The 119635-nt window shown below is 37.0% G+C and overlaps 1 protein-coding gene across 1 annotated transcript; it reads right to left on the bottom strand.

Moving 5' to 3' along the window:
* Positions 1–669: 669 nt before the first annotated feature.
* LOC118848058 (ATP-binding cassette sub-family A member 10-like) lies at positions 670–119059 on the bottom strand. Its single transcript, XM_036756797.1, has 39 exons — positions 118975–119059; positions 117483–117584; positions 114428–114632; positions 101440–101604; positions 100711–100814; positions 99261–99487; positions 95269–95407; positions 93090–93275; positions 88320–88467; positions 82526–82691; positions 78057–78115; positions 75254–75364; positions 74530–74705; positions 74210–74329; positions 73641–73779; positions 72986–73076; positions 68701–68840; positions 66730–66846; positions 60532–60721; positions 56785–56951; positions 54660–54793; positions 47508–47645; positions 43504–43611; positions 41386–41562; positions 39947–40060; positions 36079–36198; positions 31665–31751; positions 31046–31137; positions 26502–26622; positions 20059–20176; positions 19098–19189; positions 9136–9314; positions 8609–8684; positions 8437–8531; positions 7396–7515; positions 6978–7118; positions 3505–3584; positions 1633–1688; positions 670–1494 (listed from the first exon to the last, which is right to left on the bottom strand). The coding sequence occupies exons 2-39, from the start codon at positions 117576–117578 to the stop codon at positions 1396–1398; spliced, it is 4893 nt and encodes a 1630-aa protein (XP_036612692.1). The 5' UTR covers positions 117579–117584; positions 118975–119059; the 3' UTR covers positions 670–1395.
* Positions 119060–119635: the final 576 nt, after the last annotated feature.

Below are 119635 nucleotides of genomic sequence, written 5' to 3'. Positions count from 1 at the left end.
GTGGCTGAGAGTGAGTTTGGAGGTTTATAGCATAAGAAAGGTACAGGGAGCAGAAGGAATGGAGGAGGACACAGGAATAGAAAGCTTGTGACTGGTGAAAAAAACCCATAGAGAGACATAGAGGGTGTGATATGAATTTTACTGTTGAGAAAGAATCCAATGAATTGTCCTTTTCCATATATTTCTTCTTTTGTTCTCTTGAAGGAGTGATGAACCATTTCCAAATCCGCTTTTCCGTGAGTTTGTTTGCTTTCTGTTGTGCCCTTTGTTCTAAAATAAATTAGTTTCTCTAAGCAGTTCTCAAATTTTTGATCTTTATATTCCTAAAAATTAGTAAGGATCCCAAAGAGCTTTTGTTTATGTGGGTTATATCTATCAATATCTACTGTATTGGAATTTAAAACATTTTAGTATTTTTATGAAAATAATTTGATCTCATGAACTCTACCAAAAGAGTCTCAGGGATCCCCATGAGTCCCTAGATAACACATTGATAGTCACTCATCTAAGACAATTTGGTTGTTTAGTGTAGTTTGTTTGTGTCCTTGGAATAAATATAACTGAGAAAGTGGCAAATGGTCAGTGAGCTACACAAGAGACTGATAGAGTTTAGGAAGGCTAAGAGGTACTCCCTGGCAGAAAAATTCAGAGACCTGGAACAACAAAAGAGATTTTATTGATAGATATTTTATAATTTCCCCAAAGCAGAAAGAATATATAAATCTAGATCAATATCTAGAACCAATGAATCCAAGGTAGTTCTGGTTGTGGGAGCAGAGGGGTTGTAAATGAACTGGACTAGCCTTCTGAGGTAGTTGCCTCAAGTACATTCTATTTTGTTTGTGTTCTTCCTGCTGCAGGTTTGAAAGATAAGGCACCCAAAAGGGCAGCACCCAAGGCATTGACTAAGGGAAAAATCTAGCCTAAAGAGAAAAGTTAGGGAAGAGGGGTACTATTCACATAAGGGTGGGAACCAGAAAGAGGTAGTAACTAGGTCTACTTATCAATCTTTCACCTTCTACCCCATACACTATTAGAAACATTACCACCATTGCTATGCATATTAAAACAATCCCATAAAATCTATAGTTTATTCATATTTTGCAAAAAAAAATACTTAGGAAGGAAAGCAAGTACACAAGAAACCACTGCACACTGGACTCAGTCTAGTTAGTGCCATGGTCAGTGATGGTAATTGCTTTGAATGCAAGCCTTCCTTTCCTTACTCTAACCAGAAAAGTTATTATAGCTTTTAATTAATTACTAAGTAAAAATATAAAATATTTATAAAATACTTGGTTAACTTTTTCTGCAATGATATAGAGGTCTAATAATGCAAGTTCATGACACTAAATTAGCCATGGAATTAAAAATAAATGTAGGCCACCTGAGCCTTTAAGGCTCTTCCTGAGGGAGCAGTTTCCATTTTACTGTTGTATCCAATTCCACATCCAAGTCTCCAAGCTCCTGCTCCTTTGAGAGCTCAAGGAAGACCTAAAAGAGGGGAAAGAAAAAGAGAAGAGAAAGAAAAAAAATAAATAAAAATTTTGACTATTTTATCCACAAATGAGCAGAAAAAGAAGGTATTAATGATATGTGGCAAAGTAAGACACAAAAAAAACACACACGCACCTGTTCCAATGTAGACTGAGAGAGACTATATTCTCCCAGGTTGAAGGTAGATTTAGCTGCACAAGGAAAAAAAATATCAGAAATTTGTGTTTCCTTCCGAACTTAAAAAAATAATAACGCAAGCACAAAATGCACAGGGTGAGGCAGAAGTCATTCTATGGTGAAAGAGAGTCCAGTGTTTGATTTACATTTGAAGTTTAAAATAAATAGATAATTTCACGTTTTGTTGTTCAGTCATTTTTCATTTGTGTCTAACTCCATGACCCCATTTGGAGTATTCTTGGCAAAGATACTAGAGTGGTTCGCCATTTCCTTCTCCAGCTCATTTTACAGATGAGGAAACAGAGGCAAACAGGCTTAAGTGACTTGCCCAGGGTCACACAGTTAGTATCTGAGACCAAATTTGAACTCAGGAAGATAAGTATTTCTGACTCCAGGCCCACTGTGCCACCCAGCTGCCCGTTTTGTGTTTAGTTCTTTTATATGTATATGTTCCACCTTCTAACTAAACTGTAAGCAAGTTCCTTGAAGCAGAGATGAGACCAGAGATATAGATGCCAAAATTAGCTGTCAGGGGTACAACATAATGGGCAGGTAAGCAATAAGAAAACTTTGCAATATTACTTACGTAGAGACAGCAAATTCTGCTTTCCTGGGGATATATAAATGCTACTATTTTCTTTATTTTACACTAAATCAATATGCATTGCTACAATTAGTGAAGGTTTTTTGGTAAGAAATAACTCAACTAATAAAGATATAATTAGCAATTAGCATTTATATTGTAGTTTAAGATTTTTAAAGAACCTTTCACACATGAAGAAAATGGCAAACCACTCTAGCATCTTTGCCAAGAAAACCCCAAATGGGGTCACCAAGAGTTGGACGTGACTGAAATGACAGAACAACAAATAATTTACTATGTTATAATACTGCTGCTGATTCCTTCTCATATAGTATCCAAGATGTGATCCCAGGTCGTTTTTCCTCTTCATTATTCCTTTGGCTCTTTTCTTTTTCTTCTGAGATTTCTTTGATTTTTAAGACCTATCCACTCATGACTGAAACTCTGTCTTGAGGCTATATACAACTCAGTGGTGAGTTCTTCTTAAGCATGCAAAGACTTGGCTCTGTCAAGTCAAAACATGGTGCTAGATGGGCTTAAAATTCTACCACTCTCCTCCTAATGTCATTTGATCATAGATTTAGAACTGGAAGAGTTCATCCTGTCATATTATCAAGCCTTAATTTTACAGATGAGATAATTGAGGCCCAGAAAGATTAAGGACCTTGCACCTGGTCATACCAGAATAGAAAATATTGAGTAAGAATATAAACATAGGCCCTCTGATTTTTTGTTTTATTACATATAAATGTTTATATTTTCAATATAATAATAATATGTTATTAAAAGCATCTCCATACTACATAATATTTTATGACATTAATATTCATATAATTACATTAACATTGCCACAGAACACCACTATGTATTATTATATTATAATATTAATGTTCATTATATTTATATTAATTAAATTAAAATTTATTCTATTAATTGCCTCAGTTGCTTATATTTAATTGTACTTTGTTGCTTTGATTTTGCTTATGCTCTAACACCTTCTAGCTCTCTGATATTATTATCCTTTGTTTCTTTATCAGTAAAATAGTGATCATAATAATACTTGTATGACCTAACTTATAGCATTGCTGCTGGGAAAGCATTTTATGATTCTTAACGCTACATAAATCTTATCATCATCAACGAATAAGCGCTTTCTATGTGCCAGGAACTCTGCTCATCATTATTTTTATCTTTGTTTTGTCATTATCTGCTACATACAATCTCATTTTTGAAATCATCACTCTTACCTGCCTCTAACTTGGAAAAGGCCTGAGAGAGAGGATGTACAACCTCCACAGGCAATTTATAGACCATCAATGAGGAATACCTAGGAAGAAGACAAAGTGAGGTCTGTTCCTTAATTTTGACATCTCAAGAAAGCACAACACTGTTGGTAATGATTTTCTGTCTATTAAAAAAGGGTTAGCCTTATGGATTGACAAGTATGAAACTGATACAACTCAAATATACAAAGATTCTGGTTTTCTCACCTCCCTGTCTAATCTCTAACTTTCTGCCCTTTCCCCCTCCAATCAGGAGTTCATTATCCTTCAGTCTGCATTTTGGTTGCCCAAAGCCCCTAGCTATAACACCCTGCTCAGCTCTTCCTCCCAAAGCCACTTTGTTTCTCAGTGTTCCAAAATCACGTCACTCTTTTTTTTTATCCCCACCCAACAACCCCTCCTCTGGTCCCAATCAAATGTGTTTTCCAAAGACCTACCACAAAGGGAATTGAAATACAATGAAATTATAGAAAACACTCAGGAGCTATTTCAAAGGTTAGCAACAGGAAAAGGTGCTAGACATGGGATAAGAGGTAGTTTAGCCATTCCACTTCATAGGTTTATAAGAAAAGCACTTGTGCTATTATAATTCACATCTGCTTAGTTGTCCTAGTTTATCATTCACATAGTAAGGTTATCTGCTCTCAAATTTAAAAAAAAATTAAGGGAACAAAATTCTTGTATTTGTAATTTGATTTTAAGTATCTATATTGTGAGGTTCTCTCTATAAGCAGTATGATGATGATACTCTGATATGAATCTGCCAATACAACATTCATCAATGTACAATGTATCACTATGTTATATTTCATACTGGAATGAAAATGTAGTTGACTTTGTGCTTCACTCCCAGGCCCCAGCTTTTCCTCATTATATTTCTCTTCTTCAACCTTCCTCCCGTCTCACAGAATTGTAAGCAGGGTGGAAAAACCAGAGTTTTATCCTATGGCACCTGATGTGGGGGTGGGGTTGGATTTAGTTCCCCCAGAAATCCTCCCATGTCTCATGGTCCTCTTGTGTCTTGCTCTCCAAACCCTTTGCCAACATCAATTGATTGCCTTTGTTCTACCTTGATAGTGCCCACAACGATTCTGACAACTGTTATTCTTCTCTGCTAAAGCTGGGTAGCCTACCTTGCTGCAAACATATTCTCGTCGGATCCCAGCAATAGGACAGCTGCCACACCCTTCCCCATTGCTTTGATCCATCAGCTACCTTTCCCATTTCCACCCTCTCTTCAGGACTATGGAGCACAAGATTCATCAACTGCATCAATGGCACGGGTTGGATTCCGAAAGACATGCACTGTCACCACTTCTCCTTGCGTGATTGAACTCAATTATGGAAGGCTAGACTTTATGGCCAGACTAAAATCAAGGTGGCTCTGTATAAAAGCTAAAGTGATATTCCAAGGTCTTCTTACAATACAAATGTGCTCCTCCTCAGCTCCCTCCCCTGGCGGCAGCCTCCTTAGCAACAGCCTCTGTCTCTCTTTTTAAGGGTAGTATTCTGGGACTTTTTCCCATTGGGCCTTATGTCCCCAAATCCTTGATAATTTCCTTAGGTCACCTTTCCTCACCCCACCATTGCCTCTGGTTAACCGGAATTATTATTTAGGGCCATATACAGTATACCATATGGTTTTCCTAGCCCCTTGTTTCCTTGAAGGGAGATATTGCCTTTTGCCTTCTAATATCCAGAGAATCAGCCTCCTAAAACAGCTGCTGTGGATAGCTGGATAAAAGTTTCAGAAAGGTTTAACAGAAGGAAAAGCTTCTTAACAATGAGAGCTGCTCAAATGTTACATCGGCCACATGAGCAGGTAATGGATCCCCACTCCCTGGATCTTTTGACGTAGAGCTAGTTGACAGTTCTTCAGAGGTGTTGTAGAGAGGGTCCTTTGTTTAAGTGTGGGTTGCATTAGTTCACTACAAAAGTATCTTTCAAGGGCAGGGCCACAATGGTGGAATGGAGGCAGCAAACCAGTCAAATTCTCCCAACATTCTTTTCCAAATAACTTTAAAATAACCCATCAAATCAAATTCTGGAGCAGCATAGTCAAAAAAAGGTCAACGTGAGACATTTTTCCAGCCTATCATGACTTAGAGGTCGGTAGGAAAAGTCTATTACAGGCACTTGGGGGCTGGCCCAGAGCACATGGCAGTAATGCCAGTGCTGGGCTTTGGAGGTCATTGTGACAGTAGCAGAAGCAGCTCTTATCCCAAAGACAATAAGGAGGGTTGGACAACTGGTCAGAAAGAGATTACAGGGGACCTTGAGCTGACCCTAGGTGTAGGACTAGGCACTATCCGGCAATTCCATTGTCCGTATGGTTCTGGGTTGTAGTGCCAGAGCAGAGAGGAACGCTTGTGATTGGTAGAAAGGATCAGGAGCAGTTTAATAGGAGAGAGGAGCACTAGCACTTATGGCTGCAGGAGAGCAGGGGCCCTTCCTGGGTGAAGTCCAAAGTACAGACAAGGAGAGCAGTGAACACATCTCTCCCAAGACAAACCACTTCAAAAGCCCCCAAAGGTTGCAGACTCCAAGAACTAAGTCTGAAAATAGCAGCACAAAAAATCTGAAGCTTAACAATGCTTCCCCGCCCCCAGATGAGCAAAGCCCAATTTTAACATAAAATTCAAAGTCAAGAGATAGGTTAGAAAAATGAGCAAACAACAGACACAAACCCAGTGTATAAAGCTGCTATGTTTCCAGGACAGATTAAAACACAAACTCAGAATAAAACAATATGAAAGCAGCTACAAGCAAAACCTCAAGGAAAAATGAAAATTGGATGAAAGTTCAATTCCTGAAAGAGTTAAAGAAAAAGATAGTACTGACAGAGGGAAAAAAAGAAATGAGAGTGATGCAATAATATTATGAAAAGGGAATCAACAGCTTGGTAAGAGAGGCACACACAAAATATTGAAAAAAATAATACTTAAAAAACAGAATTGGTCTAATTGTAAAAGGGGCACAAAAATTAACTGAAGAAAAGAACTCTTTAAAAAGCAGACTTAGCCAAATAGAAAAAAGATACAAAAGCTCACTGAAGAAAATAATTCCTAAAAAATTGGAGTTATGAAAGTGGAAACTAATGACTTCATGAGATATTGAGAAAGAATAAAACAAAAATCAAAATTAAAAAAAACAAAAATAAAGTCAAAAGATGAAAAAATAGAAGAAAATGTGAATTATCTAATCAGAAATACAGCTGACCTGGAAAATAGATTGAGGAGAAATAATTTAAGAATTACTGAACTATCTGAGAGTCATGATGACAAAAAGAGCCTAGACATCATATTTTAAGGAATTATGAAGGAAAACTTCTTCAAGATCTTAGATCCAGAGGGTAAAACAGAAATAGAAAACAGGAAAAATAATTACTGGCAGGCTAAAGTCTACTTTTCCACCAAGGAAAAAAAAGTTCTCTTTACCTTTCCTGCCGAGCTGCCTGTGGGAAAAGCTTCAGAATTTCTGCATGGAGGGGCTCAACTTGCTCAGGATCCTTCACTTTTATTTCCAGTAAGTAATCTTTGCCAAACTTACTTTTCAGATGTTGGATAGAACCAATGCATCTGCAAGAGGAGGAGAGAAGGAAAAACAGAGGGAGAGTAAAGGGAGGGAAAAGAGAAAGAGAAGTTTCAAAAATATATACAATTACAACTTAATCCATTACTATTATTCCCTGGTCTATGAGTGGAGGGGATGAGCCTTCACTTTTAAGTTAAGGCTATATCCAGCTGTTCACAAGATAAATGTGTTTATACATTATTACTCCCCTGAAGAAATTTTCCCTCATACTGTACTGTCATTGGTTATATGGATATATTGTTCTACAGTACATTTACTCACCTTAGCTGTCCTGACACCATGATGGCCACCCGGTCACACACAGCCTCAGCCTCTGCCATGTAATGTGTAGTTAGGATAGCACCACTCTCTTTGTTTTTGAATGTTGCTCGAATCACCTTCCTGAAATTGAGTTAAGAAAGTGAACCAAGAGAACATTGTATACAGTAACAGCAATATTGTTTGAAGATCAACCTTGAACAACTAAATCATTTTGAGTATTATAACTACTCGAATTAACTAAAAAGAAAGATGCTATCCACCTCCAGAGAAAGAACTGATAAATAGAAGTATGCTCAGTATGGTTTCACATACAGACACATAATATAAATGGATAGATAGAGATATATACAGATAGACATACATATATGTATATAATATCTGTGTGTATATATGCATATATTATATATATATATATACATATGTAGTGTGTGTGTGTGTGTGTGAAATGGTAGCCTTTTCTGCTGTGGGGTGGGGAGGGAGGAAGATAGCTTGGAACTTAAAATGTATCCCAAAATATTAATTTTTTATAAAGTGACAGCAACTATAAGAAGCATGGTGATATTTTGAGAGAACTTGTCAAAATAAATTTGAACAGACACAGTGAAGAATTAAGATTACATTAAGGGGAGGATTTTGGAGGAAGACAGTAGAGTTAGGAAAAGAGCCACATCATGTTAGATGACTCTAAATGCATGGAGTGGAGGAGTTGGATTGAAAAACACTGAGAGAAGGCACAATGAGTGAATGTTCTCTGGAAGAGATGTATTAGGAGAAAAGAGAAGAGCACTAAATTAATAACTAATTAAAATTAGTATAGTATTAAATAGTATAACACAGAAACTCAATAAAATCTTTAGAAAGTTTATTGGACCTTTATATAAAATATTTTTTCAGAATGAAAATTAGATAGGAAATGAAAGGGAAAGTGCTAATTTCTGTAGGTCTGACCTAATAAACTGTATTAGGAAATAGCCTTTTTGAGAACTAATTGTCATAGGTTCCATATGAAACATATGTTTGTACAAGGCTTCTATTTCTTACCACATTTGTTGCTGTCCTTCTGGGTCCATTCCTGTTGATGGTTCATCCAGAAGCACAACAGCTGGATTACCCAGGATACTCAGTGCAAAGCACAACTGAAATGAAGACAAACAATATTTGCTACCATCCTTATAGTGTGAGCACTTAGAATACTGTTAAACCCAATACACACCTTTCGAGTTATGCCTGCTGATAATTCCTTGACTGAAATTTTCATGTGCTCCTGTAGCTTGAGAACATTTACTAACCTGAGGCAGAAACACATAGAATGACTTATCAAGCATGCTGATCAATGAGGAATATCAGAAGAATGTATTCAAAAAATAGAGTAATTATGATATAGAAAAGCTGGCCATGACCATTCTGAAACTACAAGAATTAATTACCATAAGCTCATTTGACCCAGGAAAAAAGCTCTGTTGCTTCCTGGAAACCCCATGGGGAAAAAAATTGCATTTATAATTTGCTTATTATTGTTTTTAATTATTTCTTTCCAGTTTCCCTTGATCAACGTTTCATACTTCCAGATTTATATGCTCTTAGATTGTCTAAAATATCTCTGAACTGAGATATAGGAAAGAAGGTGCTAGTCTATGTCTGATGACTTATGAGAAGTTGAGAACAGTATTTAAAATCTCTATGGCCGCACTCTTCCCCGTCCCCTCTTACAGAGAGCTGGAATTTCCCTCCACCCTGTACCGTGAAATCATAATCGTGGCATCTTCTTTCTTCATCCCTTTCACTGCAGCATACACCTCCAGATGATCTCTTACTGTAAGATTTCGCCACAATGAGTTCTCCTGAGGACAGTACCCAAGGAACTTGATTGTGTTAACATCTTGTTGACTCATGGACGATCTATTCCCTTTTAGTACCACCTATGGAAAATAATCAATGTTCAGCCTCTGCATGCAGCTTGTATTCTATGTATTTCTTCTCATAAACCTTTTATATGAGGGGAGAAAAAAACCTGTAATAATTTAGCTCTGAAGAAAATACAACAGAATGAATATGATATATGAAGTCTACATAAAGGTAGGAAATTAATCTATATATAAAGATATTCCTCATTTACAGTATCTTTTCTAGTATGGCTTATAGTTCCTCACCATAGTCAGATCTCATCAATGCCTTGGCCTGTGCTTGGTAAATGTTTTTGCACTGCAACTACCAGGGCCATCATCCATGTCAGAGTTAACTTTGTCCTCTGTAGTCAACATTAGTTACCAAATAGTACTCTGTCTGTTTTTTTCTTCAGGTACATGGTGAGTATTGGTTCTTCTCTTACCTAATCAATTTATCAATATCAAGCACTGACTCTTCCCTATCCCCACCTCAACCCTCTGTCTTAAGGTCATTACTCTTCTACTTTTATTTGTACTCCTTGAAGGAACTCTAAAGAATTTACTGTGCTCTACTTCCGTATTTAAGAAGTTCAATGATTTTCTCAGTGTGAACATTTCCTCCACATAAGCCAAGCATAAATTCTCCATATCTTAGATAATTTCATTATCTGTTCTGGTTTAAAAAAAAAAAAGATAATCATCTGGTCCCTAACCTTCAGGTTATACCTTTCAGCTAGACTATTAGTATAATTAAAAGTAATTACAACTAATGGAGACCTACTCTATATTTCCTATCTTGGGATATTTTTTATTTTTATTTATTTAATTTTTAATTTATGGAATAAAACAAGCATTTCCATAACATAGTACAATAAAAAAGATTGCACATGAAACTGGAAATAAATTACATACAACTTGTTATTCCTTTTAAATATAAAATTCCTTTTAAATATAAAAAATAAAATAATAAATATAAAATAAAATTGTTGAGTCAATTTCTTTTTTTCCCTCTTTTTCTTCCCCCCATCTTAGAGCTGGCTACCATTAGACACAAAAATGTGCGTGTGTGTGTGTGTGTGTGTAAAATCATTCTATAAATACTTCTATTTATCATTTCTTTCTCTGGATGCAGATAATATCTTTCTATGTCCTTTGTAGTTTATTTGGGTATTTATAATAGTGAAAATGATGTATCTGCTCAAAGTTGTTTTTAAAACAATATTCTGTTACTGTATACAATGTTCTCTTTGTTCTGCTCATTTTGCTTTTCATTATTTCATTCAAGTCTATCCATATTTTTCTAAGATCGTCAAGTCATCATTTCTTATAGCAGAGTAGTATTCCACCACAATCATATACCACAACTTGTTCAGCCATTGTAATATTTTTAACCACTACTGTTAACATGACTATCCTATTTAAACCAGGGCCAATTTTAGGAGTGGCCAAAGCAGGCAAGTGCATAAACCATGTGAACTCAGACCTGAAGAGGGACCCATGGACCAAGAAACAATTCCCATCTAATGTCTTACCAAGTACAGCTCTCTCCTCTGATCTGGGATGAAATCCATGCAATTAAATTTCCTTAGGAAGAAGCAAGTATGAGAGCATGAATGTGCTACCACTCTTGTGGGTCAGGATACGGGTAGAAGTGGGGAGGTATGAGTTTACCCTTCACACCCCCATGATACCAACTAGGACTATTGTGAACGATGAAGCAGCAGTGTGTAACTGAGGAAGTCAGAGTTAACTTTGTCCCCAGATGGACTGAAGTGGCAACTAGATGTGTGGCCTCTGGGCAAAAAAGAATATATAAGTAGTTTTTAAGACTGCAGGAAGCTTGAAACCCCAAGGAACTTCCTTAACAACTGCTTTTAACCACTTTACTAGCAGTTTCTATCTCCTATTCTCTTCTCAAATTGTTTTTATATCTCCTTGGGGAGTACTTTTACCTTGGGGAAATTGGACCATGTTTTTAGGGAAAGGATTATTTAGTTGAACCTTAGGACTCTGAGTGACCCCTTGCAACTAATGTAAAACCACAACCATGACAAACTCCTCACCTCTGCCTCACAAAAGAGAGTGTCCCTCTATTCCTAAAAGATGAAACTCAGATACCATCTTCTACATGACATCTCTCCTGATTCCTCCAACAAATAGTGTTTCCCTCTCCTACACTATCTTGCAAGTAATGTCACAATTAAAAAATATCCTTGGCTCTACCTAATCCCCTCTAGCTGTGAATGATGTTGTGGAAGATCCTACCCTTTACCCCACTAGCTTGCCAGTACAGAAATAATCTGTAAAAGGGAAGACTTTCCATTATCAAATGGGGTAGGATCCTCTTGATGAAGAGATGTGGTCCTTAATAAATCATATGGACTGGATTAAGGATAAATTTTGGAGCAAGATTTCCTTATATTAATAATTTACTCCTTCTTTCTTGATAGAACATATTTTGCTCAAGAATATGAAGATAAGGTTCAGATTTGGGTCCTACCAGGAGAATTGATATATGTCTGGAAGTCTGTGACCTGATTTAACTGGAAGTACTTGGCAAAGCTTGACCTCTTGACCTCTTTTCCTATCTTGTTATTTTGACTGCTGACTTCAACCAGAGCATTCACCTCTAGGTGCTTCTTAGATGCATCCCTTTTCTTCCTATGGTCCAGGTGAATGGCAATGCCTTGCTGGAACTGTAGGCCTTTATCCCTCCTAATTTTGCCCTTGTCTGATATGATGTTGACCCAGGAAGTGAATTTGAAGTCTCTGTCCTCTCTTCTTTCCCCCATCTTTGTCTCTTCTTCTCTCTCTATTAGGATTTGGGAAGTCTCCATTATTATCTGCCTATGCCCAGCTGAGACTAAAAATAATAGCAAATCATTGCAATCATCTTTACAGGCATAATTGTGTGCTTTCTAATTTTATCATTATTGTCAAGGATTCTATTTCCTATGATATATGAGACATTTTGTACTGAGGTGTTGAATTAATAGTTCATTTTATAAACCAGGTGCCCGTAATTTGACTTATACTATATTGCTTTGTTTATCACTGAGCTAAGAATTTCCCTGTAGTTCATATGTTGGTAGTTTCTACTTTTTTTCTTTCTTGAGCAAAACTGTGCAGTTCATTTTGTAGGGCTCAGCTTTTTAGGCACATCATAACCAAGCCCTAAAATTATTCCAGTAGTACTAGAATCCCAACAGATTTGAGAGTAAAACATTCTCAGAAGTTGGCAAAAAGCAATGGTTTATCCTCATCAGCAGGCTGCATAATAGACCTTACAATCATAAAATTAATAATGATAAGAAAAGATGAAAAAGTCAACATTGGGGAGGATTTGGGGAAACAGGCATGCTAATTCATTGCTGAATTAATTTTTCTAGCAGACCTCTGCATTAATCCAGTCATGGGAAAACAGTATGGACTTATGCAAGAAAAAAATTTTAAATTGTTTATAGTTGGCAATTCCACTATTGGTTTGTACTCTAAAGATATTAGTGACAGCAGAAAAGATATATAGAAAATAACAGTAGTATTCAGACAAGACAGAAATAAACTATGTGTCCAACATCTGGGGAACAGCTAAACAAATGACAGTATATTAAGGTAGTAGAATGCTACTGCAAATTAAGGAACAATGGATATGAGTTATTCATAGAAGATGAACAGTGGAGATCAAACCAAGAAGAACAATGCGCACAATGACTAAAGTGAAGTAAATTAAAATAATGAATGGCAATAACTCTCTAATCAAACATAATGGAAAACATTGCTACTTATCGAAAGTGAAGTATAAACATCCTTTCTTTTAATAAGAAGTAAATTGTTAGAGTAGAAGGTTATATTACTATCAAACAAAATCTTTGTTTTATGATGAAATTTTTATGACTTATATGGAGGGAGTTAAATGTGAGGGTAATGAGGCTTATGTTCCATCAGTCTTCAAGCATTTATTAAGCTCCAATTATGTACTGAGAACTTTTTTAAGTACTGGAGATCAAAAAAGTCAAAAGACAGTCCTTGCTCTCAAAGAACTTACAGCCTCATATGTGAGATAACATAAAAACAACTGGGTACAAACAAGCTATACTTAGGACAAATAAGAGATAATCAACAGAGGGCAGGCACTAGCATGAAGAGGGATAAAGAAAAGCTTGTTGTAGAAGGTGAAATTTTGGTTGGAACTTGAAAGAAGCCAGGGACGTGAGATGATAGAGATGAGGAGGAAGAGCATTTCTGGCATAGAGGACAAGTTGTGAAGGGTTTGTTATGCCAAAACAGAGGATTTTATATTGGATCCTGGGAATAATAGGTAGCCACTGTAACTGATTGAATGTGGAGGAAGAGATATGATCATACTTATGCTTTGTTGTTGTTCAGTCATTCCGTCGTCTACATGATCCTGTGCCATTCTGATGACACATCTTTTAGTATTTTAATTCTTCACCAAGATACTGGAGTGGTTTACCACTTCCTTCCCTGGTGGATCACCTTTTTCAGAACTCTCCACTATGGTCTATTCATCGTGTGTAACTCTGTATGGATAACTCATAGCTCCATATGCAAGCCCCTCCACCACAAGACAACGATCCAACAGGGGCAGACCTATGTTTTAGGAAGATTTGACAGCAAAATGTGGGAATATGGACAGGAGTGAGAAGAGGCTTGAGGCTAGGAGACCGAATAGAAGGCTATTACAATAAACCAAGCATGAGGTGTATAATGTTAATGGGATAGGAAGATCTTCTCCATCCATTAATAGGCCTATGTGACCACATGTGTTTCATCATGGATGTCTTGCTGCTTTGAAATCTGGCCCAGCTATGATACATCCTGAGTCACATATAGCCCCTTGGGTGAGGAACTTAACCTAAGGAGGAGCTTGTTTAGGGGAGGCTTGCTTGTAGGAAAGCTTTCACAGCTTTTGGTACTAAGCTAATTAGGCACTGAGACAGCAGAGTTGTGATGCCTTCTGGCTCTGAGCCTATTAACCAAAAGTGTATATATATATATATATAGATAGATAGATAGATATAGATAGATATAGATAGATAGATATAGATATAGATATATAGATATATATATAATATATGTATATATATGTGTGTATATATTTATATATACATATATATATATATATATATATTCTGAGGTAAGATTTTGCTTTGGGGGTTCACTCGTGAGAAGGACCTTTTGATTCCCTGGACTCTGAGCAGTCATTTGCTAAGAGCCCTCTGGCTACTCAGATGTCTGTGGTCTCCCGATCTGGTGGTATATGTAGGTGGTTGTATCACTTTGTTCAGACAGTTGGAACCCTGTCTGTTGAATCTCTGTGCTAATTTCTCTGCTTGCATTTTCTACTTAGCTGTAATTAAAGTAATATTGTTGGTCCCTTTAAAGTTACCATTCTTTTAGAAAAGCAGATCAAAGAATCTGTGCTAGCAGGCCTCCTGTGTGCTGGTGTATTGGTCTTACACCTCTACAGCAGCTGCAAGCAGCATTACTGCTATGAGGTGATGAAGCCTTGACCAGAATGGTATTGTCAATGGAAATAAGATGAATGAAGGTAGAATCAATAGAACTTGGCAATGTATTGGATATGGGGAAGAGGCGAGAGAGTGAGGCACTGAGGATGATACCTAAGTGGTGATCCTGGGTAACTGGGAAGATGGTGGCATTTTCAAAAATAATGGAAAATTTTAGAATGGGGGAAAGATAATTAGTTCAGTTTTAGACATGTTGAGTTTAACATGTCTTGCAAGACCTCTAGTTTGAGATACCAAATAGGCAGTTCGAAATGGGGGACTAGAGGTCAGGAAAGAGATTAGGGCTATAAAAGTAGATCTGGAATCATTAGCATAGAAGTAATTATTAAATCCATGGGAGATCATGATACATAAAACAAAGTAGTATAGCAGGTGAGAGAAATTATTATTTTCTATTACATTAATAATTCATTATCAATTAAGATCCAGGCTTTTTATTTCTTCATTCAAGGACAAGCCTCTATAGGTTAGTCAGCCAATCTCTGAAGGATATGGCTGATAGATGAGATTGCCCTAATTCTCCATGTACATGCTCCTCTATCCTGGACAGGACCCCACCTAACTACAAAACTTCATTTCTGTTTAGAGTATAAACAGAATCTAATCTAGGTGAATTCTTGCTCTTAGGGAATAAAGCCCATATCCATGCATCCCTCCATTAAAGTTTAGGGTGACCCAACTCTTAAAAGAGAAAACCAGAGTGGTCTGGGTAGAGGTAGATGCCTCTGTCTAGATTGCTGGAGGCAGTTGAGTCTTATGATCCAGCCATGTTCTCATCAGGAGGGGCCGAAGACTTTTAGCCCACCTCTTCATTTAATGTCTACCAATTCAGGTTGAGTTCTCCTGTCTGGGCATTCCTTTTCAAAAAAATGTAAGACATTCAGTGTCTCCATTAGGGGGCTTTGGTTACTAAGAGAAACCAATGGCCATCAATTTATTGATTATTAGCTAGTCTAATTAAAATTGATTACTAATTACCCAGAAACTGTGTCTCTTGGGAATTTTTTTATTCATCACAAGGGAGATGAGAAGAGGGCCTGGGAGAGAGCTTAGGATACCCATAGTTAGTGGGCATGACTTGGATGAAGATCTAGTAAATGAGGCCGAAGAGTAGTTAGACAGATAGGGGAAGAACTAGGAGAGTTGTGCCACAAAAACCTAGAGAGAAGAGAGCATCTTGAAGAAAGCGGTCATCAGTGTCAAAGGCTGTGGAGAGATCAAGACAGTGATATTCAAAAAAAGCCATTAGATTTGATGATTGGGATAATTGGTAATTTTGGAGACAGCTTTTTCAGGTGAATGATGACTTTGGAAACCAAAATCTAGAGTTAAGAACAGAGTGAGAGGATAGGAAGTAAAAGCACTGATTATAGACAATTTTCTCAAAAAAAAAGGTTACCTAAGGAAAAAAGAGAGAGATGGGATGATAGCTAGTGGGGATTAATGGATCAAGTGAGGGTTTCTTCGAGCAAGGGGTAGAATGGACATTTTTATAGATGGTAGGAAAGCAACTAGTAGACAGATATTGCAGATTAGTAAAGAGAGTAGGGATGATAGAAGAGGAAATCTACTGAATATGGATAGAATAGGATCCCTTGTGCATGTAAAGGCGTTAGACTTGGCAAAGAAAAGGGCCACATCTTCATATGAAAAAGGGGTGAAGGCATATAGTGGAGGGAAGCAACTTAGTGAAATAATTTAAGGAGAAGGGGAAAGAGAGAGCTCTTGGTAAATGGCCTCATTTTTGTCGGTGAAATAGAGAAGGTTCTCAGTTGAGAGAGTGAGGAGCGAGACAACGATGGGAGGTTTGTTAAGGGATAAAAAGGTTTAGAAAAGTTGCTGTGGTGAATGCAATAGTGAATCAATTAGGGAGGTGTAGAAGGATTGCCTCACTGCAGTGAGGGACTAGTTGAGACTAGATGGAATAAATTTATGGTGGACCAAATCAGGAAAGTTTCATGATTTTCTCCAGCTTTATCCAACAGCACCTGCGTAAGAGCAAAGGAATGAAATGGTGTGAGACATCCGAGTCTGAGGCTTTGCAGGGAAAAGTCAGTGATAACAGGGCAAGGAACTTGAAAGAGAAAGATAACATAAAGTTGAACTAGTTCCCCAAGGGGTCAAGATGGGGAAGGGAGGAGAATGTAGCCAATAGGGATGTGGCCTGGGAAAGAACCAAGGGTCAGAGAGATTGGAGGTTGTAGTGAGGACAAAGAACATGATTTGAGGTCACAAGGCAGAGAGAGGTGCAGAAGGACAACAAACAATGACCAATAAAGGAATGTCAGAGTTCGTGAACCTATGTTCTATGTTTTATATTCTATAAATGGAACACTTGGGAGTGATGGCAAGATCAAGAGTATGACCATCTCTTACTGTAACTGAGGTGACGTAAAGAAGTAGAATATGGGAAATAAGTAAGTTGAAGAACTAGTTGGCTAAGTTGTATGAGAGAATATCTGTCTGTCTATCTATCTATCTATCTGTCTATCTATCTATCTATCTATGTGTGTGCGTGTGTGTGTGTGTGTGTGTGTGTGTGTGTGTGTGTAGTGGAATGGATACAGACCCAGGCCTGAGAGTCAGGAAGATCTGAGTTCAAATGTGATCTCAGACACTTACAAGCAGTGTGACCCTGGGCAAGTCACTTAATTCTGTTTGCCTCATTTTCCACATCTACAAAATGAGCTAGAGAAGGAAATGGCAAACCACTCCATTATCTTTGCCAAGAAAATCCCAAAGCAGGGTCGCAAAGAGTTGGCTATGACTGAAAACTACTAAACAACATCAAGAACATATATTTCTATATATCTATATCTGTATATTGAGACAGTGACAGAGACAGAGTCAGAGAGAGAGAGAGAGAGAGAGAGAGAGAGAGAGAGAGAGAGAGAGAGAGAAAGAGAGAGAGAGAGAGAGAGAGAGAGAGAGAGAGAGAGAGAGAGAGAGAGAGAGAGAGAGAATTCCCTCTGGAAGTCAGTAGATAACAGCAATTGAAATCTCGATTGGGTGATAAATATGTTTTGAGCAAGCTTCAGAGGAGGAGAGGTTACCAAGTGATAGTGGTAGAGGTAAAGCTTGGACATGGCCATGGGGAAGAAAGAGTATTCCAATTCGCTCATCTCTCAAAATAAAATTTATCAATAAAAACAAATAAATAAAATAAAATAAACAAAAAATGAAAAACAAAGTTCTGTTTCTCAAAGAGGACAAAAAGTAAAAGTTAATAAATCAAAATGCTTTTTACTTCCATGTGATTTGTGATTTATTTTCCCATGGGGAAGAAAGCAAAAAAATAAAATGAAACCAAACTAAACACTTTCCCTACTGTTCAATCTTGCTTAGACTAGCATTGCTTTTCTACTTCTGAGACTTTTGTTAGACTCTCCCTTATGAATGAAGGCATTATTTTCTACTATTTTTGAAAATTATATTTCTAATCTCATTTAAAATAAATTTCAAGGGATGTCTCTGTTTTAAAAGCAACGATTCTCTAAATACCAGCACAATGCCCATATTACTGCTCTTCTCGATCATGTTCAAGAATATCTCTGTTGATTGTGTATTTACTGTCTCCAATATTATATAAGTTCTGGAAGAACTTATTGTTTAATCATTCTTTTTATTGGTAGGTAGTAAAACAGAACAGAAGAAGCACTGAGGTTAGAATCTAGCTCCACCATTTGCTAACCATGTGACCTAGGACAACTAGTATAGTCTCTCTCTACTTCCTTTCTCTCTTCTTCCCCACACACAAAATATATAGTAACAATACTAATCCCATTAAACTCACAGGGTTGTGAGTATCAAAAGTAATAGTGTGTATGAAATCTCTTATAAAACTGAAAGGCACTATACAAATTTTATTATTATTATTGCCAGGATTTTATATAATGCTACACTTCCTGTCAATGCTCAACAAGTAATTCTGTTAAGATTCACCTCATGAAGCAGTGAAGATAAATATCATTGAAAGGGAAATCCCACTTGTACATATATGCAAATGGATGTGTCTGTATCTTGATAGAGTACTGTGATGATGCTATTTAATATCTTTCCACCTACTAAAGGAGATGCAGAATCTACCTTCTATTGAAAGCTGTGGGTATTATGGAAATCATCTGTGAATTAACTCATCTACCTACTTACTATCCAAATCACTTTAAAATAGTAAGAGAACCTATTTCTATGAAAGATTATCAATTAATATTGAAAATCTTCTCTTTTGATCATTATCAAAGTATTTTCCTTCTGTTTCACTTACCTCTCCTGCAGTTGGTCTTGTCTCTCCAGTTATCATCCTAATAGATGTGCTTTTGCCAGCTCCATTGTGTCCTAGCAGTCCCAGAACCTCACCTGGAAGAAATTGGGCTGTCAATTTTCATAATTTGTATATCCACTAACTAGAAAGCTGTTTTTTTTAATTTGATAATACATTTTGAAATCATTACTCAGTCAGTTTCTTCATGAGCAGACATCAGGTTCATAAAATCTATTACGTTATTTTGAGTTCTACATTATCCACATTAGTAGAAATATTTCCACATAGATATGAAGATTTCCTAATGTAGGGAATAGTGTATTTTTTTCAAGGCACTGTGATAAGCACTTTATAAATATTACCTTATTTGATCCTTACAGCAACCCTGGAAAATAGGCTCTATTATGCTCCCCATTTTACCGTTAAGGAAACTGAAACAGAGGTTAAATGACTTGCTGAATGTTATATAATTAGTAAGTGTCTAAGACCAGATTTGGATCCAGGTCTTCCTGACTCAACACTCTATCAGCTGCATCACTTAGCTGCCCTTGTATTAACTATATGACCCCGGCAATGCCTATTAATCTCTCAGTACTTTAGAAAACTCTCAGTTGGGAAGGTGCTGTCCTGCATAAAGAGAAGGAATTTCCTTACGTGGGAGTTTGCTAGGCCCAGGAAATGAGAGGCTCAGTTATTATCCTATTTAATTCTTTCTTTATGTTAAACTAAAATATAACTCCCTTTAATTTCTACCCATGATTACTTTTTCTTCCTCTTGAGGCCTATCAGAATAGATTAAACTCTCTCCTCTATGTGAACCCTTTTAAGGTTTAAGATAGCTACCAAGCTTCTGCACTCTGCCCTCCAACACAAACTCATACTACCTCCACCACCATTTTTCTCCTCAGGCATTCTAATCCTCATATAACAGAGGTATTTTGTAGAAGGGACCAGTATTTCTAACCTTTTTTAACACAGAAAGAGACATTCCTTGTGGCCAGTTTCTTCTTACTCTTTGAGAAGCAAATTTTTTTCTTAACTTCATATTCCTTACGCAGACAGCTGGCAATGATGACCGGTTTCTGAAAAAAGAGTTCCTCATTAAATTTCAGAAGGGTGTTGTACTCTCGTGGATAGCCCTCTTTTTATTCAAACTGGTATAAATAATAGTTTGCACTGAGGGAACATGTAATTAAGCTGTAAAAAAAAATTGTAATCAAGTTGCAAGATCCTAGTGCACATTTAAGAGAGTTACATTTTTTCTTTTTTGATTTTTTCTTTTGTTTGTTATTATTAACACTCATAGATAAATATGAACAACATATAAAGAAAAACCAAAAAAAGAATTGTATATGAATTGTATATGAAACCATGAACTTCTGCTACATATGGTTTGGCAATTGATTGGATATGTGTAATGAGTGAGAGTGAGAATAAGAATGGATCTCAGGTTCTAGTTCAGAGTGCCTTTGGAAAGATGGTGGTGTCTGTGAAAGAAATAGAGATTTTTGAAAGAATTATGGATTTGGGGGAAAAGATAATTAGTTATGTTTTGATACATTGAGTTAGAGATTTCTATGGGACATCTAGTTCATAATGTCCAATAGGCAATTGGCAATTTCAGGACTGGCACTCAGGAAAGAACCTAACGTTGAATATATAGAACTTGGAGTCATCTGCATAGAGAAGATAATTGAACCATGGGAGCTGATGTAGAGAAAAAATAGAAGAATGCTCGGGACAGAACCTTGGTGCTATTAGGGTACATGACATGGATGATGAGCCAGCAAAGGAAACTAAAAAGGAGCAGTCAGACAGGTAAGAGGAGAATCAGCAAAGAGCAATGTGAAAACCCAGAAAGGAGAAAGTATCCAGGAGGAGAGGGTGATCAAGACTTTGCTGCAGAGAAGTCAAGAACCCAACTTCCTTTCTCAAACCCCCAGAATCCCTCCTTTTTAACAAGTGTAACATTGATGTTGATAACTTTTCCCATGGAGACTAAAGATACTATGCTTTTCAGCAGCAATAGAACCTCAAGAGGTTGAGAGTTAAACTCTTATTTTGGAGAGACTGTTCCTGTCATGGTATGAAGACAGACTGAGTGAATTACAGAGAGAAAGAGAATTAATAGAACTTCCCTCCTAAGGTCATTGTTTATTATCTTGCAAAGAAATTGTGACTTTGCTAACCTGAGAGAACTGAATAGTAGCACTGTCTTTCTAAAACTAAAAAGTTAGCATTTAGCTGTAGTGATTTTAAGAAGTGACTTAGCCTGTGATCTTCTTCACAGCTGAAAAAATATGAATAATTATATCTGTTTTATTGATTGTTACAAGATTAGTAAATAATTTAACCAATCAACTTGATGTTTATTTAAGCCTAGAAAATTAGACAGGTTGATAGAAAAAGAGATGAACAAATGATTATGAAAAAAGAGGCTTCTCCAGCATATTAAGTCAGTGATTTATTAATGGGATGGGGGCACAGGGCTAATTGTTTAATGAGAAAGATTATGCTATTACAGTGTTTAATGTGGAAGTGTCAGAACATAGCCCTTTGTTGCCTCAGAAACCTGGGTAAGAATGAATAAGGAAAATGGGCCAGTAGCATGTGAAAGGATGACTTACCCCACCTCAGATTCTTGTGGAGGTAGGCAACCACTTTAAACTTCTACTATGTGAATACGCATAGTGAAACAAACAAAAAAAATCAGCACGTTGTTCATGTCTGAAAAGACATGTCTTATTTTTATTTTTAAGTACTTATGGATCAATGGGTATCAATCCTTCCTTATAAAGGTAAATTGGAATAGCAGAATACTTTTTGTGTGAAGCCGCCCATCTTTACACAACCATAATGTCTAGCTTTAAAGAATCATTCAATTCAGTTTGACTAAACCATTGTAATATCTAAGTATAAGAACAAATTAAACTACAGATTTGATTCCTACTCAGCATTCCTTACAACAAATGGTTTTTAAGTTCTTCAATTCACAAGATCTCTTTTGGATCTTACAAGTATGACTATACTCGCAATTTTTTTCTCAAAAAGGAAAAAAAAACTTTCTTCATCCTTTACTCCCTTCATTTCAGTGGCTCTGGATACCTACTCAAAATCAAGTAGAATTCCTTTCATATGAGTAAAGATGAGAAAAGTTTAGTAAACTTTTAAGTTAAAACCAGGAGGAGATCAACTCTACTTAACAACATATTCATCTAACCATCTAAATGTTTCAGGAGAACATGAAATAAATTTTATACAATTTAATCTCAGAAAGTGAAATAAAATTAGCCATTAAGAAACTACAAAATGGATTCAGGGGAAATCCTAGTCCAGATAAATATACAAGTGTATTCTATCTATTCTATCAAAAGTTTACAAAGCAATTAATACCTATTTTAAACGAATTCTTAAAAATTTTAAAAGAAAACATTATATACTAAACTCCTTTTATAGAATATAGTTCCAATACCTATAACAAAGAAAGAGAAGCATAGACCAAGATAAGAAATAAATACAAATTCAAAATTTTCAAGAAAATCCAAGCAAAAAGACTTCACCAATATAACTCCCCCCAAAAGGCCCACATGGTGGGAGGAATCAAGTGGTGGCTCAGAGTGGGACTGCAGGGAGCACGTTGCTGGTGCAGAGGCAGGATTCTCTTACTTTGCCCTGCTTGCATAAGAATCGTGGTCCTGGTTGGAGGTTCTTGGGGGAAGAGGAGCACTGGTGTGGTGGAGCTTGCAGTGACTGTGGAGTAGAAGTAGCTCTGAAAAGAGCAGCACAAGGCCCCTAAAGCTTGAGACAAAGTACTCTCCACTCTGAAGGCAATCAAGCCCTGACAAAAAGCTCAAGCATCAAGTAGTTGGCTGGGAACATGAGCAAGCAGCTCATGCTCCCAGCTCAAAAGGACTCAGACTCAGATTATAGAATCTTTTTTGGTGACAAAGAAGATCAAAACATGCAGCCAGAAGAAGTCAACAAAATCAAAGAGCCTACATCAAAAGCCTCCAAGAAAAATATGAGTTGGTCTCAGGCCACGGAAGAGCTCAAAAAGGATTTGGAAAAGCAAGTAAGAGAAGTAGAGGGGAAAATGGGAAAAGAAATGAGAGTGATTCAAGAAAATCAGGAAAAACAAGTCAATGACTTGCTAAAGGAGACCCAGAAAAATACTGAAGAAAACAGCACCTTAAAAAATAGACTAACCCAAATGGCAAAAGAGGTCCAAAAAGCCAGAATGCCTTAAAAGGCAGAATTAACCAAATGGAAAAGGAGGTCCAAAAGACCACTGAAGAAAATACCACCTTAAAAATTAGATTGGAGCAAGTGGAAGCTAGTGACTTTATGAGAAATCAAGATACTGTAAAACAGAACCAAAACAATGAAAAAATGGAAGACAATGTGAAATATCTCATTGGAAAAACCACTGATCTGGAAAATAGATCCAGGAGAGATAATTTAATAATTGCTTGGCTACCTGAAAGTCATGATCAAAAAAAAAGAGCCTAGACATCATCTTTCAAGGAATTATCAAGGAAAACTGCCCAGATATACTAGAACCAGAGGGTAAAATAGAAATTGAAAGAATGCGCTGATCACCTCTTGAAAAAGATCCCAAAAAGAAAACTCCTAGGAATATTGTCACTAAATTCCAGAGTCCCCAGGTCAAGGAGAAAATATTGCAAGCAGCCAGAAAGAAACAATTTGAGTATTGTGGAAACACAATCATGATAATACAAGATCTAGCAGCTTCTACATTAAGATATTGAAGGGCTTGGAATATGATACTCTGGAGGTCAGTGGAGCTAGGATTAAAACCAACAATCAACTACACAGCAAAACTGAGTATAATACTCCAAGGAAAAATTTGGATTTTCAATAAAATAGAGGATTTTCAAGCTTTCTCAACGAAAAGACCAGAGCTAAATAGAAAATTTGACTTTCAAATACAAGAATCATGAGAAGCATGAAAAGGTAAACAGGAAGGAAAAATCATAAGGGACTCACTAAAGTTGAATGGTTTTGTTTACATTCTTACATGGAAAGATGATATTTGTAACTCATGAGACCTTTCTCAGCATTAGGGGTAGTTGAAGGGAATATACATATGTATAGACAGAAGGCACAAGGTGAGTTGAATATGAAGGGATATCTAAAAATAATAATAAAATTAAGGGGTGAGAGAGGAATATATTGGAAGAAGGAGAAAGGGAGAGACAGAATGGGGTAAATTATCTCACATGAAAGTGGCAAGAAAAAGCAGTTCTATTGGAAGGGAAGAGGGGCAGGTGAAAGGGAATGAGTGAATCTTGCTCTCATTGGATTTGACTTAAGGAAGGAATAACATACACACTCAGTTGGGTATCTTATTCTACAGGAAAGTAGAGGAGAAAAGGATAAGAGAGGGAGGATGATAGAAGGGAGGGCAGATTGCGGGAGGAGGTAATCAAAAGCGAACACTTTTGAAAAGGGACAGGGTCAAAGGAGAAAATTGAATAAAGGGGGTCAGGCTAGGGGAGGGAAATATAGTTAGTCTTTCACAACATGACTGTTATGGAAGTGTTTTGCATAATGATACCTGTGTGGCTTATGTGGAATTGCTTACCCTTTCAGGGAGGGTGAGGGTAGGGGGAAGGGAGGGAATTTGGAACTCAAAGTTCTAAAAACAAATGCTCAAAAAAAAGTTGTTTATCATGCAATGGGGAAATAAGATATACAGGCAACGGGGTATAGAAATCTATCTTGCCTTACAAGAAAGTAAGGGGAAAGGGCATAAGGAAGTGGGTAGTTGGCTGACAGAAGGCAGGGCATACTGGGGAAACGGGAAGTTAGAATATATGCTATCTTGGAGTGGGGGAAGGGTAGAAATGGGGAGAAAATTTGTAACTCAAAATCTTGTGGAAATCAATGTTGAAAACTAAAAATATTAAATAAATAATAAAAAATAAAATTAAATCACTTTGTTCAATAAAAAAAGAAAAATTTGATGTCAATAGCTAATGGCTAGAGGAAAAACTCTTCATCATAGAAAGGATAGAATAACTCATAAAAGGTAAAATATTAATTTCGATGACTTGAGTTTAAAATATTTTGGACAAACTCAATGCAGCTAAGATAAGAAGGGAAGCTATTGACTAGGGGAAATTTTTGTTTTATAAAATGTATCTTATAAGGGATTAGTTTCCAAGATATATAGTGAACTAACTCAAATCTGCAAGACAAAGAGTTATCTCCCAGTAGTCAAAAGATATGAATAGTTTTCAAAAAATATATAAGCTATTAACAGTCACATGAAAAATTATTTTAAATCACTAATAAAGGAAGAAACAGAAATTTAAACATCTCTGAGGTTTCATCTTGGACCCATAAAATTGGTAAAAATGACAAAAATTGGACATAGTCAATTATGGAGGTGATGCAAGAATACCACTACTTTGTTCATAGAGCTGTGCATCACAGAAAGTAATTTAGAATTATATTGGGAAAGTGAATAAAATTTCCATATCCTTTAAGCCATAGATCACATTGCTAGGCACATACTACAAGAATGATAAATACAAAAGGAAAAAGTCTACAGGGGTGAGGAACTTGCAGCCACAAGGTCACATGTGGCCCTCTAGGTCCTTAAGTGCGGCCCTTTGACTGAATCTAAACTTCGTAGAATGAAAGGATTTATTCTGTGAAGTTAGGATTCAGTCAAAGGACAGCACTTAAGGCCCTAGAAAGCCACATGTGGCCTTGAGGCTGCAGGTTCCCCACCCCTGATCCAATATATACCAAAATATTCATAGTAGCACTTCTTATGGCAACAAAAAAACTGAAAACAAAATAGATGCTCCAGTGTTTGGAGAGTAGTTAAATATGTTGTGGCACATGAATGTAATAGAATATTACTGCACTGTAATAATAAATACGAAGCATTCAGAGAATCATGTCTTTGGTTTATATAAACTGATGCCATGAAGTAAGCAGAATCATGAAAACTATGCATAATGACCACAGAAATGTAAATGGAAAGGGGGAAAAATCCTGAAACTAAATGCCACATAAGTTTTACAACCAAGGTTGGTTGGGTTGGCCCCACAAAAGAGATAAGAAAATATACCCCCACCTTTTATTCACAAAGGCAGGGGATTATGGGTGTGGAACACAGCATATATACTCATATTTGGTTAATGAGATAGTTTCTTGAGCTTCTCTTTTCTGTTTTTATTCTTTGTTACAGGGGATAGTTCTTTAAGCAAAAAGGATATGGGAAGAAATGGAAACAAATTTGGAAATAAAGATAATGAAAAATAAAAAGTATCAATAAGGTTTTCCAAATGAAAAGTCTAGGTAAATGTGAATAAATTAATGTATAAAAGAAAAAATAAACAATTTTAGGAATATTTACTCATTTGATTTTACCTCTTCATGGTTTAAAGCAGACAATGCACTTGCAGTTCTTGCTCTTTCTGCTTGAACGTCTTCATCTTCACCTTCAGGTTCTTCTTGGTTTGGAAAAACTTCACCACTTCTTGGAGAAATTCTACAGAGAACACCATAAACATCAACCAACCAACCAACCAAAAAAATATTTATGAAGGATTTATCATGAACCAAGCACTATGGTAGGTAATGGTCATGCAAAGACAAAAACATCAGTACGTGAAGGAACTTATATTCTGTAGGAGACAACATGTATACATATAAATATATAGTATTTATCTTTCTAAAAGTTGGATATGACTGAAAATGGCTGAACAACAATGAACGTCTATCTATTAAATACAATGTCACATTTTGGGGGTGAAAGCACTAGGAGCTGGGGGCGGAGATCAGGAAAAGCTTCACTTAGAAGATGGCCTTCGGGTGCATTTTGAAGGAAACTAAGGATTTTAAGAAGGTGAGATGAGGAGGGGGAACATTCCAAGATTTGGGAACGACCAGTGGAAAGTCAGGCAGTCAGGAGATAAGGTGTAATGTACAGTCATTTAACTAGATCACAAAATGTGTGAATGGGCAGTAATATATAATCAGATGGAAAAGTCAACGAGCCAACAAGACAGTAAGCAAGGTTGTGAAGGACTTTAAATGTTAAAAATAGGAATATGTATTTTATGCTAGAGCACCTGGTTGTTGTTTTTTTTAAAGGAGAGCAATATAGTCAGTGTTCTGCTTTAGGAAAAAAATTACTTTGGGAACAAGGAGATCAAATCCATCAATACTTAAAGAAATTAATTCATGTTATTCACCGGAAGGCCAAATACTGAAGCTGAAGCTAAAATACTTTGGCCACATAATGAGAAAATGGGGAAAGTCCCTGATGTTGGGAAAGACTAAAGGGAAAAGGAAAAGGGGGCACACAGCTTGAGATGGAAAGATAGTATTATGGAAACAATGAACATGAAGTTGGACAGACTTCAAGAGATAGTGGAGAATAGAAGGGCCTGGCATGTCCATGGGGTCACGAAGAGTTGGATGTGACTGAATGACTGAACCACAATTTTAGCAGCTGCATGGAAGATGGATTTTCAACTGAAAGATTAGTGTCAAGAAAACTGCAGTCCCATTAAAGTACTCCTTTAATAGGACAGAAAAAAGGATAAAAAGTCTTTTATCACTCCTTCATTGTCCCTCACCAAACTACGTCCATTCCAAACTATTCCATTTCTGTTGGTGGTACCACAATATTCTTCTGATTTCCTAAAATATCTTCTGTCATCTTTAATTTTCCTTTTCCTTCATCTTCTACACTACTGGTCTCAAAAGTTGGAACTGTGATATGACCTCATGAGATATATGGTCAAACAATTGGGATGTGGGAAGATGGTAGGATTTTTCCCTTCCCCTGCCAACAAATCATGGCGTTAGTCTCCAACACAATCATACCAATACAACATTTCCTTTAACACATTCCAACACTACTCCCACTCTACCCTTTTTGCCACTGTACAGCCTTCCAACCTTTTCCCCTTTAGTCCTTGGGGTCAATTATAACCTAACCCTGATGCAGGCACCCATGGTTGCTCAGGTGCCATTGGGAAAATTCACTTCCATCCTATCATATCCAACTGTTGCTCCCCAGATCTCATGTTGTGGCTATAGCAGGCACTCTTCAGAGTGCAAGCTCTCTCTGCTGGGGCAGTAATCAATCAATAAGAATTTCATTCTTCCTTCTATGTTTTTGGTGGGACAAAATAAGTTGCAGATCTCATACCATTATCACTTCCCCCAAACTCACCCCTCTTCTGAACTTTTCTATCAAGAGCACCCCTATCTTTCTAGAAATCCAGATTTGCAACTCCAGTGACATCTATGACTCTTCACTTTTAGACCCCTGTGGTGCTAATCATGATTAAAGATCTTCCCTGCCCATTTAATAGGCCTCAGGTGGAACTAGTTAAGGGAAGATTGATTGGGGAGGCTTGTTTTTAGGCAGGCCTATACCCTTTTGCTAAGGAGGTGCTGAGCCCCAGGGCCCTAAACAGGGTATATATACCTTGAGGGTAGCCAGTAAGCTTAGACCAGAGAGCTGCAGAGACTAGAGAGCTGCGAGGAGAAGAAAAAGATGAAGAAGAGAGAACTGAGAGATGGAGAAGTGGAAGAGAAAGAGAGACAGAGAGAAAACTGGAAGGGCTCTGAGAATTGCAAGGGCTTTCAGAACTGCAAGAGGATGCAGGCAAGCAGACAGTTAGGATTCATGAGTGAGTGTTTATGGGAAAGCCCTAGCAGAAAGGAAGGTTACAGGATGGCTTGGCTCCTTGCTGTGATACTGGGTTTTAATCTCCTTGCTGTTCCATCGAGGTGGACTTACTGGTTTCGGGATACAATTACTGCTATGCCAAATTGGGGTTATCGGTTTGGGGATTTGATCGTCTGGTGTCTGAATAAATATTTTACTTCTGCCTTCTGTACAGAGAGTCTCTTATACTTTGCCATTCTGAACTATACAGGCATATTCATGGTCACCATAGATATCATGAATCTTGCCTTACTGATACAACCCCGTACAGTTAATCAGTTGCAAAAGCTTATCACTTCTCCCTTCACATAGTCACCACCCTAGCTCAGGCTTTCATTTTGTTGTTGTTCAATCATTTCAGTTGTATCCAACACTTCATGACCCCACTTGGGGTTTTCTTGGCAAAGATACTAGAGTGGTTTGCCATTTCCTCCTCCAATCTATTTTACAGATGAGGAACTAAGGCAATCAGGGTTAAGTACCTTCCCCAAGTGGAAGGAATAAGTGTCTGAAGGCAGATTTGAACTCAGGAAAATGAGTCTTCCTGACTCCAAGCCCAATGTTCTATCCACTACACCACATCACTGCCCCAGGCCTTCATTACCTATCATTTAGACTTACGGCAATTGCCTTCTAATAGGTTGCCTAGCCTTAAGAACCCTCTCTGGTCCCATTTTAATCCATCTTCCATACACTTGCCAAAGTGATTTACTTAAAGGTCCATCACCCCAACACATATAATCCAGTAGCTCTCTACTTCCTATGGAATCATATATAAAATCCCCTCTTTGGCATTTAAAGTCCTTTTCAAGATGGCTCTGACCAACCTTACAAGCCTTATTATACATTATTCCCCTTGGTGCACTCTACTGTCTAGCTAAACTGGCCTTCTGGATTTCCTCACACATAAAAAAAAATAACTAAAATATCCAGATATATAGGAAAATAAGTATAACCAAATAAAAAATAAAGAATGGATTTATGCTGCAAATTATTTAATGAGTTGAAATCAGAAACAAACTATTTTTGTTTAGTTTTTTTTTTATTTTGTATGGTGAATATCTATACCCAGAGAAGTATTATGTTCACTGACTATTATGACCTATCTTTTGATTGTTATAATATTTCAATATAAAGTATCCTTAAAAAGAAATGTGCCTGCTTGGCTAGCTACAAAGATCAACTTTAACTGAATAATTGCTAACACTAATTATTTATAAGTCTTTCATATCCTCTAGCACAAACAAGAATTTTTTTTTAAAAAATTGATGAAGCTTATTCAAGCACATTGCTTTGAAGAACAGAATATTTTATATGATTAAGTTTTAAAATGGAAAATAATGTTTAGTTCACCTTTGCCGCACACTTTTTACTTTTCTGTTTTATGTATTTTATAATATGTATAATGTATTGGTACATATATATATATTTATAAATATATATATATATTTATACCCATATATATATTTATAAATATATATATATATTTATACCCATATATATATTTATAAATATATATATATATATATATATATATATATATATAATTTGTAAATGAATATGATGGGGGACGCTCAAAAACTTTTACCAAAAGGGGGAGGCTATCAAAAAAGGGGCAGAGACCACTGCTCTGCACCAGTGGTTCCCCATATTTGACACTGTAAATTGTCAGATTCCTACATGGCAGAAGTTGTGCTTTTAGTATTCATGAATTAAGGAAATGTTTTGTTGGGGGGAGGCGGGGTGGGGGATGGTATCCCGGGATGTCCAGGCACATAGCTTCAACAGTATGATAAGCACAGTGTGGAAATTCCCTCTACTGGTATACATTGGTAATGCATCTATAATATAAAATCCTAGATTGCCTGGGTGCACTAAGAGGTTAAGTGATGGATTTAACTTTAACCTGGTTATCTGTGTATGTGGTAGAACAAGGATTTGGTCCCTGGTTTTCCACGTGCCTAGGCTAACCTATCCACCACACCATGTTGCCTTTCAGAAAATGCATGATGACAAAAAATCTCCATGAATTCAGTACCACTTCTACATGAATTTATATTTTAATTATCTCCAGAATCCACATTTTAAATACAACAATAAATATGTTGACATTATTTAGTTATTCCACAGAGAGGAGTCACTCCATGAAATTGTTCTCTAAATATATAGAACTCAATGTGATAGTCAAATGTTTAATATTTAAATTAATTTAAATGCTTTTGTCTACCTGAAGACAGGGTCCTTTCTCATTGATTTCTTTCCATATTTCATTTCGAGAAACCGTAGAACAAAAAGGAGAATGATAAAGTGAAGATAAGGCTAGCAGAAAGAAAGATAACCACCATTAGTTACAATACGACAAAAGAACAAATCACAGATCTTTGAGGTATGAAGTACTCTCTAATGCAGAAAGCAACTCATTTTAGATGTTCTTAGAGAAATGCATTACACAGAGAACAACCTAATAAGTCTCTCTAAACTTAGCTAAACTAAACCTCATACCACACCAATCCCACATTTAAAGTCTTTCCCAGAGCTGTTGTTCCACTGGCATAGCATCACAGAATGAAGGTCATCTCCATGCTAAAATGAGTTATTACATTAGAACTTTAGCAACACCAAATTATCGGGGGGGTGGGGATATAGACATGCTTTGTCTTTTACAAAGTATACATACATAACAAAAATCTTACAAATTTAGGACACAATATATATCCACATGGATTTTAAAACATTTGCAAAAAGCTTATGAGCTTTACATAGTTCAAATAAAACCAAATTATTTTTCAGTAAATATTATTCCCCTCCTCCCATGAACACAAATCCCAAAAGAAAATTTTTCTTACTATTAAAAGTACTAAGAGGCTGCTTTGACTGACTCCATTTATTTCATCTTCATGGTGATCAGGATTTTTCGAATAGCTATAAGAGAGCTATCAAAAGAAAATGAACAAATGGAAGTTCATTTGTTGATCAATTATATGTAAATTAACAAGAAATTCTTGCAGCAAACATTCCTTCCCTTATTCTGCTTGAGTTTCCTCTGTGTTCTAGGAAAAAGGTATTCTTCAAAAGTGGAGGTAAGTGTCTTCTCTATGATATACTCCTTTGTTCTGTCAATGAGTCAGTTTGCTGTCAGCTTCAATCTCTCCCTCTCTACCTCCTTTATCTTGTCCCCTTTTGCCTCTTCCCCTTTCTTTACTTCTTTCTTTTGTTCCTTCCTTCCCACTGAATCGGGCATCATACATTTACTTTTGAAATAATGAGGAAAGTGAAGGCATCCCTGGCCAAAATTGCGGAATAGGTGAAGTTTGTCCTTGGTGCTCCTACTCGTTCTTTCTGTGCCCTGTTCTACCTTTATAATGCCAATTCTTATCTGGATTCTTAGAACCATATCTCCTGCAAGATATCATCTCAGAAAATATTGTGATAAATTCATTCACACTCCCATTGAACACTAGAGAATCCCCGTTTTGTCATTATCAAATTTCCCTTCAAGTTAAACCTCTTCCTCTCACAATCCTATCTTCTCACACTCATTGAAAACTGGCTTTCTGAACCACTCCCTCATTGTATTCACATCCTTGCTTCTCCATCTTAGATAAGCGGGATCAGAAGAAAGAATAGCCATACAAATTGCTCCTTATTCTCACTTAAAGAACTTTCCCTGCTTCCATCAGTTAACAACTTTTCCTTCTTTGAGACCTCAACTACATCACCCTAAGAAGATGGTAGTGACACTTAGCTATGAGCCACTTTCATTTTCCTTTTTTTTCTCAAGGAATTAAGTACCAGTTTAACAGTCTTCCTATCTCCTTCAAGCCAAGGCCTTATAGTTGGAATTTCAACATACATATTGATATTCTTCACAAACACTCTGCCACCTCAGTCCACCAAATTTCTCAGTTCCCACAACGTGCATCTCCACTCAATCTCAGTCACACACAGCAACGGTCATACCTTTGATCTAACCATCACCCATAAGTATTCCACCTCTAGGATCTACAATTCTGAAATTCCTTCATTTGACAATAGCCTCTTGTCTTTCTACCTCTCCCTTTGCCTGACTCCTCCTAACCCTATCCTTTATCCTTGCCATGAACTCAACTCATTCTTACTGCTCTCCTGGTCCATCCCTATTGCTCTGGCCTCACAATAGATCCTTTGCAATCTTGACCCTGAAGTCAATCACTTCAATTATACACTGTCATCTATTCTTAAATTTGTGGTTCTTACCTGTGTGATTCCTCTTTCCCAGTCCCCTTTAATGGATAATCATTCATGTTATATACCTTCACTGTGGGTATTTTCCAAGGCTTTGTCCTGTGTCCTGTTCTCTTCACTTTCTTACAATCTCTCTTGGTGACCTCACCAATTCCCATGAGTTTGGTAATGATCTCTAGCAAACTATTTTTCACACCAATCAATGCATCCAGTCATCATCTATCTCCTGATTATCATCATTATCATCCAATTACCCATTGCCTATTGGATATTATCTGTATGTTTTGTTCACGTCTCAAACATGAGACATTCTGAGAAAAGACTTATTATCTTACCCTCCTCCACCCTACCCCAAACCCACTCTTCCTCCAAATTTCTCTATTTCTGTTGAAGGTATTATCATCCTTCCAGTTACCCATGTTTGAAACTGTGCTTATCCTCAAGTCTTAACTTTCCTTTTCCCTCCAGATCTAACCAATAATTATTTCTTGTCCGTTTTACCTCCACAAACTCTTCTCCATCCATCCTCTTCTCTTTTCTCTCATAGTCACAATTTAGGCCCTCAGCATATTTTACTTGAACTACTACAACTAATTGAACTACCAGCTAACAGTAACTCTCTAATCTAATAATAACTTTCTAAGCTACGAAGTAACCTTAAAACATGTCTCAGAGGACTAAAGATCTATAGCTGGAAAACACCCAAGACAGTATCTAGTCCAATGCCTTTACTTTCAATAAAGTAGGAAACTGAGTATCAGAGAGTTTAAGTGACTTACTTAAGGTCATAGAGGTAGTAAGTAGCAGACCTAGGATTCAAACTCTGGTCCGATGACTCCAAGTCCAGCATGTTTCCTACTACATCATGCTAAACACATGATTCTCCCACTCAGAAATCTTCCATGGATCCCTATTATCTCCATGAGAAAATATAAACTCCTGAACTTGGAATAATAATAATATTAACTAACAGTTATGAAGTACCAGCTATCTGCCAGGCACTGCACTAAGTGCATTATAATTATTATTATCTCATTCAATCCTCACAAGAGCCCTGGGAGGGAGGTCATATTATTATATTTATTTTGCAGTTGAGGAAACTGTGGCCAACAAAGGTTAAGTGACTTGCCCAGAGTCTCACAGCTAGTATGTCTCTGAGGTCACATTTGAACTCAGATCTTCCTGACCTCCAGCCCAATGTTCTACTGTGCCTAGCTGGCATTTAAAACACTTCACAGTCTGACCCAAGACTATATATTTGAATTTATTTTAAACACCCCCCTTCGTATACTTTACAATTTAGCCAAATTGGCCAACAAATTTCTTGATGTCAGTGTTCCATCCTCCATTCCCTAGTTACTTTGCCCCACCCCCCATACCTGGAATATACTTCCTCCTTAGCCCTACCTCTAGCTTTCTTCTGCTGTTGTTTCTAATCCCTTTCATTAGTGATTGTTTTCTTCTGAAATTATCATTTATATGCTTACATGTTGAATCTCCCAATAAAATGTAAACTCCTTGAGGGGAGGGACTATTTTTCATTTTGCCTTTGGATTCCTAATGCTGAACACAATGCCTTGGTCCTGGTTGTTGTTTTGTCCTTCATTTTCAAAGATGACCAGCGACATTATGGTGATGTCTTGACTTGGGTATGAATTGGATTTAAGTGAGGCAGAGCTGTACAGAATTGTCAGCCTCACTCTTCCTGAGTCATCAAAGTCCTGTGGTAGTACAAAAGTTAAGACAGCTGGTGGTGGGCATCAGATGCAATGGATGACCTTAGTGTTTTTGATGCCTGACCAAATTCTAAGCACTCCATAGAGCCTGCTTCAGCAACCTTCGTGGCCATTGGGACAAATTGTTCTCATTTAGGGTGTGGCTGCTGTGTATGCCATAGCTTCTTGGAGCCACAGGTAAGAGGTGGATGAATCCAGTGGACACCAAAAGTGGATGAGCAGCCCTGAAAAGGGCTCAGCAAACCCTTAGACCAGATGTGCTAGTCCTCCTGAACACCCTGCATGTCTAAGCTGAGGGAGCTGGGTTGGGTGACTTCTTGTTGGTGCATTGTAGATGGGAGACTTGTTTAGGTGTGGGTTGGACTAGACGGATTCTGAGTAATAAATTCTGCTTCAACTAAGAATTTTGTGATTATATGATTAATGAGCCTTAATATATCACCTCTTCAAGGGAAAACAAATCTTAAACCATAAGAATACATTTATTCTAAATGTAGAATTTTAGTCATCAGTGAAATGGTGTATGTGTCGTGGTGGTAGTGGTGGTAGAAGGTTATGGCAGAGATAAGGAGAAGGTAATGCAAACTTCCTAATGTCCCTAAAAGCACAATAGAATAGGGGACAATCATGCTGCCTTTTGGTAAGACTGATCCTCCATAGACACATGCATGGCCACTGAAAGTATATTAGATGATTTAGTTGTACTCTAGCTTCCTACAGACAGAAATACATTCTCCATTGATTTTCAATATATCTCCAATATAAAACTCCAATATACCATTGGAATTTTTCCAGGTGTATATGAGCTTAGCCTCTCCTTTATAAGTAAGGAAGGGGAATTAATTAAGTTAGGAAAGTTCAAACTTCACATGTCTCTTCTATGAAGCAACTAGCGTAATGCAGTGGATAAAGCATGGGGCCTAGTGTCAGGAAAATCTGAGTTCAAATCCAGCTTCAAATACTTACTAGCTATATGACCTTGAGTAAGCCACTTGACCTCCATTTGCCTCAATTTCCCCAACTGTAAATGAGGGTAATAATAGCACCTACTTCCCAGGGTTGTTCAAATGAGATAATATTTTTCAAGTATATGTTATATAGCAGGCATTTAATAAATGCTTGTTACCCTCCTTTTCTAACACCATCCCTTGCTCATAGTAGGTCTCAGAGTCAGACAGAATTGAACGATATTTTATAAAATGATAAGATTTTATAAAATGCGTATTTCCCCATGTGGAGCAAAGCTTTTTCAAATGGCCATATATTTCAGTATCCTAGTACAAGTAATAGCACTCCTTACCTCATAAAAAAGTATTAGACAGCCAACCAGTGTGTACAAAGGCACTAATATCATGCAAGGGAGCATGATAAGTAAATCGAAATTATATAAAAATAGGATGCCAAACAAGAACATGGAGATCTGAAAGAAATTTGCAAATAGGTTAGAATCACACACTATTTTCAATTATTTACAGAGTTCAAATGGACATACACTGTGCAGTATTATTAATTAGTTCCATGAATACATAATTAGAAAAAAAAAGTTAGAACTCCATGATACGTGACTCCAGATAAAACACTAGAAGAATGTTATAAATGAGAGGCTTATTCTTTGGAAGGAGGAGGGGAGATTTCCAAGCTCCAAGTAGAACAGCTTGGAGTAACCTTGGGAAGGCAAAAAAAAAAAAAAAAAAGCAAAGGTCTCAGTGCAGCAGAACAAAGTTCTGGGAGCTCTTGCTCAGGGAAGCACTGAGTCAAAGAGAAGGGCTGTGGTGGACTGAAACAGAGGGAGACCTCCAGGGGAGAATTCAGGAATGAGCTGGACAGAGAGAGGAACCAGGATACCTACATAAGGTAGAACAACTGGAGTGATCGTAACTTCAGAAATGGGGCACAGAGACCTATCAGTGTGAGTCTGAGCAGAGGCTCCAAGCTGGACTTTGAGCTTGGGGGATATACATCACCTTTCAACTTTTTTGCTAAGATTGATTGGAGAAATGTGAGAGTTACTTATAACACAAGACAACTGTGGTGATCCTACACCTGGGGAGTGAAAGAGAAAGGAACAGTAGAGAAGCATAGGGTAGATTAGAGTAGGACAGGAACTGAAAGTGCTAAAAGTTTAAAGCAAACAGAAGTTACTGTGTGACCCCATCCTGGATTCAAGGGACCCTTTCATTAACTTTTGCTATTTTTTTCAGAAGCTAGCAGAGTTCTGCATACAATAGATACTTAATAAGCATTGATTCATTGAAAAATTGCTAAACTGGGGAGTCTCTGAACCATTGGCTGAGGATATACCACATTAGCTTAACTTTTATTTCATAGATTCTCCTAAGCTACTTCATTTCATGTGGCTTAAGGATTTCCTCATCTCTTTCACACAAATTAAGAGTAAAGATTGTTTTATGCTTTATATTTGTATCCCATGAGCCTAGAACAGGGCCTGGCACATACAGGGTGTCCTTAAAGTCTGGATACAAGGGTAAAAAAAATTCATCTTTTCATTTAATTGGAATATTAACAGATCTTAGCCCCCTTGACTTCTTTTTCTGGGGTATGCTAAAGTAGAAGGTGTACTCAATGAAAATCACAGATACAACACACTTGGTTGAACACATAAAGAGTGAATGTGCTAAAATTGACTGCAATGTGGAGTTATTGCATCAAGTTCATGTGAATCCTGCACAGCGCATCAACCTTTGCATCACAAATGATGGAAATCATATTGAAGATGTTATTTGTTAATATTCCAATTAAATAAAATGTTATTGAAAATTTCATTCACTTCATTTCTTGAAAATATGCATTTTTGCCTATGTGTCCAGACTTTGGGAACACCCTGTAGTAGTCACTTAAGAAAGGCTCGTGGATTGATTGACTAAATTTATTACTGTTGATAGAACCAGAAAAAGAGAAAATGGTATTACCTTTTGAGGTACCTTTGAACTAAAGGAGCAGTGCTAGAGATGGTGGAAGAGGGTGGAGAGAAGGGTAGGTGCTACAGTACCAACACATTAGATATGTAAGTAAAAAGATCTTAAGGACTTGTCTTGAAGATGGGAATGAAGTGGCCATAAAGAAGAATCCAGGATAGTGAGGATCCAAAAAGATCAGGTAATTTTTTTCAACATTCATCTGACTCTAATAAGATAAATTCAATAGAGATAAATGTAAAATCTTACATTTGGGAACACATACAAACTTCACAAATTTAAAATGGGGAAGGCCTGGGTTAGATGGCAACTGTTCTGAAAAACATCTGAAGGTTTCAGTGGACAACAAGCTCCATATGATTCAACAATATGATATAGCAGCCAAAAAAGCTAATGCAATCTTGGACTATATTAAGAAAGGATAGCTCCAAAGAACAGAATAGTAAAAATCCCACTATACTCTGCCCTCATCAGTCTCCTTCTAGAGTACTGTGTTCAGTTCTGGGCACTACAGTTTAGGAAGAACATTGATAAATTATGAAGTATCCCTGGAGCAGAGAAACCAGTATGGTGAAGGGCCTCGAGTCCATTGCCATCGGAGGATTGTTTGAAGTAATTGATTGTGTTCAGTGTGAAGGAGAGAAGACTGAAGGAAGACATGATTGCTGCATTTAAGTATTTGAAGGGCTGTCATCTGGAATAGGAATCAGACTTACTTTATTTGGCTCCAGAGGGTAGAAGCAAGAACATTAGGTAAATGTTGCAAAGAGGCAAATTTGAGAAAGATGCCAAGAAAAACTTCCTAATAATTAGACCTGACCCAAAAAAGAATGGTTTGTCTTAAGAGATTGTAGGTTCCATTTCTTCAAAGCAAGGCTCATTGATCACTTTTGGACATCGACTTTAATGGGGCAGATTACAAGTCAAACAATACATGCCTACCCATTCTATGTGAAGCTGCTCACACCCTCCCATAATTTTGCTATGGGTGTTCCACCCAATTTCTGGAAGACTTCTTCACTTTTTTCTGACACTGCAAAGAGACCAGCAAAATACTCTGGCCATCTCACTAGTATTCCTTCTTTCCCTGAGTGCAACTCTTTGGAGAGAGATCGGAGAAGTAGCTTACTTTCTGAATCTGACTCAACAGAGTATGAGTTAGACTTTCCCTGGACCTTTTATACTTAGAAAAAGTTTACATGTGGAAACCCATCCACAGGAAAATTATAATATTTATCTGGTCATCAGTCCTTAGCTTACATCTCCTTACTTGCCCTTTTCCCATGAAATTCTAGTTACAGAAAAAGAACCAAAACCATAGTAAATGGTCACAAATAAACCTATTTATCCAAATACACAAAAACAGAAATCAGGCTAGAATATACTAGAAAATACATGAGTGGGTGAATTCTTTGAATGAGAATCAGATGAGATCTCAGTTCAACCAAAAGAGAGGGTTTGGTTTAACCCAAGAGAAAGTCTCCAAAGTCTATAGGGAAACAAACTGGAAATCAGAGACATGCTGAGGATCTCGTTTCCTTTACACATCTTCATCTTCCAAATCTTTCTCCCTCCATGGGTCTCTTCTGAAACAATTATTTAAATGTATATCTTTCTTCCAAAAAGTTCTGGTACCATCTCCATCCCTTATACAAGTATTCAGTGTCATATTGCACTCAACATTCCCTTCTCCAATTAGAAATCACTTTTATACTTATACAGAAACAAGCAAATTGCCCCAGGTTCCTTTGGAAGCCCAGTTATAAAGAGATTTGCAAAAACTATGAATCAACTAAATACTTCTTATATAATTAGACATAAGAGAAAATGTGATGCACTTGGTTAAAGTTCTAAAGACCTTGGCAAACTAAACCTTTTTGTCACTAGCCATTCTCATGCCTTTGGATAGGCAAATTTAGTGTCTTTGTTTTTCAGTATCTTTGTTTTTAAAATAAAAAATGGCTGAATGAGATAATTTCTCAAGTGCTGTCCAGCTCCCTAAAATTCTACTTCTATTCTTTTCAATGAAACAAAAGAGTGCAAGACATGAATAGATACAAAGAGAAACAGGTAAAGATATAGACGTAAACCAGAGGCAGTAAAATGATCCAATTGTAATACAAATATTTTATGAAATAATATTAGTTTATAGTTCATTACAAATATGAAAAAGGCAATATTTAGCTTTGTAGATAAAAAATGAAATCAATATACTGTGTGTTCTGTACTTACAATAAAGAAGCAAAAAAACCAAAGGCCACTATTTTTTCTTCTCTTACGAAAAATGAATGAAATCACATATGTGAAGACAACAACAGATGCTGCATAACCAATAGTACACAGGATCTGAAATTAATAGAAAATTATATTAAGTGCTAGAAAGGCAAATGTTGTCTGGGAAAATATGTCAAATTCTAAGAACTATGTGCCAGGAGGTGTTCTTTAAGATAGACATGAGGTGGCAAAGAGATCGTGCCAAGACCTGGAATGATTATTCTGCCCAGATGCTTACTTTTGTGGTTAGCAAACTCCCTCCCCACCCTACTATCCCAGTCATTGTAATGCAGAATCACATATTACCTATAAGTAAACCTCAAAATTCAACTCCTCAAACCCTATTTTGCATTCTCTAATCCCCATTCACCACCAGCCTATGTTTCCAATGCCCCAGTCCAGATCTATCTGCCCTTTCCACTGTGCCATGTGGAGATCCAGTTTTATTATTAACAAGCTTCCTTTCATTTTAGACTTCTTAATTTCCTTGTATTTTGTGGCAATCACAGAGGCCTCTCTGTGAATGGATGGTCAGCAATTCCAGGAGAAGCTGTATCTTCTCTGCTACTTGGTTCTGATGGTACACCGGTTCTGGAGGGTTAGGAAGTATGTCAGAAGGCTTCTTGCTCCCTACTGCCAGTTCTAGACTTCACTTCTGCCAACATCACTCAGCTATTTCTCACCCTTTGATAGTTATAATATACCCAATCCAAATCATGGCGGCTATTATTTACTGATTGCCAGGTCATTCTCCTTTCTCAATTCAATTCTTGGTTTGTAGTTTTCTTTTCCAACCCAAATCTTGCCCTTATATGAGGGGACTTCAGTATACAAGCTGATTTTTCTTCAAATACCATAATCTCCCATTTCATCAATTTATTCAACTTCCATGACTGACTTTTCTATTCCAACTCAGCCACACATAAGGATAGTCACACTCTTGATTTCACCATCCATATATGTGCTTCCATGATCCCTACCCCTCAGTACTTTGCTAGGCCATTATTCTTATTCTAATTACACTCTCCTCCCTTGCCAGTCTCTACGCTTTAGCTAATCAATTCACTCTGTTCTACCCTTTAACTCTTGTATCCTTTATTCCTTACCTTACCCATGCTTCTGTCTATGCCTACATACTGTCTCCTCTGTTAGAATGTAAGTTGCTTGAGAGAAGAAACCATTTTGTCTTTTTTCTACAGTGTCATTATAATGTGTAACACATAACAGAAACTTTATAAAAACTTGTTGACTGATTTAAAAAAAATTGTATAGTACGACAACGTTCCAGCTCTCTCCTATATGATAAACATTATTGAACATCTATTTGATTGTACATGTCTTACACTTCACAGACTTTCTAATGAAAATGTCTTTGTTCCATAAATTTTGTCTCTTACCTGAGCAAACAGGATTAAAGTTGTTGGCCAGCCCTCATCTGTATTATTTATAAGGTAGTTAATGACGTACATTGAAAAGAGAATCAAGCAATATAGAGGAATATCCACCAGTGCCTGCCCACACCAGTATGCTGATGGGTAGAGCCCTGAAATCCACAGCTGGGACTGAGCTTTTATCTGATGGAGAAATAGAAGAGAAACAAAGTGGTTTTGAAAACTGAAGTTTAGAAAAATTTTAACAATGTCAGTTACATTAAAATGTTCATTTCTAAAATAATGCTGCATATGTCTTAGGCATATTATATGGACCAATCTGTATGACTAATTCAAAATAGCATAGCCCTTCCCCACAAAGAGTTTATAATCTTGAGGACGGAGGTATAGAATAATGCACGGATACAAATAAGCATAATAAAAGGTAGAAAGTGTCAGGGGAAAGAAAAAAAAGAATGGAAATACTTAGGGGAAACGTTAGGTATTAAGGAGGGAAGAGAGCATATTTAGCCAGGATTGATGTCAGCAGGGAGGGGGAGGTAGTAGTATGTGGGAGATCATAGAATGTTTCATGGAGCAGGTGGTACCTGAGCTTGGTGTTAAAGGGGGAAAAAGGGATTTCAATAGTTGGAGATTAAGGGAAAGTACATACTAGGCATAAGGGAATGACTTTCATCAAATCACAGAGAGCCCGGGACAAAATGAAGAATTAGATACAGTCCAAGAGGCAATGTGAACAAAGGCTAGAAAGCTAGATTGCAATTAGTTTTCAGAGAGTCTTAAATTCTAGACTGAAGAGTTTGCATCTTAACCTTCAGGGAACTGTTAAAGGTTTTTGAGTAGGGGGAGGGAGGTATGTGACATGGTCAGGTTCACATATTATAGAATGAAAATGTCACCTATATGAAGGATATATCAAAGAAAGGAGACAGAGGAGGCAAGAAAGACCAGTTATGAGGCTCCTTCTGGGTGAAAGGTGATAGGATCTGAACTAATATCATGCCCATATATATGAGTGCAGAAATGGAGAGAGGTGTGAAAGGCATTGTGGGAATGAAATTAACATCGTGTTCATCTTTGCTCCCTACTCCTTTACTTTGTTCTCCTGCTTGCTCTGAATCTCTTAGTTCCTACTGGGACATTAAAGGTGAAAGCTCCTTTTTCATTTATTCCCTAAATGAATGTCAGAAACTTTGGTCAGGTCTAAAAGCATTCTTTGAATACAGGTCCTTGCATTGCTCAGCATGATCTCTTCTCCACAAGTAACTCTCTCTTTTCTCATTCTAGACTCCTATGACCTACTGTGGCCATGCTTTCTAGTTAGTCTTTGAAAATCCTTCTTCTATGCGTGAGGAAAGAACATGATCAATTTTTCACACTCAAGCTAGATGGCAACACTAGTTTCTCTAGCCACAGATCTCAGAGGTTTCCTCTGGTGATTCGTTGTTGGATCTCCACACTTTCAAACCATTAACATGGCGCAGCAATCGGGGATCTCACAGGTGTTGTCCTGTGATATGTCATGAAGCCTAGACCTTGTAATGCTGCTTCTTTTTACACCACTCGGGTTGGTGGAAGTATAAGGGGAATCTAGGCTTGGTGATACCATACAAGCCTAAGAATGGTTGAGACATTCATTCTACAATGAGCTAAATGATATAGTGGAGAGAAAAGTCTTGTGCTGTGAATCAGATGACTTGGGCTCTAAATCTAGCTCTACTGCTAATTACCTCTGTGCCCTTGCACAAGTCACTTAATCTTTCTTAACTGTAATATTAAATTTCAATAGGTCAGTCAGCTTTGAACTTCTGCAGGATGGAAAATGGATATCTGACAGTTGAAGAAATTTCATGAATAAATACATAGGGTTGTGTAAAGTGAATCCCTTCGAAGATGGCATATTTTTTATTTTAGTTTTCTAGTAGAGAGGATTTTCTGCATTAAAAACCTGATGATGAGTAAACCCTTTATCTGGCTATTTAAAACAATGTTAATCACACCCCTGGAGGGGTGTGAATGAGAGCTGGACCAAGTGTTCCATAGACTAAGGAGAAAATCAATGCATAAAAATATTAAAACTAAAATTACTAAAAACAACTTCAAATTTTCGTTACTCATGCTTACTTTATAGTCACTGATGCTGCCCATCGCGATATAAGGAGAAATGCTGGTTGCAATAAACATGCAGAAAAAGGATGCCTCCATAAAACCAACCCCTATGGATACATCGTCCTGAAAAGTGAAGAATGAATACTTTAAGGCAGTAAATGTGAGCAATAAATCAGACAAAATCATAAATAATTATTAAATTTTTATTGAAATGAATAAAAATACTCAAAGTTATACAACTTATTCTCCATCAAAAAGTGCAATAAGTGTTACATTTGGGGAAGATCAAGTCAAGCATTGATTAAGTGCTTACTACGTTCCAGGAACTGTGCTAAAAATGTTTTTAAACTTAAATTTAAAAAAAAAAGTCCCTGCTTTCAAAGAATTGTAGCCTAAATTGGAGAGACAAAATAGAAACAGCAAGGTGCAAGCAAGATAGGGATGGAAGAAGATAGTCAACAGAGGAAGGGGGATTGGGAAAGGCTTCTTGTAGAAATTAGGATTTTAGCTGAGGCTTAAATATAGAGGAGACTTGAATAAGGGTAACAATATCTTCACATAAGAAAGCTTCACCTCTGTTACCAATGGAAACAAGGAGCTCTTTCTGCAAAACCAATTATACAACAGTTAGGCTGAATTTCCAACAAAGTGTAACCTCTCTCAGCTCCCCTTTCTCATGAGTGCCATGGCTAGGCTCTGGAGCAACCTACATATGTGATTGCAAATGCACATAGCCACCCAGAGAACACATACATCACATTTGCCTCCATCCTCCTTCTGCAGAGCTTTAACAAGTCGTAAAAGACAAAAGGAATAAATTCAGGAGCCAAAAATTACCACAGTTGTGCTCTCATACATGCATGGTAATGTTCCAAGGTGCTGGAGACACAAAAAATCAAAAACAACATAATTTGTGTCTTTAAGGAACTCGTGTTCTAATAGTGAGCCTATAACATATACATAAATATGTATGCTATAAGGTAGAATGTAATAAGGACAAAGAAAAAATTCAGATAAAGCATTCTAAGAAAATTAAAGTGATAGGTGATCCTATCTATGGACCTAAATACTTACCCTGCTAAAGCCCATGAATGAAAAGAAGTCACATAATCAGCCCCCAGATGTGTTTTGCCATCACTATGGCTATTGCTCAAGATCAACACAAGGTTGTCTTCCATGTCTGGAATGCTCTATCACCTGACCTTTTCCTAGGTATCCTTCAAGACTTGGCTCAAATCCCACCTTCTGTAAAAGATTTCTACCAGTCCTCCTAGCTGCTTATGCTTTCCTCAGATTACTTTCCATCACCTTTCATCAACTCTCCATATTTCTTACATGTATATGGTTATTTACATATCTTCTCCTCTTTTGAACATGAGTTCCTTGAGGGAATAGGGCTATTCACTTTTGTCTTTACAAATCAGAACTAAGCACAGTGCCTGGTAAGCAATAGTAAGCACTTAATCAATGCTTGTTGACTGATTGATTTCAGGCAAGAAATCTTAAGTCATCTTTGACCCTTCCTTTTTCATCTTTTATATTCCACCTAGCCTATGATTTTCTTTTTTGAAAAGCCACTTGGATACACACTTTCCATTCAATTACTACTATTATCACATTGTCCTAAACCTCATGGTAATTGTTGGGTTCATTTAAGGCATCAGAATATGAAGAGAATGTTAGAGTTTGGACACACACATGAATTTTGAAGATTAAAATTGTAGGAGGCTATCCAAGATGTTGGAGTAGTAAGAAGCAGTGTAACCAGCTCCCCAACAATAATCTCAGACTACCATCAGACTAAGTTAGTGACTAGAAATCTAAGAAGTAACCACAGGGGGTCATCTTTCCAATAGAAGATCACTAATTCAACACAGAAACAACTGACCAGTTGGAACAGTTGTGGGCAAGGATTATAGATCCAGACCCCTAGAAGAGAACAGGGCCATAGCATTATCTCTCTGACCCCAGAGAAAGGACTTAGACTCATTCCTGACTGAAGAACAATGCCACAGTGCTGTTGCTCTGACTCCAGAGCAGAGAATCTAAGACTCAGCTCCCAGCCACAGTGGCCAAGGTGCTACTCAAGAAAGGGGATTACAGAATTATACCTCTTCCACTTATTAACTACATGGGCGTTGGGCAACTGCCAAATTCTCTTTGTCAGTTTCCTTACTTATGAAATAAGATGGCTGGAATAAATATTTTGGCATATATGGAAATTTTCTTTTTACTGTTGACCTCCTTGGTCAAAAGAAGAAGACACCAACCATTATAAGGGATTATTATAGAACCAGAGGTATCCAAAAATCCAACCTAGAAGAAGAACATAATTCCATAACAACTGCAAGGAGACACTCAAAGGAAAAGAAAATTTTCACAAGGATTGCATGAATACCTGGAAGAAATAAAGCAAGAAAAAATGAAATTATATTTATAGAGGAAAGAATTGAAAAGAGAATAAACATCTTAGGAAAAAAAAGTGGTCAAGCTTAAATATTAGAAGAGACCAAAGAGAAATCAATAAGGCAGAAATAGTGGTGGCTGGGGGTGGGGGGAAAATCAAAAGATTGAAAAAATAGAAGTAAAAGTCAGATATTTGCAATCAGTCAGCACTTACTTTGTGCTAGACTGTACAAAAACAACTCACCTGGAAAACAGTTCAATCACAGATAATTTAAAAATCATCAGGCTAACTAAAAATCATAATTAGTGGCAATAATGGCTCACATTTATAAGACATTTTAAAATTTGTCAAACACTTTATGTATGTTCTCTCATTTGATCCTGACAAGAACCCTAAGAGGCAGGAGCTATTATATTCTCCATTTTACAGATGAGGAAACTGGACATCAGAGATCAAGTGACTTTCCTAGAAAAATATTGGAAGAGAAGCAGGTCATCTCTGTTAGAAATAGCTGATGTTGGTCATATTCTTTCTCTTTCACCTCCTTCAGAAGAATTACAATTATAAATGTGAGGGAAGCTAAGAAAGGAAGTAATAATGGTAGGGAAATCTTTGTAGCAAACTTCTCTCTATATTCAAGATTTATAGGCAATAAAGATAACAGCGTTTACTATGTGCCAGGCACTGTGCTGTGCTTTAGAATTATTATTGCATTCTATCCTTACAACAACCCTGAGAAGTAGTTGCTATTATTATACCCATTTTACAGAGGAAAAAACTGAGGCAAATAAAAGATAAGTGAGATTCAAATATATAAGAACAAGAAACAGTCTTCAGTAGATACATGATCAAAGGATTTAGTGATTAACTTAACTCTGAGGTTCCACCTCGTAGCCACCAGATTTACAAAGATAACAAAAAAGTGGGGGGGAGGAGCAGATATCAAATGTTGGAATGGTTATAGGACAGACACACTAGTTCACTTTTGGAACTGTGAGGTAGTCCAACCACTCTGGAAAGCAATTTGGGAATGTAATCTAACAAAGTCACTAAACTGTGCAAAGATAAGGGACAATGTTTGTAGACATGTATGTGTGTATGTATGTATGTATGTATGTATATACATATCTATGTATATGAATATGAATACATACATAATGATCCATTGATCTGTTGATTAGCTTTGCCAAAATGATTTTTTTCAGTGCTTTGTTTTAAGGGATAACTCTCTAGAAGAGGGAGTAGGGAGGGATATAATGGGAAATTAAGGTGATATAAAATAAACATCTTAAAAATCAATGAGTTAAATTTTTAAAAAATGGGGTTGGATTAGATTATTCTAAAGTCTTCTCATACCCTAAACTTGTTGGAACCTGTGGTTTGTGATTAACCAAGTAATCATAAAAATTTTAAATTATGTTTATTATATTCTTTTTAATAAAGTAGGGAAGTATAGTATACATTTTGGAAAGATTTCTCCTAAAAGTTCTTAGTAAGGAGAGAAGAGAAAAACTTCATGGTTAATAAAAGATTTCATTTATCTAGAAAGGTCACTCTTTAAAACATTATATTTACTGACAGTGATGGATAAATGAAGCATTACTATACTTACGTGAAAAAACGTGCTTCTCCTCGTTTGAATATGTTCCGATGGGTCAAAAATTCCAAGTAGCCCATTGCTAATAACACCCATGAGAACAGGAAAACAGTTCAGCCTCTTGGTATTGCATGCAACTGAAAACCTGTAATGCTTAAGAACAATAAATGTGAGCTCTTAAAGCAAAGTTTCTGGTGTATGATACATGAAAACGTTATAAATCACTATGTTCTGCCTAAGGTCCTGAATGAAGTTAATGTTGGCATTAACAACATTTGGCAACATACCTTATTTGTGTTCAAGAACTCAGGATTTTGAAACTGTCAACTAATGTTGATAGTGGGAATAATGGCTAATTTATACATATACAGAAAAACAGCATATTTTGAATCACTGCTTCCCAAACTAATTGAACTATGGAACACTTTGAGGCTAAGAAAATAAGGAGGCAAATCTTAAATATCCATCAGAGTGGGGGAGTGCTAAGGACATATAAAGCCTCTAGAATAAAGAGAAATCAGGGAAAAAAATGTATAAGGAATACAGAAGAAATTTAATCTATTTTCATAATAAAAATTATTGTTCATGACATTTTATATATAATTAACTTTAAATTTAATATTTTTAGAGGCGGGAAGTCAGGGCAATTGGGGTTAAGGGATTTGCCCAACATCACACAGCTAGTAAGTGTGTCAAGTGTCTGAGGCCGGATTTGAACTCAGGTCCTCCTGACTCCAGGGCCGGTGCTCTACTCACTGTGCCATCTAGCAGCCTCAAATTTTAGAAAATATTTTAGAAATATGCATCCAGTCTTAAAATTTTCTCATAAAATTCCTATTCATATGATTAGAAACATCAGGGTTCCATGAAATAAAGTTAAGGACACACAGCCTTAAATGGTCTTTAGCAAGCAATATCCTAAAAGTCCAATAGATGGCACTATTTTGCCATGAAAGTACATTTGAATTTCACAGGGAAGATACTACCCAACAAAATCCCACCTTTCAGAGGTGGTTAGGTTCCTCCAATTCCAGTTAAATATGAGAAAATTGACTTTCTATTTTAAAATGAGAAAAACATTTTCTAAAATAAATTCTGATATTTTTGTCATCTTTTTTCCTTATCAGGGGAGCTGATGAATTTTTCTTTCTTTTTTTTAAGTTGTAATGTTTATTATGTAAACCAATAAATCTAATTATTTCACTTTGTATCAGTTAATTTGTTTTAGTTAACATTTTATTTCAATCAGCAAAAATCTACCTTTCCACTCTTCCAAACCCTCTCCCCCATTTAGAACAACAACAAAAAAAGGCCATTAAAAACATTTATAGCATGGCTGTCTGAATGTGATTTGAAGGGAGACAAGAACAGTTATATCTAGCATCTCCTCTACCAACCCTCAATTTTTCTTTAAAGAAAAAAATCCAGCAGGAATAATGAAAGTCTAGAAGGATTGGATTTTTTTTTTCAGTTATTGTGGTTGTACTTCTGCAGTAGTAGAAAGCTAAGTATTATTTTTTTAAAATATAGTTTGCTGTCATTGTATTGAATTCAGCACAAAGTTGCTTTTTTCCTGAATTTCCTTAAGATTTTAAACTGAAGTATGAAATAGAGAAGAAATTAATGCAGTCTGTTTTCTCCTCTTTTCTTTCAGAATAGAAATTAGATATGAGTGGAAGAAACTATAAGGTGTGAGCTTCCAAGGTCGATGGTCTTAACTGCTATGATGTAGATACACTAAGTCTTTTAAAATAATCTATGAATTGCTTTTGCCTAAAGTTTCAGACAGCAGGCTCTCCATTACAAAACAGAGATCAACATCTCTGATCTGCAAATGGTTGACAATTACGCCTCATTTTCTGAGAAGAGTAAAAGTCCTAAGAGCAAAAAGCAATTCCCTATGTTTATAGTGGCATATCTATAAATTGATTTGCCATTATTTTAATAAAATCTCATCTTTAAATTTATCTGGAGCTCTGAGGGATAATATCTAGAATGAACAAAAAATGAGAAATTTAACTTTGGGCATAATTATTTTAATAAATATGAGCCATCCCCACAAATTAATTTACCACCTCTTACCACACGTTTCTTTTGTTTTCCAAGTTACACTCATTTTGGTTGATATTAAGAAGTTAGATAATGTTAACATAAACCAATTTTAGAATTAGCTATAGTAAATCTACCTTTTAAATACCCTTTTGCATTCTTTTCATTGCTTAAGGCATACACAAATTGAAAAAGTTAGTATTTTTAAATACAATAGAGATGCACATACATGATTATATAGAAGATATTTTAGGAGATTTATTTTCACACACTTCAAAGTAGATATTTTAGTAGATAAAGCTAACATTTTATCAGTCAATGGTTGTAACTATTACCATTAATAATATGTATCAACAAATTAAAACGTTTTATTATATCTGGAGTTTGGGAGATAAGGTTGAAGTCCAACTCATTCATTATTCATAAATATTAAAATATTTTCTTCATAAATATGATATATACATGACCTGTTTCACAGAGTTGTTGTGCAGAAACTGCCTTATAAAGTTATGCAAATGAGTTATTGTTATTATTAAAATTGTTATTATAAAATATAATTATCATTTTGTTTAAAAGAGTGACTATAGAGATAGCCCTGGAACAAATCATTAGCCTGCTTCTATTATATTATATTTAGTGTTCTGTAGATTATTGCCCAGGTAGGAGGAAAAAAACTGAAGTTGGACAAAAGTACTAGAATATAAACCCAGCTTCTATAGGCTCACTAAAAACATCCTCAGTTTAACATCAGTAACAGAAAAGATGGTAGAGATAATATGTATTTCATCCTATTCTCACATAATTTTTATTTTTTCTTATAAGTCATTATAATTTGAACACTTTTCATTTATTAGAGCTTGGAGGTCAGGCATATTTGACGGCCGCATCTATTTAAAATGACTTCTCTAACTTTTATGTACTGATGTTATGTCTGGCTAACTGTAGGTAATAAACATGTCTGTGATGATTCTCCCTTTGCTATAAAATTTATTGATTTAGTTCTCTAGGCAATTTTGAGGTCTGTAGTTGTAATAAGAAGATTTGTCATTTATTAGTCAATGAAAGGTAGTGAGTTTGTGATGTAGGGCTCTAGTCACCAAGTCATGTCTTGTAGGGTAGGTATTAAATTTTTATAGTCTGAAGCAGCATATTACACAGATTCTATAAATCCTTGTATGATCTGTATTCATCTCCAAGTCCAGACTCCTTAAGGGACAACCTTTCTGTAATTTCTTCTAATATAAGCTCTTTAATCTCCATAAACAAATCAAACCACCATTTGTTCAACTCTTCTTTGTCAACATATTATTGTCTAAGTTCATGTGAATTTCACTCAAGGAGGGTTTTTTGATTCTGCCTTTGGAACTTAGATGCCCCATACAATTCATCTAGATTTACATTTTAAAAATTCAATAGTTGTACTTGTCTGGCTTTACTATTGTTCGTGAAATGTTATCTTGTTCTAAGAGTATTCTTTCTGTCTCTACCTTTCCTTGGCACACAGTAAGAATTTTATACTTACTGAGGCCAACTGACATTTTGATATCATTGGGGAAAGAAATGAAATGAAAAATGAAATGAAAAAGCTATGTAAAGTGTTTTTGCTGTGGAACCCTATAATTTGATGTTGTCAATGTACATTAGGTAATTAATAAGATGCTTTGGTTCCACTCCTTTAACTTAGAAGTCATAGCTGGTTCTATTTAGGAGTTATAATAATAGTGAAGGCTAAAGAGAACTATGATGGACTTCAATTTTCTCCCGGAAAATATCATGTTTTATAACAATTTTTAATATTATTGTGCTAGTGTCATGTTTTAAATGGAAAACAGTTTTCCATGTAGAAATCAAATCATCTAGCATTTTTGCTGTACTTGGTCTACCTCTAAATATCTGTATTATATGAAAAAAAGTCATGAGTGAAGAACTTAGTCTAAAATTTTGCAATAATTAGGAAAGTATAAATGTCAGCACACTTTTGGATAATTATTCAATAATTACTGAATAAATAAATGATTTGCTCTTTATATTCATAAGATTTTTTGGTGCATAGGCCTTTAATAGATCTCTCAAGTCACTTCTGTCATCCTGGCATTTAATCTTTATTCTTAAGGAGTATCATCTGATAATTCCACTTTCATCCTAAAACTCTTACCATGGCAATGACCAACATAAATCCTACTGTGCCCAGGTCCAGGTGTGTTTTTACACTTTTATCAAATATTGTGGGAACATACATAATGGCTACAATAAATGGGAGCTTTAAATACATTATTCTATTCTGGTACAACTGGTCTACTGGTAAATTATCATTAATAGCATCAGATTCAAAAGGGGACTTTTGAAATTCCAGACAAAGTATGTTCATTCCTTTTCAACATCATCTGAGACATCAGCATCTTTTTTGTCATATACTTCATTATTTGATATAACTTCTTGTGTTAAATAAAGATTTTAAATTACCCCATATTCTCCAGCTTTCACCTCTTCAAATTGTACTGTAGCTCCTAAATTTCTTCTATTTTGTCTATCACAATAGACTGCTGGTGGGTCTGCCTAATCCAATCTCCATTCAGCAACTAAAGTGTTTTTCTTAAAACAGGTCTGACCCTGTCACCCCACCTACTCAGTAAACTTCAGTGGCTTCTTATTGCCTCCTAGAGAAGATATAAAATCCTGTTTGGCATTCAAAGCCCTTCATTTCCTAGCCTCTTCTTACCTTTCTAGTCTTCTTGCACCTTACTCCCTGGCATATACTCTTTGATCCAATAATATTGGCTTCCTTGCTGTTCCAAGATCAAGACATCCCAACTCTCAGTTCTAGACATTTTCTCTGACTGTCTACCATGCCAGAGAAATGTTCTCTTTCTTCCTTCTTCCACTCTAATTACTGACCTCCCTGGCTTCCTTTAAGTCCCAAATAAAATCCCATCTTTTACGGAAAGCCTTCCCTGACCTCTCAATTCCAGTGCTTTCCCTCTTTTAATTACTTCTTATTTATCCTGTATATAGTTTGCTTTGTGTTTGTGTGGACATATGTGTCACATATGTGTGTGTGTGTGTGTGTGTGTATTTACTTATTGTTTCCCTCATTAGATTATAAGCTCCTTGAGGGCAGTGACTATTTTTTTTTTTGGCCTCTTTTTGAATCCCTATCATTTAACATTGTGCCTGGTACATAGTAGGCTCTTAGTAAGTGTTCCATCAATTGATTGATTGATTGATTGCCTAGACTTAGAAATGAAATAATTTCCTATGATCATCCTGTGCTTCATTGACCTGGAGTCGGGAAGTTCCATTCCACTTCACCTCTGTTAGGGGTGTAGGGTGTGTTCAGGGAAGACTAGCACCTCCAGTGTGATGGCTGCTGAGCCCTTTTCAGGGCTGCCTTCCACCTTTGGTGTCCACTTGTCCCACCCAACTCTCACCTGGGGCTCCAAAAAGCTGTAACATGCACAGCAGCCACACGCTAGTAAACCATATCGGCAGACGGGCTAAACTAGGTTGAGGGTAACCAATGGGTCTCAAACCCATTGGAGAGTTAGGGCAGTACCCCAAGCATGTAAAGACTTCCCCTGGCTGAAGGGGCAGATAAGAACAATTTGTTCTCAAAGGCCATGAAGGCAGTGAAGGCAGGCGTTGTGGAGCGCTTAGAGCTTGGTTAGAAATCGACGACACCAAAGTCACCCACTGCGTCTTGAGCCATCACCAGTTGTATTGATTCTGTCCTGCCACTGGACTGTGATTACTTGGGAGGAGAGAGTAAGGCCAACAACTTCGTGCAACTCTCCCTCACTTAAATCGAATTAATGCAGGAATCAAAAGACATCACCTATACCACCTCTGTTAGCCTCATCTGCAAAACTAGAGTAATCACAGCACCTACCTCCTAATGTTGTTGTGAGGGTAAATAAGATAATAACTGTAAAGTGCCTAGCACAGTGCTTGACACATAGTAAGCGCTATATAAATATCACTGCTGTTGTTCTATCAAGACTTCATGACCCCTTTGGGGGATTTCTTGGCAAAAATACTAGAGTGGTTGGTCATTTCCTTCTCTGGCTCATTTTACAGATGAGCAAACTGAGGCAAACAGGGTTAAATGACTTGCCCAGGGTCACATGGCTAGTAAGTGTCTGAGGCTGGATTTGAACTCAAGTCTTTCTTACTCCAGGTTAGGCACTCTATCCACTGTGCCACCTAACATCTCTGATATAAATATTAGCTAGTGTTATTGCCAGTAATACATTGTTCAATGACTTGGAGCTGAGGGTACCATCAACAAAAAAACAATGTGGAGTTTCTGCCTATAATATCTGTTTCTAATTTTATTATCATAAGGTACTGGCATATAATAGAAACAATCATGTCTTCAGTTTATTTCAAGCATAGTTTGCTCACTTTAGTGATGAACACCATCTGTACTGAAGTGTTTCCAGCATGTGGGGCATGGGTATTTCTGATTTTTGTTCCTTTCTGTAACAACAGAACATAAAGTGTCCTCCCTGCCAGCTATCCTTCATGTCAATCTGATCATTGAACTTTTTTTGTGTAAGATTGACTTGTAACTCTAAACCACTTAGATCTATTTCTTTAACTCCTAGGATCAATTGCATCACATTAACTGAGGTGCTTATCCAATAAATGGTATCTTCATAGCCCAGTTTGCTAGTATTTTAGTATTTCTGTCAAACCTTCACAGCTATCATAACAGTCCCAGAATATACATTCTATGTATCATCTTAGTTTATTTCCCTAAAGTTGCCTTGGCTGAGGCCCAAGCCCTTTGGGAAACGGATGATGGGTAGGATTTTTAGAGGTGGTAATGGAAGTGGTTATTGTTATGGTTGCTGCTGCTATGGACAAGAGCATCTCACTAAGTTGTTTTTTTTTTAATTTTCAGAATATGGTATTGTCTTTAAAAATGGACAAAGATGTTTGTAAGTTAATAAAATATAAGTTGGATGAATTGTCATGTTGCTATTTTTATGATTTGGAGTAAGGCTTAAACCCTTTAGTTAAATACATGAACACTCAAACACACACACACACACACACACACACACACACACACAGAGGGGGGGGAAAGAGAGAGAGAGAGAGGAATAGAGAACATACCTTTTGTTTACCAGAGATTATGATGGCTCCATTATAGGATGGATCTTCTATACCATTTTTATTCCTAAAGTTAACTACTTCCAAAACAATATTCTGACGCTTCAATGAACGTACAAAATCTTCAAGGTTTGACCCTAACATGTAGGAAATAATAGAAGACAGGATTCAATTGTGAAAAAGCACCAAAAAAGATAGTTTTAACACTCATTACAATTTAGGTGGATTTGATCAACCTATTGTACATAGAAACAAATTTCCTAGAATGTAAAAAGGTTTACTTGTGAACATCGTAATCCTTTTACAAGTAAACATTTCATTCTCATGATTTATGTATTTTTTTCCAGAGACCTGTAATTAATGAAATTTCAATGATGGATATAGAAAGGAATTTGTGACCCAGGAATGTTCTAGTGCTGTAAATGAATGGCATTTATCTAATTTGCTTTTAAACAGCTTTCTGTCCTATTAATTGGTTCAGTTGAATTTAAATGTCAAAATGTGTTTCGTATACTATATTTCTCTGTGTTTTATCATTATTTATTTTCCATTATCTGAAAATCTTAGAGGAAACTTTAATTCCACTTGTTCCTATTAAGACCTGTCATTTCCCCCAGATTGTAGCAAATTGTTTACTCAACTGATTCAGTTGAGGTTGTCTTCCTGCCACCCACACTTTCCTGAAAGGCTGCTATTCTCTCTTAAAGTTTGCCATTACCCCCAACTCCAACCAATTTGGGAGAATTATGCCAAAGGTATGTATGTTTTGATGGCTGCCTAGAGACAGCCTTTCCAAATGTGATTTGAATAATCCTATCCACTGAGTTGAGAAAATGAGTTGGGGAACATTCAGTGTCTTGTTATCCCTTATCAAAGTCTTAATGCTTAACAGCCGAGATAAGAGAGATAAGATATCCTTCCTTTAGGGTTGGATATCTATCTCTGATCTCAAAGATTAGACGACATATTAGAATGGAATTCAGGTCACTTTAGAGCAAAAGTAATTGATCTCTTTTGGTATCATGAACTACTTTGGCAGTTTGGCAAAGCCTTTATAGTTGTTTTCAGAACAATGTTTTTAAATGCATAAAATAAAACACCTAAGATTACAAAGGAAGCCAACTATATTGAAATACAATTATCAAAATATTTTTAAAGCCAACTTCATGGCCCCGGGTTCACATATGAGACTTTGCAATAATTATATGTGGAATGGGAAGCTATAAGCTACGAGGAAAAAAGGAGAAGTAACTTTGTGAAGGGAAACCCAAAGAACATGTTTCTGGGTAAATCTTACAATGCACACAGAGACTGAAAGGAATTTCAGTTGATGGGTCTCTGTATGCATAGATGAGATAATCCATGAAAAAGGATAATACCTGATCTAGCACCTTTTAGCTAAATTTATGAGATTTTTAGAGAAAGTTACAATGGGTAGAACTATAGTCCCTTAATGTACTAGGAGAGAAAATCCTAGACTCCTCTTATTTGTACCAGATACCCAAAGAGAGTGGTAGGTCCCACTAATGGACAGGAGAGATGATGCCAAGGAGGAGAATTTAGCTGAGAGCAGCAGAAGAGAGTACTATAGAAACAGCTGTAGAAACCAATGATTATAGTTGAAAGAAGCATTGTAGATTGGGAGGCAGATGCAGTTGTGAACACAAGAAGATGCTCACATTGCTTTTGACAGTGGCACTGGGGAAAGCCTGTAGAATTTGGGGGTGTTATCATTCATTTACACAATATAATAATGCATCTTTCCTAATAAACCATTATTCTGATATAATATTACTAACACGGTTGCCTTTAGTAGCAGGGCTTGCCTATGGGTCTGTCTGGAAAAGAGAATTTCTTGGGTTTCTGAGTAGAGATTTGACCCAAGTGAACTATTAAAATATAATTAATCATAACCCAGATCCATTGTGCTTTAACCACCCCCTCCCTATCCCAGCACAAAAGTTAAATAGGCAATTTTTCTTTTGCCTCATCATATTTTATGAATGCTGAATGAAGCTGGATATTTTCATTTTCTCACAATTATTATTTCTTAAGAGTAAATTAAATAGAAGGATAGATGTCAATAACCTACATATGCATGTATAATATATATATACATTTTTTTTACCTGTGTTATTGACAACCAATAGGCTAGTGAGAGGAGTATGCGGATGTTGTCCAGGAGAAAGGAAATACATGTTAGGAGAAATTCCCCAAGAATTGGTTTGACGAAATATTCTATACAATATGTTTTCCATAATGAAAGGGAAATAACCAATTCCAAACACCAATAATCTAAATAGAAGAAAAATAAAGTTATGTGTGGCAATGTTCGTTTTGCATGACATTCGATCATGCTCCATTTAGAAACAAACATTCAATCAACAAATCATTTTAAAATTAAACAGGCATGCTGACATAAAAAATTGGTAAGAATGTGAGTTAATGCAACACGTTTAATAATAATCATAATCACTGAGAGAAGAAGCATGGCAGAGTAAATAATGAGCTGATTCTGGGGCCAGACCAACATGGATTCAAGTTCTACTTCTGACTCCTACTGGCTTTGTGACAGTGAAGAAGTCATTTAACCTCCTAGTGTTCTGGGCTAGTGCTAATTATATAAAACACAGAGAAGTTGCCAACCTGAATTGATAGAGTTTCCTCACCAGAGAGTTCCCACTACCAGGGAAATCAGAGGCCCTGTCCCTATCGCTATTCCATAATCATTACTGTGCTGTCTTAAATGGTGAATCAGCTAATTGCATACAAAGAAGGAAGGTAAAAACACATGAAGGAACAAGTCAATTACTTTATAACTTCAACTCCAATGACATTTCAGATCCCCACCTGGTCTGGTGGGGCAGTTCCTTTGTGAAGTAGAAACATGGGGCCTTGTCAGAGTGCATTCCCAGGGGAAACAATAGAACAGAGTCAGAACCGGCAATGTAAAAGAAAAACAAAACAAAACAAAAGCGAAGCCTATACTGAGGAGCCTTTGAGGATTTTTGAATTCATAATCTAGTGGTACACATGTAATGAAGATCTGGCACACACTTAAACTACCTAAGATGGTGTCATCCACATGGATGATGCTACGGAGCTGGTTCCAAAAGTTGGGAGGCCTGGAGTATTTGTGGACAGTCAGCATTGTCCTTCCACATGGATAAAAACAGCCTTATTCCATTGTCAGTATAGCCAAAACGGTCAGTGTCTTTAAAGCAGATGACTTAAAAAATCAAATGGTTTTTGGTGGCATTCCCACCTGAGGGTGAATGCTTTCATTCACACATTGTGGTAAGGGGGGAGGATCTGAGAATTGCCTTCTTCCCCTCCCACTTAGGCCATGTAACACCAAGAAATATTTCTAGACCTTTGGCCTTTTCATTAATTCTTTTCCATCCTGGGTACAGAGAGCAGAGTCTCCAAAATGGCTCAAGAGTGCAGGCTATGAGGACCTGGGAGACCAGGAATACAGATTAGATGTTACAGTTACCCAGTATTGACTCCTAAATACCCAGCTTTGGAGTCAAACTTGGTGGAACTAATGTTATATTGGAACCGAACTAAACTGTGAGCCCAATTACCCACTATCCAATTTGAGTATACTTGTGATTATGCCCCTGAGATGCCGAAAAAAAAAAAGTTTGTACTTTTTTCTTGCCATATTTTTTAAGTAAAAATTCCTTTGCTAAAGTTAATCTGTTGTTAAGTAGCTGAATGTAATGGTAGTGTTTATCATGAGTCCCCTAAATAGGAGTAACACAGACTCAAGTGTAAAGCTGATGGCAAAAAGAGATTTGAGAACTCTGTCCTGGGCAAAATGTAACAGGAGAGAGTGAGGCCAGGATCAAGCATGTTAAGCATAATGGGCTGAGCAGCCTACTTTTTTGGCAGGAAGCATCCACCTCTGACAAAAAGTGATCCACTAGAGAAGGAAATGGCAAACCACTCCAGTGTCTTTGCCAAAAAAAAATCCCTATGGGGTCAGGAAGAGTTGGATACAGCTGAGGGACAACGATGACATCTACCTCTGAAACTTACTGGGACCCCCGGCTAACAGGTAGTTTTACCTCCAAGTACCAAAGGAAAAGGATAGGGGGAGATGCTAAGGTTCTAGGATTTATCATTCATTGGTCCCATAATCATTTCTTAAGTGCCTATTACATATAATGTATTGTGCTGGGTGCTCTGGGAAATAACAAAAAAACCCAACAAGCAATCTTTAAGCAACATAAGCTGTTTTTAAAACTAGGAAAGTAAGAGATCCAAACCAATTCCTTATTTGATACAAATATAATCTTGATACCTAAACCAGGGAGAGAGAAAATAGAAAAAGAAACTATAGACCAATATCCCTAATGAATACTCAAAAGAAAAATAAATAATATTAGTAAAGAGTCTACAGCAATATATCGAAAAGATTACATACTATGATCAGTTGGATTCAAATAAAGAATGCAGGTTTGGTTCAGTATTAGGAAAACTATAAACATGATAGATCATAATAAACTGGAAATAACAAAAATTTCATTGTATCAATAGATACAGAAAAGGGTTTTGACAAAAATACAATGCCCATTTCTGTTAAAAAATGTTAAAAGTATAAGAATAAATGGACCTTTCCCTCCAATAGAAAATAATATCTATCTGAAGCAAATAGTGAACTTAACATATAATGAAGTACTAAAGTTCTTTTCAATAAAATTAAACATAAAACAAGAATATCAATTATCACCATTGCAATTTGATTCAGTTCTTGAACTATTTGCTTTATTAATAAGATTTTTTTTCAAAGAAATTGAAGGAATAAGCATAGGTAAAAAGGAAACAAAATGATAACTTTTGCAAATAATATGAGTTTTACTACTTGAACATTAGAGATTCAATTAAAACAAAAAATTCTGCCTCTCATTTTGAGAAATTGCCTCTCTTGTCTGAAACAAAGAATTCCACACAGTTTGGTAGAAGAAGGTGGGGAGGGGAGGCTAAGAGGAGAATAATATCAGGGAGGGAATAGTAATATAGTCACAAGAAAAACAAATTTCCTGATCTGGAAGGTAGAATTAAAAGGGTAAAGAAGAGAAGAGAAATGGAAAGGGAAGGGGGGAAAAAAGAGAAAAAAAAAGAAAAGGAAAAGAAAAAAAAAGACAAGAAGAGAACAGAAGAGAAAAACAAAACAAAGCAACTAATATCTAGAGATTCCTTAAATTGTTTCAGGCAATCAGGAAATGTGTGAACATACTGCAATATATGAATGTAATGGAATATTATTATAACATAAGAACAGAACAAAATGAATGGAATCCTGAGAATAATTTATAAAAAGGAGAGCAACATGGTAAAGGAAAACATCTTTGAAAGACCTTAGAACTCTGATCAGTGCAACAACCATTAGACTGTGACCTTCTTAAAAGCAGTGACTGGTTTTGTTTTGTTTTATTTTGTTTTTGCTCTTCTTTGTATTCCCAGAACTTAGCACAGAGCCTGACACATAGAAGCAGCTTAACATGTGTCATTGACTGACCTAATAACCATGTTTTCAGTAGATTTATGACAAAGAGAGATGATGAACAGATGTAGAGACAAACATTTTTATGGGTAGAATTTATTATATCTATTTTTTAAAGAAATCAATATGAAATGGAGATTCAAAGATTCAAATAAACTCCACTTTAGTGTTCTGCTGCATGTATAAAAACTGCAGATTTTTCAATTTTTTAAAACAGATGATTAGACAATAGAGACTGAAAGACAGAGATAGATAGATAGATAGATAGATAGATAGAAGTTCCTTTGTGATTTTCCTTCCTTTTAGGGCTGAATCTTTTTTAAATGTATTTGCCAAACAAATGTGAAGTTCTTTGATACTCACAGGCACAGGAAAGCTTTTTTCTCATGCTTTAACTTTAAGAGGCGAATCCTTGCGATTGCACAGACCTGCTTCCTCCACAGAGCCATCCCACTGATCATTTCAGGAACTGAAGAGAGGGCTTGTTCCAATTCAACGAAACACCCAGCATCTCTTGTCATTTCTGTTTGCTCCTGTCCCCAAATGCCAAAATCTATGGACACATCAAGAAAGCCACAATACAAAATAAGTCATTGATAAAGAGCTACTTTAATTATAAATAGAGACAATATGGTATAATTGGTAGAAAACTTGTCTTAGAGTTAGAAGACCTAGGTTCAAATCTTGCCTATGACGCATACTGACTGTATGATCACTTAGCTTCTTGGTGCTCTAGGCAACTCCCTAAGACTATCTAAGTTGCCAAAAAGGCGTTGATCTGTATTGGTAAAGGGAAAATTCTTAATCTAGAGTTCCTTATAAAGAAATCACAATTCTAGTTCCTATCCCTATTTTAAGTATACTGCAGGTACTGCTTTAGAAATACTGAAACTGTTTAGGATTCATAGTAATTGAAAGAAGAAAAGAAATAAATGATGCTAAAGATTTTTTTCCAGATATTTTATGTGAACATAAATTTCATTTGGGGAACTCAATTCTGACAAATTAACCAACTATTTCTCAAGTGGAGCCTGTAGTTCAGTAGAAAAAATGCTAGATTTGGATACTGGCACTAGAACGTAGCAGTTTGAATCCTGCCTCTGCCTCTTACACACTAAGCAACCAGGAACAAACCATTTAATTCCTCTGAGCCTCAGTTTAGTCATGTATAAAATACAGTAGACTGGCTTATATTATATCTAAGCTCCCTTACAGATCTTAAAGACAATATATCTATTAAGCAAGTATTTTGAAAATTACTTATTCTTTCAGACTTATAGGATCAGCATCTTTAAGCTGCTGTCCTGTCTATTCTATCATCACATTATTTCTCAGAATTGTCCCCTTCCTTATACTCACACTATGATGCTAATTGTTGGAGAGGAAATTTGGGTATAGTGTGATGGTGAATTAGATTTGTAAGGAAAGAAACATAGGTCAACCAGTCAGTCAATAAATATTTATTAAGCACCTACTATTTACCAGACACTATGCAAAATGATGCAAAAAAGGCAAAAAAATAATCCTTGTTCTCAAGAAGCTCACAGTTTAATGGGGGAAAAAACATCCAAATGACCATGTGCAAATGAGTTCAATGGAAGGTAGATTGAAAATAATCAACAGAAGAATGGTACTACAATTAAAGGAGATCAGCAAAGGCTTCCTATAGAAAGTAGGAGTTTAGTTGGGACTTAAAGGAAGCCAGGTAGGATCCCAGGGATTCAAATGCTTCAGGAGAAACAACCTAGGAAGAAGATGCTCAAGAACAAAATTCTGAAGACACAGGGGAAACAATTTCAGTGAGGAAGAAAATAGGATTTGTTTAAAAAGACTTAAGCAGATGCACAAGAAACTCACCAATCAATTTAAATTTTAAAATGAAATATACAGAAGATAGAAGTAAAGCCGGGTAACAGAATGAATAAAAGGTGTCAAAAATGGTGAACAAATGATGTTAGGAATGAAAAAAAGCATTATATGTACTTACTATATGCAAAACACTGTGCTAAGTGTTGGGGATATCAATAGAAAAGCATTTCTCCAATCTGAAGGAACTCACATAATAATAAAGAGAAACGATGCATATAGAAGCTGCAAGTAAGAAGGAAAGACCCCATGGTCTTTAGGGTATACTAGCAAAATAGATGGTAATACATCTTTAGATTGATAAAACGATGTCTATATCTGACATTGAACCAAAATGCGCCAAACTTTGGCCCCAAGTGCCATGTATTCTGGGATGAGATTCTGCTATCTCTTCCAGATCTCCAGTCATTGTAGCTACTGGGGAGATAGAAGCTGCAGGATCTTTAGAGGCAATTGACAGGTTAAATGTTCTCAAGAATTGCTTCCTTGGGTGATGGCCATAGAGGCCAGGCTGTCAACAAGGTTCAGTCATCAGGGTAAAGGGAGAGAAGTATTGCTTTTCCTATGGATCTTAAGATTACCTATCAGAGGTAATTGGACTATCAATGGCAGCTGGTACTGGTGGTAGTGGGAGAGTAGGTCCCTTTTTCACAAAGGGCCTTGTCTTGCTGATGGCTTTGGGGGCCAGGCTAGAAGCAAGACCTCTCCTGGAGCTCTTGAGCTCATGGTCCTGGTCTATCTTCCCCAGGTTCTAAGGAATGGTTGAAGTAGTGGGGATGAATTGACCCTGCCAGCATATGTCTCTTTTGTAGCTTAGAATGGGGTTAGACTGTCAAAATTTGTTGTTTATTTGTTTATTTGCCTCCTTGTATAGATATCATGGGAGGAAAAAAAAGAAGAAAATAGAAGTACAAATTTACTTAGGGTAGATGGGATGGTGATAGCTGTTCCTTTCACTTATTTGAGAGAGAATGCAGAATTTCTCAATTCTTATTCCTCTGCAAGGGAGAATGACTTTGACACTGGAAATGACAAAATGACAAAATATGACAAACATAACATGACAAAGAGAAGTAAGCTGCCCTAGATGAATTCAAGTTGCCTGGCCCAGATGAATGACATCATTAGGTCCTGAAAGAATTGGAAGATGTGATTGCTGAGCCACTTTCAGTGATATTTGAAAGATAATGAAAAATGAGAGAAACATAACTGATCGGAGAAGGGCAAATGTCCCCATCTTCAAATAAATGAAAGGAACAGGGTTTAACTTTGATTCTGGGGAAAATTCTAGAAGGTATCATTAAGAAGAAGGCTGAGGAAAAGCCCGAAAGAGAAACAGTGATTACAAAGGCTCAGCATTGCTGCACAGGAACAAGTCATGCCAGGCTGCCCTCATTTTCTTTGCTGACAGGATTACTGAAATAGTAGATGAGGAGAATCCTGTTCCTTATACATAGAATTCTATCCCCTGTATTTGTACTGGCTAAGAAATAGAAAGTTAGACCAATGGAAGAGAGAAGACATACAACTTGTAGAAGCAAATAAATATAGTAACCTTGTATTTAGCAAGTGTAAAGACTTCACAAAGAATTCATTCTTTGGTAAAAAAAAAAATTGTTGGGAAAACTGGAAAGAAGTATGGCAGAAACTAAGCATGGATCAATATCTTACACCATTTACCAAGATAAAGTCAAAATGGATACATGACCTGGATATAAAGAGAAATATTACAGGAAAGTTAGAACATGGAACATATTACTTAGCAGACTTGTGGACAGACAAACAATTTATGAATAAACAAGAGATAGAGGCAAAGTTAAGTGTAAAGTCGATAATTTGGATTACATTAAATTTAAAGGGTATTCTACAAATAAAACAAATGTATTTGTGCCATTTCAAAGGCTGTCTTCAATGTCTGCAATGCTCTTGACCCTTACCTTGCTTCTTGGAACAATGAACTCCCTTCAAAAGTGTTTCCTGATTTTTCCAGTTGTTATTGCCCTATGAAATAACTTTGTATATATTTTGCATGTAAGAAGGACCAATATCAGACTAGCCCTTCCTGGTTCTGGTGAGCTATATGAGAAATTTGAGGTCTGCTTTTAGCCATGAAATGGCCCAGTACTTAGAGGACTTGGTGTTTCAGTATGGCATGCTTGAGTTGTCCCTTGATCTTCCTCATCCACTGTGACAATGTCAAAGGATTGGATGTGGTGTCAGAAAAAGAGACAACTTCCATCTTATCCTCTTTGGCTTTGATTCTAGATATATCCCAGTATCATGGATGCTATGATCAAACAACTAAGATAATGAAACTCCTTTGAGTTAGCCTATATCTGGACCCCTAGTTGTATTTATCCATTTTGTGTTTCCTTTCCTAAGTAGGTGACTGAGCAGCCACCTTAAGATGGGTATGTCCAGGCTTTCAGGTGACTCTGTGAGTTAGAAGGATCTGGAGATTTTTGAATGTAACATCAGAGCTGTAGTCACTGACAGTAGAGGTATCTTCTGAATCTAAGAGTTCATCCACTAAGAAGATTGACCTAAGCCTGACCATTTTAGAAGCAGATATAAACTGGCAGTTGTTTGGACAGTATCAACCTGGGATGAAATGTAAGATCCCTAATTAGCAGTCCTACAAGACGCTTTATCTTCTAATATAGCTTAAGTATCATCCTCTTAGCCATCTTTAACAGTAGTTATAAGTCACTGAATCATGTTTTGTTTCCTGTTGTCAAAAGTGTGTGTGGTGATAATGTGAGTGAAGATCTTTCCCACCTATTCAGTAGGCCTCAGGTAGGGCCAGTTAAGAGAGGTAGGCCCATAGCTTTGTGACGCCAATCAGTGATTGAAGGTCTTTCCCACACTCTTTTGCCTATTGGTCGTGAAGCCCTCCGGCCCTAAAAAGCACATATACACCCAGAAGGTGGCTATCGGAACTGAGAATTCAGAAGTCAGAAGAGAAGGTAGACTTCAGAATTCAGCCCAACAAGAAGGAGTTAGAACTCCAAGTCCACCGAGCTGCAGAAGAGAGTGCTGAGGGGAGAGTGGAGACCAGAGAGCTGCAGACCAGAGGGCTGAGGGCGAGAGGACGTAGGCAAGCAAACAGCTAGGATTCCTGAGTGATTGCTTATGGGAAGTTTACAGGATGACTTGGCTCTTTGCTGTAATACTGTGTTTTAATCTCCTTGTTGCTACATTGACAGGGGCTTACTGGTTTTGGAATACAATTATTGCTATACCAAATTGGAATTACTGGTTCTGGGATCTGATTCTTTGGAGCCCAAATAAATGTTATACTTCCTCTGCCTTCTACCTAGAGAGTTTTTCATACTTTGCAATTCTAAACCATACAGGCATGTTCATGGTCATCCTCCAGGTCATGGATCTTGCCTTACTGATATAGTGTGCTTCTAACTATCCTGTATTTAGTATTTCTTTTGTGAGCAGTAATAAGTTACCTGCCCCATACCTAATTTATATTGCACATTGAGTTCCTCTTTTTTGGGTGGCCCTATACCTATGGTCCTAGACCTATAACCTAACTTACTATGAATAAAACTGGCCTAAGGATGCCAGAATAGAAGATTTAATTAAAGACAGTGAAAATAGGGAGCTTACGACTAAAATCAGTCCAAACTGCATACCTAGGTCCCCTTATAAGGACAAGCAGTGGCATATCACCCCCAGTTTTGTGGGCCTGAATGCAGATGCTCTCAGTGTTAGATGTATGTACTCTATACTTAATCATTTGTTAACATGTTCTATCCCCCAGTATAATGTATGATCTTTGAGGACAAGGGACACTTCATGCTTGTATTTGTATCCCAGCACCTAGTATAGCAGACGGCACATAGTTACTAATTATGATTGATTGATTTCAAAAAGCAATATCATGATTAGAGTTAGACTAAGACACAATAGTGGCAATGGGAGTTAGATGGTATGCTGTATAGGGGCTCAACCTAATGTCATAAAGACCAAATTCAAATCCTCCTTCAGACAGCAAGAACATGGACAAGTCACTTATTCTCTATGTGACTCAACTTTCACATTTGTAAAATGAAGATAATAATAGCACCTAATTCCCAGGGCCAAGAAGATAAAATGACTTCATGTATAGAGAGCACTTTGCAAATCTCAGAGTGTGACAAATGTTGGCTATTTTTAATTTTTACTATTGTATAATTTTTAAAAGAATATTAAAATGATTCCTCTTCCTCATTGCTCTCCTCTGTCACTGATGCCTAAAATACAATTAGTGATTCCTCCTGTAAAGTTATTACCTTATACCCCACATTAAAATTCAAATGTCTTTGGCATCCTTAATATTGAAATATCTGTTATTGATACTAGATTTTTTATGACATGACAGCTATGGAGTAAAGGAGAGACTGGAACATCGAATGAGCAGCCCTAAAAGTCAAGAGGACATTGTGTGTCAGAGGAAGACATTCAGAACAGGAGCAAGTCATTCAAAGAAGAGAGAGAATAATACCAGGGACAATGACCTGACCTAAAATTTTGCGTAGATCCAGTTCAAAAACAACTATACTACTTCCCAAAGTGCCCAACAATATTTGGGAAATAGTATGTGCTCTAGGCAGAATTCTGCCAAGAAATTTATGTACGATAGATTATACTTATCCTCCTTACTAATTTTTCCAGAGGATACTGAAATTCTTTTTGTTTTACCTGATTCTTCACTTGTTTTTCCTTCTAGCTGTAGGAATACTTCATTCAAAGTTGTCACAGAAACACCATAGTTCACAATCCCTTGGTCAGAACAGTTATCCAGATCACTGTAAAGGTCTAAACAATTACAGATTTTTTAAAAAAAATAACAAAATCAAGCATTGTCTGATAATAAATACTACTCTTTTCAAAAATATATAGCATAGAACGATTTGAAATAATGTGATAATCTGAAATGAAATGAAAACATTCATTCAATGCAGTCTTTTCAAATGAAGTAATTTTATCCTTCAAATCATTTATGTTATTGTCAATCTCTATTCAGAGGTTCAGATACTAAACATTTATTTTCTCACTTGAAAAAGTTGTTTCTCATTTTAAATCCTTTTTAGATTCCATTTAAATTAAAGATTAAGTACCTGTCTATCAGTCCAAATCACAATCAGCTTTTTGGAACTTTCCTTAATTGTTTTTGGGAAAGAACTCTATGTTAAAAGAGAGGGAAATTGTTTGAGTGTCTGCTGGGAGGTGTCTATTGTGTAAAAACAAAGTATAAAAACTAATTTTAAAAATCATCAGATAAAAACCAAGAATTCTCTGAAATTAAGCACAAATAAGAAAAAAACATACCTGAAGAACAGAGGTATTTAGTTTTAGTTTAATAATAGTTGGTGGGTAATTATGACAAATTAGAAGCAACTTGAATTTTTAACATCAAAAAGGGAAAATAATGTGAGTCATCAGGGAGAGAAAAATCTCTAGTGTAGATAAGGATAGTCAAAAAGAAAGCACACATTGGGCAGCTAGGTGGCACGGTGAGTCAGGAAGACCTGAGTTCAAATCTGGCCTCAGATACTTGACACACTTACTAGCTGTGTGACCTTGGGCAAGTCACTTAACCTCAATTGCCCTTCCTTCCCCTCTCCAAAAAATAAAGATAAAGATAAAAGTAAAGCACACAGAGTATATGAGACTGTGATCATTCTTTTTCTTTGTGCTTCCCTGAACAGAAATTTAGCAAAAATAACATAACATCTTTCCTAGCATTGGCATGAAATAGTCCCTAGGATAACCCTCTAAGGTAGGTAGGTAAAGGTATTTTAAAAAAACCCAAAGGGAAACATTAATTTCAATGAACAAAAATTAATCCATGTCAATGAACAGGAGAACTTTGTATTATGATTGGGTATTAAGGTACTACAGGTGAAAGGAAGCATTAAATGACTTTCTTTAAAGCAGTTTAAGGAAAAGGATTAAGATTCATCAATGACTAAAGCTGATTTTATTGACATCTACTTTACATTAATAACAAAAATGACCATAAGTGTAGGATATAGTTGTAGTTAACTTTTAAATTTTGCTCTAAATTGTCTATCACATTTAAAATTTTCCTAATTATCCATTAGCTAATATTTGTGTTTTGTTCTTCTAATAAAAGTTCTATTCTCAAAATAAAAGTATAATTAAGTACGGAAGTATGCTAATATGTTTTCTCAGTTAACCAAGTCTACCAAGGCCCTTCAGACTCAGCACGGCATCAAGCACATAGTTCTAGACTCAAGTTCCAAGTCTGCTTCTGTCACTTACTAGCTTGTGATCCTAGGCATACCATTTAAACTCCATTGGCCTCCAACAACTCACTAGGACTTCTCTACTAAATAATAGATAAGTTGTGATCTGTGAAGGTAGAGGGAGTCTTCTCATCAGGAGCTCCCCACACTGCCAAAATTAGTTCTTCACATATTTGTATAACCACATCTCTGAGAACCTTTGGTATATGGACCATGGATGTCATCACTCATGCTCCTCTTCTCATCTAGTGCCAGATTGTCTGAATTTAATGCATAGTAATTCTAGTAAGTAACCGGTTTCATGTGCCTTGTAAAACCAAACCTATAAAATGTCAGGAATTATTAGATTAGTATTGATAATTTTTTATTTTCATTTTCTTATATCCATATAGTAAATTACCTGGAAATTTATTTGTCCTTTCCAAAGGTAATGTATACACAAGTTTTTCTTCACTCTCGGCTGCTAATTTGGCATCAGGGATGTGGTGTTTGACAAGCGATGTTATTCTTTCTGGATCACATATCTCATTCCTATGCAAGCTGATATCAGAGGGGAAAAGTAGCAACATATATATATATATATATATATATATATATATATATATGTCATTTGCAAATTTTCATCAATGTTACTACTATTAAGATGCCTTTATTGAGCGCAGTGGCATTTAGTGTTAATGAATTGAATTAAATATATAGTATGTGCATATTAGTTTACTAAGCATTTGAAACTACAAAGGAAGTAGAAAACAATTTTTGCCTGGAAAAAGTTTATCATCGATTGGCAGAGACAATGTACCTACACCTCTATAGGTCTTCCATTTATAAGGAAGGCCATGCAGAAAAAGTCTAGTCCTTCTTCCATTGTATATGTTTGAAGACCACTATTATTTTCTCCCCACATTTCTTTTCTGCTTAAACATTCCTACTTAACTTCAACAAATCTTCATATGATATGATCCTTCAGCATTTTAATACCCCTCCTCTGGATACTTAAGAATTTATCAATGTCAGCCCCTAAAATGTGGCACCTTGAACAAAATACTCCAGATATTGCCTGTCTAGGGGGTAGAAAAGTGGGATGATCACTTCTCTAGTCATGAATTCTGTCCCAATCTCAATGTGATATGGCAATAAATTGTTTTTTATACTCTCGTCCTTATCCACTTTAGTTCTGTGTAAATTTCTATGCCATATCTATCACTTCTACAAAACAGATGAAAGACTTTATTAAAATGCTTTACTAAAATCTAGATATCTACTGCATTCCTTTTATCTAATAAGTATATTTTTAAAAAGGAAATTAGGTTAATCTGTCATATTTTTTACAAAGTCACGCTTGCTATTTATGATCACTAACCATCCCTTGAATAATACGTTCTGAAATTTTTTCTAGAACTAAAGTCAAATCCAATTACCCATGAATGTCATACTCTATTCTCTTCCTTCTTAAAAAATTGGAACAGTGGGAAATTTAATTTTCTCCAAGACTACGGCCTTCCACTTTTCTTTCCCATTCTCCAGAATCTTTCAAAAGTCATTGACAATGGATCAAGAAAAAGTATATATTTTTTCAATAAAATGGGAACTCCTGCAAGACCAATAGGTGTTCTCTAATTATTTCCCACTTTATCATGGAGGCACCTAGGCAGTGAAGTAGGTAGAGTGCTGGACTTGGTGCCAGGAAGACCTGAATTCAAATCCTTCTTCAGACACTTACTAGTTGTGTGACTCTGGGAAAATCACTTATGTGCTTTCAATCTCAGTTTCCTTATCTGTAAAATGATTACAATAGCACCTAATTGAAGCTATAAAGATATTAGTTATTATTGATACTGTTATCTTAGATACCTATTCCTTATTTTCGTTGGGACCTTTTAAGCCCAAGGGTCATTCTCCTTGGCAAAATAATAGTAATATAAGAATTGAGAAGCTCTGACTAGAAGACTCACCCAACCCTTAAAAAAGCAGCAGATGCTGATTCAGGCACACCAGAGAATTAAACAACTAGGATTGGAGGCCAGTGTGTGTGACTGCATAGGTCTTAAGGAAAAGAGACTGAAATCCAGCTGGGGCCAGTCTGGTCAACCTGGAAGTTATTTAGAACAAGGACCAATGCTAGTGAAAAGTAAATCCCTCAATGAGACTGAGACAGTTTATGGTCAAGGCCAAGGGTAAACATACTATTAAGAAAAGTCAGAAAATAAGTAATAGAAGAATAATGGGTGGAGGGGAGGTTAAAGGCAACAAATATTTCAAACGGAAGAAAATTCAATTGAAGTGAATAGAATGACATATTACAAAAAGCAAAGAAGCTCAAGATGCAACCTCAAAGAACATACCCTAAAAATATGTACTTATAAAGAAAAAAATTATGACCATTTGTTCAAAGAGAAGCAGTCGAAGCTTCTTGGGGGGGAGAAGGGGGGGGACTCAAATGTGATCAGATTATTCAACTTATTTAAATATAACTATCAAGAAAAGTACAAGAAATAAAATAAATTACTCCCATTTCTAGAAATTGGAAAGTTAAAGACTCCTATGTGTTTTAAAAGAAATTAATGGAAATCTTCAAAGATTTGTTTCTCCAAGTTTGCAAAGGAATAAAGATAAAAGGAGAGTTTAAAGAAGAAAACAGGACAGGGGAGGAGCAAGCCTGAAGCATCATGGACAAAAGGATCTAAACTATAACCTCCACCCCCATAGATGAATCAGTGTTTTGATGGCATTAATTTGCAAAGTGGAAGGGTGCATAGAAAAAGAAAGGGAAGGTAGTGGATAGAGGAGAATGTATGAGGCATCCTAATCAAGTCCATGGGTAAGGAAAGTAAGGAAAATAACTCCTAAAATTTCATTGCAAGAATAGGGACATGAGAAGAATGGGTGAGGTGACAAAAAGAGCAATTGAAACAAGAAGAAAGAAAAGGTGCCCAGAGAACCACTTCTGAGAGGGCTGTGTATCCAAAAGAAAAGACGCATCATGGCACATGGGAAACAAAGTGAACATGAAGAAGGGATGAGACCACCAATTTGGGACACATGGAAATTTCTACCATGGGGAAATGCTTCTATCATTATTATCTCTTTGATGAACTGATTTTCTTTAAAAAGTAAAGCACAACAGAAAGAAGTAGTAAGTGGGCAAGATCTAGATAAGGTAAACCAAAAGAAATAAAAACAACTATTAGAACTTAACATACAGAATTATATGCCAACAAATCTGAAAATGTAAAACAAAGGATTACCTTTAAAAATGTAATAAAGAATCCTAAAAGAACACCAAAGAGATCTTAAATCTGAGAAGAAATACAACTAGCTAAAAAATTTCATATTTCTGATGAGTTTATAGGAGAATTCCATTAATCTTTTAAAAATGATTAATGATTAATACTAATACTATTCACATTATTCTCAAATTCCAAGAACACTCAACTGGACTTCTTTTATGAGACAAGTATAACTCTAATGTATAAATCAGAGAAGAATAAAGCAAAGAAAGAGAACTATAGGTGTGTCATTACTCAAGTCAAATTTTTAAATGAAATTCTCTTAGAGATCAAAGCAATTTATCCAAGAAATTATTCAGTTGCTTCTGTTGCATTTGTACCAGTGGTATGCAAGGATGTTTCAACTTTAGGAAAACAATCAACATAATTATTAAAACCAAAAACACCCCAAACTACATGATTATCTCAATGAACATATAAAGAGCCTTTAACAAAATATTAAATTTTTTTAAAAAATCTATATAGCATAGGAATATTAATATCTTTTTTTGATATCATAAAAAGTATCCATCTTTAACCCAAAGTAAGCATCATATGAATAGGTATTTACCAGAATTTTTGCAAATACATATGGGAGTAAATCAAGGATGCCCATTCACTCAGCTATTGTTTCTATTTAGTTCTAGAAATGCTAGCAATAGCAATAAGACAAGAGCAAGAAATTATGTGTGCACAGATGAACAAAGAGCAGATAACTTAAAAGATTGCTTATAAAACAATGATTTAATTGTAAAATCCTAGAGAATCATGGAAGAAAATAACTAAGGTAATTAATACTTTCAATAAAGTCAGGCTACAAAATAAACTTATAACACTGGCATCATTTCTATATTCTATATAACTGCAGCATTTAAAAATCACTAATAGAGAAATCCCACTCAAAGTAACTACAAGTGCATGTAATTTTGAGAGTGAACATAGTAAAAATACATGCAATACTTGTATAGATTCAATTACAAAATGCTCTTTAAAAAATAAATAACTCAAAAATTAATGTGAAAAAATTACAAAGAACAACCTTGGCCCCAAAGAAGAGTTATACAAAGACATCTCTTCCATTTCTTTATAGTGATGGGAGGGACCAGGTGTATGAAATAGTGACTATAATCAAAAAAATTTTGTAATGGATTGATTGGCTTTATTTTTTTCTTTTTCTCACTTTTTAAAATTGTTCTAAGGGATGGCTTTCTGGAGGGAGAGGCAGAATACAGAGGGGAAATTTAGCTGATTGAAAAATTGAAGATATCAATAAAAATCTATTTTGTTAAAAGCTATGTATGTCATGGTTCAAAAAGAGTCTCTCATTTCTAATTTATGTCTTTTTTTAAAAATCCATCAAATACCTGCCTACATATGATTACATCAGATTTGAACCCACACTTCTCATAAGCGTTGTACCTTAAATGATATCCAATCCCCCATTTCCTCTTCAGAAACAATGAAGAGCCTGCACACTTCAACCTCCCACTGGATATAAACACTTTCCGATCTGAGCAAAAAGAAGCAAATGAGATCTAAGTTAGAGGGTTCTTTCACTCCATGGGTTAGTCCAGAGGTAATTCAAAGATCCAAAAAATAATAGTCCCTCTACATTTAACACATTGATTACAGTTTAAAGTTTAAAACATAGAGTGAAACCTAGAACCCAGTTAAGGTGAAACATTCCAAACTTGGGCATGTCCTTCTTACCACTTGGAACACTGTTTAAGGAAAAATATATTCAACCTTGCCGTGCTCTCTTCTTTGGATACTTGTGAAATATCTTCATTTCTCAACTGAATATGCTTCAGTACTATCTGGATGCTTCAATATGATTACTTTCTGGGAGTAGTCTCTCTGGGAGGTGGGAATCAAATTTCTTCACTAGTGGGAGTCAAATATTACTGTTAGTAAAAATACTGTGATGACTGAAAATATATAAATGGACTGAAAGCAAGACTCTCTTGCTCCCTTTCATTTTGTTCGCCAGCATAGACAGAGGCTTAGGTAACGCCTGTCATTCTTTGATGGGTCCAATTCCTGATTATAATAGTGAAAGGAAACCAAGACTTGCCAGCAAGCAGATCAGCCTCATCCATGAACTGGGTACTGAAGAGGATCACGCGGTCTGATTTCCTTTCCTTTAGAAGATTCCATACTTGATGCCGTGAAAAGGGATCCAACCCAGCAGTTGGTTCATCTAACAGCAAAACCTGTAGCAAAAACCTTTGTTTAAACTTTTGTTTAGACCATAATCAAGTGAAAATGATGTATCAATTTCTAAAATGTATTAAATTATTATTAGATTATTTAACGAACACATGTAAAAGGATCTTCATGTAAATATTTAAATTAGTCTCACACATGTTAAATGCCAACTACAGAGTAAGCCACCGTACTTTTCATTCTATATGTAAGTTCTTTCAGAAATCCTTAAAATGTGTATTTTTAAACTTCCTATCAGTCCTCAGAGATTTTGGGTGGGGAGGGGGCAGAGAGGAGATGCTGGGAATTTAAAAACCATACATTCAATTGTGCTATTTATTCTCTCTTTGATTATTTCTAATCACAAAAAAAAATCATCAATTATTACTAACAGTTTCAAGTACAGCCTTAGATACTTGAGAGTTCAGTACCACTTACCTGAGGATCTCCTAAAATGGCAATCCCAAAAGATAGCTTTCTTTTTTGTCCACCACTTAAATTTATTGCAAGGGTATCTTGAATATTTTTCATTTCCAGCTGTGTTAAAATTAGCTGTACCTAACCAAGAGAGGATATTAAATTCAAAAACCCAAAATGCTTTAGGTAAATGACTTTTATTTGCTATTCATTATATGTAAGGGAACTTTCCTAGGATTTCCCTTTCTAAATTTTGTACATTTAATAGCTTTTAAATAATAGAACAGAAATAAGTCAAAAAATAAGCCTGCATCTAAGTCAGTTCTCTCATCCTCATCTACCTCTTCCTCCACCTTCTGTGGATGAATCCCTTTTATTTTAGCGAATAGTCTGAGGTTTTCTCTTGCAGTAAGAAAGTCAAGTTGAACATTGCATTGTGGACAAACACCAATGATCTTCCTTATTTTTTCCAAGTCAGTCATTTCAGAGAGTTTATTATTATAGATGGTAGCTGAACCTAAAAACAAAAGTCAGAACAATTTAATACCTAGGTGAAAACGTACTGGATAAAGTTTAGTCTATTATTATAGATTGTAACTGAGCCTAAAATCAGAAGTTAAAAGCAAGTTAATAGCTGGGTGACAACATATTCTTTACCTTTGTCTATACTTTTGTTTAGACCATTATCAAGTGAAAATTATGTATCAATTTCTAAAATATATTGTTATTAAAATATAATGAAAAATAATAATAAATAAAAATAATAGATTTTTAAATGGGTAATTTTACAAATACTGATAATTACATCATTGACAAAAATAGTATTTATGCAAATGTTGATTTTCACAGAAATACCCACTGACTGAAGATAGCCATCCTCATGGAATTGTTAAATAACAAACACTTTTTTTCCATTGGAAGATAGCATAATTCAGCAAAAGTATAGCTTAGAGAAATTTCTAATATATTCTGGCAAGTATCTACTCTGGGAGAATGCTATCTACTGGATCCTGCATGATGTCTTGATTTGTCAATCAATCTGCCTTTGTGAAATGATGCTCTCACCTTCAGTCGGAACAGACAATCCACTAAGAATATTTAACAGGGTTGATTTTCCAGCTCCACTGTGACCAAGTATTGCAGTGATCTGGCCTTCATAGATATCTAGTAGTAAACCTGAAATTAAAACAGGAAGAATCTACCTTTTATCTGAAGATATTAGAACTAGACATAGAATTCTGTGTCTTCCAGGCCACCAGGCATGGCTTGAGCATGGGGGGTGGGATGGATGTGGGGATACCGTGGAAGAAAAGGGAGATAAAAGAATTTGGAATATGACAAACTAAACTGACTTGGTGTTTCTCTGATGTTCTCATTTTTTTATTTTGTTTTGTTTTGTTTTTTAACAACAGAATAAAGTTAGAGCTCATCCCAAGGAGTATGCATGGACCTTGAACTGAGGTCCTTTGGGCAACATTTCTGAGGATACTTGTGCTCGGTATTGAAGGACTTTGAGATAGCATAGCAATCTCTTGGCTCCCTGAAGTGCTAGCTATATCAAAGAGGACTGACCGCTGAGTCCAGAAGAGCTATTCATTCAATAGACTTTCACAAGAAACAACTGTTCTCGATCTCTTCTTTCTCTCTACTGTATAGAAGGCTTGGAATTCTCTTAGATCTCCTGTGAGGTGTGGAAGATGGGTCTCTTTTTCCCTGGAAGCTATGGCAACTACTCAAATACGGCCATAAGAAAATTAGTTTTCGCTTGAGCGCCTGAACCTTTGACCCACAAATGCCTCCACAGGTGATCAGATAGTAATCCTGAGATGGGTATTTCTAGACTTGGGTATATATTTTCTGTGTTTGAGATGTTGGAAGCTCTTAGGTCCCATGTTCAGAACTGATTGGCAGCAGGGGAAGTTTTCTACAACTACTTTCTTCTTGGAGGAGAAGATGACCATAAACAAGAGTAAGTATTAAAGTAATGCTCTTGCTTGCCAGAAGATATAAACTTTGAAGGTATTGTTTGGACAAGGCAGAAACAAGGTGAAGATGAAATGGTTATTTAGCAATCCCTCAGAATGTTTTATGTTTTAATATCTGAGCACTAAACCTAGAGGCTGAAAGACCTGTGTTCAAATCTGCGCTCAGATACTTACTAGCTGTGTGACCCTGGGTAAACCACAACCCCTCTATCTGTTTCAGTTTCCTTATCATTAAAATGGGGATACTAATAATATCCACCTTCAAGGGCTGTTGTGAGTATATGATAGGATAATATTTGTAAAGGATTTCTGAACCTTAAAGCACTATTTAAATGCTAGCTATTCTCATCGTGGTAATAATTGGTTTTTAAATAATGACTTAGTCAATGTATACTTAGTAGTCTTTTATATTTTTAATTATATCTTCTGTGAGGAAGAAATCAATTTATTATTCAGTCATTCATGTTCAACCTTTCCTCCCTTCTATCCTCCACTGTCTTTCAAAGTCTGTCCAAGTTCATGTTTGTTGTTTCCAAGACACTATCTATCCATCTCATCCTCTACCATCCCCTTTTCCCGTTGCTTTCAGTCTTTCCCAACATCAAGGTCTTTTCCAATGCATCCTGTCTTCTCATTATTTAATGAGCCATTTAAGTTTCAGCTGCCCCATACTTAATCTACATTGTACATTGAATATTTGTATACTCTCTTTTTGGAATGCCCTTGACATAAGCCAAATGTAAGTTTTAAGTGACATTCCCCAGGGCTCTTGCTGTAAGGGTATAAATAACTAGAATTTAGGTGTGAAGACCCCAAGACAAGGAAAAGATCTTGACTCCTGTCTTTAGAGGTCAGACTCCCACAACACTGACCCCAATACTCACCTGAGCCTGTAGTCAGGACCATTTAATTATAAGGGATCCCTAGCCCCTTGGCCTAGCCCCAGTCAACAGTGACAGTAATATAAATGTATTTGGACAAGTTATATTTGAAAGATCCCAGAGCTTTATGTTTCATATTTTAAACTCATGTCGTTACCATCCTCATTTCTTTCCTATCCCTCACACCAGTCTCGTAATCCAGTAATTTTCCAGAGCTAAGGCCTAACAAGCAGGCTGTGCCCCAAGCTTGGCATTAACAACAATCCTTTGCGCTCACCCTCTGAACGATATCACCCTCTGGCAAAATCATATAATTATTGTATTGCTTTGACCAGCACCAGGTGTTCACTGAGCTCGGACAAGCACCTGCTGTACCCATGTTCCAATCACAAAGCCCTACTATAGATCAAACTTGTGACATTGTCACTGTCACTCCTCATTGTCAGGGCTACAGCTCACTGTGCAACCATTGGTATTAGTACTGAGGCCACCCCGCAGCGCCTCAGGTCCGCCCCCCTACTAGGGGCAGAGCTCCAGAACATATGCCCTTGCTTGCAAGCCATTTCCCTAGCTTTGAAGTTAAATTTCTCTTTGATTCCTGACTCTCCTGTCTCTAACCTGCTCTGGCCACCCACAGGTTAGAGGCTGGTTCTGTCTGGTTGACACCACTCTTCCATGCCCCCACTCTAATTTATCCTACAGACATAGCTGCCAAACTAATATTCCTAAAACAGAGGTCTGATCGCATCACTCCACTGTTAAAAAGCTGACACCTTACTCCCTAACACATACTCTTCAGTCCAGTGACACTGACCTTCCAGCTGTTGCAAAAATAAGACACTTCATCTCTTAGTTCTAGGCATTCTCTCTAGCTGTTCCTCATACCTGGAATGCTCCCCCTCCTCCATTCCAATTATTGACCTCCATGGCTTCTTTTGAGTCCTAACTAAAATCAATCAATTGTTAATATAACATTAAAAATAATGAAATTTTGCTCTTTACCTTTCAAAGCTTCTACTTTTTCAGGCTTCCCTTTATATTCTTTTCGAATATTTCTGATTCTGAAAGAAAAGTGAATAGTGTTTCATGATCACATAGCATATGCTAACTAAAAACTTGAAATATAAATAATATAATTTAGAGGTGACCTAAGAGATAGGCAGACTAAACAAAGTTGTATTTTCCCCATGTTGTGTTTTGAGGATTCGGCAACAAGGTTTCCAAACTTCAAAGTTAGTGCCCCCCCTAAATGAACAAAATATACATGACATGCTTTTAATTTAATTTACATTAAAGAATTGGACATTGAGGGGATGTCTATCAATTAGGGAATGGCTAAACAAGTTGTATATGATTGTGATGTAAATGACTTAGCTATTCTCAGGAATACAATGATCCAAGACAATTCTGAAGGACTTATAATGAAAAATGCTGTCTATCTGCAGAGAAAGAATTGATGTAGTCTGAATACAGATCAAGGTAGACTTTTTCTTTACTTTCTTTATTTTTCTTGGGTTTTTGGATGTGTTTTCTTTCAAAATATGGCTAACATGGAAATATACTTTGCACGACTGATTACACATGTGTAATCTATATCAAATTGCTTGCCTTCTCAATGGGAGGAGGGAAGGGAGAGAGGGAAAGAATTTGGAACTCAAAAATTTTAAAAGCCAATGTTAAAAATTGCTGAAAAATACTACTCCTGCTAAAACCTCTTGGAGATCATTGACTCACAAATTTAGGGCCAGAAGGGACGTTGGAGATCATCTAATCCAAAATGACTCCACATATTTACTACTTGTCAGGCAAAATAGAATTGTCATGTTCATCTTAAAACAAACCTTTTCAAGTTTCAGAAAGTAACTCCCTAATTCTATTGTTCTATAATTTAGAAGCCATGTCTGCATTCCTCTTACCCATACATAGATATTTCAAAAGATGCATGAATTCATCAGGTGGGCTACTCTCTCCACCAACATAGATTAAAATGCCTCCATGCTTTTCATGAGGTACTGAGGCCAAAAGATTTTATCATCCAATGACTAAACTTCTCATAATGAGTTTTTCAGCACTTTGCCAGTCTGGCCCTCAGATTTAAAACAAACAAACAAACAAAAAATAAACCATACAATCACTGCTAGTTTATTTCATTGGAAGCCCTTCTAGGTTGGTAGGATTTGCCAAAATCGAAGATCTCCTTCACACTGAAATGAGGCACCAGAGTAAGACTTTAGTGGAAAACACCTTCTGTACCCTTCATGTTTGATAGGTCTTCAATCAGCTTATATCTTTCTAAACCAAAGAATTCCAATTTGGTGGTCTTCTGTCCCCATATGAAAATTATTTCTTCTTCTTCTGGATCATTTTAATTACTTTTTTCTTGGTCTCTTCTAATTTTGTTCTACGTTCACTGCAGGTACACTACATTTTTAATAGCTGTACCTTGCTTTGTGCAAGAGAGACATTCCTGAAAACACTTATATTCATAGAGCAATTTTAAACCAAAATGTTAATTGCACTTATTGAGTTGCTACTTAAAAGAGTGCCAAATATAGATAAGTTTCATGATGCAAACAAATCATATCCCAATCTATCCTTTTTGTAAATTTGCATTTCTTACATCTGAGATTTCTTTGTAAAGGTTTACCTGTATGAAGATAAGCTAAAGTTCTGTTTAAAATCTAATAGTATTTCATACAATGCCCAGAATTTTGATCATAACAACACATTCAGTGTATGCTTTCAGTTGAGTCATCAGTGACTTCTTGGATATTCTTCTTGGATTATAAACCATAGCTCAGAAAACATATTCTTAATATATATTTTGTATTATTTCTCTCTGTAAAATTACCTTACATTTGTCTAAATTGAGGGTCATCTTACCCCTTTTCAATAATTTATAGAGTTCTTCATGCATTCTTGTAAATAATCCCTATTGGTATAGCATTTCATTCATCAGAATAGCTTAATATTATTGCCACACTTGTAGAACTTACCGAGAACTTTTACTTCCAGATCATTTATAAAAATGCTGTGAGAGATTGGTAAAAGTTAGGGAAAGTTAGGTTTCCACAGAAGAGTTAATTAAGTTCCACAGAATAATTAATGAAGTGTCAGCTTGAACAAAGACGGGAATAAAAATTAACAAGGATGAGGGTCCCCAGCCAATCAGAATAAGGTTTGTGGTTTTGCAGAAACCATAGATTCAGGATGTTAGGAAAACTGGTCTAAACCAGTGAGATAATGGTCAGGGTTGAAGAGAAAACTGGGTTAAATGGCTACTCATGTTTAATTGGCTAATTGAATATTACCTTACACACCCACAGGGAGGAGTTTTCTACCATTTTTGAACATGGGATGTAAGTTGAAGGGGGCAAACATACCAAGGAGTTGCATGTGGAGGGTGTGTAGGGAAGATTGTAACCCAGAAGGGAGCAGACCAATCCATTCTCTGAAGGGAGGTACTGAGCTGATGGTACATCAATCTGTGTCAGTCTAACAGAATAAAGCTGGTCTCACTCCTATATTCCCCACTTCCTCTTCCTAAAGAAGGGTGGAGTCCGCTCTAGGCCAGGAACTTAAGCCCAATTCTTTTGGATTCCTCAATAATAATAAATTGCGCTTGATACCTAAATTTCAGTGTCAAGCATATTTCTAACAATGCCCAATGAAACTGTTACCAGAACCACTTTTGGGGACTCTGCTGGTTGCGCTTCATCCAAAAAAGTGACCATTAACTTCTATTTTCTATATCTGTTTCTATGCCAATTTTGTATATATCAATAGAAGTATTTACTTCACTCCTTAAACTGTGCTACATATCATAGGAGATAGAGGAGATGTGTAAGAAATGGTCCCTGTTCTCAATCAGTTTACAATTATACACATAAGAGCATATGACAAGATGAAAGTCCGTTTTTACTATTCCTAAATTCTTACATTCTACTTTGTATAATTTAAATGATAAGGGCACTTATCACTTAGTTGTTCAGAGTAGGAAGAGTTTAATATGGGCTGCAGTAGCCCTGGAGGGCTTTGTAGAACAGATGAGACAAACTCATCTTTTATGTATTTGAGAAAGGTTGGCTCCTAGGAAATGTGGGGTTTTCTCTTTGCCTACTCCCATCTATTTGTCCTTTATCCTTGCTCTCTGGTCTGCTTTTCACCCTTTCCTAATCATTCTCCTTATATTATGTTGTTGCTGTTGTTTTAATAGCCCAATGTGGTTTTATTGTTGTCTCCATATATACAGAGATGTTTTTTAGTCCATCTTCAGTATAAAGCACAGAATATTCAACCTCTTACTTCAGAGGGTACAGAATGGAAGATACAGGGGAGGGAAAGAAAACACTAACCCTGGTTGGCCCCTGGGGATCTTACCTCTCAGGACACTTCTAGCTAGAGATGGGAAGGAGGGATGAGTTGCGGGGTAGAGGGCACAGGAGATACAAGGTATAGAAACACCTTAGTCTCGTCAGTCCTGTGTCCAAAGGAACCCCATAATTTCAAAAAGAGTCAGAGAAGGGATAGTCCTAGATTCCCCTCTATTTCCAGGAGTCATATAATAGATAAATATTGGAAGAAAATTAACAGTGTAAAAGAGAACCTGACCAGGCTCTTTGCCTCTGAAACACTCATTTGGTCCTCAAGAAACAAACAAATCAAAAAAAATGTCTCAATTGGAGAAGATAATATGTCAGCATCATCCAATCCCTTGACTGGGCACTGATCAGAAGAATCCCATGCCTCCCATGCCATAGAGGATTAAAGGAGTGTTCTGTCTTCCCCAGATTCAGTTGTATAATTTGGAGAAAAGGGATAATAGTCACTATAGAAGAATTTCTTATTAGAGTTGCCCAGAAATACTCTAAAAAGATAACACTACCAAATGAGATACTCCATGTCCTTAAACTTGTTTGTTAAAAGAAAAAGCATGTTTAATTTTTTAAATCAATTTTAAAATGGTATACAATAAAATATAAAATAAAGATACACATGACTGCAATATTCTCTTCAAATTTAAGTTGGCCCCTTATTTCTCAGTGTCCTCTCTTATACTCCCATCTCAAAAGAGAGGAGGAAGAAATAGGAAGGGAAGAGAAAAAAGAAAAAAAGATTAGTTTAGAAAAAATAGAAGACGGAGTAAGAAACAAGAGGGAGAAGAAGAAAAGGAGAACAAGGAAAAAGACAGAAGTTAAATAGAAAGAAAATGAAGTATATTCATGGGCAATATAAAATTGTGCTAAGAACTATTACACAGATGTAATAAATTCAAGTGTTGAAATATGTACATATTACAGAAATTTTCCTGTGAAATAGGAGTCGGAAAGGACCAATTATGCTTTCAGAAGACCAGTTCAGAAGAAAAGATATATCATGGATACTTCAAATTTTCATCTAAAGCTGGCTATAGTGCATTGGTTAGCTTATTTACCTGTGGTGTTAATTTATATGCTTGAAAAATGGTTTACCTGATGGCTTCTTTTCCATGGAATTCTGGTGATATTGGTTCAAAAGAGTCAGAGTAATGCTCAGGGTTGATTTCATTCTCCAGAACCTCATGAACAGCCTTTTGCTTTTGGAACCAAAATGAAGACTTAAGGAAAAACAAGGGAGATTGTCGCTGTCCATATTCATCTAATAGGGACAGAATTAAATATTGGATGTGTCAGATCGCAATAATTAAAGCAACCTATACCAAGGTAGCATATATTGATCTCTCATGTTGCATAACATGTAACTTTTTATTTTTATATTCCTTTTGATCCCATGTATTTCTTAGGGTAACTTGTATAAATAGGGCAAATGGGTAGCAGATAGTGTATCTGATAGTAAATAGGACGGATAAGAAGACTCAACCTGGAGTCAGGAGGACCTGAGTTCAAATGTGATCTCAGGTACTTCCAAGCTATGTGACCCTGGGCAAGTCAATTAATCCTGTTTGCTTCAGTTTCCTCATCTGTACAATGAACTGGAAAAGGAAATGGCAAATCACTCCAGTGTCTTTGCCAAGAAAATCCCAAATGGCATCAGGAACAGTCAGACACAACTTAAACAACTGAACAGTCCCCTAAATTTCTCTCTAGGGTCTTCCTGGAAATTCTACCCCTTTCTACCTAAAATAAGAGTGGGAGTGAGGGGAGGGAGGAGGAAGAAAAGCAAAACATGTCCAGGAACTCTCCTCCTGGGCTGAGGTTAGTACATGCAGCTCCCATGTGACTCTGCCTCAAGCCATCCATTAATCATGGTGGTGGTGTTGAAGATGGAATAAGGCTTCTTCCCACAATCTGTTGTGCTGTTTTAGGGGAAAAAAGTAGAAGGGAAAAGCAACTTAAGAGTCCTTGGTGAATATTAATTGATTAAGCCAAAGTGGAGGGGTTTCAGGCAGAAATAGTTCCAGAAAATGCATGAAATGATCCAGGAAATGAATTAGCTAGTCAATCAATTTATCAAGTGCTTATTATGTACCAGGCACTGTGCCTGAGGATACAAAGAAAGGTGAAAGACAACATCTGCTCTCAAGGGTTTTGCAGTCTTAGGACACTGGCCAGGATAGTGTTCAAGATGAAAACACAGAGAAGGAAGAGAACATAAGGAAATTTTTAAAAATGTACATTATTCAATTTTTAAGAAAATGAAATGCAATTTACCTAAAGTTTGTAGGAAATAGTGTACTGTATTTTTGTAGTGGCATATAGAGGATAGACCACAAGACTTGAGGACAGCTAGGTGGCATAGTGGCTAGAGCACTGGGCTTGGGATCAGTAAGACTTATCTTCATGAGTTCAAATCCAGCCTCCAACACTTAACCGTGTTTGCCTCAGTTCCTCATTTGTAAAATGAACTGGAGAAGCACATGGCAAACCACTCCTATACCCTCGCAAGAAAATCCCAAATGCAGTCATAAAGAGTTGAACACTACTGAACAACAACAGTAGGTTTGAATGAGAAAAACTGTATTCAAAACCTTGGCTTCATTATTACCTAAATCACCTTTAGATAGATTGTTTAAGCTCTCTGAGCCTCTATTTCATTATTTATACAATGGAGTGAAAATTTTTGCTCTGCCTACCTTGCAGGGTTGTTGTTAGGATCAAATGTGATAATATGTATGAAAAATACTGTGTAAACTTACTACTCTTTGAGAACAAAAGACAACAACAAACCTGCATCCCTTATTTTTAGAAGTACATTTTTAAAAGTCTTTCAACCTTGGAAATTTTTTTGGTCTACTGGTAGAATATTTGAGAACCTGGAGATATTTAAACCAACCCCTTTAATTTACAGATTAGGAAAAATTAGGCCCAGAAAGGCAAAGCAATTTCTCCAGTTACTGGCAGAGCCAGAACTAGTATGTAGATTTTCTAACTTTCCCCTCCAAGATGACCTTGGATTCGATGAATGTATGTCTTGTACAGTTATCTTTTCCACATCAAGACTCTCCCATGAAGTGGACCCTACCAAAGTAATAGGTGAAATGTCATCAATGGAGAATAACAAGTGAAACACACTGGCTGAAACACAGTAATATGAATCACTCTGTAAGGAAGACTAGAACTCGATTGTAAAGAGCTTTAAGTAATGAAAAGGAGAGTTTTTACTTAATGAGAGAGGCAATAGGGAGTCACTGAAGCTTCTTGAGCAAGGGAATGATATGATCAGACCTTTGCTTTAAGAATATTAATATGGCAACTGTGTAGAGGACTGATTGGTGAGGAGGAAGACTGGATGAAGGGAGGCCACCTGAGGAGCTTTTACAATGGTCCAGGCAAGAAGAAAAGTGAACTTCAATTGAAATTGGGAAATCTAGAGGAAGGATAGGTTTAGGGCAGAATATAATGATTTGATCCAAGACAATCCCAAAGGACTCATGATGAAAAATACTATCCATATCCAGAGAAAGAAGTGATGGAGTCTGAATGCAGATCAAAGCATACTATTTTTCACTGCATTTTTTTCACATTTTTTTTCCTTTTGATTTGTTTCTTCTTTCACAATATGATTAACATGGAAATATGTTTTACATGATTGCCCATATGTAACCAATATCAAATTGCTTACTGTCTTAGGGAGGAGCAGATGAGGGAGGGAGAAAACTCAATTTTCTTAAATGAATGTTAAAACTTGCCTTTACATGTAATCGGAGGAAAAAATAAAACACTATAAAATTATTTTTAATTTTTAAAAAGAAGATAATGATTTATTTGGATAGGTTGTTTGAAAAAAATGCCTATGAGACATCTGGACAGAGATATCTAATAGCAGTTAGTAATTAGGATATGGAGCTTAAGAGAAAAATTAGAACTGGATGTATAGATTTGGAAGCCATCTACATAAAGACGATGACTAAATCCATGGGAGCAAAAAAAGATCATACAGTGTTTAATGAGAAGAGGGCCCAGGACAGAGCCCCTTAACCACAGTTAGGGACAGGAAGCACATGATGATCTAGCTAGCTTCAATCTAGGTGCCACTTCCTTTAAGAAGCATTTCTTAATCCTTCTAGATTTTTGTGCTCTCTCTCTCCACGTCTGTCATTACCCCAGTGCAGGCTCTCATCACCTCACACCTGGACTATTACAGTTGCCTGCTAGTTGATCTCCCTTCTCCACATCTCTTCCCCATTCTAATCCTTGCTCCACTCAGCTGCTGAATTGATCTTCCTAAAGCACAAGTCTGAGCAGTTTACTGACCCTTCCTCCTGCCCGTTCAATAAACTCCAGAGGCTCCCTATTATCTCCAGAATCAAATATAGAACACTCTGGTTCCGAAAACCCTTTCTACGCCTTCCTACCTTTCCAGTCTTCTTACACATCACTCCCCTCCATGTACTCTGTGACACAGTGACACTGGCTTCCTTTATCTTCTCACAAGACATTCCATCTTCTGATTCTGTCTTTTCATTGTCTGTCCCTTGTGCCTGAAATTCTCTCTCCCCTCAACTCCACCTCCTGGTTTCTCTGGCTTCCTTCAAGTCTCGGCTAAAATTCTGCCTTCTGCAAGAAGCCTTTCCCGATTCTTAATGTCAGTACCTTCTGTCTGAGATTGTCTCCAACATATCCTACATAAACCTTATTTGTACGTAATTGTTTGCTTGTTGTCTTCCCCATTACACTGTTAGCTCCTCGATACAGGCGCTGTTTTTGCCTTTCTTTATATTCCCATAGCTTAGCACTAGTATCTATAGTAGGCTCTTAAATGTTTGTTGACTGGACACATTACCCTGCATTTTCTTATACGAGTAAATGTTTCATCAGCCCTAGAGAATGTAAATTTTTTAAGGAAAGGAATTACTTTTCATCTTGGTTTTTTTTTTTTAATTTTCAGGACTTAGCCCATAGTAGGCCCTAAATAATTATTTGTTGAGTTGAATTGACTTGAGCCATATGCAGAGAGCCAAGACGATCCCTTCCCCTGCACTGCACCCTAAGTTGGGTTTTGAAAGGCGAGCTTTCACCTTATCTTATCTGGAACTGGGGTACCACATCACTGCCCATCCAGCTCCAAACCGTGCTGCAGCCACTCTGGTCCTTCTCTGCCTCTCAACAAAACCTGGACTCCTACCTCAGATGGATCCATGATCTCATCAATGTGGATATCCACTGCAATAATGCAGATAATAACCTAGTCCACCTTGTATGACTCCTGTCTTCCCATATGTTTGCTGTTAAGGACGTACCCAACATGTTGGAGGATTTCCTCTATTTCTCTAGACGCTGGAAGATAGTGTAAGATACAGGTTGTCCATCAGCCGTCCCTCACTCTCATCACGATGAAATCAGCCCATCTTCATTTTTGGTCATACAACTATTTGGTAACATCTTTTACCCTACTTCTGTGTATACAGTGTGTCCCTAAACTCTGGACACATAGGCAAAAAATGCATATTTTGAAATATCTGGAATATTAACAGACCTTAGCCCCTTGACTGCTTTTTCTGGAGTATGCTAAAGGAGAAGGTGTACTCAATGAAAATCACAGATGCAACACACTTGATTGAATGCATAAAGAGTGAATGTGCTAAAATTGACAGCCACGTGGAGTTACTGCATCGAGTTCACGTGAATCCTGCAAAGCGCATCAACCTTTGCATCACAAATGATGGAAATCATATTGAAGATGTTATTTGTTAATATTCCAATTAAATAAAATGTTATTGAAAATTTCATTCATTTCATTTCTTGAAAATATTCATTTTTTCCTATGTGCCCAGACTTTAGGAACAACCCCTATAATGCCTCACAGCCTATTTATACCCACTGTGGACCTCTTTTTTGCCCTCTAAATTATTTCAGTCATTTTTCAGTTGTGTCCGACTCTTCATAACCACTTGTGGGTCATGGCAAAGGTACTGGAGTGGTTTGCCATTTCTTTTTTCTCCAGCTCATTTTACAGATGAGGAACTGAGGCAAACAAGGCTAAGTGACTTGCCCAGGGTCACATAGCCAATAAGTTTCTGAAGCTGGATTTGAACTCAGGAAGATGAGTCTTCCTGACCTTAGGCCTGGCACTAGATGCACTGTGCCCACCTAAACGACTAAATATTGCTCATTTTTCATTCTTCAGAGACTATAGCAACAGAGTTCAGCCATTTAAACACTGAGCCACCTGGGATAGAGTGCTAAGCCTGGAGTTAGGAAGACCTGAGTTCAGATGTGGCCATAGACACTTTACTAGCTAGGTGAACTTTGGCAAGTTAAAAATCTCTGTTTGCCTCAGTTTTCTCATATGTAAAATGGGGATAATAGCATCTACCTCCTAGGATTGTTGTGTCAAATGAGATAATTACAAAGAAATAATTATAATAATTATTACTTATATTATATATTTTATTATATTCTATTAATATATTATATTTACTTATATATCCTGTGTCACTATTAATTATATTATAGTAATTATTATAATTATCAAATAAGATAATAATTATAAAGAAGTAACTATAGCACAGTTATTATTATGTTAGCTATTATTATTTATTATCATTGTTATTATTATAACACTACCAGTAGAATACTGATGTTAAAAAGATGGGCCTTTGTTTCTAGGAGACATTTGGAATAATTAAAAGAATTTAGCAATTTCCTCAAGATGATCTATCCTGCTCTAAATTGAGAAATCATTCTATCTATGATAATAACATATCATTGCAGTGGAAAATATTTGTTAACGTGGAAACATCAAATTTTCAGAGAATACTTTGAAAGAAAGAAAACAAAGTTTTGAGATTAATTTAAATTGAATTGTAACCACATTCATACTTACTAGGCAAGATTTTGTCAAAGTACAATGTCAACGCCAAATAGAAAAAAATATCAAAAAGCAATATGAAAAATGTTGCTAGGATTAGATATGACTCTCCTGAAGGATCAGGAAAGGTAACACCTCTTAAGTCATAGTCCAGGAGGATAATCTAAAAACAAAACAAACAAATTAAAAGGAAGAACAGAATTAAAGTTATCAGTAACAAGAATTATAGTTCGATTTGATGGTCAACTTCATTAATCAGTCGAAATGAACTTTTCCTTGTTAGCAATCCTAATTCACAGAGAGAGTCAGTGTTCAAAAAGAAGTAAATGACATAGGGGAAAATCAAAAGTCCTGAAAAGATTTTACTGATAGTCCACTGCTGGCTTTTCCAGTGATTGCTGCAAATGTCAGAACCATTAATCTCATACACTTATCAGGTTTAATTTTTGACTGTGCAATTGGGTATTAATTTGAAATGTCATAAGTGTGTCTATTAGGGTAGCTCATTTTCCATCACTGTAGTACTCAAAATTCTGGGCAACATGGAGTATCTTATAAATTAGCGTACCTCAATGATGTAAAACCACTGCATTGTGAAACCCTATGTCAGTGGTATCCAAATTTTTTTCTTCACACACCCCATTGGCAAAAAAAAAGTTTTGAATGTACACACCCAATATTTATATATTTAGTTGCTTTTTTAATAAATCACATATATACATACTACTAGACTATAAATATACATTTTAAAACTTACACACAAAATAGATATTTTGAAATGATGAGATGAAATAATATTTGATCCCAAAGGAGAAGACATGATCAGACTTGAGCTTTAGGAAAATCACTTAAGCACTTCTGCAGAGGGTGGTTTAAAGTAGAAACAGACTTGGGGCAGCTAGGTGGTGCAGTGAGTAGAGCACCAGCCCTGGAGTCAGGAGGACCTGGGTTCAAATCCTGCCTCAGACACTTGACACATGTACTAGCTGTGTGACCTTGGGCAAGTCGCTTAACCCCAATTGCCCTGCCAAAAAAAAAAAAAGAAGTAAAGACAGACTTGAAGTAGATAGATCAATTAGGAAGCTATTGTAATAATCCAGGTGGCAGGTGAAGAGATCTTGAACTAGGATTTAGTAACTGATTGCATATGTGAAGGTCAGCAAGGTTGTGGTGGTGACTATAGTTGTGACACTATATATAGTTTGAGTGACTAGAAAGAAAGTGGTGCCTTCAACAGTAAAATTGAAACTTAGGAGATAGGCATGTTGGGAGTGGGGATAAAGAGAAGAAATTAAATATCTGGGAAACAGATCACAGTCTATCTATGCCTGCTCATCTTGATTGACTCACTCTGACCTATTCAAAATATAAAAAGGGAGGAGAGGAGGCAGATCTCTCACTATCTAGGCATTGCCCCCAAATCCCAAAGCCCAACCTCAGAGGTGTGCCTGCCACAACCAGGAACTGATCCCAGGAAAAGTAGCAAGAGTGGAATTTTCCTGAAAGTATTCAGGCAGTTCTTTCGGGTAGCAGTTAGTTTAGAAGCCCTAACAGGGCCAACACTAGGCTCAGAGGAAAAGCAGCAGAGAGGGAAGCTAATAGGCTGACTGTGAGAGTCATGGGAATTGAGGGTAGGGGTTACAAAAGCATTCAACTGGAACAAATAATCGTTAGAAACATTCTCAAAAAACACTACCCAAATGATTTCACTCCCAGTCTCCTCATTTCTGGGGAAAGTTTGGAAAAGAAGCTTTCCTTTATCTAGGGTTCTGTCTAGAAACTGGGGAAAACAGTATAACATGGAGCTCTGCTCCTCACCTCCTCACAGTTTTATCAATAGCCTACTTGTCTAGTTAATCCTATGTTCTGCTCCCGGTGACTTCCATGATTAGGGACCCCTTACCATCCCAACTTATGGCTCTGCTTTTCTTTATTCTTTGTCTACATTCTCACTGTGACAGCCCCTCACAAATGACATAGTATCATCCCTTAGGAATTCAAAATATAGCCAAGCTTTCTAAGACCTCCCAGGAGGGTTATGGTATAGGGATCATAGATACATAAGTAAGCTAGGAAGGGTGTGTTGGGCATACATTTCTGAACATTCACAGGTTTCTATATCCTTTGCTTTTGGAGAGACTTGCACATAAGACTTTTCGTGGGCTTAGTTTTTTTTTTAAATAAGGAGAAGCTTACAACCAGACTCCTGTGTTTTTCCTACCATGTGGCAAAGAGCAGGAAAGGGATGAATTATCCCAGGGATTGCAAGCAGGGGAAAGCAGAGCAGGAACGGAAATGAGATCACTTTGTGAGGCTATTCATGGACTTGCTATAAACTGGGGGAAGCAAAGGAATAGAGGATCTGAGGACATAGAGGTGTTCAATATCTGGAGCAGATGCACTGTGCCGGGCAGAGCAAATTGAGAGCTACCTGGGGTACCATCAATAGCACTGCTGTCAGGATGAGAACTAGCAGAGTTCCAGGCCAGAGTTTCTTTCTCCCCCTGTTGACTCAGAACACTGCTGAGTAAACTCCTGCTGGGGTTTTGCTTTTTTTTTTTCTAACCTCCTCACCATCCATTTCCTTTCCAATCTCCTCAGACCAGCTGGGAGGAGAGGGGAGAAAGAAAAATTTAACCAAAGCTGCAACAACATTGCCTCCTGCTATTTGAAGCTTTGTCTTTTTTGTGTGCTTGTGTTTCTTTTGATACCTGAGTGTGTTCAAAAAAAATCACAGCGATGGAAAATTGTCAAATTCTATAACTGAGGAAGGCAGGGATGGGGCCTGAAGGTGTTAGGAAGAGATTTACTTTTTTTTCTTTTATTTTCATGTGTGTGTGTGTGTGTGTGTGTGTGTGTGTGTGTGTGTGTGTGTGTTATTTGAAGGGTATGTTACAAACCAAACCAAGAGACTTACATTTAACTTAGAGACAGATAAGTCCTTCACTAGCCAAAAGAGTAGAAGTCTAAGGGAGTTATAGGAAGAAATAGACAGCAAAACTATACTAATGGGAGACCTCAACTTCCCCCTCTCTGAACTAGATAAATCTAACCATAAAATAGACAAGAAAGAAGTTAAGGGGGTGAATAGAATTTTAGAAAAGTTAGATATGGTAGACCTCTGGAGAAAATTGAATGGGGCTAGAAAGGAATATACTTTTTTCTCAGTGGTATATGGCACCTACACAAAAACTAACCATGTACTAGGGCATAAAAACCTTGCAATCCAATGCAGAAAGGTTGAAATATTAAATCCATCCTTTTCAGATCATGATGCAATAAAATTATATATAATAAAGGGCCATGGAAAGAGACTAAAAATTAATTGGAGACTAAATAATCTAATCTTAAAGAATGAGTGGGCCAAACAACAAATCATAGAAATAATCGATAACTTCATCCAAGAGAACGACAATAATGAGACAACATACCAAAACTTAGGGGATGCAGGGAAAGCAGTTCTTAGGGGAAGTTTCATATCTCTAAATGCTTACACAAATGAAATAGAGAAAGAGGAGATCAATGAATTGGGCATGCAATTTAAAAAGCTAGAAAAAGAACCAATTAAAAATCCCCAACTAAATACCAAATTAGAAATTCTGAAAACCAAAGGAGAGATTAATAAAATTGAAATTAAGAAAACTGTTGGACTAATAAATAAAACTAAGATCTGGTTTTATGAAAAAAACAATAGCATAGATAAACCTTTGGTTAATTTGATTAAAAAGAAAAAAAGAACAAAAGAGTAAAAGTGATGATGATGGCAATGGTGGGGGTTGGGGGGGGGAGGTAGGAGTTGATGAAAGTAGACTACTCACAGGGATCTGGGGCACCTGGTGGCCAAATAACATATCACACCTCTCAGCTGGTTAAATATTGACAGATAAGTAATAACCTAGCTGTCTAGACTAGCAGAGGCTGAGGAAACAAGACAAGGACGGTTGTATTTATTACTAAGAGTATCTTTTGGCCCTACATTAGTGCTTCTCATCTAACTATGAGGCAACTAGGTGGCTCAGTGTGTTGGACTCAAGAACATGAGTTCAAATCTGACCCTGGGAGAGTCATGTCACTTCTGTCTGCCTCAGTTGCCTCAGCTGTAAAATGGGGATAATAATGGCATCCACCTCCCAAAGTTGTTGTGAGGGTCAAATGGGATAACATTGGTAAAACACTTAGCAAAGTAAGCTTGCTCATAGTAAGTGCTTAATAAAAGCTTATTCCCCCAGCACACAAAGGTGCTATGAGTTTTGCTAAGTATGCCACAAAATTTTGAATATGATATTATATCAGATAAAAAGAAAGGTTTGAATAATTTTGCTTAATATAAATTTTATTTAGTCAGTATGGCAAGTATAGTATCATACACACACACACACATACACACACGCTCACACAACCTTGCCTACTACACATATGCACTCACCTCAAAATAGCAGACCTTGAACTCCTAAAGAACTCAGCAATAATTACTTCTTATATTAAAGAGAAACTGAATGTGTCTCTTTGCTCTCCTTTAATGTTGCTGATTCAACCATTCCACATGCCTCGATTTCTACCACAAAGAACACTATGCCACAAGTAAATAGTCTGAGAGCTACTGGTATAGGCTACAGCTAGATACTGCTTAGTGTGAACAATGAACCCTCTTAATGGTCTCATTATTTGAGCAAAGTCAGAATGGCATTGGCTGGAAAATGTTAATGGTTAGCAGGCTAAGCGTGGAAATTGTCAAGTATCAAAACCTTTAGCATGAAGATGCCTCATAGCTCAGATTAGACTTACCCGCACCATTCCAGCACTAAAGGCAAAGGGGCTGAGGAGACATAAAATCCATTCCAAAGAGGCAGGAAGTTGCTTGTACAATGTAGCAAATCCCAAACACCCCCAAAACACAGTAAGGAGGAAGGCAATCAGTCCAGTTAGCAGAGGTTTCTTTATCAGTACACATAGAAGGAAAGCAAGAGCTATCTGAAAGAGAAGAACCTTATTTGGCAATTTGGTCTTTGGATAGCAATGGAGAGTACAATGTAATAAGGATCTTTGTATTAAAATTTAACATTTATCTACATCCAGAAAAAAGAATTACAGAGTCTGAATGGAGATCAAAGCACACTACTACTTGCTCTCTCTCTCTTTTTTGTTTTCTTTTGCTTTGTTTCTTCTTTCTCGTGGTTTATTCCATTGGTTATAATTCTTCTTTGTAACATGACTAATGTGAAAATATGTTTAATGTGAATGTATATGCAAAGCCTATGTCAGATTTCATGCCATCTTGGGAAGGGCGAAGGGGAAGAAGGGGGAGAAAAGTTGGAACTCAAAAGCTTGCAGATGGGGCAGCTAGGTGGCACAGTGAGTACAGCACCGGCACTGGAGTCAGGAGGACCTGAGTTCAAATCCACCCTCAGATTCTTGACATACTTACTAGCTGTGTGACCTTGGGAAAGTCACTTAACCCCAATTGCCCTGCCTTCCCCCCTCCAAAATAACAACAAAAAAAATTGTGGAACTGAATGTTGTAAACTAAAAATAAATAAATACATTTTTAAAAAAAGGAAAAAAGAATTAGCATGTAGCCTCTGTCCCAAGGCCCATTAACATGGGGCTCTCTCTTCATTGGTAGAGATGAATGCCTTGCCCTGAGGAAGGAGCAGGAAAGGGTTGGCAAGAGAGCTCCAGTTCTTGGGCAGCTCCCCTTTGAGACTCTTCAAGTTTCAAGTCAAGTTGCTTGGGATGCTTCCGGTTCCCAGCTTTGAGAGAGGAGATGAGATGGAAGAGGGCAACTTCATTTCAGGTTGCTCATGAAAAAGACTTTGGGACGACATAGGGAGACATCTCTGGGAAGAGGAGCAGGCAGTCTCCATCATGTCCCTATATCCAGCTTGCTGCTCTAAAAACTTCTGGGAGTTTCCCCTTGGGTAAGATTCAGGACCCTCTCTCTGGGTTAAGCAGAGTTATCTTGCTCCCAGTGGGAGAGCTCCTTCATTTTGTATTGTCTGGTATATATTCTCCTACATATACCTTTTCTGATTCTTGTTTTGCTATAATTTGGATCCATTTGTGTTTCATTACTATTTGCTATGTGTCTCCATTGTGGAGGCTAGTATTTGGTGGGGAAAAGGTCAAACCTTGGATATAGAGCTTGTAGTCTTCCTTTCCCCCAAAACAACAAAGCATTCGGAGGTTAGATGGAACTTGATCATATTCCCTACAGTAGTAATATTTAAGGCAGCAGAAGACATAATCCTAGCCCAGTACCCCCATCCTCTGAGAACAGAGCTGTGGCCTCTGACCCCAAATTCCTACTTCCCCTTCCTGGCCAGAATTAAAGTCTCTCTTGGAGAAGGGTGGGGGAGAAAAGGTCAGAGATATCTATTCTGCCTCCCTTTGAGCCACACAATAACAACCTGCCACAGGTAGGCCTCACTATACTTCAGCCCTCTCTCTATATATGGGAGCCTCTCTCTGCTACTACAAATATGTATTAGGTACTTGTAACTATGGAGTCTTTCTCTCTTGAAGTGTTTCTCATTCTGAATCCAGCTCTTTATCCACTAAGTAACAGTATTATTGAGTCATTTTATTCAAAAATGGTAATCAATTTTTAACCACAAGCATAATACATGTCATATTAGAATTACAATGTGGAAAAAAGTTAACATGATTTTTTTAAAAGTGAACCTAATATAATGGAATACAGGTAATTTGTCTAAAATAATTTTTCATTGTCATACTCTGCCAAATGTACCTTTTTGATTACTATATTTTTAAAAGAATGTGGAAAAAAACTAACGGATGGAGAATTGAAGCAGCTCATATCTGAAGCTGATGCATCATTTTCCTCATAACAATCATGTCAAGTAGAAAAAAAAAAGAAGGGACTTAACAGCCTATGTGGATGTTATTATTGACTCAAATAGTTGACTCTGAAGTAGGGGAAGTAATATGTAGTTCAGCAACTTACCGTAGATAAACCATATAGAAGAAAAAGACTGAGTAACACAAAGTAGCCAGTCATGACGACAAGATGAGTAGATGTCACAAGTGCCAGAAATGTGGCCATAATAAAGATGTAGCCAGCATACAGCAAACCCCAGGAAAGCCTAAGGCAAAACACTGAATTATTCCCAAATTCCATATGCCAATGAAACATAAAATCATAGATCTTTGTTACAGTCCCTTTGTTACAGTCCCTTTCTTTCCATCAAGTATCTCCATCTATTCTCAGGGATGGATAAACAATTTTTCTCTTAAAAATTGCCAGAAACAGACTCCACAAGTAGAAAATGTTTTTCTTATGGATAGCCAGAATCTCTACTCTTTTGACTTAAACCTGTTTTGTTCATTCCTCTGTGGATACAGAGATCTCCTTTCTTCTTGTGAAAACTGTTCCCATAAATATGTTTAATAGGAATGTATATGTAGAGTTCATATAGGATTGCATGCTGTCTTGAGGAGGGGGAGGGAGGGTGAGAAAATTTAAAACTTACTGAAGTGAATGTTGAAAACTAAAAATAAATAAACTAAAAAAATTGGTCATGTAATGTTCATATGAAACAATGAAAGAACCCATGAGCTTTCTCTTTTCAAGGCAACCACCAACCCAAATTCTTTTAACCTATACTAAAAGTTCCTATTTTGCTTTTCACAGAATCATAGGCTTTTGGACCTGGAAAAAAGCATGAGATTTAGAGCAGGAAGAGATTAGAGGTTAGAGGTCATCTAATCCAGGAGTTCTTATCCTGGATTCTTAATCTAAGAAATATTTAGATAATCGCATTTCAACATATATTGCTTCTTTCATAAGTCTGTTTTAATTTTCTGCTTTAAAAAAAGTTAGTCTGAGAAATGATCTATAGGATTTGCCAGATTGCCAAAAGGGTACATGACTCAAAAAAGATTAAGAAACTCTGTCCTAATCCAATCCCTTTGTTTTACATTTATTGAAAATGAATTTCTAGAAGAACATGTGACTCCGTTTTGTTCTGTGTTAACCATTTTGCTGCATATGACCCCTCATAAATGGAAAAACCAGATGTGGCAGCTCGTGTCCTTCAAGGTCTCCTTTTCTTCCCATATTTGTACAAAAAGACTTAACTGGTAAAGGCAGAAGATTCCAGGGTCCTGAGAACATGCTCCTCCCTTGTCTGACCTGACAGTCAGTTTTCTTCTATTTAGTATAACTAGCTATCCTAAGAAGACAACTCCTGTAGCAAATGATAGAAGTTTTCTTTTAACAAGTATACTATGTTTATTTGTATAGCCACCTGCATTTTAGTGAATAGCTGTCTTTCTTCTCTTTGTTTTATATAATGTATAGATACTGCTCACTAAATTGTGAATGACACATTTATAATAACCGCTGGTGGGACGTGCTGCATTTTAAGTATAATAAAACCTGTTTCTGATTTGTTCTGGCTTATTCTTAGTAGCTAGTCAAATTGATAAGGGAATTCATATGACACAGTCAAGAAATCTGAGCTCCAGAGAGGTGAAGGGACCTGGCTGAGGTCACACACCAGTAGGAACTTCTTTCTTACAGCTAACCCAAATCCCAAGTAACTGGAAGGCTTGGGATGCAAACCTAGATAGATCCTTTGCATTATTTTGACTCTAAATCTAATTCTCTTTTCACTATAGCCAGATCTTCCCAATAGTTTTCCCATATCCTTATTCAAATGTCTCAAAATGGTACATACTACATTTGGCAAAGTATGACAACAGAAGAGCACTTTAGACATATTACTTAGGTCCTTGAAGCATCAATGTATGCCATTGAATCATAATGGCTTTTTTCACAATGCCACTCCAATAACAACTCATTATCTGCTTGTAGTAAAAACTGGTCACCACTTCAGAATACTTGCTTATGCATACAAGAAGAGCTGAGAAGCAGTGTTTCCTAGCGGTTAGAAAGTTGGACACAAAGCCAGAAAGACATGAGTTCAGAGGCCCCTCAGAGGCATAATGGCTATGTGACCCTGGGGAAGTCATTAACCCCAGGCAACTGTCCAAGACTACAGATCACAGCAAAGGTGATGATCCACCATGGTAGAGGTAGTTTTTCCCCTGAGCTGGCAATTCCCTGTATACCAACAACTTCTATCATGAACTGATTTTTTTCTATGGTAATAATCTTCCCTCATGAGGAGAAAAAATATCTTATATAGTCCTTTGAGCCTGCTTTGAACTAGCAGATCCCAGAGCCAGATCTCAGCAGGGAATTATTCCCATTGTGATCTGACCAGGTCAGATTATGCTCCTGACTCTTTCCCACAGACATAGATCAATGAAACCTCTCTCCAGAGAGTTAATTTTTTCCTGGAAATAAATAGAAAAACTCATAGGTTCTAAACCTCCCTTAAGGAAACCCTAGGGAGATAGAAAAAACTTCCATCAGAGGAAATGTAGAAATGGGAACCAGTGAATACAGGAGTTACTCTACGTGCTTAATCTGATCCAAAAAAGTTGCCTACAAAAAATGTTTCAATATTGTGATATATAATGTCCTGCCACTATCTTTTTAGAGGTAACAATGAAAGGAACGCTGGCTTTGGAATCAGGCCTGAATTCAAATTCTTCTTCTGTCCTTTGCTTCCTGTGTGATATTGGGCAAAGTCATTTAATCTCTCTGAGCTTCAGTTTCCTCCTCTGTAAAACTGAAGGGATTGGACTAGAGGTGGCCAGAAGGTAGCAGATAGAGCCAAGAAGACCTGGGTCCAGATCCCACCTTGGGCTACATCATCACCTATTGAAGATAGCACTGGATTTGGAATTAGAGAACTGGAGTTCAAATCCTAGGCCCTGCCACTTACTCCCTGTGAGATCCTGGGCAAGTTTCTTAACTTTTCTGGCCCTCACTTTCATCATCTATGAAATGAAGGTGTTAAACTCAATGGTCTCTGAAGTCCCTTCCAGCTCTAAACTGGTGATCCTGTGTGCTGTTTTCAAGCATTCCTCAGGTTCCTCTGAGTGGGAACAACTGAAACTGTTGTCCTGCCAACTGGTAGCTCTCATAGAAAGGGCTGAATAAATGCTTGTTGCCTTCCTGCCTGCGTGATGTCTCCTTATACTGCTGTACTATATTGGGAGGCAATGGATTGTTGTTGTTCGCCCTTCATTCTGGAAGAGGAGGGATCTGATGTCTCGACTTGCAAGTGAGTCAGATTTAAGTGAGGCAGAGCTGTGCAAAGTTATCAGCCTCATTCTCTCCTCCAGAGTCACCGAGGTCCAGTGGTAAGACGTCGGTCAGGACGACTGGTGATGGGGAGACACTGGAGGAGAGACAACAGAAAGGGAAACATGGCTGCCCTTGTCTCCAATGGCTTAAGCTGCATTCATTTTCCTAGTCTGTCACTTTAATGTGGACTTGCCTTCCACACATTTCCTGAAACTATGGAGTAAGCATGATACTCTTTTTTTTACCTCAAAGAAGCAGAAAAAAATTCTATTATCATTTCTTGTCTCCAACCCAAAAAATATCTATGAGAGTCATCTAATCCAAAGATAGGAACATATGAAGAAGTAACAAATAGAGCCAGTTTAAATTAATGATATTCAATTATGGCAATAATTTAACATAAAATTTAATATAACATATAACAATATTATAAAAATATTTTATATTACCATAAAATCCTACTTTCTATAGGAGGCCTTTCTCAATCCCCACTAACTTTAATGCCTTCCCTCTGTTGGTGATTTCCAATTTATCCTGTACATAGCTCCGTTTGTATTTAGTTGTTTTCAGGTTGTCCCTCTATTAGCCTGTGAGCTCCTTGAGGTCAGAGACCATCTTTTACCTTTATTTGCCTCCGCAATGCTTAGCACAGTGCCTGACACATAGTAGGTGCTTAATAAATGTGTATTGTCTGATTAGACAAGAACTCTGGTTTTGGAGCCAGGTTCCTATACTTCATTCATTTGCGCCACCCATTGACAAAGTGATTACTTTACCAGAATGCTGAACTTTGGAGACCCATCATTGTCATCCACTCTTTAATGTTTTTTCTGTCTCTTGTAATATTGAGCGATGCAAAATATATCAGTGGGGAAAAAGAAATTATGCAGAAGAAAATAAATATCTCATTTAGAAATCCTCCTTGGGCAATAAAGGGTAATGTCTTCATATTTATACCAGATACTGCCATGAGCATATCCATCACCGAATGATTTGTAGCAATCTAAATCAGAACGTTAACACAAAAAAATTATTATAATGAATAGTAGCAGATATCAAGAAATTACATAACCTCTTAATTCTTTCTGTTTTTAGTAGTCACATACATGCTAAATGCCTTAAATGTCAGGTCATTCATGTATATCAGGATCATGGATAAAGATCTGGCTGAACATATTTAACATAGCAAATTGCTTGCCATCTTAGGAATATGGGAGAGGAGGGAGGGAGCGAGGGGGGAAGAAAAGTTTGGAATTCAAAATCTTGTAAAATGAAGCTAAAATCATCTTTACATATATTTGGAAAAATACTATTTTTAAAAAAATCTGGCTGAGACCCCAGAGGTAATCATTCCAACTCCTTCAATTCACTAATGAGGAACTGAGGCCCAAAGAGATTAAGTGCCCCACCCAAGGTCACATAAGCAGTAATTGGCCTAGCTGAAATGAGAGGTACTATGGAACAGTGAAAGCTCAATAGTATCTGTAGTCAGAGGACCCTAGGGTCATAACCCACCCCCAACCACATACTACCTACATGACCTTGGTGAACAAAGCCAGCTCAAACCAAAAGTGACTGTTACATTTTCAATGTGAGCATCTACATCTCAGAAACTGGCAAACACTACAGAAATGAGGGCTTAAGTTATTGTTTGGTTGATGCTTTAGATTTAAGAAAGTGATCGAAGAAAACGTCAATAATGAAATTGAACTTAAAAGCATGTCAAAGGAATTTTTTTTGTTGAGATTTGGTTGTGAAGTATTTACTCACTGCTTTCAGCAGTTCATTTAGCCTCTCTTGGCTTAGTTTCCTCACCTGTAAAATGAAAGAGGTGGACTAGGTGTTTTCCAACTTGAAATCTACGATTCTTTGATCCTAAACCTCTGACTCCAAATCTAGTACACTTTCTGCTAGCGCAGCCTTCTGCTTTAGGGCTAGGCTGCTAGGTGGTGCCATTGTGCGCAGAGTACTGGCAAGCAGTCAGGTAGACCTGAGTTCAAATGTGACCTCCATCACATACCAGCTGTGTGATCTCAAGCAAGTCACTTACCTCACTTGTCAAATGAGGATACACCTATCTCCCGGGGTACTTAGCACAGTGCCTGGCACATAGCAGTGCTATATAAATGCTAGCTAGCTATTATTATTGTGGTGGTACCAAAATGTTGACATTTCTGATATTACTAATCCATATTAATCATTAGGTTCTCTTAATTATGCACTTACTTCTATTATAGCAGCATTAATGGCAGCTTGAAAAGCAACAAAACCTCTTTCCCAGTAGCTTGTAAGGGAACATGTGATTTCCCCAAACATCTCAAAACAGTGAGCTTTAAGAGGAAGAAAAGCACAGCTAATCAGTACAAGCAGTAAAGTCCTTTTACTTTGGTTCAAAAGTACAGATATCCAAAAATTCTCTCAAAGCCCACGATAAAGAGAGAAGAATTGTTTAAACACTAGAAGTAGCATAGAAATTCATGTGTCGATTAGACACATTGCTTATAAGTAAAAGGGTATATGGGTTATATGAGTTGAGGGGAAATGATGGGTAGTGAAAATGACTCAAAAAAGAAAAGAACAGCAAAAAAGAATTAGACATATACACAGAAGAGAGCACAATGGTTTCCAGAAGGAGACAGGCAAGCAGGTCAGTTTCATTACTATTAAGTTAAATAAAACACTTTAAAAAACTATACATAAGTATTCACAGTTTCAATTTCAACCCCTTTTTCTGTTCTTTGAATTTTGAAAGGTTCTCATTTGTTGATTTCTGTTTACTTCATAATAAAAAGGAAATGTAAAAAAAATTATAGTGTTTAAAAAACACAAGATGACGTTAGCAAGAAAAAGTGCTCTTTCAACAACCAATTACTCATTGAATTCCACTGTAATCTGTAATTCATAATGTGCTGTCACATAGAAAGGATCAGTATGATTTTCTAATGAGAAAGTTACCTGAGTGGTCTAAATGCTCCTTCATGACAGGTGTCCTATATCCCCAATTAAACTTCAACTCATAGGAGAAATTATTTGTGAAGATAATTCCCACCATTTCAGAATAATTTTTGGGAATTATTGCATCCATCGCCTCTTGATTTGGCATCCCAATGATTTTTCTTCCTGACATTTGTAAGAAAAATTAGCCATGTTAGGTTATTGCTAAATGGTACAATGTTGTAACTGTTTTAAAGTAAAATGCTTTATTAAATCAAATTAAACAATGGACCCCAAATATGAGGCTCAGACTCTGATTTTCTAGGACTGGTAAGAGTTCATAAGAAATGGATGTTTAATATTCAATCAGCCAACCTTATGAACCAACTTTAGTCACGTAGATATACCAATCTAATTCAGTTTTGTACAAAATAACTGAGAGTGTGACACATTTGAAATAATAGTAACAAATCTTAAAAGTCCTATATTTTCCAGGCACCTTCACACTTTTCTCACCAATTCCTGTAGTGCAAAAATATCAAATTTGCACAGTAGCAGAACTAACACCACTAAACTGTTTTCTAAGAATCTTTTAACCCCATATAATTACTTTCAACCACAATCAGGACTGAGACATATTCAATGACTTCCGCTAGAATTTGGACTCCAGCCAGCAACCTCATAAGGTTAATGGAAGTTATAGTTCTGGAGAGGAAAAGGGCATACCTGTTGGGATCACTGAGAATCAAAAGACCATGTGTCATACAAATACTTTGGCATCTAGATGGTACAGTGGATAGAACACTGAATGTGGAGTCAGGAAGATTGGAGTTCCAATCCAGTCTCAGACATTTACTAGCTGTGTGAACCTGGGCAGGTCAATAAACCTCTATGTGCCTCAGTTTCCTCACATGCAAAATGGGGATAATAATAGCAGTTACCTCCCTGGGTTATTGTGAGGATAAAATTAGATATTTGTAAAGCACTTTGAAAACCTTAAAGCATTGCTACTTAAAGCTATATGTTATCATCATTATCATCATCATCATCATACAAGCCGCAAGGAAAAGAGATATTACAAAATGTGTTATTAAACTGAATCCAGTGACCAGGGCTTAGGCTGGGATAGACCAACATTTTTAAAGAGCAGGTTTCAAAGAGGCAGGCTGAATATAAGGTCCATGGCTCTCTCCTCTAATCCATGTTCCACACAACTGTCAAAATCATTTTCCTAAACACAGGTTCTACCAGTCACTTCTTCACTCAAAAACTTAAAGTGACTTCCCAGTGCCAACAAGATAAAATATAAACTCCATATCCTAACATTTAAAGCCCTCTAAAATATGGCTCCCACTTAACTTTCCAAATTTATTTCATTCCGCTGCATTCCTTCCCCAGGAATTCTATACTTCAGCTGTTCTGCAACCTTAACTCTCCATCTCCTGTCCCTGATCATTTGGGCACAGCATTCCCCATAAGGCAGCTAGGTGGCACAGTGGGTAGAGCCCCCCAGCCCTGGAGTCAGGTGGACCTGAATTCAAATCTGGCCTCAGACACTTAGCAGCTCTGTGATCCTGGGCAAGTCATTTAACCTCTGTTTGCATCAGTTTCTTCAACTATCAACAGGAATGATAACAGCACCTACCTCTCAAGGTTATTGTGAGGATCAACTCAACTTAGCAGGAGCTCTACATAAAAATGCTTACTCCCTTCATTTCTCCTTATCCCTCCTCATGTTTTGAATACACTCACACATCACGTTCGCCCCCAAATTTCTTGTCTTCTTCCAAGACTCAGTTTAGATGTCTTCTCTATGAAGCCTCCTGATCTCTCTCTCTCTCCCTCTCCCTCTCTCTCTCTCTCTCTCTCTCTCACTCTCTCTCTCTCACACACACACACATACACACACACACACATACACACACACACACACACACACACACACACATACACATCTTCCAGTGCTCTCTTTCCCTTTCATCTCCACTTTCTGTATATTCCTAATGTACAGATGTGACCATATCAGCCCCTTACTCAATAAACTCTAATGGCTCTCTATTACTTCCAGAATCAAATATAAAATCCTCTATATGTCTTTTAAAGACCCTCACAACCTGGCCCCTTCCTACCTCTCTGATCTTATTATACTTTACTTCTTCCCTTCTCCCACTGCCCCCAACACAACCACCACATATTCTTCAGTCCAGCAACCCAGGCCTTTTTTGCTGTGCCTTGAACTACATTCCACCTTCTGATTCCACACCTTTTCACTGGCTGTCCCACATGTGTGTAATGTTCTTCTTTCTCACTTCTACTTCAAGATTCAGCTCAAATCTCAACATCTATCTGTAGGAGGCCTTTCTCAGTCCTCTTCTCCTCCCTCCCCACAACCCTCTGAAATTACCTCCCATTTATACTATACATCCTATGGTTTGTAGTTGTAGGCAACTAAAGATTGTCTTTTCCATTAAAAGGTAAGCTTTTTAAGGTCAGAGATGGTATTTTTGCCTTTCTTTGTATTCCCCACACTTACCACAGTGCCTGACTCATGTTGTTATATACATATTATATATCCCCCAAGAGAAAACAACTCCCATCATAGCAGAAATTGTTATGTCTTAGTATTTCTAACCCTTGGCATAGTGCCTTTTATGCGTCATAGGCATTTCATAAACAGTTGTTTAGTAAACTAACCACAATGGAAGTCCAGTGGAACAAGTTAGGGTTGGAGCCTGGAGCATTAAAACCAGTCAAGTGGAATAAATGATTTATGTGCCTCCATAAGTGTTCAGTTAGTATGCTGGAGACAGGCAGTACTGTTGAGCCAGGCAGGAAGAGATCCCTTTCCTGGAGATATCAAGTCAGAAATGGGAACCAAGGCAAGGTTCTTAGAGGTGAAATTATAGGAACCCAGGGATAGAAGAACATGCCAGTCTTTATTAGCAATAGAGAGAATGGACTACGGGCATTAGAATTAGAGTGTCCAGACCACAAGAAACAGGGCATAGACACAGACTTCAAAACCAGCCGGCCAAACTAAATGGGTAATACTTATAGAGAGTTGGGCCTCCATCAGTCAGAACCCAGGCACTGAAAAGCTGGGTAGCAAAAATAGAAGAGTAAAATTATGAAGCCCATGCAAATTGCAGAGGGTCTCCATGATCATGATATCTCTTTCAAGGAGACTGCCAAAACTTTCTCTTAAGTGACTTGTCATAACAAAGTTTGGCTGAGAACTATCATTTAGGTGTTGGCAAACCATCAACAAAAAAAGACAAGGGAGGCAGAGGATCAGTGATAAACGGGGATTCAAAAAGAGGCCGGAGAGAAGAGTCTAGGGGAGCAGTGAGAGGCCAAGAGCAGGGCTCAGGATGGGAGAGCCATATGGAAGACATTAGTCAATTTATCAATGTGTATTTAATAAGCTCTTACTAAGTGCCAGGTATTACACTAAGCGTGGAAGATACAAAGTGGGGAGGGGGCTCACATTATTATGGGAGAGACAACATGCAAACAATTACAGTTGAGATACATACAAGTAGATAGAAAGTAATCTAAGAGGAGGAGACAGCACTGAAGTGGTAGAGGAAGGAGAGAGGAATGAAAAAGGCCTCTTAAAGTAGATAGTCCTTGAGCCGAATCTTGAAGGCAGATAGGGAAACCAAGAGTCAGAGGTGAAGGGGTAAAGCATTACAAGCACTGGGACAGCCAATAAAAAGTCAGTGAGACAGAAGGTGGAGGAACAATGATGAGGAACCCCAAGTAGGGCAGTGTCGCTGGATCATAGAGTATGTGGAGCAGAGCAAAGTGCAGGAAGCATGGAAAGGTTGAAAGGAGTTTGGGTTATATGCCAAATAGAGTAATTTATATTTAATCTGAGAGGTAATAGGAGGTCATTAATCAAGGAGGTGATATGGTTACTCCTACACTTTGGAAAAATCACCTTGTTAGTTGAGTGGAAGATGGATTAGAGCGGGGAAAGACTTGAGGCAGGAAGACCAATTAAAATACTGCTGCAATAGTCTAAGTGAGAGGTTGAAAGGGGATGAGAGCCTGAACTAAGACTGTGGCTATGTGAGTGGAGAAAAAGGGTCACATATGAGAGATATTGTGAAATTAGAACCAAGATTTGGGAACAGATTGCATAAGTGCGGTGAGTGAGGGCGAGGAATTAAGGCTGAACCTGATGTTGTAAGCTTAGAGTAACTGGAAGGATGAAAGATGGTGGTACCCTCAACGATAATAGGGGACTATGAAAGAGGAAAAAGTTTGGGGTTTGGGGGCTTGGATATAAGATTATGAGATGTCTATAGGACATGTAGTTTGCAATATCTAATAGGCAGTTGGTGATGTAAGACTGTAAGTCAGGAGAGGTTACATTTACCCATATAGATCTGGGCATCTTCTGTATAAAGATAATAATTGAACCGATTAGACCTGATGAGACAGTATAGAGCCAAAAAAAATAGCACCCAGGGCCAAAACAAGAATTAGGAACCAGTAAAGGAGAATAAAAATAAATACCAGACAGATAGGAGAACCAGGAGAGAGTAGCATCATAAAAACCTAGAGAGGAGAAAGAATCCAAGAGAAGGTGATCGATAGTGTCAGTTACTGGGGCAACTAAGTGGCACAGTGAGTAGAGCATGGCCCTGGAGTCAGGAGGACCTGAGTTCAAATCCAGCCTCAGACATCTGACACACTTACTAGCTGTGTGACCTTGGGCAAGTCGCTTAACCCCAATTGCCCTGCCCTTCCCCTCCAAAAAAAAATAGTGTCAGTTACTGCCACCAGCAGCTGTGGCATTGAAATGGCCGGAGGGGAGATGGCCAAATGCCACAGAGAGTGAAAAGAAAAACACAAAACGCAGGCCAGGCTGGAGAGCGAAGAACAGCTCCATTTATTATGCAGAGGAACAGGGCTTATATACCCTTTTAGGCAAGCAGAATCAACAAATCCACGTGCAATGCATTGGCATAATGCATGACTTCTTAGTGCTTAGTCCCCCTTTTGCTGTAAACAATATTGTGTTAATAGCCCACAGGCAGTATTTAGCATGTGTGTGCCATGAGGGTTTTGGAGAGAGCACGTGTGTACAGAAGAGGCTTGAAGAGCCTTCATCCAGAGCAACACGTGTATGCTGAGGGAGGGATGGAGAGCCCACGTGCTGAGTTATCAGCCCAAGGGCAAGAACAGGCCTCTGGCCTGTATCTTATACCAGAACGGACTTTCTCAGAGCTGGCCCTCTAAAAGTTACTGCAGAGAGGTCAAGAAGGATGAGAATTGAGGAAAAAGTCCTTTCACTTGGCAGTTAAGAAGTTATTGGTAACTTTGGAGAGGTCAAGTTCAAATGAATGATGAAGTCAAAACCCAGACTGCAGGAGATTTAGAATAGAATAAGAGGAGAGGAAGTGAAGGCACTAAATGCTTTCTGAAGAAATTTATCCAAGATGGAGAGCAGAAATATCATACACAATGATAGTTAGCAGGTATGGTGGGATCAAGTAAGGGGCTTTTTTAATTTTGTTTTTTAGGATACAGGAAGACATGGACTGTAGGCATCACAGGAACCTGTACATAGGGCAAGATTAAAGATAGAAGAGATAGTGGAGAGAATAGTAAGGCCGGTTTGCTGGAGAATCAGAATGGGATACAAGAGGACCTATAGAAGGGTTTGCCTTGCTAGGAGAAGGATCATGTCTTCATGGGAAATAAGTGAAAGACAGTGAAGGAAGACATATATGTGAGATGAAGGGAAGGGGAGAACTTTCATTGAACGGTCCCATTCTTTTTGGTTCCTTATGAGACAAGATCCTCAGCTGAGAGCACCATGGGAAGCATTCTATTACACTGAGGGAAGCTAGAGGAAAGATGAGAACAGCATTCTGTGGAGGATAACAAATTGATTTGGGAAGAACAGAGTGGTAACAAACTGTGTGGTCCAGCAGCCTTGATAGAGGCTTTCAGTTTATATTACGATCAGGACTCTTGAAGACACTCATCTGAAGGTTTGGTGAACATGGGCATCACAGTAAGCTAAATTTGTAAGGGGGGAGGAAGAGAGGTTCTTCATTCTTTTTCTGTGTTACGTGTTATATAGTAAAGCTGCTTCAGATAAGTTATAGCCAGGATAATTATAACGGTAGAGCTTTACACTACAGAGATTTTCCCCTAAGATTTTGAGCCAGAAACAAGAGAATTATCATCCAAAAGTGAGCCAGGCACTTCACACTACAGAGGGTCCTGGTGTAAGAACTACAATGATATTCATTAAACAAACATTTATTGCCCATCATAAGTAAATCCATCCTTAGATACTGAAAAACTAAATAACAAACAGAGAAGAGGATTGGGAATAAAACTGACCCAATAGATATCATACCAAGAAGGATTATGCAAGACTCCTGACATATTTTCTTCCATAGCCCATAGACCCAAGGTAGAATAAATGGGTACGCTAAATAGGAAAGATAAACTGGAAGAAGCAAATATTCCTAATAGATTCAATCAGGGAATTTTTTTTCCTGTTTTGTAAGATAATTTATCATCAAGGAACATCAAGGAATGAAATTAAGTTTCTACTAGACAGGTCTACACAAGAGGTCTTGGTCTGATCTTTACTGATTCTAGCGTTTTCAGAATACCCTGAAGAACCTCCCTCTCTTTTGACTAAATTGTCCATAATATGGAACTTTGACAATTTTTAAAATTTCTGATTATGATTAGACTTCAAACATTACACTTTAATTGAAACATCCAAAATTATACATGTTTTCTTGTTTTCATTTATATGTGTAGAATATGTGATTTTTTTTGAACTCCTGGTGTGGCAACTCCCTCTGCCATTGCAATCACAACCTTTCGGTGACAAATAACTTAACAGCATATAGCACAGTGCCTGGCACATAATAAGTGCTTAACAACCGCTTGTTGACTTAGCAGCTGAATCCTAGAGCACTACTTGAGTCACATAGAGGTTAAGTGACTTGTCCAAAGTCTCACAGCTAAATGTCACAGGTAGGGCAGCAACCTATGTTATCCTAAAACTCACACCTGGCCCCTCCTTTCCTCTCACACCATAACCACCCTAATTCAGAGACTCCTTATCTTGCATGTGAACTATATAGAGTCTCCTAAATGATCTTCCAGAATCCAGTCTCTCCTTTCTCTAAGCCATGAACACACATGCCAAAATGATATACCTAAAGGAGAGGGATGACTGTGTCACTCATCTGCTCAAAAAAGTTTAGTAACGCTCTGTTGCCTAAAACACAAACTTCTCTTCTTGGCATTCAATGCCCTTCACAGGCTGGCTCCAGCCTAATTTTGCTGGACTTAGAAAATTTATTTCTAGACTTAGAAAATCTATTCTCTCTATATATATGTTTGTCTGGAGAGTGTGTGTCTTTGCTTCCTCAATTGTTACTCAAACTCTGAAACTGACTCTCCATCTGCTGAATAGGGTTTTAGGGAAAGTAGATCATCTGTTGGTTGCCACAGACTATGGATGGGAGAAGAGAGAAACCTCATCTCTCTGCAGGGATCACAGTCCATGAGACATCTCTGGACTGAACTGACCTTATCTCCTACACTTTCTGCCTAGCCAAACTGGCCCGTATATTGCATTTTGTTTCCCATCTCCAAGTCTTCACATAGGTTATCCCTCATACATGGAATGCTATTTCTCCTCACCTCTCCTTCTTTTAAACCCTAGCTCCTTTCAAGGTTCATGTCAAGGCCTCTTCTTGCAAGAGGACTTTCCTGATTCTTCCAGTGTTACCAGAATCACCAAAGTGACTTTGTATTTCTTTTACATTAGCATATATTGTATTTATTCTTTAGTCCCCATCCACCCACTCCTATACTTCCCCAACTTGCACTCATTCTCAAAGGGTCCTCAAAAGGTCATAATTACCTTGAGTCATAGGGTTCCATATTGATGCCTACATCTAAAAGTGTCACTCACAATAACTAATTTGTGTGTTTTCCACTAACAGTCAGCCAGGAAAGACAATTAGCTCAAAGCATAGGAAGAATGTAAGCATAAAACATTCTCTCCATAAACTTGCGATGCCCTCTTGGAAATACACAGTGTCCATGAGGACAGGCGGCTTAAACTTACAACGTTATAATGGTAGCGAGGGAGCATGTGGCCAAGGGAACTCACTGCTGAGTCTCAATGTCCTTTCTCTCCTTCAGAGTCCACACAATGCTTTTCACTGGATACCAAGTCTCTACTGGACACCCAAAGGACACTTCTCCTCAAAGAGGATCTCAATTGTCAGGCCTCCCTCTCTCTTAAGTATACATCCAGGTTTCTTTTTTGCTGACAGAGTCCTTGCTCCTCAAAGCAGCCTCCATTCTCTCGGTATGTGTCCATCTGGAGAATGTGTGTCTTTGCTCCCTTAATTGTGACTCAAACTCTGCAACTACTGAATAGGGATTTGGGGAAAGTAGATCATCTGTTAGTTGCCACAGCCTATGGATGGGAGGAGAGAGAAAACTCCTCTCTCTACAGAGATTGCACCATGAGGTCTCTCTGGACTGAACTGACCTTATATAAGGCCCATCTGTAAATGAAAGATCTTTCCAGCCCATTGAATAGGCCTCAGGTGGGGCCAACAAAGGGAGGCCCACACCCTTTCACTAACTAGATGTGAGGCTCCAGGCCTCACACCTTTTTGCTAAGTAGGCTCTGAGACCTCAGGGCCCTGAACAGGGTATACAAACTCAGAGGTTAGCATTTTGCCTTTGAGGGCACACTCATTGAAAGAGTGTTGGTGATGAGACTCTGGGTAGCTGACTGAAGCAGCCTCTCCAGCTTTGAAAACCCAGATGTTGACGCCTCTTTCTCTGGTAACTATGTAATTCTTTGGTCAGACAGATACAGGCCTATCTGTTGATCTCTGTGTGTTATTTGCTCTGTTTATATAATACATACTTGTAATTTCTGTTTGTATTTGCTCTGAAGTTCAGGGTGCTGACTTTTTCCCTTGAACTAAGTGAAAGTCGATCATCATTCATCAATATCATTGCCCCTTTGAACTAAATTAGAAAGAGGAGTTATATTTCTAAAGCAATAACAGAATGCTAATACCTTATTAACACCTCATTCTCTGTGATTGTGTCTTACGAATGTATCGACTGAAAATAGGGAAAAACCAAATTCTTCCTCCATGTAACATTTTAATTTTGACAATTTCTATTTTGCCTAAGAAGTACCAGCACATAGCACAGTGCCTGACATATAGTAAGTATTTAATAAATACTTGTTGAATTAAAACAAGTTGAGCATTGAACTTAAATAAATTGGATACCACCAAACTGAAGGGGGAAAACTCTTCATTGTTAGAGGTGAATATAATGCAGATCTTTATATTATCTAGACCAGGGATTCTTCATCTGAGGTCTGTGAACTTTTTTGTTTAGTTTTGATAACTGCATTTCAATATAATTTGTTTCCTTTGAAATCCTATATATTTTATTTTATGCATCTAAAAACATTATTCTGAGAAGGGGGCAATAAGTTTCACAAGGTTCTCAAAGGGATCCTTGTCACAAAAAAAAGGTTAAAATCCTCTGATCTAAACACTTTGATAATTAATCCATTTAGCAAAACCTGAATGCAAAATTAAATACATACATACATATATATATGTATATATATATATATATATATAGATATGTATACATGTGCATAAAATCTGTGTAACAAGCAAAATGAACTAGTGAGGAATTTAAAATCACAGGAATCACTAAAACTTGATAAGATGGGACCCATGACAAGAATATGGCTCTGGAAGGTTGCATCTTATTCAAAAAGAAGACAAAAGGTAAAAGGATGGGGGCGGGGGAGGGGGTAAGTAGAATAGTATCAATATGTTAAGAAGATGCATTTGTATAAGGAATTCCAGGAAACGAAGACAGGAAAATACGGTGGAAAGCATTTGGACAAAGATAAACAGAAGCAAAAATAGAAGCGATATTGTCATGAGAGGATATTACAAACCACCTGGAGAGAAGAGGAGAGATGGGGAGTTTGGGAAGCAGATCACAAAACTAGCAGGGGGGATATGTTGTTAGTAGCAATGGGGGACTCCAGTTATCCAAACAACTGAAGGATCATCCTCTCCACCAAAAGCAGAACAGCTGATATATTCAGTGACTCCACTTGAGACTGTTGATATTCAAGCTGCCTCCACTTCCTTTCTCCACACTCTCTTCTACACCCTATACGTTCTAGCTTTTGATCTAATCATATGACTGAAATTGCTCTCTCCAAAGTTACCAATGGTCTTAACCATAAAACCTACATTTAAACTTTAAAAGCTTAAAAATACATTAAGACTTTTAGAACACCTTATGGGTGTGCATGTATATGTGTGTATATGTACTGTATGTGTATATATATGTATATACACACACGTGTCCATATAGTTACATGCATGTGTATGTATGTATGTATACTATATATATAATATGAATATACAAATGTGGTGTTCTAAAACTGGTGTGTGTGTGCTTGTGTGTGTGTGTGTGCATGTGTGTATCCAACCTTAATCTTTCTCTCGAACTACAGTGTTGCACCATCAACTGCCTCTTGGACATCTTGAATTAAATATTCCAGAGACATCTCAAACTCAACATGTCCTAAATGGCTCCTTATTTTTTCTACAAACCTTCCCCTCTTCCCAACTTTCTTGTTACTGTTGAGGGCACCATCATTATCCAGGACAACCTGGCTTACAACTTTGTTATTTTCCTCTATTCGTCACTCACACTCACCCCACATATCCAATCTGTTACAAAGCCTTGCCATTTTTACCTTCAGGAAATTTCTTGTATATGCCCCCATCATTCCACTAACACAACCATAATTCTGGTGCAGGCCCTCATTACCACTCACCTGTACTATCTCTATGTCTTCTAACTGATTTCCCTGCCTCAATCCATCTTCCACACAGCTGACAGTGATCTTCCTGAAGTGTGGGTCTGACCACATCCCCCCTGCTCAAAAAATTCCAGTGGCTTTCTATTCCCTATAGGATCAAATATTTAATAGTTAAATCTCTTCACAATGAGGACCCTTCCTTTCTTCCTTTCCAGTCAGCTTGCATTTTATCATCCATGTGCAACACAATTCTGCTGTATTGGCTTTACTTGCTCTTCCCACACATGGCAGCGTCCCTGACATCTCCTATCTCCCTGTGTTTATACTGGCTGTTCTCCACTCATGGAATGCTCTGCTTTCTTATCCCTACCTCTTAGCATCCTTCTGATCATCGCGGCATCTGTCAAGCTCAGATGCTACCTTCATCAAGAGTCATTTTCCCATCCTTCCAGAGCCTAGTCTTTCTCTTTAAGTTTGCCTTCCATCTACTCTTTATATAGCTTGTGTGAAGTGAATTATTTACACATTCTCTTCCACAAAGTAAGCTTTTGTACTTTTGTTGAAAACTTTTTTTGTATTCCCAGTACTTAACACAGTGTCTGGCACATAGTGACTCTGAAATAAATATTTATGATTGATTGACTTCTCGAATGACCTTAAGAATTCTACTCCACAGAAGGTAGAGGGATCAGGGGAAATTCTATTCTGGACTTGATGATTCTCACCAAGAAGCATGGTCATGCTAGAGGTAGAAATTATAGGAACCAAGATGGAAAAATGGGAACTGAATCCTGGAATTAGTGATTGAGAAGGAGTGGAAAGCCTGGGACAGTTTGACATACACCCCAGATTTGGGGAGGAAAAATTCAAAGATTTAGGATATGTAGAATCCAATTAACTTAAATGTGATAGAAAAAAGTCAGCCTAGAAATGACAGAAATAAAATTCCGAAGGCAGAAAGAACAATGCCATTGAGGAGAAGACGTCTGAAGAAGCTGATGGGGATACCCATGGAACTCACTAACCAATCTTGCTTTTGTTTTTGTTCTTTAAGATTGTGTCTCTCTGTCTCTTTTAATTACTAATCTCACATCTCCAACTGCCTGCTAAACATTAGGTATATTGTTAGCATGTGATACTCAACAAGTCTGAATTGGAATTCATTACTTTCTCTGCTAACCTTTCCTTTCCTTCTAATTCCCAAATTTCTGTTGAATACATTACCATCTTCCTAGTAACTTAATTTTGAGAGCCTGAGAGCCAGCTTTGACTGTTTTTGTTTCTCTCATCATGCCCTCCTGACTCCCAGTCAGTTGCCAATTCCACAGTTTTGTTACCATATATTTCCTTTCCACTCATATGCTCACCATAGAAGTTTAGGCACCATCATCTCTCACCTGGATTATTATTTTAAAAATCTTAAATTTGGTTTCTGTTTGCAGACTCTCTCCTAAACTATCTATCCTTTACATGGCTACCAAAATCATCTTCCCAAAGCATAGGTCTAACCATGTCATTCCCCTTAGTCAAAAACCTTCAGTGCCTCCTCAACTGCTTGATAAAATATAAACTCCTCAGTCTGGCATTTAAAACTCTTCACAATCTGACTGCAATTTACCTTTCCAGACTTACATTCTCTTTTTTCCCTTCACACTTACATTCTCTTATTTCCCTTCACACATTCTATCTCCCAGTACAGTTCACCCACCAGCAGCTCCAAGGACTCAGTATCCTACCTCCAGGTACTTGTATAGGCATTTCCCAAGCTCAGAATTAACTCCCTTTTCATCTTAACTTCTCCAACTCCCTATCTTTCTTCAAGGCTCAACTCAGAGCCCTATCCCCTCTGTGAAGCCCTCCCTTGATTGTCTTTAGTTATCAGTGCTCATTTCCTCTTGAAATCATCTTGTTTTCATTTCATGGGGTACATGTAGTAGCCATATTCCCAGTAATGTATAACATTTTTTTAGTATAGGCAATGCCTTTTTAAAATTTTATATCCCTAGTTCTTAGCATAGTGCTTTGTACCTGTATATATTTAATTAGCATTTATTGAATTGGATTGAAAAATTTGAAGAACAATATTAAATATTACCCTCAGACTGGTAGACAACACACCTTTCATGAAGGGCGCAGCTGCCATTTTATCCATGATCTTCTGGGTTGTATTGGAGATCGGTGTGTAAGCAACCACTAAGTCAGAGTCATTAAACTTATCTACCCGACCCAGGGGCATGGGAGACAGTTCAGAAAAGTGATTAACTTGATTATATTTTGAAAAGAGGAATAAATACAATAATAGAAGGAACGAGATGAGCCATTCCTACAAAGCACAAGGGAAAACATTTTTTTTAAAAAAATGACTATGGTTAATAAAAAATAGGACATATATAATCATACCTCTTTTTCAGTGGATCCCAACCTTTTTTCAGGATGAGTGCTCCTTTTTAAAGTTTAAAAAAATTTATTGCACCTCCCCACACCCTCCCATCACCAGAAGTAGTCTCATAGATTTAGAGATGGAAGAGGTAGTCTAGTCCAACTTCCTAATTTTAAATATGAAGAAATTGAGGCCTGGGTGGTTAACTGACTCGTTAAGTTCATACAGGAAGTAAATGGAAGAAATAGGACTTAAAACCAGCATTCATTTCCACCATATTACATTGCCTTTTATTTGTTGTACTATGCGGCTAGTATTCACTGATTAAGAAAATAAATGATGAGGAAAAGCTGACTCATGTTAGCTTTCAGGAACACTTTTGTAGCCAAGCTTTGGGACAAAGAGACTTGGGAAAGGAACTGACCTTGACTCTCAGACTTACCCTATCCTTCCTTTGAAAAGAAGGAGTTGTGGGGAAAGGAGACATGAGAGCACCAGGGAAACAGGAAGAAGGTTTTAGCAAGCTGAGCATGGAAGTAGGGAGCATGCTGAGAAATGTCATGATAGTCTACCAGAAAATTTAGACTGATCCTGTACTTCAAGCCAATGGGAATGCCTGAGACAGGGCCCCTAGGGACCTCTTTTACATCTAAGCAAAAATAGTTATTCCCTCTTCCAGTAAGTTGGCTTGCTAACTTGTCTCTTTCTTAACTGTTTTTTGAATTTAAATGTACATTACCTAGCATAACATCTAGTTGTCCAGCTGAAATGCTAAGCTCCATGTGTATATTATTTAAGGATTACAAATAAAAAGATGTCAATAAAGAGTTTTCTTTATTCTGGGGACAAGAAAAAGCTGTTTGGTCTTCAGGAGCTGATCTGAGGACTAAAACAGTTGAGCTAAAAGTAGGAAAGATGTATTAGTCTGGACAAGGCTGACATATGAATTCAGGATTTAGCTATTGCTAGAAATAAATCATGAGTGGGTAAGAGAGCAGACTGCAAGGAATGAGGCATGAGTGAGGGTATTTTCATTTTCAAACCACCAGTGGTTGTCCTTGGTGATCTGGGTTTGAAAGAAAAGATTCGCCTTTGAGAGAGGAGCAAAAACAAAGTCAGATCTTGCCAGAACACTGGCAGATCAAGCTGCACTGACAATTAATATGATATGATGCCTACGCTTTTAGACAAATTTGTATTTTATTAATCACAACAGCACCTGAATACATTTGAAACATAACCATATTTGTGTATATGATATCATACAAAGGCAACATGGTATAGCGGATCAGGCATTGGACTCAGAGTCATGAAGACCTGAGTTTGAATCCTTCCTCAGATATTACTAGCTGTGTGATACTGGGGAAGTCACGTAATATCTCTGTGCCCCAGTTTTCTCATAAATAAGAAGTGAAGTTTTCTCAACATTCTCTAAGGTCTCTTTCAACTCTAAATCTATGATCCCATGATTTATTCAGTATGTAGAAGATAAACTTTGCTTATTTGTTATACTGAGTCATGATGCATGTTACCTTGAATCTAAAAGGAAAAAATAAAGATCAAATGACAATACTTGATGTACATAGGGATTCTTGGTCTCCTTACCACCCTTTCCCCACAATCAAGCAGGCACCCTCCACCAACAGGTTGGGATCCACCAATCCATTCAATTCACTAGTGTACTTAACTGTGGACTAGGCATTTATACACAAAATTTTAAAAGAAACATCATTTTTGCTGTTGTGGAGCTCATATTCTAAAGTAAAATATATTGATACAAATATAGTACAGAAAAGTAATAAAATATTGAGGACATACAATGTAATATTTTTGTTAGAGCAAGAAAGATATTTAATTGAAAGCGTGGCTTCCATTTTCCCTCTTTTTTCTTTCTTTCTGCCTATAATCAATTTCCATTGGTTCTTTACTATACCTTCTTTGAAATGTATGTGCTGACCGTGGAGATAGCAGCAGTAATTCCACTGAGGTCTTTACTGAGACTGAAAGTATGGAATCTGTTTTAACACCAGTGCCAAAAGACTTGAATTGGGTCATAAAATATGTGGCAGTAGCTTGGGGGAAAAAAATCTGTAGCCTTTGAAACACTCAACCAGAAAGTGGATTGCTACATTTTTTCTTGTTGAAACCTCTGTTTCTGCAGGAAACAACAGAGATCTTTGACACAGTGACCAAAACTTGCAACTAAAATTTCAACAGTGTGCCAAAAATCTCAGAAATCAGTTGTGTGCTTACTTAGTCATTATGTCTAGTCATTCACAGCCCATAAACTAAAAACACTTTCTATTTTAAAAAATGCATGACTTTAGAAATGTTATTTTTAAAATATTACTTTCTCAGTTTCTGCTAGTCAATATTATTGTGGGCCCTTTTCATTTACTATTGTCTCAACCATAATCCACTTGTTAAGGGTTTCTACCATCTTTATTTATTGCAGGCCCTGAAGCCTTGGGTCTTTGCTAAATGGAAAAATTTAATGAAATTCTGGTGCCTGGTGGATTAATAACTTGGGGCACTGCGCTATCTACTCTATAAATTTAAGTGCCTTATTTTTCAGAGATTAGACTTCTTTAATTAGTAGTTGCTTCAATTATAAATACAGTCTTGTTCTGGAACATTTATAATTATAGTACGGCCATAATCAAATAAGCCAGCCTGCTCTTAGAAACACAGTTCATGGAGAGCAGTATACAAAGAAGGAAAAGGATACATGTGACCTAAAAGGAGCATATTTTCATATTTTATGGATGAGTAGAAACAGATTTTGAACCATACCAATAAGCTCTCTCTTTTCATCCTCCATTTTTTAAGAAAGTTTGTATGCAGTAGGGCTCGAGTTTGCTGACACACACTTATCTGTCTCTCACTCATTTTTGCCTGTTTATTAAGAAAGAGAGGGAAAAACAGAAAACAGGAAACAATTACATGAGTAAATCTTTTCCTAGAAAAGCATAATTGTTCTCTATCATTTGCAGGACATCTTTCACAACCTCAAAAAAGGGAGGAGGGATTTTTCTAAATGATTCCTAGATAGCATTAATAGCATTCTCCCTCAAGGGACGTTTTTTTACTGTGGGCTGTTTTGCCTGGGTGGGGAAAGTGGTCAGAATTCTTGCACCCAGTGACACTGAAGTTTTTTTTTGCATTGCCTACTTTTTCACTTTTACCAAAAGCAAAACACGACTGGAAAGGGCAAGATGATGCAAGTTATTGACTGATTAAGGAAAAGAAAATAACCTTGCAGGAATGAAACAGTGTTTCAATGTTTCTAGCCATGCAGTATTTCCTCTGGGAGTTAAGTTTTCACTCTGGGTAGAGTATTAACTTTTAGAGTTTAGGTGACCACTTAGTAAATTATTATTATACTGTATTATTAATAGGTTGTACCTTGGGGTCTGGGAGAGCTAATGATCTCTCCCAATTGCATACAAGCAATAGGCAAAAATATATTTAAATAAACACTAAAATCATGACACGAGTTAGCAAAATAATGGTAGTTTTCCATCTTAACAGACCTGCTTCTACTTGGTAATTCTCCGCTCTTTGGATTCTGATGAAAATTCCAGAGACGAAATCATAAAACCCTCCGTATCATATTACCTCAAGAAACCTCAGAGGAAGTCATGTCAGCTAGAAATAATAACTGTGTGACTGTTTAATATTAATAACAAAAACTATCTATTTCCCTTTCAGACTGGATGCCTGGTATTTGAAAATAAGAAATATTGGATTAACTTCTAGTCTTTTTTTTAGGCTGAGACTGAGAAACAGAGGAAATAAAAATATTTCCAATTTGTTGAACAGAAAAATCTCTTTACGGATCTCTCAGTAAACTACTTTCAAAGTCAGTAAAATAATGAATATCATAATGGTGAAAGGAAAAGCTGCCTGCCTGAATGCTGCTAAATATTGTGGAACTGCCTTTTTTTTAATCTTAAAAATAAATTCAAAACTTAGAATTGTAAGTGAATTCATAAGTCAGATAAGTTTGCTTTAATAGACCCGTTAGCAAACTTCATTTCAATAGCCAAGATCTAAGTTCACATCTATACACCTAGTTTGATCATTTTAAAATTGAGTTATATTTCCACATATTTAATCCATAGAATATCAAATAATGAGATAGTTAATGATTCTTACATAAATGACTGGTTTTTAGAACTTCCAGCCAAACGTTTGTGTAGACATTTCCTTACACCATCTTTATGTCATTTTTTATTCAAAATATTATCATGCAAATAAAACAAGAAAATAGAGTTTAACTTACCTGCAAGAAATTTGGAGCAAGAAATCTGGGGAAAATGCTAATCCTTTGGTCTCCTTATGTCCGCAAGAACAGTCCAAACTCCTTCATAGTCTCCTCTACATAATGCTTTAAAAGTTTGCCTATTTTGAAGAACTCCTCCTCAGACTTCTTTCTGAAAGAGGGTTATGGTCTCAATTCAGTCAAGCTGCCAAAATATACTGTTCACATGATGACTTTTGTGCTGTTTTCCATTTCTTTCTCTCCCAGTCACTTCCTCTGCAGGGAGATAGCAGTTACAGATGTTTGGCTAAGCACAGCATTCTTGTAAAGAGAAATCCCATTTGTGTTCATTAGGTTCTCTTTTTCCAGGCACAGGGGAAAGTCACGAAATTTAAAATTTTAAAACACAGAGACTCCAACGTAATTTTCTTTAAACACAAATAGCCAAATCAAAGAAGTGCAGATTGAAAAAAAAGAAGAAAGATGGTTAGGGAGAAAGAAATAGCATGCTTCCAATAAGAGAAGAGGACAATTTGCATAAAGAAGTCTAATCTAAGATTCAGTTGCACCTCAGGCAAACGATGCTAATAAAAATAACAAAACCCAGTCCCCACTTATTCCTTTGAATGGTTTAGAGTAAATGAACAGAAAATGCCAGACCTTAATGATTGCCCCATAATTA

This window comes from Trichosurus vulpecula, chromosome 4, assembly GCF_011100635.1.
Source record: "Trichosurus vulpecula isolate mTriVul1 chromosome 4, mTriVul1.pri, whole genome shotgun sequence".
In the NCBI taxonomy this organism is placed as follows: domain Eukaryota; kingdom Metazoa; phylum Chordata; class Mammalia; order Diprotodontia; family Phalangeridae; genus Trichosurus; species Trichosurus vulpecula.
The sequence above is the reverse complement of the archived record's forward strand: the minus strand, read 5'-3'. Positions and strand labels throughout refer to the sequence as shown.

What these genes read in the sequence shown, in the direction of transcription:
- LOC118848058 (XM_036756797.1), bottom strand. Translation starts at nt 117,578, where the DNA reads ATGAGTGAGAGACAGATAAGTGTGTGTCAGCAAACTCGAGCCCTACTG. An exon ending in CTCCAAAGTTCAGCATTCTG is followed by an intron (nt 95,408 to 99,260) that starts GTAAAGTAATCA and finishes GTTTTGCCTTAG; the next exon opens with GCTTTCCTGGGGTTTGCTGT. An exon ending in GGTTTTTTTGCTTCTTTATT is followed by an intron (nt 36,199 to 39,946) that starts GTAAGTACAGAA and finishes AATTTCTTTCAG; the next exon opens with ATCTCCATGTTCTTGTTTGG.